This window comes from Balaenoptera ricei, chromosome 16, assembly GCF_028023285.1.
Source record: "Balaenoptera ricei isolate mBalRic1 chromosome 16, mBalRic1.hap2, whole genome shotgun sequence".
In the NCBI taxonomy this organism is placed as follows: domain Eukaryota; kingdom Metazoa; phylum Chordata; class Mammalia; order Artiodactyla; family Balaenopteridae; genus Balaenoptera; species Balaenoptera ricei.
The window spans coordinates 78118813-78262991 of record NC_082654.1 but is presented as its reverse complement, the minus strand read 5'-3'; positions in this window follow the sequence as shown (position 1 = coordinate 78262991).

Genomic DNA, 144179 nt, shown 5'->3' with positions numbered 1-144179 from the left:
GAAAGGGATGAGGATTGGTTACATTACCATATTGGGGTTAACAAAGATATACATACCATGTGAAATATATAACCACCAAAGACGTACGGAAGACCAGGAGAGAGACTACTCAACATTGTGCCATAACCTACATGGGAAAAGGATGCGAGGAAGAATAGATACACGTATATGTGTGAAAGAACCACATCTTGCACACCTAGAGCAAACAAACCATTGTAATCAAATTTGCTGGGATAAAAAATAAAAAGTCAATTACAAATATGAACAAGAAGTAATGAGACATAAACTAAAGGGCTTTTTCCTGGCATATTCCATTCTAATATACAACCTAGAACACCACTTCCATTAAGGCTCTGTTTCCCTAGTAAACAAATTTGGTAAAGGAGAAATGCTGCAGCCTTGTGGCCGTTTCCTGCAAGAACAGCTTTAAACTCACAGCTAATGGTCACTTAACATTCACAAGGACTCAGGGCTGTAAAGGACACTTGGTCTAAACATTGGTGCTGAAGTAGGGAATGGACAAAAAAATTCAAAACTGGCAAATGTTTCAAGAAGAGATTATGAAGAGTTAAGTTTTACTCACACACTTTTTAAAAGAAAAAGTAAAATGAATAAAAGCTCAACCTCAGGGAGTGTTAGACGCATGCAATCTAATCTACAAAAAGTTTCAACTTACACCAGTCGACTGACCATCAGCAAAAAGTCTACAAACAATAAATGCTGAAGGGGTTTCAGAGAACTGTGTACCCTCTATCTGCTGGTGAGACGTAAAGGGGTAACAGCCAATAATGAGAAAAGAAAGAAGCTGTGTTTAAAAGTAAAAATGGAGGTACCATTCAATCCAGCAGGCGCATCATTGGACTTCTCACCTGAGAAGACAAGAATCGAGAAGACACAGGCCGCAAAAGCTGCAGTGCAGCCTTATTCACAATAGCCAAGACAGTGAAGCAATCAAAATGTCCAACAACAGGTGAATGGATAAAGAAGTGGTCCATGTACACAATGGAATATTAGCCATGGAAGACAATGAAGCATTGCTCTCTGAGGCACCACAAATGAGTCTGGAAATAATCAAGAAACATGAGGTAAGTCGGAAAGCAAAAGACCTATATTCTATGATATCACTTATAGGCGTTATCTAATAACTGACACAAATGAACATATTTCCACAGAGAAAGACACTCACAGACTTAGAAAACAAACTATGCTCATCTAAAAGGAAAGGTGGGGGGAATGGATAAATTAAGATTAGTGTTACTATATGTATACAAACACATATTTTATACATATCTCAAAAAGACCGACCATATAGCAAGGGAGGTCTGCGGAACTCTCTGTAACATTTTACATGGGAAGAGGATCTGTACTTGAATAGACATATATAAGGTACAAATGAACCAGATTGTGTACACCTAGGACAGACAATATTCTAAGCTTTACCCCAATTAAAAAAAAAATTAAAACCAAGAAGAAATAATGAGACATAAACTAATGGGGGTTTCTGCATGCATATTCCAGTGTAATTTACAACCTAGGAACACGACTTCCAGAAAGACTCTGCTGCCCTAGTACCCAGATTTGTGTATGGAGAAATGCTGCCTGCTTGAGGCCACCTCCCACAACATCAGCTTTAAACCCATTGCTAAAGGTCACTAAATATTCACCAAACTTGCAGTTCGGGAAATGACACCTGCTCTCTAAAAAAGTCTGAGGTGGAAAATCGACCAAAAAATTCAAAAGAGGGCAACCTACCAAGAAGACAATACCAAGAGTTATATTGTACTCCCAATTGTTTCCTTTTTTTAACAGAAAACGGCGGAGAAAAATGATGAGTTCTACGAATTTTCAAAGACATGCAAACCCAAATTACAAAACCCTATCAGCTCACAGCAGCCAGTAGGGCCATTAGCATAAATGCTGCAAACAATAAATGCTGAAGCGATTGTGGAGAAATGCGTACCCTCGATTCTAAGGGGGACGTGGTAAGAGCCACTAATGAAAACACAAAGTAGGTGCTTTGAAAAGGGAAACACGGTGCTACCAGTCAATGAATCACACCCACTGCTGGGCCTATCACCTGAGAAAATGAGAATCAAAAAGTCACAGGCTGGCAATCATGCACTCCAACAATATTTACCATAGCCAACAATTGGAAGCAATGAAAATGTCCATCAACCGAGGAATGCACAAAGTAGAAGTGGTCCACATACACAGTGGAAAATTACTCCAATAAAAAATAAAAATTAAATTTAAAAATCCAACAAAAGTAAAGAGACATCAGCTTGTGTGGGTTTGTCCAGGCACACTCCACTCTAATTTATAACCGAGAAACACCACAGGCCGCAAGGGCTTTCCCCTAGTTAGAAGGGTGGGGAACATAGAAAGGCTGCCCCCCTATGGCAGTTACCTGCAAAAGCAGCTTTAAAGCCTGTGCTAATGGTCATTTCATAGGAAGAAGTAATGCAGGACTGTAAATGAAACCTGCCCTCAAAATGTCTTGAGGGAGGTAATGGCCAAAACATTTCAAAATGTGACACATACTTTAAGAGAACACTTTGAAGAACTAAGGGTTAATCACAGCTTGCAAAATAAATAGGACTTGCCTTCAAGCTCAATTTCAAAGGATTATGAGGCACGTGCGAATTCAACCACAAAGAGGTATCAGATCACAATTGTCAGAATAACCATCAGCAAGAAAACAACAAACAATAAATGCTGAAGGTGTTGTAGAGAAATGCATACCCTCAACCTCAAGGGGGACGTAACTTGGAAAGGGCCACGAAATAGAACAGAATGGAGGTGCATTAAAAAGGTCAACATTGAGCTACCATATGATCCAGCAGGCCCACTCCTCGACCTATAATCTAAGAAGAGAGAATTGGAAAGACACAGGCAGGCAAATCTGCATGGCACAGTATTACAATAGCCAAGATATGGAAGTAACGAAAAAGTCCACCAACAGATGGGTGGACACAGAAGAACTCCTCCATGTACAGATGGAATATTCGCTAGTGAAAAAAATGAAACAATGCCATTTGCAGCACCATAGATGAGTCTAGACGTAATCACGCCATCTGTAGTCATTGAGAAAGCAAAAGACACATATCCTATCATATTACTTTTTGCAGTTACTTAAAAATTGATACCAATGAAGATATTTCCACAGGGAAAGGCAATCACAGATTCATTAAAAAAACTTATGGTTCACCAAATAGAAAGGGATGAGGATTGGTTACATTACCATATTGGGGTTAACAAAGATATACATACCATGTGAAATATATAACCACCAAAGACGTATGGAAGACCAGGAGAGAGACTACTCAACATTGTGCCATAACCTACATGGGAAAAGGATGCGAGGAAGAATAGATACACGTATCTGTGTGAAAGAACCACATCTTGCACACCTAGAGCAAACAAACCATTGTAATCAAATTTGCTGGGATAAAAAATAAAAAGTCAATTACAAATATGAACAAGAAGTAATGAGACATAAACTAAAGGGCTTTTTCCTGGCATATTCCATTCTAATATACAACCTAGAACACCACTTCCATTAAGGCTCTGTTTCCCTAGTAAACAAATTTGGTAAAGGAGAAATGCTGCAGCCTTGTGGCCGTTTCCTGCAAGAGCAGCTTTAAACTCACAGCTAATGGTCACTTAACATTCACAAGGACTCAGGGCTGTAAAGGACACTTGGTCTAAACATTGGTGCTGAAGTAGGGAATGGACAAAAAAATTCAAAACTGGCAAATGTTTCAAGAAGAGATTATGAAGAGTTAAGTTTTACTCACACACTTTTTAAAAAAAAAAGTAAAATGAAGAAAAGCTCAACCTCAGGGAGTGTTAGACGCATGCAATCTAATCTACAAAAAGTTTCAACTTACACCAGTCGACTGACCATCAGCAAAAAGTCTACAAACAATAAATGCTGAAGGGGTTTCAGAGAACTGTGTACCCTCTATCTGCTGGTGAGACGTAAAGGGGTAACAGCCAATAATGAGAAAAGAAAGAAGCTGTGTTTAAAAGTAAAAATGGAGGTACCATTCAATCCAGCAGGCGCATCATTGGACTTCTCACCTGAGAAGACAAGAATCGAGAAGACACAGGCCGCAAAAGCTGCAGTGCAGCCTTATTCACAATAGCCAAGACAGTGAAGCAATCAAAATGTCCAACAACAGGTGAATGGATAAAGAAGTGGTCCATGTACACAATGGAATATTAGCCATGGAAGACAATGAAGCATTGCTCTCTGAGGCACCACAAATGAGTCTGGAAATAATCACGAAACATGAGGTAAGTCGGAAAGCAAAAGAACTATAGTCTATGATATCACTTATAGGCGTTATCTAATAACTGACACAAATGAACATATTTCCACAGAGAAAGACACTCACAGACTTAGAAAACAAACTATGCTCATCTAAAAGGAAAGGTGGGGGGAATGGATAAATTAAGATTAGTGTTACTATATGTATACAAACACATATTTTATACATATCTCAAAAAGACCGACCATATAGCAAGGGAGGTCTGCGGAACCCTCTGTAACATTTTACATGGGAAGAGGATCTGTACTTGAATAGACATATATAATGTACAAATGAAGCAGATTGTGTACACCTAGGAGAACCAATATTCTAAGCTTTACCCCAATTAAAAAAATTTTTAACACCAAGAAGAAATAATGAGACATAAACTTATGGGGGTTTTTCCATGCACATTCCAATGTAATTTACAACCTAGGAACACAACTTCCAGAAAGAGTCTGCTGCCCTAGTACCCAGATTTGGGAATGGAGAAATGCTGCCTGCTTGAGGCCACTTCCCACAACATCACCTTTAAACCCATTGCTAAAGGTCACTAAATATTCACCAAACTTGCAGTTCGGGAAATGACACCTGCTCTCTAAAAATTTCTGGGGTGGAAAATTGACCAAAAAATTAAACAGAGGGCAACCTTCCAAGAAGACAATTTCAAGAGTTATATTGTATTCCCAATTGTTTCCTTTTTTTAACAGAAAAGAAAACGGCGGAGAAAAATGATGAGTTTTACGAATTTTCAGAGACATGCAAACCCAAATTACAGAAACCTATCAGCTCACAGCAGCCAGAAGGGCCATTAGCATAAATGCTGCAAACAATAAATGCTGAAGCGATTGTGGAGAAATGCGTACCCTCGATTCTAAGGGGGACGTGGTAAGAGCCACTAATGAAAACACAAAGTAGGTGCTTTGAAAAGGGAAACACGGTGCTACCAGTCAATGAATCACACCCACTGCTGGGCCTATCACCTGAGAAAATGAGAATCAAAAAGTCACAGGCTGGCAATCATGCACTCCAACAATATTTACCATAGCCAACAATTGGAAGCAATGAAAATGTCCATCAACCGAGGAATGCACAAAGTAGAAGTGGTCCACGTACACAGTGGAAAATTACTCGAATAAAAAATAAAAATTAAATTTAAAAATCCAACAAAAGTAAAGAGACATCAGCTTGTGTGGGTTTGTCCAGGCACACTCCACTCTAATTTATAACCGAGAAACACCACAGGCCGCAAGGGCTTTCCCCTAGTTACAAGGGTGGGGAACATAGAACGGCTGCCACCCTATGGCAGTTACCTGCAAAACCAGCTTTAAAGCCTGTGCTAATGGTCATTTCATAGGAAGGAGTAATGCAGGACTGTAAATGAAACCTGCCCTCAAAATGTCTTGAGGGAGGTAATGGCCAAAACATTTCAAAATGTGACACATACTTTAAGAGAACACTTTCAAGAACTAAGAGGTAATCACAGCTTGAAAAATAAAAAGGACTTGCCTTCAAGCTCAATTTCAATGGATTATGAGGCACGTGCGAATTCAACCACAAAGAGGTATCAGATCACACTTGTCAGAATAACCATCAGCAAGAAAACTACAAACAATAAATGCTGAAGGTGTTGTAGAGAAATGCATACCCTCAACTTCAAGGGGGACGTAACTTGGAAAGGGCCACGAAATAGAACAGAATGGAGGTGCATTAAAAAGGTCAACATTGAGCTACCATATGATCCAGCAGGCCCACTCCTCGACCTATAATCTAAGAAGAGAGAATTGGAAAGACACAGGCAGGCAAATCTGCATGGCACAGTATTACAATAGCCAAGATATGGAAGTAACCAAAAAGTCCACCAACAGATGGGTGGACACAGAAGAACTCCTCCATGTACAGATGGAATATTCGCTAGTGAAAAAAATGAAACAATGCCATTTGCAGCACCATAGATGAGTCTAGACGTAATCACGCCACCTGTAGTCAGTGAGAAAGCAAAAGACACATATCCTATCATATCACTTTTTGGAGTTACTTAAAAATTGATACCAATGAAGATATTTCCACAGAGAAAGGCAATCACAGATTCATTAAAAAACTTATGGTTCACCAAATAGAAAGGGATGAGGATTGGTTACATTACCATATTGGGGTTAACAAAGATATACATACCATGTGAAATATATAACCACCAAAGACGTACGGAAGACCAGGAGAGAGACTACTCAACATTGTGCCATAACCTACATGGGAAAAGGATGCGAGGAAGAATAGATACACGTATATGTGTGAAAGAACCACATCTTGCACACCTAGAGCAAACAAACCATTGTAATCAAATTTGCTGGGATAAAAAATAAAAAGTCAATTACAAATATGAACAAGAAGTAATGAGACATAAACTAAAGGGCTTTTTCCTGGCATATTCCATTCTAATATACAACCTAGAACACCACTTCCATTAAGGCTCTGTTTCCCTAGTAAACAAATTTGGTAAAGGAGAAATGCTGCAGCCTTGTGGCCGTTTCCTGCAAGAACAGCTTTAAACTCACAGCTAATGGTCACTTAACATTCACAAGGACTCAGGGCTGTAAAGGACACTTGGTCTAAACATTGGTGCTGAAGTAGGGAATGGACAAAAAAATTCAAAACTGGCAAATGTTTCAAGAAGAGATTATGAAGAGTTAAGTTTTACTCACACACTTTTTAAAAGAAAAAGTAAAATGAATAAAAGCTCAACCTCAGGGAGTGTTAGACGCATGCAATCTAATCTACAAAAAGTTTCAACTTACACCAGTCGACTGACCATCAGCAAAAAGTCTACAAACAATAAATGCTGAAGGGGTTTCAGAGAACTGTGTACCCTCTATCTGCTGGTGAGACGTAAAGGGGTAACAGCCAATAATGAGAAAAGAAAGAAGCTGTGTTTAAAAGTAAAAATGGAGGTACCATTCAATCCAGCAGGCGCATCATTGGACTTCTCACCTGAGAAGACAAGAATCGAGAAGACACAGGCCGCAAAAGCTGCAGTGCAGCCTTATTCACAATAGCCAAGACAGTGAAGCAATCAAAATGTCCAACAACAGGTGAATGGATAAAGAAGTGGTCCATGTACACAATGGAATATTAGCCATGGAAGACAATGAAGCATTGCTCTCTGAGGCACCACAAATGAGTCTGGAAATAATCAAGAAACATGAGGTAAGTCGGAAAGCAAAAGACCTATATTCTATGATATCACTTATAGGCGTTATCTAATAACTGACACAAATGAACATATTTCCACAGAGAAAGACACTCACAGACTTAGAAAACAAACTATGCTCATCTAAAAGGAAAGGTGGGGGGAATGGATAAATTAAGATTAGTGTTACTATATGTATACAAACACATATTTTATACATATCTCAAAAAGACCGACCATATAGCAAGGGAGGTCTGCGGAACTCTCTGTAACATTTTACATGGGAAGAGGATCTGTACTTGAATAGACATATATAAGGTACAAATGAACCAGATTGTGTACACCTAGGACAGACAATATTCTAAGCTTTACCCCAATTAAAAAAAAAATTAAAACCAAGAAGAAATAATGAGACATAAACTAATGGGGGTTTCTGCATGCATATTCCAGTGTAATTTACAACCTAGGAACACGACTTCCAGAAAGACTCTGCTGCCCTAGTACCCAGATTTGTGTATGGAGAAATGCTGCCTGCTTGAGGCCACCTCCCACAACATCAGCTTTAAACCCATTGCTAAAGGTCACTAAATATTCACCAAACTTGCAGTTCGGGAAATGACACCTGCTCTCTAAAAAAGTCTGAGGTGGAAAATCGACCAAAAAATTCAAAAGAGGGCAACCTACCAAGAAGACAATACCAAGAGTTATATTGTACTCCCAATTGTTTCCTTTTTTTAACAGAAAACGGCGGAGAAAAATGATGAGTTCTACGAATTTTCAAAGACATGCAAACCCAAATTACAAAACCCTATCAGCTCACAGCAGCCAGTAGGGCCATTAGCATAAATGCTGCAAACAATAAATGCTGAAGCGATTGTGGAGAAATGCGTACCCTCGATTCTAAGGGGGACGTGGTAAGAGCCACTAATGAAAACACAAAGTAGGTGCTTTGAAAAGGGAAACACGGTGCTACCAGTCAATGAATCACACCCACTGCTGGGCCTATCACCTGAGAAAATGAGAATCAAAAAGTCACAGGCTGGCAATCATGCACTCCAACAATATTTACCATAGCCAACAATTGGAAGCAATGAAAATGTCCATCAACCGAGGAATGCACAAAGTAGAAGTGGTCCACATACACAGTGGAAAATTACTCCAATAAAAAATAAAAATTAAATTTAAAAATCCAACAAAAGTAAAGAGACATCAGCTTGTGTGGGTTTGTCCAGGCACACTCCACTCTAATTTATAACCGAGAAACACCACAGGCCGCAAGGGCTTTCCCCTAGTTAGAAGGGTGGGGAACATAGAAAGGCTGCCCCCCTATGGCAGTTACCTGCAAAAGCAGCTTTAAAGCCTGTGCTAATGGTCATTTCATAGGAAGAAGTAATGCAGGACTGTAAATGAAACCTGCCCTCAAAATGTCTTGAGGGAGGTAATGGCCAAAACATTTCAAAATGTGACACATACTTTAAGAGAACACTTTCAAGAACTAAGGGTTAATCACAGCTTGCAAAATAAATAGGACTTGCCTTCAAGCTCAATTTCAAAGGATTATGAGGCACGTGCGAATTCAACCACAAAGAGGTATCAGATCACAATTGTCAGAATAACCATCAGCAAGAAAACAACAAACAATAAATGCTGAAGGTGTTGTAGAGAAATGCATACCCTCAACTTCAAGGGGGACGTAACTTGGAAAGGGCCACGAAATAGAACAGAATGGAGGTGCATTAAAAAGGTCAACATTGAGCTACCATATGATCCAGCAGGCCCACTCCTCGACCTATAATCTAAGAAGAGAGAATTGGAAAGACACAGGCAGGCAAATCTGCATGGCACAGTATTACAATAGCCAAGATATGGAAGTAACGAAAAAGTCCACCAACAGATGGGTGGACACAGAAGAACTCCTCCATGTACAGATGGAATATTCGCTAGTGAAAAAAATGAAACAATGCCATTTGCAGCACCATAGATGAGTCTAGACGTAATCACGCCATCTGTAGTCATTGAGAAAGCAAAAGACACATATCCTATCATATTACTTTTTGCAGTTACTTAAAAATTGATACCAATGAAGATATTTCCACAGGGAAAGGCAATCACAGATTCATTAAAAAAACTTATGGTTCACCAAATAGAAAGGGATGAGGATTGGTTACATTACCATATTGGGGTTAACAAAGATATACATACCATGTGAAATATATAACCACCAAAGACGTATGGAAGACCAGGAGAGAGACTACTCAACATTGTGCCATAACCTACATGGGAAAAGGATGCGAGGAAGAATAGATACACGTATCTGTGTGAAAGAACCACATCTTGCACACCTAGAGCAAACAAACCATTGTAATCAAATTTGCTGGGATAAAAAATAAAAAGTCAATTACAAATATGAACAAGAAGTAATGAGACATAAACTAAAGGGCTTTTTCCTGGCATATTCCATTCTAATATACAACCTAGAACACCACTTCCATTAAGGCTCTGTTTCCCTAGTAAACAAATTTGGTAAAGGAGAAATGCTGCAGCCTTGTGGCCGTTTCCTGCAAGAGCAGCTTTAAACTCACAGCTAATGGTCACTTAACATTCACAAGGACTCAGGGCTGTAAAGGACACTTGGTCTAAACATTGGTGCTGAAGTAGGGAATGGACAAAAAAATTCAAAACTGGCAAATGTTTCAAGAAGAGATTATGAAGAGTTAAGTTTTACTCACACACTTTTTAAAAAAAAAAGTAAAATGAAGAAAAGCTCAACCTCAGGGAGTGTTAGACGCATGCAATCTAATCTACAAAAAGTTTCAACTTACACCAGTCGACTGACCATCAGCAAAAAGTCTACAAACAATAAATGCTGAAGGGGTTTCAGAGAACTGTGTACCCTCTATCTGCTGGTGAGACGTAAAGGGGTAACAGCCAATAATGAGAAAAGAAAGAAGCTGTGTTTAAAAGTAAAAATGGAGGTACCATTCAATCCAGCAGGCGCATCATTGGACTTCTCACCTGAGAAGACAAGAATCGAGAAGACACAGGCCGCAAAAGCTGCAGTGCAGCCTTATTCACAATAGCCAAGACAGTGAAGCAATCAAAATGTCCAACAACAGGTGAATGGATAAAGAAGTGGTCCATGTACACAATGGAATATTAGCCATGGAAGACAATGAAGCATTGCTCTCTGAGGCACCACAAATGAGTCTGGAAATAATCACGAAACATGAGGTAAGTCGGAAAGCAAAAGAACTATAGTCTATGATATCACTTATAGGCGTTATCTAATAACTGACACAAATGAACATATTTCCACAGAGAAAGACACTCACAGACTTAGAAAACAAACTATGCTCATCTAAAAGGAAAGGTGGGGGGAATGGATAAATTAAGATTAGTGTTACTATATGTATACAAACACATATTTTATACATATCTCAAAAAGACCGACCATATAGCAAGGGAGGTCTGCGGAACCCTCTGTAACATTTTACATGGGAAGAGGATCTGTACTTGAATAGACATATATAATGTACAAATGAAGCAGATTGTGTACACCTAGGAGAACCAATATTCTAAGCTTTACCCCAATTAAAAAAATTTTTAACACCAAGAAGAAATAATGAGACATAAACTTATGGGGGTTTTTCCATGCACATTCCAATGTAATTTACAACCTAGGAACACAACTTCCAGAAAGAGTCTGCTGCCCTAGTACCCAGATTTGGGAATGGAGAAATGCTGCCTGCTTGAGGCCACTTCCCACAACATCACCTTTAAACCCATTGCTAAAGGTCACTAAATATTCACCAAACTTGCAGTTCGGGAAATGACACCTGCTCTCTAAAAATTTCTGGGGTGGAAAATTGACCAAAAAATTAAACAGAGGGCAACCTTCCAAGAAGACAATTTCAAGAGTTATATTGTATTCCCAATTGTTTCCTTTTTTTAACAGAAAAGAACACGGCGGAGAAAAATGATGAGTTTTACGAATTTTCAGAGACATGCAAACCCAAATTACAGAAACCTATCAGCTCACAGCAGCCAGAAGGGCCATTAGCATAAATGCTGCAAACAATAAATGCTGAAGCGATTGTGGAGAAATGCGTACCCTCGATTCTAAGGGGGACGTGGTAAGAGCCACTAATGAAAACACAAAGTAGGTGCTTTGAAAAGGGAAACACGGTGCTACCAGTCAATGAATCACACCCACTGCTGGGCCTATCACCTGAGAAAATGAGAATCAAAAAGTCACAGGCTGGCAATCATGCACTCCAACAATATTTACCATAGCCAACAATTGGAAGCAATGAAAATGTCCATCAACCGAGGAATGCACAAAGTAGAAGTGGTCCACGTACACAGTGGAAAATTACTCCAATAAAAAATAAAAATTAAATTTAAAAATCCAACAAAAGTAAAGAGACATCAGCTTGTGTGGGTTTGTCCAGGCACACTCCACTCTAATTTATAACCGAGAAACACCACAGGCCGCAAGGGCTTTCCCCTAGTTACAAGGGTGGGGAACATAGAACGGCTGCCACCCTATGGCAGTTACCTGCAAAACCAGCTTTAAAGCCTGTGCTAATGGTCATTTCATAGGAAGGAGTAATGCAGGACTGTAAATGAAACCCGCCCTCAAAATGTCTTGAGGGAGGTAATGGCCAAAACATTTCAAAATGTGACACATACTTTAAGAGAACACTTTCAAGAACTAAGAGGTAATCACAGCTTGAAAAATAAAAAGGACTTGCCTTCAAGCTCAATTTCAATGGATTATGAGGCACGTGCGAATTCAACCACAAAGAGGTATCAGATCACACTTGTCAGAATAACCATCAGCAAGAAAACTACAAACAATAAATGCTGAAGGTGTTGTAGAGAAATGCATACCCTCAACTTCAAGGGGGACGTAACTTGGAAAGGGCCACGAAATAGAACAGAATGGAGGTGCATTAAAAAGGTCAACATTGAGCTACCATATGATCCAGCAGGCCCACTCCTCGACCTATAATCTAAGAAGAGAGAATTGGAAAGACACAGGCAGGCAAATCTGCATGGCACAGTATTACAATAGCCAAGATATGGAAGTAACCAAAAAGTCCACCAACAGATGGGTGGACACAGAAGAACTCCTCCATGTACAGATGGAATATTCGCTAGTGAAAAAAATGAAACAATGCCATTTGCAGCACCATAGATGAGTCTAGACGTAATCACGCCACCTGTAGTCAGTGAGAAAGCAAAAGACACATATCCTATCATATCACTTTTTGGAGTTACTTAAAAATTGATACCAATGAAGATATTTCCACAGAGAAAGGCAATCACAGATTCATTAAAAAACTTATGGTTCACCAAATAGAAAGGGATGAGGATTGGTTACATTACCATATTGGGGTTAACAAAGATATACATACCATGTGAAATATATAACCACCAAAGACGTATGGAAGACCAGGAGAGAGACTACTCAACATTGTGCCATAACCTACATGGGAAAAGGATGCGAGGAAGAATAGATACACGTATCTGTGTGAAAGAACCACATCTTGCACACCTAGAGCAAACAAACCATTGTAATCAAATTTGCTGGGATAAAAAATAAAAAGTCAATTACAAATATGAACAAGAAGTAATGAGACATAAACTAAAGGGCTTTTTCCTGGCATATTCCATTCTAATATACAACCTAGAACACCACTTCCATTAAGGCTCTGTTTCCCTAGTAAACAAATTTGGTAAAGGAGAAATGCTGCAGCCTTGTGGCCGTTTCCTGCAAGAGCAGCTTTAAACTCACAGCTAATGGTCACTTAACATTCACAAGGACTCAGGGCTGTAAAGGACACTTGGTCTAAACATTGGTGCTGAAGTAGGGAATGGACAAAAAAATTCAAAACTGGCAAATGTTTCAAGAAGAGATTATGAAGAGTTAAGTTTTACTCACACACTTTTTAAAAAAAAAAGTAAAATGAAGAAAAGCTCAACCTCAGGGAGTGTTAGACGCATGCAATCTAATCTACAAAAAGTTTCAACTTACACCAGTCGACTGACCATCAGCAAAAAGTCTACAAACAATAAATGCTGAAGGGGTTTCAGAGAACTGTGTACCCTCTATCTGCTGGTGAGACGTAAAGGGGTAACAGCCAATAATGAGAAAAGAAAGAAGCTGTGTTTAAAAGTAAAAATGGAGGTACCATTCAATCCAGCAGGCGCATCATTGGACTTCTCACCTGAGAAGACAAGAATCGAGAAGACACAGGCCGCAAAAGCTGCAGTGCAGCCTTATTCACAATAGCCAAGACAGTGAAGCAATCAAAATGTCCAACAACAGGTGAATGGATAAAGAAGTGGTCCATGTACACAATGGAATATTAGCCATGGAAGACAATGAAGCATTGCTCTCTGAGGCACCACAAATGAGTCTGGAAATAATCACGAAACATGAGGTAAGTCGGAAAGCAAAAGAACTATAGTCTATGATATCACTTATAGGCGTTATCTAATAACTGACACAAATGAACATATTTCCACAGAGAAAGACACTCACAGACTTAGAAAACAAACTATGCTCATCTAAAAGGAAAGGTGGGGGGAATGGATAAATTAAGATTAGTGTTACTATATGTATACAAACACATATTTTATACATATCTCAAAAAGACCGACCATATAGCAAGGGAGGTCTGCGGAACCCTCTGTAACATTTTACATGGGAAGAGGATCTGTACTTGAATAGACATATATAATGTACAAATGAAGCAGATTGTGTACACCTAGGAGAACCAATATTCTAAGCTTTACCCCAATTAAAAAAATTTTTAACACCAAGAAGAAATAATGAGACATAAACTTATGGGGGTTTTTCCATGCACATTCCAATGTAATTTACAACCTAGGAACACAACTTCCAGAAAGAGTCTGCTGCCCTAGTACCCAGATTTGGGAATGGAGAAATGCTGCCTGCTTGAGGCCACTTCCCACAACATCACCTTTAAACCCATTGCTAAAGGTCACTAAATATTCACCAAACTTGCAGTTCGGGAAATGACACCTGCTCTCTAAAAATTTCTGGGGTGGAAAATTGACCAAAAAATTAAACAGAGGGCAACCTTCCAAGAAGACAATTTCAAGAGTTATATTGTATTCCCAATTGTTTCCTTTTTTTAACAGAAAAGAACACGGCGGAGAAAAATGATGAGTTTTACGAATTTTCAGAGACATGCAAACCCAAATTACAGAAACCTATCAGCTCACAGCAGCCAGAAGGGCCATTAGCATAAATGCTGCAAACAATAAATGCTGAAGCGATTGTGGAGAAATGCGTACCCTCGATTCTAAGGGGGACGTGGTAAGAGCCACTAATGAAAACACAAAGTAGGTGCTTTGAAAAGGGAAACACGGTGCTACCAGTCAATGAATCACACCCACTGCTGGGCCTATCACCTGAGAAAATGAGAATCAAAAAGTCACAGGCTGGCAATCATGCACTCCAACAATATTTACCATAGCCAACAATTGGAAGCAATGAAAATGTCCATCAACCGAGGAATGCACAAAGTAGAAGTGGTCCACGTACACAGTGGAAAATTACTCCAATAAAAAATAAAAATTAAATTTAAAAATCCAACAAAAGTAAAGAGACATCAGCTTGTGTGGGTTTGTCCAGGCACACTCCACTCTAATTTATAACCGAGAAACACCACAGGCCGCAAGGGCTTTCCCCTAGTTACAAGGGTGGGGAACATAGAACGGCTGCCACCCTATGGCAGTTACCTGCAAAACCAGCTTTAAAGCCTGTGCTAATGGTCATTTCATAGGAAGGAGTAATGCAGGACTGTAAATGAAACCCGCCCTCAAAATGTCTTGAGGGAGGTAATGGCCAAAACATTTCAAAATGTGACACATACTTTAAGAGAACACTTTCAAGAACTAAGAGGTAATCACAGCTTGAAAAATAAAAAGGACTTGCCTTCAAGCTCAATTTCAATGGATTATGAGGCACGTGCGAATTCAACCACAAAGAGGTATCAGATCACACTTGTCAGAATAACCATCAGCAAGAAAACTACAAACAATAAATGCTGAAGGTGTTGTAGAGAAATGCATACCCTCAACTTCAAGGGGGACGTAACTTGGAAAGGGCCACGAAATAGAACAGAATGGAGGTGCATTAAAAAGGTCAACATTGAGCTACCATATGATCCAGCAGGCCCACTCCTCGACCTATAATCTAAGAAGAGAGAATTGGAAAGACACAGGCAGGCAAATCTGCATGGCACAGTATTACAATAGCCAAGATATGGAAGTAACCAAAAAGTCCACCAACAGATGGGTGGACACAGAAGAACTCCTCCATGTACAGATGGAATATTCGCTAGTGAAAAAAATGAAACAATGCCATTTGCAGCACCATAGATGAGTCTAGACGTAATCACGCCACCTGTAGTCAGTGAGAAAGCAAAAGACACATATCCTATCATATCACTTTTTGGAGTTACTTAAAAATTGATACCAATGAAGATATTTCCACAGAGAAAGGCAATCACAGATTCATTAAAAAACTTATGGTTCACCAAATAGAAAGGGATGAGGATTGGTTACATTACCATATTGGGGTTAACAAAGATATACATACCATGTGAAATATATAACCACCAAAGACGTACGGAAGACCAGGAGAGAGACTACTCAACATTGTGCCATAACCTACATGGGAAAAGGATGCGAGGAAGAATAGATACACGTATCTGTGTGAAAGAACCACATCTTGCACACCTAGAGCAAACAAACCATTGTAATCAAATTTGCTGGGATAAAAAATAAAAAGTCAATTACAAATATGAACAAGAAGTAATGAGACATAAACTAAAGGGCTTTTTCCTGGCATATTCCATTCTAATATACAACCTAGAACACCACTTCCATTAAGGCTCTGTTTCCCTAGTAACCAGATTTGGTAAAGGAGAAATGCTGCAGCCTTGTGGCCGTTTCCTGCAAGAGCAGCTTTAAACTCACAGCTAATGGTCACTTAACATTCACAAGGACTCAGGGCTGTAAAGGACACTTGCTCTAAACATTGGTGCTGAAGTAGGGAATGGACAAAAAAATTCAAAACAGGCAAATGTTTCAAGAAGAGATTATGAAGAGTTAAGTTTTCCTCACACTCTTTTTAAAAACAAGGAAAATGGATAAAAGCTCAACCTCAGGGAGTGTTAGACGCATGCAATCTAATCTACAAAAAGTTTCAACTTACACCAGTCGACTGACCATCAGCAAAAAGTCTACAAACAATAAATGCTGACGGGGTTTCAGAGAACTGTGTACCCTCTACCTGCTGGTGAGACGTAAAGGGGTAACAGCCAATAATGAGAAAAGAAAGGAGCTGTGTTTAAAAGTAAAAATGGAGGCACCATTCAATCCAGCAGGCGCATCATTGGACGTCTCACCTGAGAAGACAAGAATCGAGAAGACACAGGCCGCAAAAGCTGCAGTGCAGCCTTATTCACAATAGCCAAGACAGTGAAGCAATCAAAATGTCCAACAACAGGTGAATGGATAAAGAAGAAGTGGTCCATGTACACAATGGAATATTAGCCATGGAAAACAATGAACCATTGCTCTTTGAGGCACCACAAATGAGTCTGGAGGTAATCACGAAACATGAGGTAAGTCGGAAAGCAAAAGACCTATATTCTATGATATCACTTATAGGCGTTATCTAATAACTGACACAAATGAACATATTTCCACAGAGAAAGACACTCACAGACTTAGAAAACAAACTATGCTCATCTAAAAGGAAAGGTGGGGGGAATGGATAAATTAAGATTAGTGTTACTATATGTATACAAACACATATTATATATATATCACAAAAAGACCGACCATATAGCAAGGGAGGTGTGCGGAACCCTCTGTAACATTTTACATGGGAAGAGGATCTGTACTTGAATAGACATATATAATGTACAAATGAAGCAGATTGTGTACACCTAGGAGAACCAATATTCGAAGCTTTACCCCAATTAAAAAAATTTTTAACACCAAGAAGAAATAATGAGACATAAACTTATGGGGGTTTTTCCATGCACATTCCAATGTAATTTACAACCTAGGAACACAACTTCCAGAAAGGCTCTGCTGCCCTAGTACCCAGATTTGGGAATGGAGAAATGCTGCCTGCTTGAGGCCACTTCCCACAACATCACCTTTAAACCCATTGCTAAAGGTCACTAAATATTCACCAAACTTGCAGTTCGGGAAATGACACCTGCTCTCTAAAAATTTCTGGGGTGGAAAATTGACCAAAAAATTAAACAGAGGGCAACCTTCCAAGAAGACAATTTCAAGAGTTATATTGTATTCCCAATTGTTTCCTTTTTTTTTACAGAAAAGAAAACGGCGGAGAAAAATGATGAGTTCTACGAATTTTCAGAGACATGCAAACCCAAATTACAGAAACCTATCAGCTCACAGCAGCCAGAAGGGCCATTAGCATAAATGCTGCAAACAATAAATGCTGAAGCGATTGTGGAGAAATGCGTACCCTCGATTCTAAGGGGGACGTGGTAAGAGCCACTAATGAAAACACAAAGTAGGTGCTTTGAAAAGGGAAACACGGTGCTACCAGTCAATGAATCACACCCACTGCTGGGCCTATCACCTGAGAAAATGAGAATCAAAAAGTCACAGGCTGGCAATCATGCACTCCAACAATATTTACCATAGCCAACAATTGGAAGCAATGAAAATGTCCATCAACCGAGGAATGCACAAAGTAGAAGTGGTCCACGTACACAGTGGAAAATTACTCCAATAAAAAATAAAAATTAAATTTAAAAATCCAACAAAAGTAAAGAGACATCAGCTTGTGTGGGTTTGTCCAGGCACACTCCACTCTAATTTATAACCGAGAAACACCACAGGCCGCAAGGGCTTTCCCCTAGTTACAAGGGTGGGGAACATAGAACGGCTGCCACCCTATGGCAGTTACCTGCAAAACCAGCTTTAAAGCCTGTGCTAATGGTCATTTCATAGGAAGGAGTAATGCAGGACTGTAAATGAAACCCGCCCTCAAAATGTCTTGAGGGAGGTAATGGCCAAAACATTTCAAAATGTGACACATACTTTAAGAGAACACTTTCAAGAACTAAGAGGTAATCACAGCTTGAAAAATAAAAAGGACTTGCCTTCAAGCTCAATTTCAATGGATTATGAGGCACGTGCGAATTCAACCACAAAGAGGTATCAGATCACACTTGTCAGAATAACCATCAGCAAGAAAACTACAAACAATAAATGCTGAAGGTGTTGTAGAGAAATGCATACCCTCAACTTCAAGGGGGACGTAACTTGGAAAGGGCCACGAAATAGAACAGAATGGAGGTGCATTAAAAAGGTCAACATTGAGCTACCATATGATCCAGCAGGCCCACTCCTCGACCTATAATCTAAGAAGAGAGAATTGGAAAGACACAGGCAGGCAAATCTGCATGGCACAGTATTACAATAGCCAAGATATGGAAGTAACCAAAAAGTCCACCAACAGATGGGTGGACACAGAAGAACTCCTCCATGTACAGATGGAATATTCGCTAGTGAAAAAAAATGAAACAATGCCATTTGCAGCACCATAGATGAGTCTAGACGTAATCACGCCACCTGTAGTCAGTGAGAAAGCAAAAGACACATATCCTATCATATCACTTTTTGGAGTTACTTAAAAATTGATACCAATGAAGATATTTCCACAGAGAAAGGCAATCACAGATTCATTAAAAAACTTATGGTTCACCAAATAGAAAGGGATGAGGATTGGTTACATTACCATATTGGGGTTAACAAAGATATACATACCATGTGAAATATATAACCACCAAAGACGTACGGAAGACCAGGAGAGAGACTACTCAACATTGTGCCATAACCTACATGGGAAAAGGATGCGAGGAAGAATAGATACACGTATCTGTGTGAAAGAACCACATCTTGCACACCTAGAGCAAACAAACCATTGTAATCAAATTTGCTGGGATAAAAAATAAAAAGTCAATTACAAATATGAACAAGAAGTAATGAGACATAAACTAAAGGGCTTTTTCCTGGCATATTCCATTCTAATATACAACCTAGAACACCACTTCCATTAAGGCTCTGTTTCCCTAGTAACCAGATTTGGTAAAGGAGAAATGCTGCAGCCTTGTGGCCGTTTCCTGCAAGAGCAGCTTTAAACTCACAGCTAATGGTCACTTAACATTCACAAGGACTCAGGGCTGTAAAAGACACTTGCTCTAAACATTGGTGCTGAAGTAGGGAATGGACAAAAAAATTCAAAACAGGCAAATGTTTCAAGAAGAGATTATGAAGAGTTAAGTTTTCCTCACACTCTTTTTAAAAACAAGGAAAATGGATAAAAGCTCAACCTCAGGGAGTGTTAGACGCATGCAATCTAATCTACAAAAAGTTTCAACTTACACCAGTCGACTGACCATCAGCAAAAAGTCTACAAACAATAAATGCTGACGGGGTTTCAGAGAACTGTGTACCCTCTACCTGCTGGTGAGACGTAAAGGGGTAACAGCCAATAATGAGAAAAGAAAGGAGCTGTGTTTAAAAGTAAAAATGGAGGCACCATTCAATCCAGCAGGCGCATCATTGGACGTCTCACCTGAGAAGACAAGAATCGAGAAGACACAGGCCGCAAAAGCTGCAGTGCAGCCTTATTCACAATAGCCAAGACAGTGAAGCAATCAAAATGTCCAACAACAGGTGAATGGATAAAGAAGAAGTGGTCCATGTACACAATGGAATATTAGCCATGGAAAACAATGAACCATTGCTCTTTGAGGCACCACAAATGAGTCTGGAGGTAATCACGAAACATGAGGTAAGTCGGAAAGCAAAAGACCTATATTCTATGATATCACTTATAGGCGTTATCTAATAACTGACACAAATGAACATATTTCCACAGAGAAAGACACTCACAGACTTAGAAAACAAACTATGCTCATCTAAAAGGAAAGGTGGGGGGAATGGATAAATTAAGATTAGTGTTACTATATGTATACAAACACATATTATATATATATCACAAAAAGACCGACCATATAGCAAGGGAGGTGTGCGGAACCCTCTGTAACATTTTACATGGGAAGAGGATCTGTACTTGAATAGACATATATAATGTACAAATGAAGCAGATTGTGTACACCTAGGAGAACCAATATTCGAAGCTTTACCCCAATTAAAAAAATTTTTAACACCAAGAAGAAATAATGAGACATAAACTTATGGGGGTTTTTCCATGCACATTCCAATGTAATTTACAACCTAGGAACACAACTTCCAGAAAGGCTCTGCTGCCCTAGTACCCAGATTTGGGAATGGAGAAATGCTGCCTGCTTGAGGCCACTTCCCACAACATCACCTTTAAACCCATTGCTAAAGGTCACTAAATATTCACCAAACTTGCAGTTCGGGAAATGACACCTGCTCTCTAAAAATTTCTGGGGTGGAAAATTGACCAAAAAATTAAACAGAGGGCAACCTTCCAAGAAGACAATTTCAAGAGTTATATTGTATTCCCAATTGTTTCCTTTTTTTAACAGAAAAGAAAACGGCGGAGAAAAATGATGAGTTTTACGAATTTTCAGAGACATGCAAACCCAAATTACAGAAACCTATCAGCTCACAGCAGCCAGAAGGGCCATTAGCATAAATGCTGCAAACAATAAATGCTGAAGCGATTGTGGAGAAATGCGTACCCTCGATTCTAAGGGGGACGTGGTAAGAGCCACTAATGAAAACACAAAGTAGGTGCTTTGAAAAGGGAAACACGGTGCTACCAGTCAATGAATCACACCCACTGCTGGGCCTATCACCTGAGAAAATGAGAATCAAAAAGTCACAGGCTGGCAATCATGCACTCCAACAATATTTACCATAGCCAACAATTGGAAGCAATGAAAATGTCCATCAACCGAGGAATGCACAAAGTAGAAGTGGTCCACGTACACAGTGGAAAATTACTCCAATAAAAAATAAAAATTAAATTTAAAAATCCAACAAAAGTAAAGAGACATCAGCTTGTGTGGGTTTGTCCAGGCACACTCCACTCTAATTTATAACCGAGAAACACCACAGGCCGCAAGGGCTTTCCCCTAGTTACAAGGGTGGGGAACATAGAACGGCTGCCACCCTATGGCAGTTACCTGCAAAACCAGCTTTAAAGCCTGTGCTAATGGTCATTTCATAGGAAGGAGTAATGCAGGACTGTAAATGAAACCCGCCCTCAAAATGTCTTGAGGGAGGTAATGGCCAAAACATTTCAAAATGTGACACATACTTTAAGAGAACACTTTCAAGAACTAAGAGGTAATCACAGCTTGAAAAATAAAAAGGACTTGCCTTCAAGCTCAATTTCAATGGATTATGAGGCACGTGCGAATTCAACCACAAAGAGGTATCAGATCACACTTGTCAGAATAACCATCAGCAAGAAAACTACAAACAATAAATGCTGAAGGTGTTGTAGAGAAATGCATACCCTCAACTTCAAGGGGGACGTAACTTGGAAAGGGCCACGAAATAGAACAGAATGGAGGTGCATTAAAAAGGTCAACATTGAGCTACCATATGATCCAGCAGGCCCACTCCTCGACCTATAATCTAAGAAGAGAGAATTGGAAAGACACAGGCAGGCAAATCTGCATGGCACAGTATTACAATAGCCAAGATATGGAAGTAACCAAAAAGTCCACCAACAGATGGGTGGACACAGAAGAACTCCTCCATGTACAGATGGAATATTCGCTAGTGAAAAAAAATGAAACAATGCCATTTGCAGCACCATAGATGAGTCTAGACGTAATCACGCCACCTGTAGTCAGTGAGAAAGCAAAAGACACATATCCTATCATATCACTTTTTGGAGTTACTTAAAAATTGATACCAATGAAGATATTTCCACAGAGAAAGGCAATCACAGATTCATTAAAAAACTTATGGTTCACCAAATAGAAAGGGATGAGGATTGGTTACATTACCATATTGGGGTTAACAAAGATATACATACCATGTGAAATATATAACCACCAAAGACGTACGGAAGACCAGGAGAGAGACTACTCAACATTGTGCCATAACCTACATGGGAAAAGGATGCGAGGAAGAATAGATACACGTATCTGTGTGAAAGAACCACATCTTGCACACCTAGAGCAAACAAACCATTGTAATCAAATTTGCTGGGATAAAAAATAAAAAGTCAATTACAAATATGAACAAGAAGTAATGAGACATAAACTAAAGGGCTTTTTCCTGGCATATTCCATTCTAATATACAACCTAGAACACCACTTCCATTAAGGCTCTGTTTCCCTAGTAACCAGATTTGGTAAAGGAGAAATGCTGCAGCCTTGTGGCCGTTTCCTGCAAGAGCAGCTTTAAACTCACAGCTAATGGTCACTTAACATTCACAAGGACTCAGGGCTGTAAAAGACACTTGCTCTAAACATTGGTGCTGAAGTAGGGAATGGACAAAAAAATTCAAAACAGGCAAATGTTTCAAGAAGAGATTATGAAGAGTTAAGTTTTCCTCACACTCTTTTTAAAAACAAGGAAAATGGATAAAAGCTCAACCTCAGGGAGTGTTAGACGCATGCAATCTAATCTACAAAAAGTTTCAACTTACACCAGTCGACTGACCATCAGCAAAAAGTCTACAAACAATAAATGCTGACGGGGTTTCAGAGAACTGTGTACCCTCTACCTGCTGGTGAGACGTAAAGGGGTAACAGCCAATAATGAGAAAAGAAAGGAGCTGTGTTTAAAAGTAAAAATGGAGGCACCATTCAATCCAGCAGGCGCATCATTGGACGTCTCACCTGAGAAGACAAGAATCGAGAAGACACAGGCCGCAAAAGCTGCAGTGCAGCCTTATTCACAATAGCCAAGACAGTGAAGCAATCAAAATGTCCAACAACAGGTGAATGGATAAAGAAGAAGTGGTCCATGTACACAATGGAATATTAGCCATGGAAAACAATGAACCATTGCTCTTTGAGGCACCACAAATGAGTCTGGAGGTAATCACGAAACATGAGGTAAGTCGGAAAGCAAAAGACCTATATTCTATGATATCACTTATAGGCGTTATCTAATAACTGACACAAATGAACATATTTCCACAGAGAAAGACACTCACAGACTTAGAAAACAAACTATGCTCATCTAAAAGGAAAGGTGGGGGGAATGGATAAATTAAGATTAGTGTTACTATATGTATACAAACACATATTATATATATATCACAAAAAGACCGACCATATAGCAAGGGAGGTGTGCGGAACCCTCTGTAACATTTTACATGGGAAGAGGATCTGTACTTGAATAGACATATATAATGTACAAATGAAGCAGATTGTGTACACCTAGGAGAACCAATATTCGAAGCTTTACCCCAATTAAAAAAATTTTTAACACCAAGAAGAAATAATGAGACATAAACTTATGGGGGTTTTTCCATGCACATTCCAATGTAATTTACAACCTAGGAACACAACTTCCAGAAAGGCTCTGCTGCCCTAGTACCCAGATTTGGGAATGGAGAAATGCTGCCTGCTTGAGGCCACTTCCCACAACATCACCTTTAAACCCATTGCTAAAGGTCACTAAATATTCACCAAACTTGCAGTTCGGGAAATGACACCTGCTCTCTAAAAATTTCTGGGGTGGAAAATTGACCAAAAAATTAAACAGAGGGCAACCTTCCAAGAAGACAATTTCAAGAGTTATATTGTATTCCCAATTGTTTCCTTTTTTTTTACAGAAAAGAAAACGGCGGAGAAAAATGATGAGTTCTACGAATTTTCAGAGACATGCAAACCCAAATTACAGAAACCTATCAGCTCACAGCAGCCAGAAGGGCCATTAGCATAAATGCTGCAAACAATAAATGCTGAAGCGATTGTGGAGAAATGCGTACCCTCGATTCTAAGGGGGACGTGGTAAGAGCCACTAATGAAAACACAAAGTAGGTGCTTTGAAAAGGGAAACACGGTGCTACCAGTCAATGAATCACACCCACTGCTGGGCCTATCACCTGAGAAAATGAGAATCAAAAAGTCACAGGCTGGCAATCATGCACTCCAACAATATTTACCATAGCCAACAATTGGAAGCAATGAAAATGTCCATCAACCGAGGAATGCACAAAGTAGAAGTGGTCCACGTACACAGTGGAAAATTACTCCAATAAAAAATAAAAATTAAATTTAAAAATCCAACAAAAGTAAAGAGACATCAGCTTGTGTGGGTTTGTCCAGGCACACTCCACTCTAATTTATAACCGAGAAACACCACAGGCCGCAAGGGCTTTCCCCTAGTTACAAGGGTGGGGAACATAGAACGGCTGCCACCCTATGGCAGTTACCTGCAAAACCAGCTTTAAAGCCTGTGCTAATGGTCATTTCATAGGAAGGGGTAATGCAGGACTGTAAATGAAACCTGCCCTCAAAATGTCTTGAGGGAGGTAATGGCCAAAACATTTCAAAATGTGACACATACTTTAAGAGAACACTTTCAAGAACTAAGAGGTAATCACAGCTTGAAAAATAAAAAGGACTTGCCTTCAAGCTCAATTTCAATGGATTATGAGGCACGTGCGAATTCAACCACAAAGAGGTATCAGATCACACTTGTCAGAATAACCATCAGCAAGAAAACTACAAACAATAAATGCTGAAGGTGTTGTAGAGAAATGCATACCCTCAACTTCAAGGGGGACGTAACTTGGAAAGGGCCACGAAATAGAACAGAATGGAGGTGCATTAAAAAGGTCAACATTGAGCTACCATATGATCCAGCAGGCCCACTCCTCGACCTATAATCTAAGAAGAGAGAATTGGAAAGACACAGGCAGGCAAATCTGCATGGCACAGTATTACAATAGCCAAGATATGGAAGTAACCAAAAAGTCCACCAACAGATGGGTGGACACAGAAGAACTCCTCCATGTACAGATGGAATATTCGCTAGTGAAAAAAATGAAACAATGCCATTTGCAGCACCATAGATGAGTCTAGACGTAATCACGCCACCTGTAGTCAGTGAGAAAGCAAAAGACACATATCCTATCATATCACTTTTTGGAGTTACTTAAAAATTGATACCAATGAAGATATTTCCACAGAGAAAGGCAATCACAGATTCATTAAAAAACTTATGGTTCACCAAATAGAAAGGGATGAGGGTTGGTTACATTACCATATTGGGGTTAACAAAGATATACATACCATGTGAAATATATAACCACCAAAGACGTACGGAAGACCAGGAGAGAGACTACTCAACATTGTGCCATAACCTACATGGGAAAAGGATGCGAGGAAGAATAGATACACGTATATGTGTGAAAGAACCACATCTTGCACACCTAGAGCAAACAAACCATTGTAATCAAATTTGCTGGGATAAAAAATAAAAAGTCAATTACAAATATGAACAAGAAGTAATGAGACATAAACTAAAGGGCTTTTTCCTGGCATATTCCATTCTAATATACAACCTAGAACACCACTTCCATTAAGGCTCTGTTTCCCTAGTAACCAGATTTGGTAAAGGAGAAATGCTGCAGCCTTGTGGCCGTTTCCTGCAAGAGCAGCTTTAAACTCACAGCTAATGGTCACTTAACATTCACAAGGACTCAGGGCTGTAAAAGACACTTGCTCTAAACATTGGTGCTGAAGTAGGGAATGGACAAAAAAATTCAAAACAGGCAAATGTTTCAAGAAGAGATTATGAAGAGTTAAGTTTTCCTCACACTCTTTTTAAAAACAAGGAAAATGGATAAAAGCTCAACCTCAGGGAGTGTTAGACGCATGCAATCTAATCTACAAAAAGTTTCAACTTACACCAGTCGACTGACCATCAGCAAAAAGTCTACAAACAATAAATGCTGACGGGGTTTCAGAGAACTGTGTACCCTCTACCTGCTGGTGAGACGTAAAGGGGTAACAGCCAATAATGAGAAAAGAAAGGAGCTGTGTTTAAAAGTAAAAATGGAGGCACCATTCAATCCAGCAGGCGCATCATTGGACGTCTCACCTGAGAAGACAAGAATCGAGAAGACACAGGCCGCAAAAGCTGCAGTGCAGCCTTATTCACAATAGCCAAGACAGTGAAGCAATCAAAATGTCCAACAACAGGTGAATGGATAAAGAAGAAGTGGTCCATGTACACAATGGAATATTAGCCATGGAAAACAATGAACCATTGCTCTTTGAGGCACCACAAATGAGTCTGGAGGTAATCACGAAACATGAGGTAAGTCGGAAAGCAAAAGACCTATATTCTATGATATCACTTATAGGCGTTATCTAATAACTGACACAAATGAACATATTTCCACAGAGAAAGACACTCACAGACTTAGAAAACAAACTATGCTCATCTAAAAGGAAAGGTGGGGGGAATGGATAAATTAAGATTAGTGTTACTATATGTATACAAACACATATTATATATATATCACAAAAAGACCGACCATATAGCAAGGGAGGTGTGCGGAACCCTCTGTAACATTTTACATGGGAAGAGGATCTGTACTTGAATAGACATATATAATGTACAAATGAAGCAGATTGTGTACACCTAGGAGAACCAATATTCGAAGCTTTACCCCAATTAAAAAAAATTTTAACACCAAGAAGAAATAATGAGACATAAACTTATGGGGGTTTTTCCATGCACATTCCAATGTAATTTACAACCTAGGAACACAACTTCCAGAAAGGCTCTGCTGCCCTAGTACCCAGATTTGGGAATGGAGAAATGCTGCCTGCTTGAGGCCACTTCCCACAACATCACCTTTAAACCCATTGCTAAAGGTCACTAAATATTCACCAAACTTGCAGTTCGGGAAATGACACCTGCTCTCTAAAAATTTCTGGGGTGGAAAATTGACCAAAAAATTAAACAGAGGGCAACCTTCCAAGAAGACAATTTCAAGAGTTATATTGTATTCCCAATTGTTTCCTTTTTTTTTACAGAAAAGAAAACGGCGGAGAAAAATGATGAGTTCTACGAATTTTCAGAGACATGCAAACCCAAATTACAGAAACCTATCAGCTCACAGCAGCCAGAAGGGCCATTAGCATAAATGCTGCAAACAATAAATGCTGAAGCGATTGTGGAGAAATGCGTACCCTCGATTCTAAGGGGGACGTGGTAAGAGCCACTAATGAAAACACAAAGTAGGTGCTTTGAAAAGGGAAACACGGTGCTACCAGTCAATGAATCACACCCACTGCTGGGCCTATCACCTGAGAAAATGAGAATCAAAAAGTCACAGGCTGGCAATCATGCACTCCAACAATATTTACCATAGCCAACAATTGGAAGCAATGAAAATGTCCATCAACCGAGGAATGCACAAAGTAGAAGTGGTCCACGTACACAGTGGAAAATTACTCCAATAAAAAATAAAAATTAAATTTAAAAATCCAACAAAAGTAAAGAGACATCAGCTTGTGTGGGTTTGTCCAGGCACACTCCACTCTAATTTATAACCGAGAAACACCACAGGCCGCAAGGGCTTTCCCCTAGTTACAAGGGTGGGGAACATAGAACGGCTGCCACCCTATGGCAGTTACCTGCAAAACCAGCTTTAAAGCCTGTGCTAATGGTCATTTCATAGGAAGGAGTAATGCAGGACTGTAAATGAAACCCGCCCTCAAAATGTCTTGAGGGAGGTAATGGCCAAAACATTTCAAAATGTGACACATACTTTAAGAGAACACTTTCAAGAACTAAGAGGTAATCACAGCTTGAAAAATAAAAAGGACTTGCCTTCAAGCTCAATTTCAATGGATTATGAGGCACGTGCGAATTCAACCACAAAGAGGTATCAGATCACACTTGTCAGAATAACCATCAGCAAGAAAACTACAAACAATAAATGCTGAAGGTGTTGTAGAGAAATGCATACCCTCAACTTCAAGGGGGACGTAACTTGGAAAGGGCCACGAAATAGAACAGAATGGAGGTGCATTAAAAAGGTCAACATTGAGCTACCATATGATCCAGCAGGCCCACTCCTCGACCTATAATCTAAGAAGAGAGAATTGGAAAGACACAGGCAGGCAAATCTGCATGGCACAGTATTACAATAGCCAAGATATGGAAGTAACCAAAAAGTCCACCAACAGATGGGTGGACACAGAAGAACTCCTCCATGTACAGATGGAATATTCGCTAGTGAAAAAAATGAAACAATGCCATTTGCAGCACCATAGATGAGTCTAGACGTAATCACGCCACCTGTAGTCAGTGAGAAAGCAAAAGACACATATCCTATCATATCACTTTTTGGAGTTACTTAAAAATTGATACCAATGAAGATATTTCCACAGAGAAAGGCAATCACAGATTCATTAAAAAACTTATGGTTCACCAAATAGAAAGGGATGAGGATTGGTTACATTACCATATTGGGGTTAACAAAGATATACATACCATGTGAAATATATAACCACCAAAGACGTACGGAAGACCAGGAGAGAGACTACTCAACATTGTGCCATAACCTACATGGGAAAAGGATGCGAGGAAGAATAGATACACGTATCTGTGTGAAAGAACCACATCTTGCACACCTAGAGCAAACAAACCATTGTAATCAAATTTGCTGGGATAAAAAATAAAAAGTCAATTACAAATATGAACAAGAAGTAATGAGACATAAACTAAAGGGCTTTTTCCTGGCATATTCCATTCTAATATACAACCTAGAACACCACTTCCATTAAGGCTCTGTTTCCCTAGTAACCAGATTTGGTAAAGGAGAAATGCTGCAGCCTTGTGGCCGTTTCCTGCAAGAGCAGCTTTAAACTCACAGCTAATGGTCACTTAACATTCACAAGGACTCAGGGCTGTAAAAGACACTTGCTCTAAACATTGGTGCTGAAGTAGGGAATGGACAAAAAAATTCAAAACAGGCAAATGTTTCAAGAAGAGATTATGAAGAGTTAAGTTTTCCTCACACTCTTTTTAAAAACAAGGAAAATGGATAAAAGCTCAACCTCAGGGAGTGTTAGACGCATGCAATCTAATCTACAAAAAGTTTCAACTTACACCAGTCGACTGACCATCAGCAAAAAGTCTACAAACAATAAATGCTGACGGGGTTTCAGAGAACTGTGTACCCTCTACCTGCTGGTGAGACGTAAAGGGGTAACAGCCAATAATGAGAAAAGAAAGGAGCTGTGTTTAAAAGTAAAAATGGAGGCACCATTCAATCCAGCAGGCGCATCATTGGACGTCTCACCTGAGAAGACAAGAATCGAGAAGACACAGGCCGCAAAAGCTGCAGTGCAGCCTTATTCACAATAGCCAAGACAGTGAAGCAATCAAAATGTCCAACAACAGGTGAATGGATAAAGAAGAAGTGGTCCATGTACACAATGGAATATTAGCCATGGAAAACAATGAACCATTGCTCTTTGAGGCACCACAAATGAGTCTGGAGGTAATCACGAAACATGAGGTAAGTCGGAAAGCAAAAGACCTATATTCTATGATATCACTTATAGGCGTTATCTAATAACTGACACAAATGAACATATTTCCACAGAGAAAGACACTCACAGACTTAGAAAACAAACTATGCTCATCTAAAACGAAAGGTGGGGGGAATGGATAAATTAAGATTAGTGTTACTATATGTATACAAACACATATTATATATATATCACAAAAAGACCGACCATATAGCAAGGGAGGTGTGCGGAACCCTCTGTAACATTTTACATGGGAAGAGGATCTGTACTTGAATAGACATATATAATGTACAAATGAAGCAGATTGTGTACACCTAGGAGAACCAATATTCGAAGCTTTACCCCAATTAAAAAAATTTTTAACACCAAGAAGAAATAATGAGACATAAACTTATGGGGGTTTTTCCATGCACATTCCAATGTAATTTACAACCTAGGAACACAACTTCCAGAAAGGCTCTGCTGCCCTAGTACCCAGATTTGGGAATGGAGAAATGCTGCCTGCTTGAGGCCACTTCCCACAACATCACCTTTAAACCCATTGCTAAAGGTCACTAAATATTCACCAAACTTGCAGTTCGGGAAATGACACCTGCTCTCTAAAAATTTCTGGGGTGGAAAATTGACCAAAAAATTAAACAGAGGGCAACCTTCCAAGAAGACAATTTCAAGAGTTATATTGTATTCCCAATTGTTTCCTTTTTTTAACAGAAAAGAAAACGGCGGAGAAAAATGATGAGTTTTACGAATTTTCAGAGACATGCAAACCCAAATTACAGAAACCTATCAGCTCACAGCAGCCAGAAGGGCCATTAGCATAAATGCTGCAAACAATAAATGCTGAAGCGATTGTGGAGAAATGCGTACCCTCGATTCTAAGGGGGACGTGGTAAGAGCCACTAATGAAAACACAAAGTAGGTGCTTTGAAAAGGGAAACACGGTGCTACCAGTCAATGAATCACACCCACTGCTGGGCCTATCACCTGAGAAAATGAGAATCAAAAAGTCACAGGCTGGCAATCATGCACTCCAACAATATTTACCATAGCCAACAATTGGAAGCAATGAAAATGTCCATCAACCGAGGAATGCACAAAGTAGAAGTGGTCCACGTACACAGTGGAAAATTACTCCAATAAAAAATAAAAATTAAATTTAAAAATCCAACAAAAGTAAAGAGACATCAGCTTGTGTGGGTTTGTCCAGGCACACTCCACTCTAATTTATAACCGAGAAACACCACAGGCCGCAAGGGCTTTCCCCTAGTTACAAGGGTGGGGAACATAGAACGGCTGCCACCCTATGGCAGTTACCTGCAAAACCAGCTTTAAAGCCTGTGCTAATGGTCATTTCATAGGAAGGAGTAATGCAGGACTGTAAATGAAACCCGCCCTCAAAATGTCTTGAGGGAGGTAATGGCCAAAACATTTCAAAATGTGACACATACTTTAAGAGAACACTTTCAAGAACTAAGAGGTAATCACAGCTTGAAAAATAAAAAGGACTTGCCTTCAAGCTCAATTTCAATGGATTATGAGGCACGTGCGAATTCAACCACAAAGAGGTATCAGATCACACTTGTCAGAATAACCATCAGCAAGAAAACTACAAACAATAAATGCTGAAGGTGTTGTAGAGAAATGCATACCCTCAACTTCAAGGGGGACGTAACTTGGAAAGGGCCACGAAATAGAACAGAATGGAGGTGCATTAAAAAGGTCAACATTGAGCTACCATATGATCCAGCAGGCCCACTCCTCGACCTATAATCTAAGAAGAGAGAATTGGAAAGACACAGGCAGGCAAATCTGCATGGCACAGTATTACAATAGCCAAGATATGGAAGTAACCAAAAAGTCCACCAACAGATGGGTGGACACAGAAGAACTCCTCCATGTACAGATGGAATATTCGCTAGTGAAAAAAATGAAACAATGCCATTTGCAGCACCATAGATGAGTCTAGACGTAATCACGCCACCTGTATTCAGTGAGAAAGCAAAAGACACATATCCTATCATATCACTTTTTGGAGTTACTTAAAAATTGATACCAATGAAGATATTTCCACAGAGAAAGGCAATCACAGATTCATTAAAAAACTTATGGTTCACCAAATAGAAAGGGATGAGGGTTGGTTACATTACCATATTGGGGTTAACAAAGATATACATACCATGTGAAATATATAACCACCAAAGACGTACGGAAGACCAGGAGAGAGACTACTCAACATTGTGCCATAACCTACATGGGAAAAGGATGCGAGGAAGAATAGATACACGTATATGTGTGAAAGAACCACATCTTGCACACCTAGAGCAAACAAACCATTGTAATCAAATTTGCTGGGATAAAAAATAAAAAGTCAATTACAAATATGAACAAGAAGTAATGAGACATAAACTAAAGGGCTTTTTCCTGGCATATTCCATTCTAATATACAACCTAGAACACCACTTCCATTAAGGCTCTGTTTCCCTAGTAACCAGATTTGGTAAAGGAGAAATGCTGCAGCCTTGTGGCCGTTTCCTGCAAGAGCAGCTTTAAACTCACAGCTAATGGTCACTTAACATTCACAAGGACTCAGGGCTGTAAAAGACACTTGCTCTAAACATTGGTGCTGAAGTAGGGAATGGACAAAAAAATTCAAAACAGGCAAATGTTTCAAGAAGAGATTATGAAGAGTTAAGTTTTCCTCACACTCTTTTTAAAAACAAGGAAAATGGATAAAAGCTCAACCTCAGGGAGTGTTAGACGCATGCAATCTAATCTACAAAAAGTTTCAACTTACACCAGTCGACTGACCATCAGCAAAAAGTCTACAAACAATAAATGCTGACGGGGTTTCAGAGAACTGTGTACCCTCTACCTGCTGGTGAGACGTAAAGGGGTAACAGCCAATAATGAGAAAAGAAAGGAGCTGTGTTTAAAAGTAAAAATGGAGGCACCATTCAATCCAGCAGGCGCATCATTGGACGTCTCACCTGAGAAGACAAGAATCGAGAAGACACAGGCCGCAAAAGCTGCAGTGCAGCCTTATTCACAATAGCCAAGACAGTGAAGCAATCAAAATGTCCAACAACAGGTGAATGGATAAAGAAGAAGTGGTCCATGTACACAATGGAATATTAGCCATGGAAAACAATGAACCATTGCTCTTTGAGGCACCACAAATGAGTCTGGAGGTAATCACGAAACATGAGGTAAGTCGGAAAGCAAAAGACCTATATTCTATGATATCACTTATAGGCGTTATCTAATAACTGACACAAATGAACATATTTCCACAGAGAAAGACACTCACAGACTTAGAAAACAAACTATGCTCATCTAAAAGGAAAGGTGGGGGGAATGGATAAATTAAGATTAGTGTTACTATATGTATACAAACACATATTATATATATATCACAAAAAGACCGACCATATAGCAAGGGAGGTGTGCGGAACCCTCTGTAACATTTTACATGGGAAGAGGATCTGTACTTGAATAGACATATATAATGTACAAATGAAGCAGATTGTGTACACCTAGGAGAACCAATATTCGAAGCTTTACCCCAATTAAAAAAATTTTTAACACCAAGAAGAAATAATGAGACATAAACTTATGGGGGTTTTTCCATGCACATTCCAATGTAATTTACAACCTAGGAACACAACTTCCAGAAAGGCTCTGCTGCCCTAGTACCCAGATTTGGGAATGGAGAAATGCTGCCTGCTTGAGGCCACTTCCCACAACATCACCTTTAAACCCATTGCTAAAGGTCACTAAATATTCACCAAACTTGCAGTTCGGGAAATGACACCTGCTCTCTAAAAATTTCTGGGGTGGAAAATTGACCAAAAAATTAAACAGAGGGCAACCTTCCAAGAAGACAATTTCAAGAGTTATATTGTATTCCCAATTGTTTCCTTTTTTTTTACAGAAAAGAAAACGGCGGAGAAAAATGATGAGTTCTACGAATTTTCAGAGACATGCAAACCCAAATTACAGAAACCTATCAGCTCACAGCAGCCAGAAGGGCCATTAGCATAAATGCTGCAAACAATAAATGCTGAAGCGATTGTGGAGAAATGCGTACCCTCGATTCTAAGGGGGACGTGGTAAGAGCCACTAATGAAAACACAAAGTAGGTGCTTTGAAAAGGGAAACACGGTGCTACCAGTCAATGAATCACACCCACTGCTGGGCCTATCACCTGAGAAAATGAGAATCAAAAAGTCACAGGCTGGCAATCATGCACTCCAACAATATTTACCATAGCCAACAATTGGAAGCAATGAAAATGTCCATCAACCGAGGAATGCACAAAGTAGAAGTGGTCCACGTACACAGTGGAAAATTACTCCAATAAAAAATAAAAATTAAATTTAAAAATCCAACAAAAGTAAAGAGACATCAGCTTGTGTGGGTTTGTCCAGGCACACTCCACTCTAATTTATAACCGAGAAACACCACAGGCCGCAAGGGCTTTCCCCTAGTTACAAGGGTGGGGAACATAGAACGGCTGCCACCCTATGGCAGTTACCTGCAAAACCAGCTTTAAAGCCTGTGCTAATGGTCATTTCATAGGAAGGAGTAATGCAGGACTGTAAATGAAACCCGCCCTCAAAATGTCTTGAGGGAGGTAATGGCCAAAACATTTCAAAATGTGACACATACTTTAAGAGAACACTTTCAAGAACTAAGAGGTAATCACAGCTTGAAAAATAAAAAGGACTTGCCTTCAAGCTCAATTTCAATGGATTATGAGGCACGTGCGAATTCAACCACAAAGAGGTATCAGATCACACTTGTCAGAATAACCATCAGCAAGAAAACTACAAACAATAAATGCTGAAGGTGTTGTAGAGAAATGCATACCCTCAACTTCAAGGGGGACGTAACTTGGAAAGGGCCACGAAATAGAACAGAATGGAGGTGCATTAAAAAGGTCAACATTGAGCTACCATATGATCCAGCAGGCCCACTCCTCGACCTATAATCTAAGAAGAGAGAATTGGAAAGACACAGGCAGGCAAATCTGCATGGCACAGTATTACAATAGCCAAGATATGGAAGTAACCAAAAAGTCCACCAACAGATGGGTGGACACAGAAGAACTCCTCCATGTACAGATGGAATATTCGCTAGTGAAAAAAATGAAACAATGCCATTTGCAGCACCATAGATGAGTCTAGACGTAATCACGCCACCTGTAGTCAGTGAGAAAGCAAAAGACACATATCCTATCATATCACTTTTTGGAGTTACTTAAAAATTGATACCAATGAAGATATTTCCACAGAGAAAGGCAATCACAGATTCATTAAAAAACTTATGGTTCACCAAATAGAAAGGGATGAGGATTGGTTACATTACCATATTGGGGTTAACAAAGATATACATACCATGTGAAATATATAACCACCAAAGACGTACGGAAGACCAGGAGAGAGACTACTCAACATTGTGCCATAACCTACATGGGAAAAGGATGCGAGGAAGAATAGATACACGTATCTGTGTGAAAGAACCACATCTTGCACACCTAGAGCAAACAAACCATTGTAATCAAATTTGCTGGGATAAAAAATAAAAAGTCAATTACAAATATGAACAAGAAGTAATGAGACATAAACTAAAGGGCTTTTTCCTGGCATATTCCATTCTAATATACAACCTAGAACACCACTTCCATTAAGGCTCTGTTTCCCTAGTAACCAGATTTGGTAAAGGAGAAATGCTGCAGCCTTGTGGCCGTTTCCTGCAAGAGCAGCTTTAAACTCACAGCTAATGGTCACTTAACATTCACAAGGACTCAGGGCTGTAAAAGACACTTGCTCTAAACATTGGTGCTGAAGTAGGGAATGGACAAAAAAATTCAAAACAGGCAAATGTTTCAAGAAGAGATTATGAAGAGTTAAGTTTTCCTCACACTCTTTTTAAAAACAAGGAAAATGGATAAAAGCTCAACCTCAGGGAGTGTTAGACGCATGCAATCTAATCTACAAAAAGTTTCAACTTACACCAGTCGACTGACCATCAGCAAAAAGTCTACAAACAATAAATGCTGACGGGGTTTCAGAGAACTGTGTACCCTCTACCTGCTGGTGAGACGTAAAGGGGTAACAGCCAATAATGAGAAAAGAAAGGAGCTGTGTTTAAAAGTAAAAATGGAGGCACCATTCAATCCAGCAGGCGCATCATTGGACGTCTCACCTGAGAAGACAAGAATCGAGAAGACACAGGCCGCAAAAGCTGCAGTGCAGCCTTATTCACAATAGCCAAGACAGTGAAGCAATCAAAATGTCCAACAACAGGTGAATGGATAAAGAAGAAGTGGTCCATGTACACAATGGAATATTAGCCATGGAAAACAATGAACCATTGCTCTTTGAGGCACCACAAATGAGTCTGGAGGTAATCACGAAACATGAGGTAAGTCGGAAAGCAAAAGACCTATATTCTATGATATCACTTATAGGCGTTATCTAATAACTGACACAAATGAACATATTTCCACAGAGAAAGACACTCACAGACTTAGAAAACAAACTATGCTCATCTAAAAGGAAAGGTGGGGGGAATGGATAAATTAAGATTAGTGTTACTATATGTATACAAACACATATTATATATATATCACAAAAAGACCGACCATATAGCAAGGGAGGTGTGCGGAACCCTCTGTAACATTTTACATGGGAAGAGGATCTGTACTTGAATAGACATATATAATGTACAAATGAAGCAGATTGTGTACACCTAGGAGAACCAATATTCGAAGCTTTACCCCAATTAAAAAAATTTTTAACACCAAGAAGAAATAATGAGACATAAACTTATGGGGGTTTTTCCATGCACATTCCAATGTAATTTACAACCTAGGAACACAACTTCCAGAAAGGCTCTGCTGCCCTAGTACCCAGATTTGGGAATGGAGAAATGCTGCCTGCTTGAGGCCACTTCCCACAACATCACCTTTAAACCCATTGCTAAAGGTCACTAAATATTCACCAAACTTGCAGTTCGGGAAATGACACCTGCTCTCTAAAAATTTCTGGGGTGGAAAATTGACCAAAAAATTAAACAGAGGGCAACCTTCCAAGAAGACAATTTCAAGAGTTATATTGTATTCCCAATTGTTTCCTTTTTTTTTACAGAAAAGAAAACGGCGGAGAAAAATGATGAGTTCTACGAATTTTCAGAGACATGCAAACCCAAATTACAGAAACCTATCAGCTCACAGCAGCCAGAAGGGCCATTAGCATAAATGCTGCAAACAATAAATGCTGAAGCGATTGTGGAGAAATGCGTACCCTCGATTCTAAGGGGGACGTGGTAAGAGCCACTAATGAAAACACAAAGTAGGTGCTTTGAAAAGGGAAACACGGTGCTACCAGTCAATGAATCACACCCACTGCTGGGCCTATCACCTGAGAAAATGAGAATCAAAAAGTCACAGGCTGGCAATCATGCACTCCAACAATATTTACCATAGCCAACAATTGGAAGCAATGAAAATGTCCATCAACCGAGGAATGCACAAAGTAGAAGTGGTCCACGTACACAGTGGAAAATTACTCCAATAAAAAATAAAAATTAAATTTAAAAATCCAACAAAAGTAAAGAGACATCAGCTTGTGTGGGTTTGTCCAGGCACACTCCACTCTAATTTATAACCGAGAAACACCACAGGCCGCAAGGGCTTTCCCCTAGTTACAAGGGTGGGGAACATAGAACGGCTGCCACCCTATGGCAGTTACCTGCAAAACCAGCTTTAAAGCCTGTGCTAATGGTCATTTCATAGGAAGGAGTAATGCAGGACTGTAAATGAAACCCGCCCTCAAAATGTCTTGAGGGAGGTAATGGCCAAAACATTTCAAAATGTGACACATACTTTAAGAGAACACTTTCAAGAACTAAGAGGTAATCACAGCTTGAAAAATAAAAAGGACTTGCCTTCAAGCTCAATTTCAATGGATTATGAGGCACGTGCGAATTCAACCACAAAGAGGTATCAGATCACACTTGTCAGAATAACCATCAGCAAGAAAACTACAAACAATAAATGCTGAAGGTGTTGTAGAGAAATGCATACCCTCAACTTCAAGGGGGACGTAACTTGGAAAGGGCCACGAAATAGAACAGAATGGAGGTGCATTAAAAAGGTCAACATTGAGCTACCATATGATCCAGCAGGCCCACTCCTCGACCTATAATCTAAGAAGAGAGAATTGGAAAGACACAGGCAGGCAAATCTGCATGGCACAGTATTACAATAGCCAAGATATGGAAGTAACCAAAAAGTCCACCAACAGATGGGTGGACACAGAAGAACTCCTCCATGTACAGATGGAATATTCGCTAGTGAAAAAAATGAAACAATGCCATTTGCAGCACCATAGATGAGTCTAGACGTAATCACGCCACCTGTATTCAGTGAGAAAGCAAAAGACACATATCCTATCATATCACTTTTTGGAGTTACTTAAAAATTGATACCAATGAAGATATTTCCACAGAGAAAGGCAATCACAGATTCATTAAAAAACTTATGGTTCACCAAATAGAAAGGGATGAGGGTTGGTTACATTACCATATTGGGGTTAACAAAGATATACATACCATGTGAAATATATAACCACCAAAGACGTACGGAAGACCAGGAGAGAGACTACTCAACATTGTGCCATAACCTACATGGGAAAAGGATGCGAGGAAGAATAGATACACGTATATGTGTGAAAGAACCACATCTTGCACACCTAGAGCAAACAAACCATTGTAATCAAATTTGCTGGGATAAAAAATAAAAAGTCAATTACAAATATGAACAAGAAGTAATGAGACATAAACTAAAGGGCTTTTTCCTGGCATATTCCATTCTAATATACAACCTAGAACACCACTTCCATTAAGGCTCTGTTTCCCTAGTAACCAGATTTGGTAAAGGAGAAATGCTGCAGCCTTGTGGCCGTTTCCTGCAAGAGCAGCTTTAAACTCACAGCTAATGGTCACTTAACATTCACAAGGACTCAGGGCTGTAAAAGACACTTGCTCTAAACATTGGTGCTGAAGTAGGGAATGGACAAAAAAATTCAAAACAGGCAAATGTTTCAAGAAGAGATTATGAAGAGTTAAGTTTTCCTCACACTCTTTTTAAAAACAAGGAAAATGGATAAAAGCTCAACCTCAGGGAGTGTTAGACGCATGCAATCTAATCTACAAAAAGTTTCAACTTACACCAGTCGACTGACCATCAGCAAAAAGTCTACAAACAATAAATGCTGACGGGGTTTCAGAGAACTGTGTACCCTCTACCTGCTGGTGAGACGTAAAGGGGTAACAGCCAATAATGAGAAAAGAAAGGAGCTGTGTTTAAAAGTAAAAATGGAGGCACCATTCAATCCAGCAGGCGCATCATTGGACGTCTCACCTGAGAAGACAAGAATCGAGAAGACACAGGCCGCAAAAGCTGCAGTGCAGCCTTATTCACAATAGCCAAGACAGTGAAGCAATCAAAATGTCCAACAACAGGTGAATGGATAAAGAAGAAGTGGTCCATGTACACAATGGAATATTAGCCATGGAAAACAATGAACCATTGCTCTTTGAGGCACCACAAATGAGTCTGGAGGTAATCACGAAACATGAGGTAAGTCGGAAAGCAAAAGACCTATATTCTATGATATCACTTATAGGCGTTATCTAATAACTGACACAAATGAACATATTTCCACAGAGAAAGACACTCACAGACTTAGAAAACAAACTATGCTCATCTAAAAGGAAAGGTGGGGGGAATGGATAAATTAAGATTAGTGTTACTATATGTATACAAACACATATTATATATATATCACAAAAAGACCGACCATATAGCAAGGGAGGTGTGCGGAACCCTCTGTAACATTTTACATGGGAAGAGGATCTGTACTTGAATAGACATATATAATGTACAAATGAAGCAGATTGTGTACACCTAGGAGAACCAATATTCGAAGCTTTACCCCAATTAAAAAAATTTTTAACACCAAGAAGAAATAATGAGACATAAACTTATGGGGGTTTTTCCATGCACATTCCAATGTAATTTACAACCTAGGAACACAACTTCCAGAAAGGCTCTGCTGCCCTAGTACCCAGATTTGGGAATGGAGAAATGCTGCCTGCTTGAGGCCACTTCCCACAACATCACCTTTAAACCCATTGCTAAAGGTCACTAAATATTCACCAAACTTGCAGTTCGGGAAATGACACCTGCTCTCTAAAAATTTCTGGGGTGGAAAATTGACCAAAAAATTAAACAGAGGGCAACCTTCCAAGAAGACAATTTCAAGAGTTATATTGTATTCCCAATTGTTTCCTTTTTTTTTACAGAAAAGAAAACGGCGGAGAAAAATGATGAGTTCTACGAATTTTCAGAGACATGCAAACCCAAATTACAGAAACCTATCAGCTCACAGCAGCCAGAAGGGCCATTAGCATAAATGCTGCAAACAATAAATGCTGAAGCGATTGTGGAGAAATGCGTACCCTCGATTCTAAGGGGGACGTGGTAAGAGCCACTAATGAAAACACAAAGTAGGTGCTTTGAAAAGGGAAACACGGTGCTACCAGTCAATGAATCACACCCACTGCTGGGCCTATCACCTGAGAAAATGAGAATCAAAAAGTCACAGGCTGGCAATCATGCACTCCAACAATATTTACCATAGCCAACAATTGGAAGCAATGAAAATGTCCATCAACCGAGGAATGCACAAAGTAGAAGTGGTCCACGTACACAGTGGAAAATTACTCCAATAAAAAATAAAAATTAAATTTAAAAATCCAACAAAAGTAAAGAGACATCAGCTTGTGTGGGTTTGTCCAGGCACACTCCACTCTAATTTATAACCGAGAAACACCACAGGCCGCAAGGGCTTTCCCCTAGTTACAAGGGTGGGGAACATAGAACGGCTGCCACCCTATGGCAGTTACCTGCAAAACCAGCTTTAAAGCCTGTGCTAATGGTCATTTCATAGGAAGGAGTAATGCAGGACTGTAAATGAAACCCGCCCTCAAAATGTCTTGAGGGAGGTAATGGCCAAAACATTTCAAAATGTGACACATACTTTAAGAGAACACTTTCAAGAACTAAGAGGTAATCACAGCTTGAAAAATAAAAAGGACTTGCCTTCAAGCTCAATTTCAATGGATTATGAGGCACGTGCGAATTCAACCACAAAGAGGTATCAGATCACACTTGTCAGAATAACCATCAGCAAGAAAACTACAAACAATAAATGCTGAAGGTGTTGTAGAGAAATGCATACCCTCAACTTCAAGGGGGACGTAACTTGGAAAGGGCCACGAAATAGAACAGAATGGAGGTGCATTAAAAAGGTCAACATTGAGCTACCATATGATCCAGCAGGCCCACTCCTCGACCTATAATCTAAGAAGAGAGAATTGGAAAGACACAGGCAGGCAAATCTGCATGGCACAGTATTACAATAGCCAAGATATGGAAGTAACCAAAAAGTCCACCAACAGATGGGTGGACACAGAAGAACTCCTCCATGTACAGATGGAATATTCGCTAGTGAAAAAAATGAAACAATGCCATTTGCAGCACCATAGATGAGTCTAGACGTAATCACGCCACCTGTAGTCAGTGAGAAAGCAAAAGACACATATCCTATCATATCACTTTTTGGAGTTACTTAAAAATTGATACCAATGAAGATATTTCCACAGAGAAAGGCAATCACAGATTCATTAAAAAACTTATGGTTCACCAAATAGAAAGGGATGAGGATTGGTTACATTACCATATTGGGGTTAACAAAGATATACATACCATGTGAAATATATAACCACCAAAGACGTACGGAAGACCAGGAGAGAGACTACTCAACATTGTGCCATAACCTACATGGGAAAAGGATGCGAGGAAGAATAGATACACGTATCTGTGTGAAAGAACCACATCTTGCACACCTAGAGCAAACAAACCATTGTAATCAAATTTGCTGGGATAAAAAATAAAAAGTCAATTACAAATATGAACAAGAAGTAATGAGACATAAACTAAAGGGCTTTTTCCTGGCATATTCCATTCTAATATACAACCTAGAACACCACTTCCATTAAGGCTCTGTTTCCCTAGTAACCAGATTTGGTAAAGGAGAAATGCTGCAGCCTTGTGGCCGTTTCCTGCAAGAGCAGCTTTAAACTCACAGCTAATGGTCACTTAACATTCACAAGGACTCAGGGCTGTAAAAGACACTTGCTCTAAACATTGGTGCTGAAGTAGGGAATGGACAAAAAAATTCAAAACAGGCAAATGTTTCAAGAAGAGATTATGAAGAGTTAAGTTTTCCTCACACTCTTTTTAAAAACAAGGAAAATGGATAAAAGCTCAACCTCAGGGAGTGTTAGACGCATGCAATCTAATCTACAAAAAGTTTCAACTTACACCAGTCGACTGACCATCAGCAAAAAGTCTACAAACAATAAATGCTGACGGGGTTTCAGAGAACTGTGTACCCTCTACCTGCTGGTGAGACGTAAAGGGGTAACAGCCAATAATGAGAAAAGAAAGGAGCTGTGTTTAAAAGTAAAAATGGAGGCACCATTCAATCCAGCAGGCGCATCATTGGACGTCTCACCTGAGAAGACAAGAATCGAGAAGACACAGGCCGCAAAAGCTGCAGTGCAGCCTTATTCACAATAGCCAAGACAGTGAAGCAATCAAAATGTCCAACAACAGGTGAATGGATAAAGAAGAAGTGGTCCATGTACACAATGGAATATTAGCCATGGAAAACAATGAACCATTGCTCTTTGAGGCACCACAAATGAGTCTGGAGGTAATCACGAAACATGAGGTAAGTCGGAAAGCAAAAGACCTATATTCTATGATATCACTTATAGGCGTTATCTAATAACTGACACAAATGAACATATTTCCACAGAGAAAGACACTCACAGACTTAGAAAACAAACTATGCTCATCTAAAAGGAAAGGTGGGGGGAATGGATAAATTAAGATTAGTGTTACTATATGTATACAAACACATATTATATATATATCACAAAAAGACCGACCATATAGCAAGGGAGGTGTGCGGAACCCTCTGTAACATTTTACATGGGAAGAGGATCTGTACTTGAATAGACATATATAATGTACAAATGAAGCAGATTGTGTACACCTAGGAGAACCAATATTCGAAGCTTTACCCCAATTAAAAAAATTTTTAACACCAAGAAGAAATAATGAGACATAAACTTATGGGGGTTTTTCCATGCACATTCCAATGTAATTTACAACCTAGGAACACAACTTCCAGAAAGGCTCTGCTGCCCTAGTACCCAGATTTGGGAATGGAGAAATGCTGCCTGCTTGAGGCCACTTCCCACAACATCACCTTTAAACCCATTGCTAAAGGTCACTAAATATTCACCAAACTTGCAGTTCGGGAAATGACACCTGCTCTCTAAAAATTTCTGGGGTGGAAAATTGACCAAAAAATTAAACAGAGGGCAACCTTCCAAGAAGACAATTTCAAGAGTTATATTGTATTCCCAATTGTTTCCTTTTTTTTTACAGAAAAGAAAACGGCGGAGAAAAATGATGAGTTCTACGAATTTTCAGAGACATGCAAACCCAAATTACAGAAACCTATCAGCTCACAGCAGCCAGAAGGGCCATTAGCATAAATGCTGCAAACAATAAATGCTGAAGCGATTGTGGAGAAATGCGTACCCTCGATTCTAAGGGGGACGTGGTAAGAGCCACTAATGAAAACACAAAGTAGGTGCTTTGAAAAGGGAAACACGGTGCTACCAGTCAATGAATCACACCCACTGCTGGGCCTATCACCTGAGAAAATGAGAATCAAAAAGTCACAGGCTGGCAATCATGCACTCCAACAATATTTACCATAGCCAACAATTGGAAGCAATGAAAATGTCCATCAACCGAGGAATGCACAAAGTAGAAGTGGTCCACGTACACAGTGGAAAATTACTCCAATAAAAAATAAAAATTAAATTTAAAAATCCAACAAAAGTAAAGAGACATCAGCTTGTGTGGGTTTGTCCAGGCACACTCCACTCTAATTTATAACCGAGAAACACCACAGGCCGCAAGGGCTTTCCCCTAGTTACAAGGGTGGGGAACATAGAACGGCTGCCACCCTATGGCAGTTACCTGCAAAACCAGCTTTAAAGCCTGTGCTAATGGTCATTTCATAGGAAGGAGTAATGCAGGACTGTAAATGAAACCCGCCCTCAAAATGTCTTGAGGGAGGTAATGGCCAAAACATTTCAAAATGTGACACATACTTTAAGAGAACACTTTCAAGAACTAAGAGGTAATCACAGCTTGAAAAATAAAAAGGACTTGCCTTCAAGCTCAATTTCAATGGATTATGAGGCACGTGCGAATTCAACCACAAAGAGGTATCAGATCACACTTGTCAGAATAACCATCAGCAAGAAAACTACAAACAATAAATGCTGAAGGTGTTGTAGAGAAATGCATACCCTCAACTTCAAGGGGGACGTAACTTGGAAAGGGCCACGAAATAGAACAGAATGGAGGTGCATTAAAAAGGTCAACATTGAGCTACCATATGATCCAGCAGGCCCACTCCTCGACCTATAATCTAAGAAGAGAGAATTGGAAAGACACAGGCAGGCAAATCTGCATGGCACAGTATTACAATAGCCAAGATATGGAAGTAACCAAAAAGTCCACCAACAGATGGGTGGACACAGAAGAACTCCTCCATGTACAGATGGAATATTCGCTAGTGAAAAAAATGAAACAATGCCATTTGCAGCACCATAGATGAGTCTAGACGTAATCACGCCACCTGTAGTCAGTGAGAAAGCAAAAGACACATATCCTATCATATCACTTTTTGGAGTTACTTAAAAATTGATACCAATGAAGATATTTCCACAGAGAAAGGCAATCACAGATTCATTAAAAAACTTATGGTTCACCAAATAGAAAGGGATGAGGGTTGGTTACATTACCATATTGGGGTTAACAAAGATATACATACCATGTGAAATATATAACCACCAAAGACGTACGGAAGACCAGGAGAGAGACTACTCAACATTGTGCCATAACCTACATGGGAAAAGGATGCGAGGAAGAATAGATACACGTATCTGTGTGAAAGAACCACATCTTGCACACCTAGAGCAAACAAACCATTGTAATCAAATTTGCTGGGATAAAAAATAAAAAGTCAATTACAAATATGAACAAGAAGTAATGAGACATAAACTAAAGGGCTTTTTCCTGGCATATTCCATTCTAATATACAACCTAGAACACCACTTCCATTAAGGCTCTGTTTCCCTAGTAACCAGATTTGGTAAAGGAGAAATGCTGCAGCCTTGTGGCCGTTTCCTGCAAGAGCAGCTTTAAACTCACAGCTAATGGTCACTTAACATTCACAAGGACTCAGGGCTGTAAAAGACACTTGCTCTAAACATTGGTGCTGAAGTAGGGAATGGACAAAAAAATTCAAAACAGGCAAATGTTTCAAGAAGAGATTATGAAGAGTTAAGTTTTCCTCACACTCTTTTTAAAAACAAGGAAAATGGATAAAAGCTCAACCTCAGGGAGTGTTAGACGCATGCAATCTAATCTACAAAAAGTTTCAACTTACACCAGTCGACTGACCATCAGCAAAAAGTCTACAAACAATAAATGCTGACGGGGTTTCAGAGAACTGTGTACCCTCTACCTGCTGGTGAGACGTAAAGGGGTAACAGCCAATAATGAGAAAAGAAAGGAGCTGTGTTTAAAAGTAAAAATGGAGGCACCATTCAATCCAGCAGGCGCATCATTGGACGTCTCACCTGAGAAGACAAGAATCGAGAAGACACAGGCCGCAAAAGCTGCAGTGCAGCCTTATTCACAATAGCCAAGACAGTGAAGCAATCAAAATGTCCAACAACAGGTGAATGGATAAAGAAGAAGTGGTCCATGTACACAATGGAATATTAGCCATGGAAAACAATGAACCATTGCTCTTTGAGGCACCACAAATGAGTCTGGAGGTAATCACGAAACATGAGGTAAGTCGGAAAGCAAAAGACCTATATTCTATGATATCACTTATAGGCGTTATCTAATAACTGACACAAATGAACATATTTCCACAGAGAAAGACACTCACAGACTTAGAAAACAAACTATGCTCATCTAAAAGGAAAGGTGGGGGGAATGGATAAATTAAGATTAGTGTTACTATATGTATACAAACACATATTATATATATATCACAAAAAGACCGACCATATAGCAAGGGAGGTGTGCGGAACCCTCTGTAACATTTTACATGGGAAGAGGATCTGTACTTGAATAGACATATATAATGTACAAATGAAGCAGATTGTGTACACCTAGGAGAACCAATATTCGAAGCTTTACCCCAATTAAAAAAATTTTTAACACCAAGAAGAAATAATGAGACATAAACTTATGGGGGTTTTTCCATGCACATTCCAATGTAATTTACAACCTAGGAACACAACTTCCAGAAAGGCTCTGCTGCCCTAGTACCCAGATTTGGGAATGGAGAAATGCTGCCTGCTTGAGGCCACTTCCCACAACATCACCTTTAAACCCATTGCTAAAGGTCACTAAATATTCACCAAACTTGCAGTTCGGGAAATGACACCTGCTCTCTAAAAATTTCTGGGGTGGAAAATTGACCAAAAAATTAAACAGAGGGCAACCTTCCAAGAAGACAATTTCAAGAGTTATATTGTATTCCCAATTGTTTCCTTTTTTTTTACAGAAAAGAAAACGGCGGAGAAAAATGATGAGTTCTACGAATTTTCAGAGACATGCAAACCCAAATTACAGAAACCTATCAGCTCACAGCAGCCAGAAGGGCCATTAGCATAAATGCTGCAAACAATAAATGCTGAAGCGATTGTGGAGAAATGCGTACCCTCGATTCTAAGGGGGACGTGGTAAGAGCCACTAATGAAAACACAAAGTAGGTGCTTTGAAAAGGGAAACACGGTGCTACCAGTCAATGAATCACACCCACTGCTGGGCCTATCACCTGAGAAAATGAGAATCAAAAAGTCACAGGCTGGCAATCATGCACTCCAACAATATTTACCATAGCCAACAACTGGAAGCAATGAAAATGTCCATCAACCGAGGAATGCACAAAGTAGAAGTGGTCCACGTACACAGTGGAAAATTACTCCAATAAAAAATAAAAATTAAATTTAAAAATCCAACAAAAGTAAAGAGACATCAGCTTGTGTGGGTTTGTCCAGGCACACTCCACTCTAATTTATAACCGAGAAACACCACAGGCCGCAAGGGCTTTCCCCTAGTTACAAGGGTGGGGAACATAGAACGGCTGCCACCCTAGGGCAGTTACCTGCAAAACCAGCTTTAAAGCCTGTGCTAATGGTCATTTCATAGGAAGGAGTAATGCAGGACTGTAAATGAAACCCGCCCTCAAAATGTCTTGAGGGAGGTAATGGCCAAAACATTTCAAAATGTGACACATACTTTAAGAGAACACTTTCAAGAACTAAGAGGTAATCACAGCTTGAAAAATAAAAAGGACTTGCCTTCAAGCTCAATTTCAATGGATTATGAGGCACGTGCGAATTCAACCACAAAGAGGTATCAGATCACACTTGTCAGAATAACCATCAGCAAGAAAACTACAAACAATAAATGCTGAAGGTGTTGTAGAGAAATGCATACCCTCAACTTCAAGGGGGACGTAACTTGGAAAGGGCCACGAAATAGAACAGAATGGAGGTGCATTAAAAAGGTCAACATTGAGCTACCATATGATCCAGCAGGCCCACTCCTCGACCTATAATCTAAGAAGAGAGAATTGGAAAGACACAGGCAGGCAAATCTGCATGGCACAGTATTACAATAGCCAAGATATGGAAGTAACCAAAAAGTCCACCAACAGATGGGTGGACACAGAAGAACTCCTCCATGTACAGATGGAATATTCGCTAGTGAAAAAAATGAAACAATGCCATTTGCAGCACCATAGATGAGTCTAGACGTAATCACGCCACCTGTAGTCAGTGAGAAAGCAAAAGACACATATCCTATCATATCACTTTTTGGAGTTACTTAAAAATTGATACCAATGAAGATATTTCCACAGAGAAAGGCAATCACAGATTCATTAAAAAACTTATGGTTCACCAAATAGAAAGGGATGAGGATTGGTTACATTACCATATTGGGGTTAACAAAGATATACATACCATGTGAAATATATAACCACCAAAGACGTACGGAAGACCAGGAGAGAGACTACTCAACATTGTGCCATAACCTACATGGGAAAAGGATGCGAGGAAGAATAGATACACGTATCTGTGTGAAAGAACCACATCTTGCACACCTAGAGCAAACAAACCATTGTAATCAAATTTGCTGGGATAAAAAATAAAAAGTCAATTACAAATATGAACAAGAAGTAATGAGACATAAACTAAAGGGCTTTTTCCTGGCATATTCCATTCTAATATACAACCTAGAACACCACTTCCATTAAGGCTCTGTTTCCCTAGTAACCAGATTTGGTAAAGGAGAAATGCTGCAGCCTTGTGGCCGTTTCCTGCAAGAGCAGCTTTAAACTCACAGCTAATGGTCACTTAACATTCACAAGGACTCAGGGCTGTAAAAGACACTTGCTCTAAACATTGGTGCTGAAGTAGGGAATGGACAAAAAAATTCAAAACAGGCAAATGTTTCAAGAAGAGATTATGAAGAGTTAAGTTTTCCTCACACTCTTTTTAAAAACAAGGAAAATGGATAAAAGCTCAACCTCAGGGAGTGTTAGACGCATGCAATCTAATCTACAAAAAGTTTCAACTTACACCAGTCGACTGACCATCAGCAAAAAGTCTACAAACAATAAATGCTGACGGGGTTTCAGAGAACTGTGTACCCTCTACCTGCTGGTGAGACGTAAAGGGGTAACAGCCAATAATGAGAAAAGAAAGGAGCTGTGTTTAAAAGTAAAAATGGAGGCACCATTCAATCCAGCAGGCGCATCATTGGACGTCTCACCTGAGAAGACAAGAATCGAGAAGACACAGGCCGCAAAAGCTGCAGTGCAGCCTTATTCACAATAGCCAAGACAGTGAAGCAATCAAAATGTCCAACAACAGGTGAATGGATAAAGAAGAAGTGGTCCATGTACACAATGGAATATTAGCCATGGAAAACAATGAACCATTGCTCTTTGAGGCACCACAAATGAGTCTGGAGGTAATCACGAAACATGAGGTAAGTCGGAAAGCAAAAGACCTATATTCTATGATATCACTTATAGGCGTTATCTAATAACTGACACAAATGAACATATTTCCACAGAGAAAGACACTCACAGACTTAGAAAACAAACTATGCTCATCTAAAACGAAAGGTGGGGGGAATGGATAAATTAAGATTAGTGTTACTATATGTATACAAACACATATTATATATATATATCACAAAAAGACCGACCATATAGCAAGGGAGGTGTGCGGAACCCTCTGTAACATTTTACATGGGAAGAGGATCTGTACTTGAATAGACATATATAATGTACAAATGAAGCAGATTGTGTACACCTAGGAGAACCAATATTCGAAGCTTTACCCCAATTAAAAAAATTTTTAACACCAAGAAGAAATAATGAGACATAAACTTATGGGGGTTTTTCCATGCACATTCCAATGTAATTTACAACCTAGGAACACAACTTCCAGAAAGGCTCTGCTGCCCTAGTACCCAGATTTGGGAATGGAGAAATGCTGCCTGCTTGAGGCCACTTCCCACAACATCACCTTTAAACCCATTGCTAAAGGTCACTAAATATTCACCAAACTTGCAGTTCGGGAAATGACACCTGCTCTCTAAAAATTTCTGGGGTGGAAAATTGACCAAAAAATTAAACAGAGGGCAACCTTCCAAGAAGACAATTTCAAGAGTTATATTGTATTCCCAATTGTTTCCTTTTTTTAACAGAAAAGAAAACGGCGGAGAAAAATGATGAGTTTTACGAATTTTCAGAGACATGCAAACCCAAATTACAGAAACCTATCAGCTCACAGCAGCCAGAAGGGCCATTAGCATAAATGCTGCAAACAATAAATGCTGAAGCGATTGTGGAGAAATGCGTACCCTCGATTCTAAGGGGGACGTGGTAAGAGCCACTAATGAAAACACAAAGTAGGTGCTTTGAAAAGGGAAACACGGTGCTACCAGTCAATGAATCACACCCACTGCTGGGCCTATCACCTGAGAAAATGAGAATCAAAAAGTCACAGGCTGGCAATCATGCACTCCAACAATATTTACCATAGCCAACAATTGGAAGCAATGAAAATGTCCATCAACCGAGGAATGCACAAAGTAGAAGTGGTCCACGTACACAGTGGAAAATTACTCCAATAAAAAATAAAAATTAAATTTAAAAATCCAACAAAAGTAAAGAGACATCAGCTTGTGTGGGTTTGTCCAGGCACACTCCACTCTAATTTATAACCGAGAAACACCACAGGCCGCAAGGGCTTTCCCCTAGTTACAAGGGTGGGGAACATAGAACGGCTGCCACCCTATGGCAGTTACCTGCAAAACCAGCTTTAAAGCCTGTGCTAATGGTCATTTCATAGGAAGGAGTAATGCAGGACTGTAAATGAAACCTGCCCTCAAAATGTCTTGAGGGAGGTAATGGCCAAAACATTTCAAAATGTGACACATACTTTAAGAGAACACTTTCAAGAACTAAGAGGTAATCACAGCTTGAAAAATAAAAAGGACTTGCCTTCAAGCTCAATTTCAATGGATTATGAGGCACGTGCGAATTCAACCACAAAGAGGTATCAGATCACACTTGTCAGAATAACCATCAGCAAGAAAACTACAAACAATAAATGCTGAAGGTGTTGTAGAGAAATGCATACCCTCAACTTCAAGGGGGACGTAACTTGGAAAGGGCCACGAAATAGAACAGAATGGAGGTGCATTAAAAAGGTCAACATTGAGCTACCATATGATCCAGCAGGCCCACTCCTCGACCTATAATCTAAGAAGAGAGAATTGGAAAGACACAGGCAGGCAAATCTGCATGGCACAGTATTACAATAGCCAAGATATGGAAGTAACCAAAAAGTCCACCAACAGATGGGTGGACACAGAAGAACTCCTCCATGTACAGATGGAATATTCGCTAGTGAAAAAAATGAAACAATGCCATTTGCAGCACCATAGATGAGTCTAGACGTAATCACGCCACCTGTAGTCAGTGAGAAAGCAAAAGACACATATCCTATCATATCACTTTTTGGAGTTACTTAAAAATTGATACCAATGAAGATATTTCCACAGAGAAAGGCAATCACAGATTCATTAAAAAACTTATGGTTCACCAAATAGAAAGGGATGAGGGTTGGTTACATTACCATATTGGGGTTAACAAAGATATACATACCATGTGAAATATATAACCACCAAAGACGTACGGAAGACCAGGAGAGAGACTACTCAACATTGTGCCATAACCTACATGGGAAAAGGATGCGAGGAAGAATAGATACACGTATATGTGTGAAAGAACCACATCTTGCACACCTAGAGCAAACAAACCATTGTAATCAAATTTGCTGGGATAAAAAATAAAAAGTCAATTACAAATATGAACAAGAAGTAATGAGACATAAACTAAAGGGCTTTTTCCTGGCATATTCCATTCTAATATACAACCTAGAACACCACTTCCATTAAGGCTCTGTTTCCCTAGTAACCAGATTTGGTAAAGGAGAAATGCTGCAGCCTTGTGGCCGTTTCCTGCAAGAGCAGCTTTAAACTCACAGCTAATGGTCACTTAACATTCACAAGGACTCAGGGCTGTAAAAGACACTTGCTCTAAACATTGGTGCTGAAGTAGGGAATGGACAAAAAAATTCAAAACAGGCAAATGTTTCAAGAAGAGATTATGAAGAGTTAAGTTTTCCTCACACTCTTTTTAAAAACAAGGAAAATGGATAAAAGCTCAACCTCAGGGAGTGTTAGACGCATGCAATCTAATCTACAAAAAGTTTCAACTTACACCAGTCGACTGACCATCAGCAAAAAGTCTACAAACAATAAATGCTGACGGGGTTTCAGAGAACTGTGTACCCTCTACCTGCTGGTGAGACGTAAAGGGATAACAGCCAATAATGAGAAAAGAAAGGAGCTGTGTTTAAAAGTAAAAATGGAGGCACCATTCAATCCAGCAGGCGCATCATTGGACGTCTCACCTGAGAAGACAAGAATCGAGAAGACACAGGCCGCAAAAGCTGCAGTGCAGCCTTATTCACAATAGCCAAGACAGTGAAGCAATCAAAATGTCCAACAACAGGTGAATGGATAAAGAAGAAGTGGTCCATGTACACAATGGAATATTAGCCATGGAAAACAATGAACCATTGCTCTTTGAGGCACCACAAATGAGTCTGGAAATAATCACGAAACATGAGGTAAGTCGGAAAGCAAAAGACCTATATTCTATGATATCACTTATAGGCGTTATCTAATAACTGACACAAATGAACATATTTCCACAGAGAAAGACACTCACAGACTTAGAAAACAAACTATGCTCATCTAAAACGAAAGGTGGGGGGAATGGATAAATTAAGATTAGTGTTACTATATGTATACAAACACATATTATATATATATCACAAAAAGACCGACCATATAGCAAGGGAGGTGTGCGGAACCCTCTGTAACATTTTACATGGGAAGAGGATCTGTACTTGAATAGACATATATAATGTACAAATGAAGCAGATTGTGTACACCTAGGAGAACCAATATTCGAAGCTTTACCCCAATTAAAAAAATTTTTAACACCAAGAAGAAATAATGAGACATAAACTTATGGGGGTTTTTCCATGCACATTCCAATGTAATTTACAACCTAGGAACACAACTTCCAGAAAGGCTCTGCTGCCCTAGTACCCAGATTTGGGAATGGAGAAATGCTGCCTGCTTGAGGCCACTTCCCACAACATCACCTTTAAACCCATTGCTAAAGGTCACTAAATATTCACCAAACTTGCAGTTCGGGAAATGACACCTGCTCTCTAAAAATTTCTGGGGTGGAAAATTGACCAAAAAATTAAACAGAGGGCAACCTTCCAAGAAGACAATTTCAAGAGTTATATTGTATTCCCAATTGTTTCCTTTTTTTAACAGAAAAGAAAACGGCGGAGAAAAATGATGAGTTTTACGAATTTTCAGAGACATGCAAACCCAAATTACAGAAACCTATCAGCTCACAGCAGCCAGAAGGGCCATTAGCATAAATGCTGCAAACAATAAATGCTGAAGCGATTGTGGAGAAATGCGTACCCTCGATTCTAAGGGGGACGTGGTAAGAGCCACTAATGAAAACACAAAGTAGGTGCTTTGAAAAGGGAAACACGGTGCTACCAGTCAATGAATCACACCCACTGCTGGGCCTATCACCTGAGAAAATGAGAATCAAAAAGTCACAGGCTGGCAATCATGCACTCCAACAATATTTACCATAGCCAACAATTGGAAGCAATGAAAATGTCCATCAACCGAGGAATGCACAAAGTAGAAGTGGTCCACGTACACAGTGGAAAATTACTCCAATAAAAAATAAAAATTAAATTTAAAAATCCAACAAAAGTAAAGAGACATCAGCTTGTGTGGGTTTGTCCAGGCACACTCCACTCTAATTTATAACCGAGAAACACCACAGGCCGCAAGGGCTTTCCCCTAGTTACAAGGGTGGGGAACATAGAACGGCTGCCACCCTATGGCAGTTACCTGCAAAACCAGCTTTAAAGCCTGTGCTAATGGTCATTTCATAGGAAGGAGTAATGCAGGACTGTAAATGAAACCTGCCCTCAAAATGTCTTGAGGGAGGTAATGGCCAAAACATTTCAAAATGTGACACATACTTTAAGAGAACACTTTCAAGAACTAAGAGGTAATCACAGCTTGAAAAATAAAAAGGACTTGCCTTCAAGCTCAATTTCAATGGATTATGAGGCACGTGCGAATTCAACCACAAAGAGGTATCAGATCACACTTGTCAGAATAACCATCAGCAAGAAAACTACAAACAATAAATGCTGAAGGTGTTGTAGAGAAATGCATACCCTCAACCTCAAGGGGGACGTAACTTGGAAAGGGCCACGAAATAGAACAGAATGGAGGTGCATTAAAAAGGTCAACATTGAGCTACCATATGATCCAGCAGGCCCACTCCTCGACCTATAATCTAAGAAGAGAGAATTGGAAAGACACAGGCAGGCAAATCTGCATGGCACAGTATTACAATAGCCAAGATATGGAAGTAACCAAAAAGTCCACCAACAGATGGGTGGACACAGAAGAACTCCTCCATGTACAGATGGAATATTCGCTAGTGAAAAAAATGAAACAATGCCATTTGCAGCACCATAGATGAGTCTAGACGTAATCACGCCACCTGTAGTCAGTGAGAAAGCAAAAGACACATATCCTATCATATCACTTTTTGGAGTTACTTAAAAATTGATACCAATGAAGATATTTCCACAGAGAAAGGCAATCACAGATTCATTAAAAAACTTATGGTTCACCAAATAGAAAGGGATGAGGATTGGTTACATTACCATATTGGGGTTAACAAAGATATACATACCATGTGAAATATATAACCACCAAAGACGTACGGAAGACCAGGAGAGAGACTACTCAACATTGTGCCATAACCTACATGGGAAAAGGATGCGAGGAAGAATAGATACACGTATATGTGTGAAAGAACCACATCTTGCACACCTAGAGCAAACAAACCATTGTAATCAAATTTGCTGGGATAAAAAATAAAAAGTCAATTACAAATATGAACAAGAAGTAATGAGACATAAACTAAAGGGCTTTTTCCTGGCATATTCCATTCTAATATACAACCTAGAACACCACTTCCATTAAGGCTCTGTTTCCCTAGTAACCAGATTTGGTAAAGGAGAAATGCTGCAGCCTTGTGGCCGTTTCCTGCAAGAGCAGCTTTAAACTCACAGCTAATGGTCACTTAACATTCACAAGGACTCAGGGCTGTAAAAGACACTTGCTCTAAACATTGGTGCTGAAGTAGGGAATGGACAAAAAAATTCAAAACAGGCAAATGTTTCAAGAAGAGATTATGAAGAGTTAAGTTTTCCTCACACTCTTTTTAAAAACAAGGAAAATGGATAAAAGCTCAACCTCAGGGAGTGTTAGACGCATGCAATCTAATCTACAAAAAGTTTCAACTTACACCAGTCGACTGACCATCAGCAAAAAGTCTACAAACAATAAATGCTGACGGGGTTTCAGAGAACTGTGTACCCTCTACCTGCTGGTGAGACGTAAAGGGGTAACAGCCAATAATGAGAAAAGAAAGGAGCTGTGTTTAAAAGTAAAAATGGAGGCACCATTCAATCCAGCAGGCGCATCATTGGACGTCTCACCTGAGAAGACAAGAATCGAGAAGACACAGGCCGCAAAAGCTGCAGTGCAGCCTTATTCACAATAGCCAAGACAGTGAAGCAATCAAAATGTCCAACAACAGGTGAATGGATAAAGAAGAAGTGGTCCATGTACACAATGGAATATTAGCCATGGAAAACAATGAACCATTGCTCTTTGAGGCACCACAAATGAGTCTGGAGGTAATCACGAAACATGAGGTAAGTCGGAAAGCAAAAGACCTATATTCTATGATATCACTTATAGGCGTTATCTAATAACTGACACAAATGAACATATTTCCACAGAGAAAGACACTCACAGACTTAGAAAACAAACTATGCTCATCTAAAAGGAAAGGTGGGGGGAATGGATAAATTAAGATTAGTGTTACTATATGTATACAAACACATATTATATATATATCACAAAAAGACCGACCATATAGCAAGGGAGGTGTGCGGAACCCTCTGTAACATTTTACATGGGAAGAGGATCTGTACTTGAATAGACATATATAATGTACAAATGAAGCAGATTGTGTACACCTAGGAGAACCAATATTCGAAGCTTTACCCCAATTAAAAAAATTTTTAACACCAAGAAGAAATAATGAGACATAAACTTATGGGGGTTTTTCCATGCACATTCCAATGTAATTTACAACCTAGGAACACAACTTCCAGAAAGGCTCTGCTGCCCTAGTACCCAGATTTGGGAATGGAGAAATGCTGCCTGCTTGAGGCCACTTCCCACAACATCACCTTTAAACCCATTGCTAAAGGTCACTAAATATTCACCAAACTTGCAGTTCGGGAAATGACACCTGCTCTCTAAAAATTTCTGGGGTGGAAAATTGACCAAAAAATTAAACAGAGGGCAACCTTCCAAGAAGACAATTTCAAGAGTTATATTGTATTCCCAATTGTTTCCTTTTTTTAACAGAAAAGAAAACGGCGGAGAAAAATGATGAGTTTTACGAATTTTCAGAGACATGCAAACCCAAATTACAGAAACCTATCAGCTCACAGCAGCCAGAAGGGCCATTAGCATAAATGCTGCAAACAATAAATGCTGAAGCGATTGTGGAGAAATGCGTACCCTCGATTCTAAGGGGGACGTGGTAAGAGCCACTAATGAAAACACAAAGTAGGTGCTTTGAAAAGGGAAACACGGTGCTACCAGTCAATGAATCACACCCACTGCTGGGCCTATCACCTGAGAAAATGAGAATCAAAAAGTCACAGGCTGGCAATCATGCACTCCAACAATATTTACCATAGCCAACAATTGGAAGCAATGAAAATGTCCATCAACCGAGGAATGCACAAAGTAGAAGTGGTCCACGTACACAGTGGAAAATTACTCCAATAAAAAATAAAAATTAAATTTAAAAATCCAACAAAAGTAAAGAGACATCAGCTTGTGTGGGTTTGTCCAGGCACACTCCACTCTAATTTATAACCGAGAAACACCACAGGCCGCAAGGGCTTTCCCCTAGTTACAAGGGTGGGGAACATAGAACGGCTGCCACCCTATGGCAGTTACCTGCAAAACCAGCTTTAAAGCCTGTGCTAATGGTCATTTCATAGGAAGGAGTAATGCAGGACTGTAAATGAAACCCGCCCTCAAAATGTCTTGAGGGAGGTAATGGCCAAAACATTTCAAAATGTGACACATACTTTAAGAGAACACTTTCAAGAACTAAGAGGTAATCACAGCTTGAAAAATAAAAAGGACTTGCCTTCAAGCTCAATTTCAATGGATTATGAGGCACGTGCGAATTCAACCACAAAGAGGTATCAGATCACACTTGTCAGAATAACCATCAGCAAGAAAACTACAAACAATAAATGCTGAAGGTGTTGTAGAGAAATGCATACCCTCAACTTCAAGGGGGACGTAACTTGGAAAGGGCCACGAAATAGAACAGAATGGAGGTGCATTAAAAAGGTCAACATTGAGCTACCATATGATCCAGCAGGCCCACTCCTCGACCTATAATCTAAGAAGAGAGAATTGGAAAGACACAGGCAGGCAAATCTGCATGGCACAGTATTACAATAGCCAAGATATGGAAGTAACCAAAAAGTCCACCAACAGATGGGTGGACACAGAAGAACTCCTCCATGTACAGATGGAATATTCGCTAGTGAAAAAAATGAAACAATGCCATTTGCAGCACCATAGATGAGTCTAGACGTAATCACGCCACCTGTATTCAGTGAGAAAGCAAAAGACACATATCCTATCATATCACTTTTTGGAGTTACTTAAAAATTGATACCAATGAAGATATTTCCACAGAGAAAGGCAATCACAGATTCATTAAAAAACTTATGGTTCACCAAATAGAAAGGGATGAGGGTTGGTTACATTACCATATTGGGGTTAACAAAGATATACATACCATGTGAAATATATAACCACCAAAGACGTACGGAAGACCAGGAGAGAGACTACTCAACATTGTGCCATAACCTACATGGGAAAAGGATGCGAGGAAGAATAGATACACGTATATGTGTGAAAGAACCACATCTTGCACACCTAGAGCAAACAAACCATTGTAATCAAATTTGCTGGGATAAAAAATAAAAAGTCAATTACAAATATGAACAAGAAGTAATGAGACATAAACTAAAGGGCTTTTTCCTGGCATATTCCATTCTAATATACAACCTAGAACACCACTTCCATTAAGGCTCTGTTTCCCTAGTAACCAGATTTGGTAAAGGAGAAATGCTGCAGCCTTGTGGCCGTTTCCTGCAAGAGCAGCTTTAAACTCACAGCTAATGGTCACTTAACATTCACAAGGACTCAGGGCTGTAAAAGACACTTGCTCTAAACATTGGTGCTGAAGTAGGGAATGGACAAAAAAATTCAAAACAGGCAAATGTTTCAAGAAGAGATTATGAAGAGTTAAGTTTTCCTCACACTCTTTTTAAAAACAAGGAAAATGGATAAAAGCTCAACCTCAGGGAGTGTTAGACGCATGCAATCTAATCTACAAAAAGTTTCAACTTACACCAGTCGACTGACCATCAGCAAAAAGTCTACAAACAATAAATGCTGACGGGGTTTCAGAGAACTGTGTACCCTCTACCTGCTGGTGAGACGTAAAGGGGTAACAGCCAATAATGAGAAAAGAAAGGAGCTGTGTTTAAAAGTAAAAATGGAGGCACCATTCAATCCAGCAGGCGCATCATTGGACGTCTCACCTGAGAAGACAAGAATCGAGAAGACACAGGCCGCAAAAGCTGCAGTGCAGCCTTATTCACAATAGCCAAGACAGTGAAGCAATCAAAATGTCCAACAACAGGTGAATGGATAAAGAAGAAGTGGTCCATGTACACAATGGAATATTAGCCATGGAAAACAATGAACCATTGCTCTTTGAGGCACCACAAATGAGTCTGGAGGTAATCACGAAACATGAGGTAAGTCGGAAAGCAAAAGACCTATATTCTATGATATCACTTATAGGCGTTATCTAATAACTGACACAAATGAACATATTTCCACAGAGAAAGACACTCACAGACTTAGAAAACAAACTATGCTCATCTAAAACGAAAGGTGGGGGGAATGGATAAATTAAGATTAGTGTTACTATATGTATACAAACACATATTATATATATATCACAAAAAGACCGACCATATAGCAAGGGAGGTGTGCGGAACCCTCTGTAACATTTTACATGGGAAGAGGATCTGTACTTGAATAGACATATATAATGTACAAATGAAGCAGATTGTGTACACCTAGGAGAACCAATATTCGAAGCTTTACCCCAATTAAAAAAATTTTTAACACCAAGAAGAAATAATGAGACATAAACTTATGGGGGTTTTTCCATGCACATTCCAATGTAATTTACAACCTAGGAACACAACTTCCAGAAAGGCTCTGCTGCCCTAGTACCCAGATTTGGGAATGGAGAAATGCTGCCTGCTTGAGGCCACTTCCCACAACATCACCTTTAAACCCATTGCTAAAGGTCACTAAATATTCACCAAACTTGCAGTTCGGGAAATGACACCTGCTCTCTAAAAATTTCTGGGGTGGAAAATTGACCAAAAAATTAAACAGAGGGCAACCTTCCAAGAAGACAATTTCAAGAGTTATATTGTATTCCCAATTGTTTCCTTTTTTTAACAGAAAAGAAAACGGCGGAGAAAAATGATGAGTTTTACGAATTTTCAGAGACATGCAAACCCAAATTACAGAAACCTATCAGCTCACAGCAGCCAGAAGGGCCATTAGCATAAATGCTGCAAACAATAAATGCTGAAGCGATTGTGGAGAAATGCGTACCCTCGATTCTAAGGGGGACGTGGTAAGAGCCACTAATGAAAACACAAAGTAGGTGCTTTGAAAAGGGAAACACGGTGCTACCAGTCAATGAATCACACCCACTGCTGGGCCTATCACCTGAGAAAATGAGAATCAAAAAGTCACAGGCTGGCAATCATGCACTCCAACAATATTTACCATAGCCAACAATTGGAAGCAATGAAAATGTCCATCAACCGAGGAATGCACAAAGTAGAAGTGGTCCACGTACACAGTGGAAAATTACTCCAATAAAAAATAAAAATTAAATTTAAAAATCCAACAAAAGTAAAGAGACATCAGCTTGTGTGGGTTTGTCCAGGCACACTCCACTCTAATTTATAACCGAGAAACACCACAGGCCGCAAGGGCTTTCCCCTAGTTACAAGGGTGGGGAACATAGAACGGCTGCCACCCTATGGCAGTTACCTGCAAAACCAGCTTTAAAGCCTGTGCTAATGGTCATTTCATAGGAAGGAGTAATGCAGGACTGTAAATGAAACCCGCCCTCAAAATGTCTTGAGGGAGGTAATGGCCAAAACATTTCAAAATGTGACACATACTTTAAGAGAACACTTTCAAGAACTAAGAGGTAATCACAGCTTGAAAAATAAAAAGGACTTGCCTTCAAGCTCAATTTCAATGGATTATGAGGCACGTGCGAATTCAACCACAAAGAGGTATCAGATCACACTTGTCAGAATAACCATCAGCAAGAAAACTACAAACAATAAATGCTGAAGGTGTTGTAGAGAAATGCATACCCTCAACTTCAAGGGGGACGTAACTTGGAAAGGGCCACGAAATAGAACAGAATGGAGGTGCATTAAAAAGGTCAACATTGAGCTACCATATGATCCAGCAGGCCCACTCCTCGACCTATAATCTAAGAAGAGAGAATTGGAAAGACACAGGCAGGCAAATCTGCATGGCACAGTATTACAATAGCCAAGATATGGAAGTAACCAAAAAGTCCACCAACAGATGGGTGGACACAGAAGAACTCCTCCATGTACAGATGGAATATTCGCTAGTGAAAAAAATGAAACAATGCCATTTGCAGCACCATAGATGAGTCTAGACGTAATCACGCCACCTGTATTCAGTGAGAAAGCAAAAGACACATATCCTATCATATCACTTTTTGGAGTTACTTAAAAATTGATACCAATGAAGATATTTCCACAGAGAAAGGCAATCACAGATTCATTAAAAAACTTATGGTTCACCAAATAGAAAGGGATGAGGGTTGGTTACATTACCATATTGGGGTTAACAAAGATATACATACCATGTGAAATATATAACCACCAAAGACGTACGGAAGACCAGGAGAGAGACTACTCAACATTGTGCCATAACCTACATGGGAAAAGGATGCGAGGAAGAATAGATACACGTATATGTGTGAAAGAACCACATCTTGCACACCTAGAGCAAACAAACCATTGTAATCAAATTTGCTGGGATAAAAAATAAAAAGTCAATTACAAATATGAACAAGAAGTAATGAGACATAAACTAAAGGGCTTTTTCCTGGCATATTCCATTCTAATATACAACCTAGAACACCACTTCCATTAAGGCTCTGTTTCCCTAGTAACCAGATTTGGTAAAGGAGAAATGCTGCAGCCTTGTGGCCGTTTCCTGCAAGAGCAGCTTTAAACTCACAGCTAATGGTCACTTAACATTCACAAGGACTCAGGGCTGTAAAAGACACTTGCTCTAAACATTGGTGCTGAAGTAGGGAATGGACAAAAAAATTCAAAACAGGCAAATGTTTCAAGAAGAGATTATGAAGAGTTAAGTTTTCCTCACACTCTTTTTAAAAACAAGGAAAATGGATAAAAGCTCAACCTCAGGGAGTGTTAGACGCATGCAATCTAATCTACAAAAAGTTTCAACTTACACCAGTCGACTGACCATCAGCAAAAAGTCTACAAACAATAAATGCTGACGGGGTTTCAGAGAACTGTGTACCCTCTACCTGCTGGTGAGACGTAAAGGGGTAACAGCCAATAATGAGAAAAGAAAGGAGCTGTGTTTAAAAGTAAAAATGGAGGCACCATTCAATCCAGCAGGCGCATCATTGGACGTCTCACCTGAGAAGACAAGAATCGAGAAGACACAGGCCGCAAAAGCTGCAGTGCAGCCTTATTCACAATAGCCAAGACAGTGAAGCAATCAAAATGTCCAACAACAGGTGAATGGATAAAGAAGAAGTGGTCCATGTACACAATGGAATATTAGCCATGGAAAACAATGAACCATTGCTCTTTGAGGCACCACAAATGAGTCTGGAGGTAATCACGAAACATGAGGTAAGTCGGAAAGCAAAAGACCTATATTCTATGATATCACTTATAGGCGTTATCTAATAACTGACACAAATGAACATATTTCCACAGAGAAAGACACTCACAGACTTAGAAAACAAACTATGCTCATCTAAAAGGAAAGGTGGGGGGAATGGATAAATTAAGATTAGTGTTACTATATGTATACAAACACATATTATATATATATATCACAAAAAGACCGACCATATAGCAAGGGAGGTGTGCGGAACCCTCTGTAACATTTTACATGGGAAGAGGATCTGTACTTGAATAGACATATATAATGTACAAATGAAGCAGATTGTGTACACCTAGGAGAACCAATATTCGAAGCTTTACCCCAATTAAAAAAATTTTTAACACCAAGAAGAAATAATGAGACATAAACTTATGGGGGTTTTTCCATGCACATTCCAATGTAATTTACAACCTAGGAACACAACTTCCAGAAAGGCTCTGCTGCCCTAGTACCCAGATTTGGGAATGGAGAAATGCTGCCTGCTTGAGGCCACTTCCCACAACATCACCTTTAAACCCATTGCTAAAGGTCACTAAATATTCACCAAACTTGCAGTTCGGGAAATGACACCTGCTCTCTAAAAATTTCTGGGGTGGAAAATTGACCAAAAAATTAAACAGAGGGCAACCTTCCAAGAAGACAATTTCAAGAGTTATATTGTATTCCCAATTGTTTCCTTTTTTTAACAGAAAAGAAAACGGCGGAGAAAAATGATGAGTTTTACGAATTTTCAGAGACATGCAAACCCAAATTACAGAAACCTATCAGCTCACAGCAGCCAGAAGGGCCATTAGCATAAATGCTGCAAACAATAAATGCTGAAGCGATTGTGGAGAAATGCGTACCCTCGATTCTAAGGGGGACGTGGTAAGAGCCACTAATGAAAACACAAAGTAGGTGCTTTGAAAAGGGAAACACGGTGCTACCAGTCAATGAATCACACCCACTGCTGGGCCTATCACCTGAGAAAATGAGAATCAAAAAGTCACAGGCTGGCAATCATGCACTCCAACAATATTTACCATAGCCAACAATTGGAAGCAATGAAAATGTCCATCAACCGAGGAATGCACAAAGTAGAAGTGGTCCACGTACACAGTGGAAAATTACTCCAATAAAAAATAAAAATTAAATTTAAAAATCCAACAAAAGTAAAGAGACATCAGCTTGTGTGGGTTTGTCCAGGCACACTCCACTCTAATTTATAACCGAGAAACACCACAGGCCGCAAGGGCTTTCCCCTAGTTACAAGGGTGGGGAACATAGAACGGCTGCCACCCTATGGCAGTTACCTGCAAAACCAGCTTTAAAGCCTGTGCTAATGGTCATTTCATAGGAAGGAGTAATGCAGGACTGTAAATGAAACCCGCCCTCAAAATGTCTTGAGGGAGGTAATGGCCAAAACATTTCAAAATGTGACACATACTTTAAGAGAACACTTTCAAGAACTAAGAGGTAATCACAGCTTGAAAAATAAAAAGGACTTGCCTTCAAGCTCAATTTCAATGGATTATGAGGCACGTGCGAATTCAACCACAAAGAGGTATCAGATCACACTTGTCAGAATAACCATCAGCAAGAAAACTACAAACAATAAATGCTGAAGGTGTTGTAGAGAAATGCATACCCTCAACTTCAAGGGGGACGTAACTTGGAAAGGGCCACGAAATAGAACAGAATGGAGGTGCATTAAAAAGGTCAACATTGAGCTACCATATGATCCAGCAGGCCCACTCCTCGACCTATAATCTAAGAAGAGAGAATTGGAAAGACACAGGCAGGCAAATCTGCATGGCACAGTATTACAATAGCCAAGATATGGAAGTAACCAAAAAGTCCACCAACAGATGGGTGGACACAGAAGAACTCCTCCATGTACAGATGGAATATTCGCTAGTGAAAAAGTGAAACAATGCCATTTGCAGCACCATAGATGAGTCTAGACGTAATCACGCCACCTGTAGTCAGTGAGAAAGCAAAAGACACATATCCTATCATATCACTTTTTGGAGTTACTTAAAAATTGATACCAATGAAGATATTTCCACAGAGAAAGGCAATCACAGATTCATTAAAAAACTTATGGTTCACCAAATAGAAAGGGATGAGGGTTGGTTACATTACCATATTGGGGTTAACAAAGATATACATACCATGTGAAATATATAACCACCAAAGACGTACGGAAGACCAGGAGAGAGACTACTCAACATTGTGCCATAACCTACATGGGAAAAGGATGCGAGGAAGAATAGATACACGTATATGTGTGAAAGAACCACATCTTGCACACCTAGAGCAAACAAACCATTGTAATCAAATTTGCTGGGATAAAAAATAAAAAGTCAATTACAAATATGAACAAGAAGTAATGAGACATAAACTAAAGGGCTTTTTCCTGGCATATTCCATTCTAATATACAACCTAGAACACCACTTCCATTAAGGCTCTGTTTCCCTAGTAACCAGATTTGGTAAAGGAGAAATGCTGCAGCCTTGTGGCCGTTTCCTGCAAGAGCAGCTTTAAACTCACAGCTAATGGTCACTTAACATTCACAAGGACTCAGGGCTGTAAAAGACACTTGCTCTAAACATTGGTGCTGAAGTAGGGAATGGACAAAAAAATTCAAAACAGGCAAATGTTTCAAGAAGAGATTATGAAGAGTTAAGTTTTCCTCACACTCTTTTTAAAAACAAGGAAAATGGATAAAAGCTCAACCTCAGGGAGTGTTAGACGCATGCAATCTAATCTACAAAAAGTTTCAACTTACACCAGTCGACTGACCATCAGCAAAAAGTCTACAAACAATAAATGCTGACGGGGTTTCAGAGAACTGTGTACCCTCTACCTGCTGGTGAGACGTAAAGGGGTAACAGCCAATAATGAGAAAAGAAAGGAGCTGTGTTTAAAAGTAAAAATGGAGGCACCATTCAATCCAGCAGGCGCATCATTGGACGTCTCACCTGAGAAGACAAGAATCGAGAAGACACAGGCCGCAAAAGCTGCAGTGCAGCCTTATTCACAATAGCCAAGACAGTGAAGCAATCAAAATGTCCAACAACAGGTGAATGGATAAAGAAGAAGTGGTCCATGTACACAATGGAATATTAGCCATGGAAAACAATGAACCATTGCTCTTTGAGGCACCACAAATGAGTCTGGAGGTAATCACGAAACATGAGGTAAGTCGGAAAGCAAAAGACCTATATTCTATGATATCACTTATAGGCGTTATCTAATAACTGACACAAATGAACATATTTCCACAGAGAAAGACACTCACAGACTTAGAAAACAAACTATGCTCATCTAAAAGGAAAGGTGGGGGGAATGGATAAATTAAGATTAGTGTTACTATATGTATACAAACACATATTATATATATATATCACAAAAAGACCGACCATATAGCAAGGGAGGTGTGCGGAACCCTCTGTAACATTTTACATGGGAAGAGGATCTGTACTTGAATAGACATATATAATGTACAAATGAAGCAGATTGTGTACACCTAGGAGAACCAATATTCGAAGCTTTACCCCAATTAAAAAAATTTTTAACACCAAGAAGAAATAATGAGACATAAACTTATGGGGGTTTTTCCATGCACATTCCAATGTAATTTACAACCTAGGAACACAACTTCCAGAAAGGCTCTGCTGCCCTAGTACCCAGATTTGGGAATGGAGAAATGCTGCCTGCTTGAGGCCACTTCCCACAACATCACCTTTAAACCCATTGCTAAAGGTCACTAAATATTCACCAAACTTGCAGTTCGGGAAATGACACCTGCTCTCTAAAAATTTCTGGGGTGGAAAATTGACCAAAAAATTAAACAGAGGGCAACCTTCCAAGAAGACAATTTCAAGAGTTATATTGTATTCCCAATTGTTTCCTTTTTTTAACAGAAAAGAAAACGGCGGAGAAAAATGATGAGTTTTACGAATTTTCAGAGACATGCAAACCCAAATTACAGAAACCTATCAGCTCACAGCAGCCAGAAGGGCCATTAGCATAAATGCTGCAAACAATAAATGCTGAAGCGATTGTGGAGAAATGCGTACCCTCGATTCTAAGGGGGACGTGGTAAGAGCCACTAATGAAAACACAAAGTAGGTGCTTTGAAAAGGGAAACACGGTGCTACCAGTCAATGAATCACACCCACTGCTGGGCCTATCACCTGAGAAAATGAGAATCAAAAAGTCACAGGCTGGCAATCATGCACTCCAACAATATTTACCATAGCCAACAATTGGAAGCAATGAAAATGTCCATCAACCGAGGAATGCACAAAGTAGAAGTGGTCCACGTACACAGTGGAAAATTACTCCAATAAAAAATAAAAATTAAATTTAAAAATCCAACAAAAGTAAAGAGACATCAGCTTGTGTGGGTTTGTCCAGGCACACTCCACTCTAATTTATAACCGAGAAACACCACAGGCCGCAAGGGCTTTCCCCTAGTTACAAGGGTGGGGAACATAGAACGGCTGCCACCCTATGGCAGTTACCTGCAAAACCAGCTTTAAAGCCTGTGCTAATGGTCATTTCATAGGAAGGAGTAATGCAGGACTGTAAATGAAACCCGCCCTCAAAATGTCTTGAGGGAGGTAATGGCCAAAACATTTCAAAATGTGACACATACTTTAAGAGAACACTTTCAAGAACTAAGAGGTAATCACAGCTTGAAAAATAAAAAGGACTTGCCTTCAAGCTCAATTTCAATGGATTATGAGGCACGTGCGAATTCAACCACAAAGAGGTATCAGATCACACTTGTCAGAATAACCATCAGCAAGAAAACTACAAACAATAAATGCTGAAGGTGTTGTAGAGAAATGCATACCCTCAACCTCAAGGGGGACGTAACTTGGAAAGGGCCACGAAATAGAACAGAATGGAGGTGCATTAAAAAGGTCAACATTGAGCTACCATATGATCCAGCAGGCCCACTCCTCGACCTATAATCTAAGAAGAGAGAATTGGAAAGACACAGGCAGGCAAATCTGCATGGCACAGTATTACAATAGCCAAGATATGGAAGTAACCAAAAAGTCCACCAACAGATGGGTGGACACAGAAGAACTCCTCCATGTACAGATGGAATATTCGCTAGTGAAAAAAATGAAACAATGCCATTTGCAGCACCATAGATGAGTCTAGACGTAATCACGCCACCTGTAGTCAGTGAGAAAGCAAAAGACACATATCCTATCATATCACTTTTTGGAGTTACTTAAAAATTGATACCAATGAAGATATTTCCACAGAGAAAGGCAATCACAGATTCATTAAAAAACTTATGGTTCACCAAATAGAAAGGGATGAGGGTTGGTTACATTACCATATTGGGGTTAACAAAGATATACATACCATGTGAAATATATAACCACCAAAGACGTACGGAAGACCAGGAGAGAGACTACTCAACATTGTGCCATAACCTACATGGGAAAAGGATGCGAGGAAGAATAGATACACGTATATGTGTGAAAGAACCACATCTTGCACACCTAGAGCAAACAAACCATTGTAATCAAATTTGCTGGGATAAAAAATAAAAAGTCAATTACAAATATGAACAAGAAGTAATGAGACATAAACTAAAGGGCTTTTTCCTGGCATATTCCATTCTAATATACAACCTAGAACACCACTTCCATTAAGGCTCTGTTTCCCTAGTAACCAGATTTGGTAAAGGAGAAATGCTGCAGCCTTGTGGCCGTTTCCTGCAAGAGCAGCTTTAAACTCACAGCTAATGGTCACTTAACATTCACAAGGACTCAGGGCTGTAAAAGACACTTGCTCTAAACATTGGTGCTGAAGTAGGGAATGGACAAAAAAATTCAAAACAGGCAAATGTTTCAAGAAGAGATTATGAAGAGTTAAGTTTTCCTCACACTCTTTTTAAAAACAAGGAAAATGGATAAAAGCTCAACCTCAGGGAGTGTTAGACGCATGCAATCTAATCTACAAAAAGTTTCAACTTACACCAGTCGACTGACCATCAGCAAAAAGTCTACAAACAATAAATGCTGACGGGGTTTCAGAGAACTGTGTACCCTCTACCTGCTGGTGAGACGTAAAGGGGTAACAGCCAATAATGAGAAAAGAAAGGAGCTGTGTTTAAAAGTAAAAATGGAGGCACCATTCAATCCAGCAGGCGCATCATTGGACGTCTCACCTGAGAAGACAAGAATCGAGAAGACACAGGCCGCAAAAGCTGCAGTGCAGCCTTATTCACAATAGCCAAGACAGTGAAGCAATCAAAATGTCCAACAACAGGTGAATGGATAAAGAAGAAGTGGTCCATGTACACAATGGAATATTAGCCATGGAAAACAATGAACCATTGCTCTTTGAGGCACCACAAATGAGTCTGGAAATAATCACGAAACATGAGGTAAGTCGGAAAGCAAAAGACCTATATTCTATGATATCACTTATAGGCGTTATCTAATAACTGACACAAATGAACATATTTCCACAGAGAAAGACACTCACAGACTTAGAAAACAAACTATGCTCATCTAAAACGAAAGGTGGGGGGAATGGATAAATTAAGATTAGTGTTACTATATGTATACAAACACATATTATATATATATCACAAAAAGACCGACCATATAGCAAGGGAGGTGTGCGGAACCCTCTGTAACATTTTACATGGGAAGAGGATCTGTACTTGAATAGACATATATAATGTACAAATGAAGCAGATTGTGTACACCTAGGAGAACCAATATTCGAAGCTTTACCCCAATTAAAAAAAATTTTAACACCAAGAAGAAATAATGAGACATAAACTTATGGGGGTTTTTCCATGCACATTCCAATGTAATTTACAACCTAGGAACACAACTTCCAGAAAGGCTCTGCTGCCCTAGTACCCAGATTTGGGAATGGAGAAATGCTGCCTGCTTGAGGCCACTTCCCACAACATCACCTTTAAACCCATTGCTAAAGGTCACTAAATATTCACCAAACTTGCAGTTCGGGAAATGACACCTGCTCTCTAAAAATTTCTGGGGTGGAAAATTGACCAAAAAATTAAACAGAGGGCAACCTTCCAAGAAGACAATTTCAAGAGTTATATTGTATTCCCAATTGTTTCCTTTTTTTAACAGAAAAGAAAACGGCGGAGAAAAATGATGAGTTCTACGAATTTTCAGAGACATGCAAACCCAAATTACAGAAACCTATCAGCTCACAGCAGCCAGAAGGGCCATTAGCATAAATGCTGCAAACAATAAATGCTGAAGCGATTGTGGAGAAATGCGTACCCTCGATTCTAAGGGGGACGTGGTAAGAGCCACTAATGAAAACACAAAGTAGGTGCTTTGAAAAGGGAAACACGGTGCTACCAGTCAATGAATCACACCCACTGCTGGGCCTATCACCTGAGAAAATGAGAATCAAAAAGTCACAGGCTGGCAATCATGCACTCCAACAATATTTACCATAGCCAACAATTGGAAGCAATGAAAATGTCCATCAACCGAGGAATGCACAAAGTAGAAGTGGTCCACGTACACAGTGGAAAATTACTCCAATAAAAAATAAAAATTAAATTTAAAAATCCAACAAAAGTAAAGAGACATCAGCTTGTGTGGGTTTGTCCAGGCACACTCCACTCTAATTTATAACCGAGAAACACCACAGGCCGCAAGGGCTTTCCCCTAGTTACAAGGGTGGGGAACATAGAACGGCTGCCACCCTATGGCAGTTACCTGCAAAACCAGCTTTAAAGCCTGTGCTAATGGTCATTTCATAGGAAGGAGTAATGCAGGACTGTAAATGAAACCTGCCCTCAAAATGTCTTGAGGGAGGTAATGGCCAAAACATTTCAAAATGTGACACATACTTTAAGAGAACACTTTCAAGAACTAAGAGGTAATCACAGCTTGAAAAATAAAAAGGACTTGCCTTCAAGCTCAATTTCAATGGATTATGAGGCACGTGCGAATTCAACCACAAAGAGGTATCAGATCACACTTGTCAGAATAACCATCAGCAAGAAAACTACAAACAATAAATGCTGAAGGTGTTGTAGAGAAATGCATACCCTCAACCTCAAGGGGGACGTAACTTGGAAAGGGCCACGAAATAGAACAGAATGGAGGTGCATTAAAAAGGTCAACATTGAGCTACCATATGATCCAGCAGGCCCACTCCTCGACCTATAATCTAAGAAGAGAGAATTGGAAAGACACAGGCAGGCAAATCTGCATGGCACAGTATTACAATAGCCAAGATATGGAAGTAACCAAAAAGTCCACCAACAGATGGGTGGACACAGAAGAACTCCTCCATGTACAGATGGAATATTCGCTAGTGAAAAAAATGAAACAATGCCATTTGCAGCACCATAGATGAGTCTAGACGTAATCACGCCACCTGTAGTCAGTGAGAAAGCAAAAGACACATATCCTATCATATCACTTTTTGGAGTTACTTAAAAATTGATACCAATGAAGATATTTCCACAGAGAAAGGCAATCACAGATTCATTAAAAAACTTATGGTTCACCAAATAGAAAGGGATGAGGATTGGTTACATTACCATATTGGGGTTAACAAAGATATACATACCATGTGAAATATATAACCACCAAAGACGTACGGAAGACCAGGAGAGAGACTACTCAACATTGTGCCATAACCTACATGGGAAAAGGATGCGAGGAAGAATAGATACACGTATATGTGTGAAAGAACCACATCTTGCACACCTAGAGCAAACAAACCATTGTAATCAAATTTGCTGGGATAAAAAATAAAAAGTCAATTACAAATATGAACAAGAAGTAATGAGACATAAACTAAAGGGCTTTTTCCTGGCATATTCCATTCTAATATACAACCTAGAACACCACTTCCATTAAGGCTCTGTTTCCCTAGTAACCAGATTTGGTAAAGGAGAAATGCTGCAGCCTTGTGGCCGTTTCCTGCAAGAGCAGCTTTAAACTCACAGCTAATGGTCACTTAACATTCACAAGGACTCAGGGCTATAAAAGACACTTGCTCTAAACATTGGTGCTGAAGTAGGGAATGGACAAAAAAATTCAAAACAGGCAAATGTTTCAAGAAGAGATTATGAAGAGTTAAGTTTTCCTCACACTCTTTTTAAAAACAAGGAAAATGGATAAAAGCTCAACCTCAGGGAGTGTTAGACGCATGCAATCTAATCTACAAAAAGTTTCAACTTACAGCAGTCGACTGACCATCAGCAAAAAGTCTACAAACAATAAATGCTGACGGGGTTTCAGAGAACTGTGTACCCTCTACCTGCTGGTGAGACGTAAAGGGGTAACAGCCAATAATGAGAAAAGAAAGGAGCTGTGTTTAAAAGTAAAAATGGAGGCACCATTCAATCCAGCAGGTGCATCATTGGACGTCTCACCTGAGAAGACAAGAATCGAGAAGACACAGGCCGCAAAAGCTGCAGTGCAGCCTTATTCACAATAGCCAAGACAGTGAAGCAATCAAAATGTCCAACAACAGGTGAATGGATAAAGAAGAAGTGGTCCATGTACACAATGGAATATTAGCCATGGAAAACAATGAACCATTGCTCTTTGAGGCACCACAAATGAGTCTGGAGGTAATCACGAAACATGAGGTAAGTCGGAAAGCAAAAGACCTATATTCTATGATATCACTTATAGGCGTTATCTAATAACTGACACAAATGAACATATTTCCACAGAGAAAGACACTCACAGACTTAGAAAACAAACTATGCTCATCTAAAAGGAAAGGTGGGGGGAATGGATAAATTAAGATTAGTGTTACTATATGTATACAAACACATATTATATATATATCACAAAAAGACCGACCATATAGCAAGGGAGGTGTGCGGAACCCTCTGTAACATTTTACATGGGAAGAGGATCTGTACTTGAATAGACATATATAATGTACAAATGAAGCAGATTGTGTACACCTAGGAGAACCAATATTCGAAGCTTTACCCCAATTAAAAAAATTTTTAACACCAAGAAGAAATAATGAGACATAAACTTATGGGGGTTTTTCCATGCACATTCCAATGTAATTTACAACCTAGGAACACAACTTCCAGAAAGGCTCTGCTGCCCTAGTACCCAGATTTGGGAATGGAGAAATGCTGCCTGCTTGAGGCCACTTCCCACAACATCACCTTTAAACCCATTGCTAAAGGTCACTAAATATTCACCAAACTTGCAGTTCGGGAAATGACACCTGCTCTCTAAAAATTTCTGGGGTGGAAAATTGACCAAAAAATTAAACAGAGGGCAACCTTCCAAGAAGACAATTTCAAGAGTTATATTGTATTCCCAATTGTTTCCTTTTTTTAACAGAAAAGAAAACGGCGGAGAAAAATGATGAGTTTTACGAATTTTCAGAGACATGCAAACCCAAATTACAGAAACCTATCAGCTCACAGCAGCCAGAAGGGCCATTAGCATAAATGCTGCAAACAATAAATGCTGAAGCGATTGTGGAGAAATGCGTACCCTCGATTCTAAGGGGGACGTGGTAAGAGCCACTAATGAAAACACAAAGTAGGTGCTTTGAAAAGGGAAACACGGTGCTACCAGTCAATGAATCACACCCACTGCTGGGCCTATCACCTGAGAAAATGAGAATCAAAAAGTCACAGGCTGGCAATCATGCACTCCAACAATATTTACCATAGCCAACAATTGGAAGCAATGAAAATGTCCATCAACCGAGGAATGCACAAAGTAGAAGTGGTCCACGTACACAGTGGAAAATTACTCCAATAAAAAATAAAAATTAAATTTAAAAATCCAACAAAAGTAAAGAGACATCAGCTTGTGTGGGTTTGTCCAGGCACACTCCACTCTAATTTATAACCGAGAAACACCACAGGCCGCAAGGGCTTTCCCCTAGTTACAAGGGTGGGGAACATAGAACGGCTGCCACCCTATGGCAGTTACCTGCAAAACCAGCTTTAAAGCCTGTGCTAATGGTCATTTCATAGGAAGGAGTAATGCAGGACTGTAAATGAAACCCGCCCTCAAAATGTCTTGAGGGAGGTAATGGCCAAAACATTTCAAAATGTGACACATACTTTAAGAGAACACTTTCAAGAACTAAGAGGTAATCACAGCTTGAAAAATAAAAAGGACTTGCCTTCAAGCTCAATTTCAATGGATTATGAGGCACGTGCGAATTCAACCACAAAGAGGTATCAGATCACACTTGTCAGAATAACCATCAGCAAGAAAACTACAAACAATAAATGCTGAAGGTGTTGTAGAGAAATGCATACCCTCAACCTCAAGGGGGACGTAACTTGGAAAGGGCCACGAAATAGAACAGAATGGAGGTGCATTAAAAAGGTCAACATTGAGCTACCATATGATCCAGCAGGCCCACTCCTCGACCTATAATCTAAGAAGAGAGAATTGGAAAGACACAGGCAGGCAAATCTGCATGGCACAGTATTACAATAGCCAAGATATGGAAGTAACCAAAAAGTCCACCAACAGATGGGTGGACACAGAAGAACTCCTCCATGTACAGATGGAATATTCGCTAGTGAAAAAAATGAAACAATGCCATTTGCAGCACCATAGATGAGTCTAGACGTAATCACGCCACCTGTAGTCAGTGAGAAAGCAAAAGACACATATCCTATCATATCACTTTTTGGAGTTACTTAAAAATTGATACCAATGAAGATATTTCCACAGAGAAAGGCAATCACAGATTCATTAAAAAACTTATGGTTCACCAAATAGAAAGGGATGAGGGTTGGTTACATTACCATATTGGGGTTAACAAAGATATACATACCATGTGAAATATATAACCACCAAAGACGTACGGAAGACCAGGAGAGAGACTACTCAACATTGTGCCATAACCTACATGGGAAAAGGATGCGAGGAAGAATAGATACACGTATATGTGTGAAAGAACCACATCTTGCACACCTAGAGCAAACAAACCATTGTAATCAAATTTGCTGGGATAAAAAATAAAAAGTCAATTACAAATATGAACAAGAAGTAATGAGACATAAACTAAAGGGCTTTTTCCTGGCATATTCCATTCTAATATACAACCTAGAACACCACTTCCATTAAGGCTCTGTTTCCCTAGTAACCAGATTTGGTAAAGGAGAAATGCTGCAGCCTTGTGGCCGTTTCCTGCAAGAGCAGCTTTAAACTCACAGCTAATGGTCACTTAACATTCACAAGGACTCAGGGCTGTAAAAGACACTTGCTCTAAACATTGGTGCTGAAGTAGGGAATGGACAAAAAAATTCAAAACAGGCAAATGTTTCAAGAAGAGATTATGAAGAGTTAAGTTTTCCTCACACTCTTTTTAAAAACAAGGAAAATGGATAAAAGCTCAACCTCAGGGAGTGTTAGACGCATGCAATCTAATCTACAAAAAGTTTCAACTTACACCAGTCGACTGACCATCAGCAAAAAGTCTACAAACAATAAATGCTGACGGGGTTTCAGAGAACTGTGTACCCTCTACCTGCTGGTGAGACGTAAAGGGATAACAGCCAATAATGAGAAAAGAAAGGAGCTGTGTTTAAAAGTAAAAATGGAGGCACCATTCAATCCAGCAGGCGCATCATTGGACGTCTCACCTGAGAAGACAAGAATCGAGAAGACACAGGCCGCAAAAGCTGCAGTGCAGCCTTATTCACAATAGCCAAGACAGTGAAGCAATCAAAATGTCCAACAACAGGTGAATGGATAAAGAAGAAGTGGTCCATGTACACAATGGAATATTAGCCATGGAAAACAATGAACCATTGCTCTTTGAGGCACCACAAATGAGTCTGGAAATAATCACGAAACATGAGGTAAGTCGGAAAGCAAAAGACCTATATTCTATGATATCACTTATAGGCGTTATCTAATAACTGACACAAATGAACATATTTCCACAGAGAAAGACACTCACAGACTTAGAAAACAAACTATGCTCATCTAAAAGGAAAGGTGGGGGGAATGGATAAATTAAGATTAGTGTTACTATATGTATACAAACACATATTATATATATATCACAAAAAGACCGACCATATAGCAAGGGAGGTGTGCGGAACCCTCTGTAACATTTTACATGGGAAGAGGATCTGTACTTGAATAGACATATATAATGTACAAATGAAGCAGATTGTGTACACCTAGGAGAACCAATATTCGAAGCTTTACCCCAATTAAAAAAAATTTTAACACCAAGAAGAAATAATGAGACATAAACTTATGGGGGTTTTTCCATGCACATTCCAATGTAATTTACAACCTAGGAACACAACTTCCAGAAAGGCTCTGCTGCCCTAGTACCCAGATTTGGGAATGGAGAAATGCTGCCTGCTTGAGGCCACTTCCCACAACATCACCTTTAAACCCATTGCTAAAGGTCACTAAATATTCACCAAACTTGCAGTTCGGGAAATGACACCTGCTCTCTAAAAATTTCTGGGGTGGAAAATTGACCAAAAAATTAAACAGAGGGCAACCTTCCAAGAAGACAATTTCAAGAGTTATATTGTATTCCCAATTGTTTCCTTTTTTTAACAGAAAAGAAAACGGCGGAGAAAAATGATGAGTTTTACGAATTTTCAGAGACATGCAAACCCAAATTACAGAAACCTATCAGCTCACAGCAGCCAGAAGGGCCATTAGCATAAATGCTGCAAACAATAAATGCTGAAGCGATTGTGGAGAAATGCGTACCCTCGATTCTAAGGGGGACGTGGTAAGAGCCACTAATGAAAACACAAAGTAGGTGCTTTGAAAAGGGAAACACGGTGCTACCAGTCAATGAATCACACCCACTGCTGGGCCTATCACCTGAGAAAATGAGAATCAAAAAGTCACAGGCTGGCAATCATGCACTCCAACAATATTTACCATAGCCAACAATTGGAAGCAATGAAAATGTCCATCAACCGAGGAATGCACAAAGTAGAAGTGGTCCACGTACACAGTGGAAAATTACTCCAATAAAAAATAAAAATTAAATTTAAAAATCCAACAAAAGTAAAGAGACATCAGCTTGTGTGGGTTTGTCCAGGCACACTCCACTCTAATTTATAACCGAGAAACACCACAGGCCGCAAGGGCTTTCCCCTAGTTACAAGGGTGGGGAACATAGAACGGCTGCCACCCTATGGCAGTTACCTGCAAAACCAGCTTTAAAGCCTGTGCTAATGGTCATTTCATAGGAAGGAGTAATGCAGGACTGTAAATGAAACCCGCCCTCAAAATGTCTTGAGGGAGGTAATGGCCAAAACATTTCAAAATGTGACACATACTTTAAGAGAACACTTTCAAGAACTAAGAGGTAATCACAGCTTGAAAAATAAAAAGGACTTGCCTTCAAGCTCAATTTCAATGGATTATGAGGCACGTGCGAATTCAACCACAAAGAGGTATCAGATCACACTTGTCAGAATAACCATCAGCAAGAAAACTACAAACAATAAATGCTGAAGGTGTTGTAGAGAAATGCATACCCTCAACTTCAAGGGGGACGTAACTTGGAAAGGGCCACGAAATAGAACAGAATGGAGGTGCATTAAAAAGGTCAACATTGAGCTACCATATGATCCAGCAGGCCCACTCCTCGACCTATAATCTAAGAAGAGAGAATTGGAAAGACACAGGCAGGCAAATCTGCATGGCACAGTATTACAATAGCCAAGATATGGAAGTAACCAAAAAGTCCACCAACAGATGGGTGGACACAGAAGAACTCCTCCATGTACAGATGGAATATTCGCTAGTGAAAAAAATGAAACAATGCCATTTGCAGCACCATAGATGAGTCTAGACGTAATCACGCCACCTGTAGTCAGTGAGAAAGCAAAAGACACATATCCTATCATATCACTTTTTGGAGTTACTTAAAAATTGATACCAATGAAGATATTTCCACAGAGAAAGGCAATCACAGATTCATTAAAAAACTTATGGTTCACCAAATAGAAAGGGATGAGGATTGGTTACATTACCATATTGGGGTTAACAAAGATATACATACCATGTGAAATATATAACCACCAAAGACGTACGGAAGACCAGGAGAGAGACTACTCAACATTGTGCCATAACCTACATGGGAAAAGGATGCGAGGAAGAATAGATACACGTATATGTGTGAAAGAACCACATCTTGCACACCTAGAGCAAACAAACCATTGTAATCAAATTTGCTGGGATAAAAAATAAAAAGTCAATTACAAATATGAACAAGAAGTAATGAGACATAAACTAAAGGGCTTTTTCCTGGCATATTCCATTCTAATATACAACCTAGAACACCACTTCCATTAAGGCTCTGTTTCCCTAGTAACCAGATTTGGTAAAGGAGAAATGCTGCAGCCTTGTGGCCGTTTCCTGCAAGAGCAGCTTTAAACTCACAGCTAATGGTCACTTAACATTCACAAGGACTCAGGGCTGTAAAGGACACTTGGTCTAAAAATTGGTGCTGAAGTAGGGAATGGACAAAAAAATTCAAAACAGGCAAATGTTTCAAGAAGAGATTATGAAGAGTTAAGTTTTCCTCACACTCTTTTTAAAAACAAGGAAAATGGATAAAAGCTCAACCTCAGGGAGTGTTAGACGCATGCAATCTAATCTACAAAAAGTTTCAACTTACACCAGTCGACTGACCATCAGCAAAAAGTCTACAAACAATAAATGCTGACGGGGTTTCAGAGAACTGTGTACCCTCTACCTGCTGGTGAGACGTAAAGGGGTAACAGCCAATAATGAGAAAAGAAAGGAGCTGTGTTTAAAAGTAAAAATGGAGGCACCATTCAATCCAGCAGGCGCATCATTGGACGTCTCACCTGAGAAGACAAGAATCGAGAAGACACAGGCCGCAAAAGCTGCAGTGCAGCCTTATTCACAATAGCCAAGACAGTGAAGCAATCAAAATGTCCAACAACAGGTGAATGGATAAAGAAGAAGTGGTCCATGTACACAATGGAATATTAGCCATGGAAAACAATGAACCATTGCTCTTTGAGGCACCACAAATGAGTCTGGAGGTAATCACGAAACATGAGGTAAGTCGGAAAGCAAAAGACCTATATTCTATGATATCACTTATAGGCGTTATCTAATAACTGACACAAATGAACATATTTCCACAGAGAAAGACACTCACAGACTTAGAAAACAAACTATGCTCATCTAAAAGGAAAGGTGGGGGGAATGGATAAATTAAGATTAGTGTTACTATATGTATACAAACACATATTATATACATATCACAAAAAGACCGACCATATAGCAAGGGAGGTCTGCGGAACCCTCTGTAACATTTTACATGGGAAGAGGATCTGTACTTGAATAGACATATATAATGTACAAATGAAGCAGATTGTGTACACCTAGGAGAACCAATATTCGAAGCTTTACCCCAATTAAAAAAATTTTTAACACCAAGAAGAAATAATGAGACATAAACTTATGGGGGTTTTTCCATGCACATTCCAATGTAATTTACAACCTAGGAACACAACTTCCAGAAAGGCTCTGCTGCCCTAGTACCCAGATTTGGGAATGGAGAAATGCTGCCTGCTTGAGGCCACTTCCCACAACATCACCTTTAAACCCATTGCTAAAGGTCACTAAATATTCACCAAACTTGCAGTTCGGGAAATGACACCTGCTCTCTAAAAATTTCTGGGGTGGAAAATTGACCAAAAAATTAAACAGAGGGCAACCTTCCAAGAAGACAATTTCAAGAGTTATATTGTATTCCCAATTGTTTCCTTTTTTTAACAGAAAAGAAAACGGCGGAGAAAAATGATGAGTTCTACGAATTTTCAGAAACATGCAAACCCAAATTACAGAAACCTATCAGCTCACAGCAGCCAGAAGGGCCATTAGCATAAATGCTGCAAACAATAAATGCTGAAGCGATTGTGGAGAAATGCGTACCCTCGATTCTAAGGGGGACGTGGTAAGAGCCACTAATGAAAACACAAAGTAGGTGCTTTGAAAAGGGAAACACGGTGCTACCAGTCAATGAATCACACCCACTGCTGGGCCTATCACCTGAGAAAATGAGAATCAAAAAGTCACAGGCTGGCAATCATGCACTCCAACAATATTTACCATAGCCAACAATTGGAAGCAATGAAAATGTCCATCAACCGAGGAATGCACAAAGTAGAAGTGGTCCACGTACACAGTGGAAAATTACTCCAATAAAAAATAAAAATTAAATTTAAAAATCCAACAAAAGTAAAGAGACATCAGCTTGTGTGGGTTTGTCCAGGCACACTCCACTCTAATTTATAACCGAGAAACACCACAGGCCGCAAGGGCTTTCCCCTAGTTACAAGGGTGGGGAACATAGAACGGCTGCCACCCTATGGCAGTTACCTGCAAAACCAGCTTTAAAGCCTGTGCTAATGGTCATTTCATAGGAAGGAGTAATGCAGGACTGTAAATGAAACCCGCCCTCAAAATGTCTTGAGGGAGGTAATGGCCAAAACATTTCAAAATGTGACACATACTTTAAGAGAACACTTTCAAGAACTAAGAGGTAATCACAGCTTGAAAAATAAAAAGGACTTGCCTTCAAGCTCAATTTCAATGGATTATGAGGCACGTGCGAATTCAACCACAAAGAGGTATCAGATCACACTTGTCAGAATAACCATCAGCAAGAAAACTACAAACAATAAATGCTGAAGGTGTTGTAGAGAAATGCATACCCTCAACTTCAAGGGGGACGTAACTTGGAAAGGGCCACGAAATAGAACAGAATGGAGGTGCATTAAAAAGGTCAACATTGAGCTACCATATGATCCAGCAGGCCCACTCCTCGACCTATAATCTAAGAAGAGAGAATTGGAAAGACACAGGCAGGCAAATCTGCATGGCACAGTATTACAATAGCCAAGATATGGAAGTAACCAAAAAGTCCACCAACAGATGGGTGGACACAGAAGAACTCCTCCATGTACAGATGGAATATTCGCTAGTGAAAAAAATGAAACAATGCCATTTGCAGCACCATAGATGAGTCTAGACGTAATCACGCCACCTGTAGTCAGTGAGAAAGCAAAAGACACATATCCTATCATATCACTTTTTGGAGTTACTTAAAAATTGATACCAATGAAGATATTTCCACAGAGAAAGGCAATCACAGATTCATTAAAAAACTTATGGTTCACCAAATAGAAAGGGATGAGGATTGGTTACATTACCATATTGGGGTTAACAAAGATATACATACCATGTGAAATATATAACCACCAAAGACGTACGGAAGACCAGGAGAGAGACTACTCAACATTGTGCCATAACCTACATGGGAAAAGGATGCGAGGAAGAATAGATACACGTATATGTGTGAAAGAACCACATCTTGCACACCTAGAGCAAACAAACCATTGTAATCAAATTTGCTGGGATAAAAAATAAAAAGTCAATTACAAATATGAACAAGAAGTAATGAGACATAAACTAAAGGGCTTTTTCCTGGCATATTCCATTCTAATATACAACCTAGAACACCACTTCCATTAAGGCTCTGTTTCCCTAGTAACCAGATTTGGTAAAGGAGAAATGCTGCAGCCTTGTGGCCGTTTCCTGCAAGAGCAGCTTTAAACTCACAGCTAATGGTCACTTAACATTCACAAGGACTCAGGGCTGTAAAGGACACTTGGTCTAAAAATTGGTGCTGAAGTAGGGAATGGACAAAAAAATTCAAAACAGGCAAATGTTTCAAGAAGAGATTATGAAGAGTTAAGTTTTCCTCACACTCTTTTTAAAAACAAGGAAAATGGATAAAAGCTCAACCTCAGGGAGTGTTAGACGCATGCAATCTAATCTACAAAAAGTTTCAACTTACACCAGTCGACTGACCATCAGCAAAAAGTCTACAAACAATAAATGCTGACGGGGTTTCAGAGAACTGTGTACCCTCTACCTGCTGGTGAGACGTAAAGGGGTAACAGCCAATAATGAGAAAAGAAAGGAGCTGTGTTTAAAAGTAAAAATGGAGGCACCATTCAATCCAGCAGGCGCATCATTGGACGTCTCACCTGAGAAGACAAGAATCGAGAAGACACAGGCCGCAAAAGCTGCAGTGCAGCCTTATTCACAATAGCCAAGACAGTGAAGCAATCAAAATGTCCAACAACAGGTGAATGGATAAAGAAGAAGTGGTCCATGTACACAATGGAATATTAGCCATGGAAAACAATGAACCATTGCTCTTTGAGGCACCACAAATGAGTCTGGAGGTAATCACGAAACATGAGGTAAGTCGGAAAGCAAAAGACCTATATTCTATGATATCACTTATAGGCGTTATCTAATAACTGACACAAATGAACATATTTCCACAGAGAAAGACACTCACAGACTTAGAAAACAAACTATGCTCATCTAAAAGGAAAGGTGGGGGGAATGGATAAATTAAGATTAGTGTTACTATATGTATACAAACACATATTATATACATATCACAAAAAGACCGACCATATAGCAAGGGAGGTCTGCGGAACCCTCTGTAACATTTTACATGGGAAGAGGATCTGTACTTGAATAGACATATATAATGTACAAATGAAGCAGATTGTGTACACCTAGGAGAACCAATATTCGAAGCTTTACTCCAATTAAAAAAAATTTTAACACCAAGAAGAAATAATGAGACATAAACTTATGGGGGTTTTTCCATGCACATTCCAATGTAATTTACAACCTAGGAACACAACTTCCAGAAAGGCTCTGCTGCCCTAGTACCCAGATTTGGGAATGGAGAAATGCTGCCTGCTTGAGGCCACTTCCCACAACATCACCTTTAAACCCATTGCTAAAGGTCACTAAATATTCACCAAACTTGCAGTTCGGGAAATGACACCTGCTCTCTAAAAATTTCTGGGGTGGAAAATTGACCAAAAAATTAAACAGAGGGCAACCTTCCAAGAAGACAATTTCAAGAGTTATATTGTATTCCCAATTGTTTCCTTTTTTTAACAGAAAAGAAAACGGCGGAGAAAAATGATGAGTTCTACGAATTTTCAGAGACATGCAAACCCAAATTACAGAAACCTATCAGCTCACAGCAGCCAGAAGGGCCATTAGCATAAATGCTGCAAACAATAAATGCTGAAGCGATTGTGGAGAAATGCGTACCCTCGATTCTAAGGGGGACGTGGTAAGAGCCACTAATGAAAACACAAAGTAGGTGCTTTGAAAAGGGAAACACGGTGCTACCAGTCAATGAATCACACCCACTGCTGGGCCTATCACCTGAGAAAATGAGAATCAAAAAGTCACAGGCTGGCAATCATGCACTCCAACAATATTTACCATAGCCAACAATTGGAAGCAATGAAAATGTCCATCAACCGAGGAATGCACAAAGTAGAAGTGGTCCACGTACACAGTGGAAAATTACTCCAATAAAAAATAAAAATTAAATTTAAAAATCCAACAAAAGTAAAGAGACATCAGCTTGTGTGGGTTTGTCCAGGCACACTCCACTCTAATTTATAACCGAGAAACACCACAGGCCGCAAGGGCTTTCCCCTAGTTACAAGGGTGGGGAACATAGAACGGCTGCCACCCTATGGCAGTTACCTGCAAAACCAGCTTTAAAGCCTGTGCTAATGGTCATTTCATAGGAAGGAGTAATGCAGGACTGTAAATGAAACCCGCCCTCAAAATGTCTTGAGGGAGGTAATGGCCAAAACATTTCAAAATGTGACACATACTTTAAGAGAACACTTTCAAGAACTAAGAGGTAATCACAGCTTGAAAAATAAAAAGGACTTGCCTTCAAGCTCAATTTCAATGGATTATGAGGCACGTGCGAATTCAACCACAAAGAGGTATCAGATCACACTTGTCAGAATAACCATCAGCAAGAAAACTACAAACAATAAATGCTGAAGGTGTTGTAGAGAAATGCATACCCTCAACTTCAAGGGGGACGTAACTTGGAAAGGGCCACGAAATAGAACAGAATGGAGGTGCATTAAAAAGGTCAACATTGAGCTACCATATGATCCAGCAGGCCCACTCCTCGACCTATAATCTAAGAAGAGAGAATTGGAAAGACACAGGCAGGCAAATCTGCATGGCACAGTATTACAATAGCCAAGATATGGAAGTAACCAAAAAGTCCACCAACAGATGGGTGGACACAGAAGAACTCCTCCATGTACAGATGGAATATTCGCTAGTGAAAAAAAATGAAACAATGCCATTTGCAGCACCATAGATGAGTCTAGACGTAATCACGCCACCTGTAGTCAGTGAGAAAGCAAAAGACACATATCCTATCATATCACTTTTTGGAGTTACTTAAAAATTGATACCAATGAAGATATTTCCACAGAGAAAGGCAATCACAGATTCATTAAAAAACTTATGGTTCACCAAATAGAAAGGGATGAGGATTGGTTACATTACCATATTGGGGTTAACAAAGATATACATACCATGTGAAATATATAACCACCAAAGACGTACGGAAGACCAGGAGAGAGACTACTCAACATTGTGCCATAACCTACATGGGAAAAGGATGCGAGGAAGAATAGATACACGTATCTGTGTGAAAGAACCACATCTTGCACACCTAGAGCAAACAAACCATTGTAATCAAATTTGCTGGGATAAAAAATAAAAAGTCAGTTACAAATATGAACAAGAAGTAATGAGACATAAACTAAAGGGCTTTTTCCTGGCATATTCCATTCTAATATACAACCTAGAACACCACTTCCATTAAGGCTCTGTTTCCCTAGTAACCAGATTTGGTAAAGGAGAAATGCTGCAGCCTTGTGGCCGTTTCCTGCAAGAGCAGCTTTAAACTCACAGCTAATGGTCACTTAACATTCACAAGGACTCAGGGCTGTAAAAGACACTTGCTCTAAACATTGGTGCTGAAGTAGGGAATGGACAAAAAAATTCAAAACAGGCAAATGTTTCAAGAAGAGATTATGAAGAGTTAAGTTTTCCTCACACTCTTTTTAAAAACAAGGAAAATGGATAAAAGCTCAACCTCAGGGAGTGTTAGACGCATGCAATCTAATCTACAAAAAGTTTCAACTTACACCAGTCGACTGACCATCAGCAAAAAGTCTACAAACAATAAATGCTGACGGGGTTTCAGAGAACTGTGTACCCTCTACCTGCTGGTGAGACGTAAAGGGGTAACAGCCAATAATGAGAAAAGAAAGGAGCTGTGTTTAAAAGTAAAAATGGAGGCACCATTCAATCCAGCAGGCGCATCATTGGACGTCTCACCTGAGAAGACAAGAATCGAGAAGACACAGGCCGCAAAAGCTGCAGTGCAGCCTTATTCACAATAGCCAAGACAGTGAAGCAATCAAAATGTCCAACAACAGGTGAATGGATAAAGAAGAAGTGGTCCATGTACACAATGGAATATTAGCCATGGAAAACAATGAACCATTGCTCTTTGAGGCACCACAAATGAGTCTGGAGGTAATCACGAAACATGAGGTAAGTCGGAAAGCAAAAGACCTATATTCTATGATATCACTTATAGGCGTTATCTAATAACTGACACAAATGAACATATTTCCACAGAGAAAGACACTCACAGACTTAGAAAACAAACTATGCTCATCTAAAAGGAAAGGTGGGGGGAATGGATAAATTAAGATTAGTGTTACTATATGTATACAAACACATATTATATACATATCACAAAAAGACCGACCATATAGCAAGGGAGGTCTGCGGAACCCTCTGTAACATTTTACATGGGAAGAGGATCTGTACTTGAATAGACATATATAATGTACAAATGAAGCAGATTGTGTACACCTAGGAGAACCAATATTCGAAGCTTTACCCCAATTAAAAAAATTTTTAACACCAAGAAGAAATAATGAGACATAAACTTATGGGGGTTTTTCCATGCACATTCCAATGTAATTTACAACCTAGGAACACAACTTCCAGAAAGGCTCTGCTGCCCTAGTACCCAGATTTGGGAATGGAGAAATGCTGCCTGCTTGAGGCCACTTCCCACAACATCACCTTTAAACCCATTGCTAAAGGTCACTAAATATTCACCAAACTTGCAGTTCGGGAAATGACACCTGCTCTCTAAAAATTTCTGGGGTGGAAAATTGACCAAAAAATTAAACAGAGGGCAACCTTCCAAGAAGACAATTTCAAGAGTTATATTGTATTCCCAATTGTTTCCTTTTTTTAACAGAAAAGAAAACGGCGGAGAAAAATGATGAGTTCTACGAATTTTCAGAGACATGCAAACCCAAATTACAGAAACCTATCAGCTCACAGCAGCCAGAAGGGCCATTAGCATAAATGCTGCAAACAATAAATGCTGAAGCGATTGTGGAGAAATGCGTACCCTCGATTCTAAGGGGGACGTGGTAAGAGCCACTAATGAAAACACAAAGTAGGTGCTTTGAAAAGGGAAACACGGTGCTACCAGTCAATGAATCACACCCACTGCTGGGCCTATCACCTGAGAAAATGAGAATCAAAAAGTCACAGGCTGGCAATCATGCACTCCAACAATATTTACCATAGCCAACAATTGGAAGCAATGAAAATGTCCATCAACCGAGGAATGCACAAAGTAGAAGTGGTCCACGTACACAGTGGAAAATTACTCCAATAAAAAATAAAAATTAAATTTAAAAATCCAACAAAAGTAAAGAGACATCAGCTTGTGTGGGTTTGTCCAGGCACACTCCACTCTAATTTATAACCGAGAAACACCACAGGCCGCAAGGGCTTTCCCCTAGTTACAAGGGTGGGGAACATAGAACGGCTGCCACCCTATGGCAGTTACCTGCAAAACCAGCTTTAAAGCCTGTGCTAATGGTCATTTCATAGGAAGGAGTAATGCAGGACTGTAAATGAAACCCGCCCTCAAAATGTCTTGAGGGAGGTAATGGCCAAAACATTTCAAAATGTGACACATACTTTAAGAGAACACTTTCAAGAACTAAGAGGTAATCACAGCTTGAAAAATAAAAAGGACTTGCCTTCAAGCTCAATTTCAATGGATTATGAGGCACGTGCGAATTCAACCACAAAGAGGTATCAGATCACACTTGTCAGAATAACCATCAGCAAGAAAACTACAAACAATAAATGCTGAAGGTGTTGTAGAGAAATGCATACCCTCAACTTCAAGGGGGACGTAACTTGGAAAGGGCCACGAAATAGAACAGAATGGAGGTGCATTAAAAAGGTCAACATTGAGCTACCATATGATCCAGCAGGCCCACTCCTCGACCTATAATCTAAGAAGAGAGAATTGGAAAGACACAGGCAGGCAAATCTGCATGGCACAGTATTACAATAGCCAAGATATGGAAGTAACCAAAAAGTCCACCAACAGATGGGTGGACACAGAAGAACTCCTCCATGTACAGATGGAATATTCGCTAGTGAAAAAAAATGAAACAATGCCATTTGCAGCACCATAGATGAGTCTAGACGTAATCACGCCACCTGTAGTCAGTGAGAAAGCAAAAGACACATATCCTATCATATCACTTTTTGGAGTTACTTAAAAATTGATACCAATGAAGATATTTCCACAGAGAAAGGCAATCACAGATTCATTAAAAAACTTATGGTTCACCAAATAGAAAGGGATGAGGATTGGTTACATTACCATATTGGGGTTAACAAAGATATACATACCATGTGAAATATATAACCACCAAAGACGTACGGAAGACCAGGAGAGAGACTACTCAACATTGTGCCATAACCTACATGGGAAAAGGATGCGAGGAAGAATAGATACACGTATCTGTGTGAAAGAACCACATCTTGCACACCTAGAGCAAACAAACCATTGTAATCAAATTTGCTGGGATAAAAAATAAAAAGTCAGTTACAAATATGAACAAGAAGTAATGAGACATAAACTAAAGGGCTTTTTCCTGGCATATTCCATTCTAATATACAACCTAGAACACCACTTCCATTAAGGCTCTGTTTCCCTAGTAACCAGATTTGGTAAAGGAGAAATGCTGCAGCCTTGTGGCCGTTTCCTGCAAGAGCAGCTTTAAACTCACAGCTAATGGTCACTTAACATTCACAAGGACTCAGGGCTGTAAAAGACACTTGCTCTAAACATTGGTGCTGAAGTAGGGAATGGACAAAAAAATTCAAAACAGGCAAATGTTTCAAGAAGAGATTATGAAGAGTTAAGTTTTCCTCACACTCTTTTTAAAAACAAGGAAAATGGATAAAAGCTCAACCTCAGGGAGTGTTAGACGCATGCAATCTAATCTACAAAAAGTTTCAACTTACACCAGTCGACTGACCATCAGCAAAAAGTCTACAAACAATAAATGCTGACGGGGTTTCAGAGAACTGTGTACCCTCTACCTGCTGGTGAGACGTAAAGGGGTAACAGCCAATAATGAGAAAAGAAAGGAGCTGTGTTTAAAAGTAAAAATGGAGGCACCATTCAATCCAGCAGGCGCATCATTGGACGTCTCACCTGAGAAGACAAGAATCGAGAAGACACAGGCCGCAAAAGCTGCAGTGCAGCCTTATTCACAATAGCCAAGACAGTGAAGCAATCAAAATGTCCAACAACAGGTGAATGGATAAAGAAGAAGTGGTCCATGTACACAATGGAATATTAGCCATGGAAAACAATGAACCATTGCTCTTTGAGGCACCACAAATGAGTCTGGAGGTAATCACGAAACATGAGGTAAGTCGGAAAGCAAAAGACCTATATTCTATGATATCACTTATAGGCGTTATCTAATAACTGACACAAATGAACATATTTCCACAGAGAAAGACACTCACAGACTTAGAAAACAAACTATGCTCATCTAAAAGGAAAGGTGGGGGGAATGGATAAATTAAGATTAGTGTTACTATATGTATACAAACACATATTATATACATATCACAAAAAGACCGACCATATAGCAAGGGAGGTCTGCGGAACCCTCTGTAACATTTTACATGGGAAGAGGATCTGTACTTGAATAGACATATATAATGTACAAATGAAGCAGATTGTGTACACCTAGGAGAACCAATATTCGAAGCTTTACCCCAATTAAAAAAATTTTTAACACCAAGAAGAAATAATGAGACATAAACTTATGGGGGTTTTTCCATGCACATTCCAATGTAATTTACAACCTAGGAACACAACTTCCAGAAAGGCTCTGCTGCCCTAGTACCCAGATTTGGGAATGGAGAAATGCTGCCTGCTTGAGGCCACTTCCCACAACATCACCTTTAAACCCATTGCTAAAGGTCACTAAATATTCACCAAACTTGCAGTTCGGGAAATGACACCTGCTCTCTAAAAATTTCTGGGGTGGAAAATTGACCAAAAAATTAAACAGAGGGCAACCTTCCAAGAAGACAATTTCAAGAGTTATATTGTATTCCCAATTGTTTCCTTTTTTTAACAGAAAAGAAAACGGCGGAGAAAAATGATGAGTTCTACGAATTTTCAGAGACATGCAAACCCAAATTACAGAAACCTATCAGCTCACAGCAGCCAGAAGGGCCATTAGCATAAATGCTGCAAACAATAAATGCTGAAGCGATTGTGGAGAAATGCGTACCCTCGATTCTAAGGGGGACGTGGTAAGAGCCACTAATGAAAACACAAAGTAGGTGCTTTGAAAAGGGAAACACGGTGCTACCAGTCAATGAATCACACCCACTGCTGGGCCTATCACCTGAGAAAATGAGAATCAAAAAGTCACAGGCTGGCAATCATGCACTCCAACAATATTTACCATAGCCAACAATTGGAAGCAATGAAAATGTCCATCAACCGAGGAATGCACAAAGTAGAAGTGGTCCACGTACACAGTGGAAAATTACTCCAATAAAAAATAAAAATTAAATTTAAAAATCCAACAAAAGTAAAGAGACATCAGCTTGTGTGGGTTTGTCCAGGCACACTCCACTCTAATTTATAACCGAGAAACACCACAGGCCGCAAGGGCTTTCCCCTAGTTACAAGGGTGGGGAACATAGAACGGCTGCCACCCTATGGCAGTTACCTGCAAAACCAGCTTTAAAGCCTGTGCTAATGGTCATTTCATAGGAAGGAGTAATGCAGGACTGTAAATGAAACCCGCCCTCAAAATGTCTTGAGGGAGGTAATGGCCAAAACATTTCAAAATGTGACACATACTTTAAGAGAACACTTTCAAGAACTAAGAGGTAATCACAGCTTGAAAAATAAAAAGGACTTGCCTTCAAGCTCAATTTCAATGGATTATGAGGCACGTGCGAATTCAACCACAAAGAGGTATCAGATCACACTTGTCAGAATAACCATCAGCAAGAAAACTACAAACAATAAATGCTGAAGGTGTTGTAGAGAAATGCATACCCTCAACTTCAAGGGGGACGTAACTTGGAAAGGGCCACGAAATAGAACAGAATGGAGGTGCATTAAAAAGGTCAACATTGAGCTACCATATGATCCAGCAGGCCCACTCCTCGACCTATAATCTAAGAAGAGAGAATTGGAAAGACACAGGCAGGCAAATCTGCATGGCACAGTATTACAATAGCCAAGATATGGAAGTAACCAAAAAGTCCACCAACAGATGGGTGGACACAGAAGAACTCCTCCATGTACAGATGGAATATTCGCTAGTGAAAAAAAATGAAACAATGCCATTTGCAGCACCATAGATGAGTCTAGACGTAATCACGCCACCTGTAGTCAGTGAGAAAGCAAAAGACACATATCCTATCATATCACTTTTTGGAGTTACTTAAAAATTGATACCAATGAAGATATTTCCACAGAGAAAGGCAATCACAGATTCATTAAAAAACTTATGGTTCACCAAATAGAAAGGGATGAGGATTGGTTACATTACCATATTGGGGTTAACAAAGATATACATACCATGTGAAATATATAACCACCAAAGACGTACGGAAGACCAGGAGAGAGACTACTCAACATTGTGCCATAACCTACATGGGAAAAGGATGCGAGGAAGAATAGATACACGTATCTGTGTGAAAGAACCACATCTTGCACACCTAGAGCAAACAAACCATTGTAATCAAATTTGCTGGGATAAAAAATAAAAAGTCAATTACAAATATGAACAAGAAGTAATGAGACATAAACTAAAGGGCTTTTTCCTGGCATATTCCATTCTAATATACAACCTAGAACACCACTTCCATTAAGGCTCTGTTTCCCTAGTAACCAGATTTGGTAAAGGAGAAATGCTGCAGCCTTGTGGCCGTTTCCTGCAAGAGCAGCTTTAAACTCACAGCTAATGGTCACTTAACATTCACAAGGACTCAGGGCTGTAAAAGACACTTGCTCTAAACATTGGTGCTGAAGTAGGGAATGGACAAAAAAATTCAAAACAGGCAAATGTTTCAAGAAGAGATTATGAAGAGTTAAGTTTTCCTCACACTCTTTTTAAAAACAAGGAAAATGGATAAAAGCTCAACCTCAGGGAGTGTTAGACGCATGCAATCTAATCTACAAAAAGTTTCAACTTACACCAGTCGACTGACCATCAGCAAAAAGTCTACAAACAATAAATGCTGACGGGGTTTCAGAGAACTGTGTACCCTCTACCTGCTGGTGAGACGTAAAGGGGTAACAGCCAATAATGAGAAAAGAAAGGAGCTGTGTTTAAAAGTAAAAATGGAGGCACCATTCAATCCAGCAGGCGCATCATTGGACGTCTCACCTGAGAAGACAAGAATCGAGAAGACACAGGCCGCAAAAGCTGCAGTGCAGCCTTATTCACAATAGCCAAGACAGTGAAGCAATCAAAATGTCCAACAACAGGTGAATGGATAAAGAAGAAGTGGTCCATGTACACAATGGAATATTAGCCATGGAAAACAATGAACCATTGCTCTTTGAGGCACCACAAATGAGTCTGGAGGTAATCACGAAACATGAGGTAAGTCGGAAAGCAAAAGACCTATATTCTATGATATCACTTATAGGCGTTATCTAATAACTGACACAAATGAACATATTTCCACAGAGAAAGACACTCACAGACTTAGAAAACAAACTATGCTCATCTAAAAGGAAAGGTGGGGGGAATGGATAAATTAAGATTAGTGTTACTATATGTATACAAACACATATTATATACATATCACAAAAAGACCGACCATATAGCAAGGGAGGTCTGCGGAACCCTCTGTAACATTTTACATGGGAAGAGGATCTGTACTTGAATAGACATATATAATGTACAAATGAAGCAGATTGTGTACACCTAGGAGAACCAATATTCGAAGCTTTACCCCAATTAAAAAAATTTTTAACACCAAGAAGAAATAATGAGACATAAACTTATGGGGGTTTTTCCATGCACATTCCAATGTAATTTACAACCTAGGAACACAACTTCCAGAAAGGCTCTGCTGCCCTAGTACCCAGATTTGGGAATGGAGAAATGCTGCCTGCTTGAGGCCACTTCCCACAACATCACCTTTAAACCCATTGCTAAAGGTCACTAAATATTCACCAAACTTGCAGTTCGGGAAATGACACCTGCTCTCTAAAAATTTCTGGGGTGGAAAATTGACCAAAAAATTAAACAGAGGGCAACCTTCCAAGAAGACAATTTCAAGAGTTATATTGTATTCCCAATTGTTTCCTTTTTTTAACAGAAAAGAAAACGGCGGAGAAAAATGATGAGTTCTACGAATTTTCAGAGACATGCAAACCCAAATTACAGAAACCTATCAGCTCACAGCAGCCAGAAGGGCCATTAGCATAAATGCTGCAAACAATAAATGCTGAAGCGATTGTGGAGAAATGCGTACCCTCGATTCTAAGGGGGACGTGGTAAGAGCCACTAATGAAAACACAAAGTAGGTGCTTTGAAAAGGGAAACACGGTGCTACCAGTCAATGAATCACACCCACTGCTGGGCCTATCACCTGAGAAAATGAGAATCAAAAAGTCACAGGCTGGCAATCATGCACTCCAACAATATTTACCATAGCCAACAATTGGAAGCAATGAAAATGTCCATCAACCGAGGAATGCACAAAGTAGAAGTGGTCCACGTACACAGTGGAAAATTACTCCAATAAAAAATAAAAATTAAATTTAAAAATCCAACAAAAGTAAAGAGACATCAGCTTGTGTGGGTTTGTCCAGGCACACTCCACTCTAATTTATAACCGAGAAACACCACAGGCCGCAAGGGCTTTCCCCTAGTTACAAGGGTGGGGAACATAGAACGGCTGCCACCCTATGGCAGTTACCTGCAAAACCAGCTTTAAAGCCTGTGCTAATGGTCATTTCATAGGAAGGAGTAATGCAGGACTGTAAATGAAACCCGCCCTCAAAATGTCTTGAGGGAGGTAATGGCCAAAACATTTCAAAATGTGACACATACTTTAAGAGAACACTTTCAAGAACTAAGAGGTAATCACAGCTTGAAAAATAAAAAGGACTTGCCTTCAAGCTCAATTTCAATGGATTATGAGGCACGTGCGAATTCAACCACAAAGAGGTATCAGATCACACTTGTCAGAATAACCATCAGCAAGAAAACTACAAACAATAAATGCTGAAGGTGTTGTAGAGAAATGCATACCCTCAACCTCAAGGGGGACGTAACTTGGAAAGGGCCACGAAATAGAACAGAATGGAGGTGCATTAAAAAGGTCAACATTGAGCTACCATATGATCCAGCAGGCCCACTCCTCGACCTATAATCTAAGAAGAGAGAATTGGAAAGACACAGGCAGGCAAATCTGCATGGCACAGTATTACAATAGCCAAGATATGGAAGTAACCAAAAAGTCCACCAACAGATGGGTGGACACAGAAGAACTCCTCCATGTACAGATGGAATATTCGCTAGTGAAAAAAATGAAACAATGCCATTTGCAGCACCATAGATGAGTCTAGACGTAATCACGCCACCTGTAGTCAGTGAGAAAGCAAAAGACACATATCCTATCATATCACTTTTTGGAGTTACTTAAAAATTGATACCAATGAAGATATTTCCACAGAGAAAGGCAATCACAGATTCATTAAAAAACTTATGGTTCACCAAATAGAAAGGGATGAGGATTGGTTACATTACCATATTGGGGTTAACAAAGATATACATACCATGTGAAATATATAACCACCAAAGACGTACGGAAGACCAGGAGAGAGACTACTCAACATTGTGCCATAACCTACATGGGAAAAGGATGCGAGGAAGAATAGATACACGTATCTGTGTGAAAGAACCACATCTTGCACACCTAGAGCAAACAAACCATTGTAATCAAATTTGCTGGGATAAAAAATAAAAAGTCAATTACAAATATGAACAAGAAGTAATGAGACATAAACTAAAGGGCTTTTTCCTGGCATATTCCATTCTAATATACAACCTAGAACACCACTTCCATTAAGGCTCTGTTTCCCTAGTAACCAGATTTGGTAAAGGAGAAATGCTGCAGCCTTGTGGCCGTTTCCTGCAAGAGCAGCTTTAAACTCACAGCTAATGGTCACTTAACATTCACAAGGACTCAGGGCTGTAAAAGACACTTGCTCTAAACATTGGTGCTGAAGTAGGGAATGGACAAAAAAATTCAAAACAGGCAAATGTTTCAAGAAGAGATTATGAAGAGTTAAGTTTTCCTCACACTCTTTTTAAAAACAAGGAAAATGGATAAAAGCTCAACCTCAGGGAGTGTTAGACGCATGCAATCTAATCTACAAAAAGTTTCAACTTACACCAGTCGACTGACCATCAGCAAAAAGTCTACAAACAATAAATGCTGACGGGGTTTCAGAGAACTGTGTACCCTCTACCTGCTGGTGAGACGTAAAGGGATAACAGCCAATAATGAGAAAAGAAAGGAGCTGTGTTTAAAAGTAAAAATGGAGGCACCATTCAATCCAGCAGGCGCATCATTGGACGTCTCACCTGAGAAGACAAGAATCGAGAAGACACAGGCCGCAAAAGCTGCAGTGCAGCCTTATTCACAATAGCCAAGACAGTGAAGCAATCAAAATGTCCAACAACAGGTGAATGGATAAAGAAGAAGTGGTCCATGTACACAATGGAATATTAGCCATGGAAAACAATGAACCATTGCTCTTTGAGGCACCACAAATGAGTCTGGAAATAATCACGAAACATGAGGTAAGTCGGAAAGCAAAAGACCTATATTCTATGATATCACTTATAGGCGTTATCTAATAACTGACACAAATGAACATATTTCCACAGAGAAAGACACTCACAGACTTAGAAAACAAACTATGCTCATCTAAAAGGAAAGGTGGGGGGAATGGATAAATTAAGATTAGTGTTACTATATGTATACAAACACATATTATATATATATCACAAAAAGACCGACCATATAGCAAGGGAGGTGTGCGGAACCCTCTGTAACATTTTACATGGGAAGAGGATCTGTACTTGAATAGACATATATAATGTACAAATGAAGCAGATTGTGTACACCTAGGAGAACCAATATTCGAAGCTTTACCCCAATTAAAAAAAATTTTAACACCAAGAAGAAATAATGAGACATAAACTTATGGGGGTTTTTCCATGCACATTCCAATGTAATTTACAACCTAGGAACACAACTTCCAGAAAGGCTCTGCTGCCCTAGTACCCAGATTTGGGAATGGAGAAATGCTGCCTGCTTGAGGCCACTTCCCACAACATCACCTTTAAACCCATTGCTAAAGGTCACTAAATATTCACCAAACTTGCAGTTCGGGAAATGACACCTGCTCTCTAAAAATTTCTGGGGTGGAAAATTGACCAAAAAATTAAACAGAGGGCAACCTTCCAAGAAGACAATTTCAAGAGTTATATTGTATTCCCAATTGTTTCCTTTTTTTAACAGAAAAGAAAACGGCGGAGAAAAATGATGAGTTTTACGAATTTTCAGAGACATGCAAACCCAAATTACAGAAACCTATCAGCTCACAGCAGCCAGAAGGGCCATTAGCATAAATGCTGCAAACAATAAATGCTGAAGCGATTGTGGAGAAATGCGTACCCTCGATTCTAAGGGGGACGTGGTAAGAGCCACTAATGAAAACACAAAGTAGGTGCTTTGAAAAGGGAAACACGGTGCTACCAGTCAATGAATCACACCCACTGCTGGGCCTATCACCTGAGAAAATGAGAATCAAAAAGTCACAGGCTGGCAATCATGCACTCCAACAATATTTACCATAGCCAACAATTGGAAGCAATGAAAATGTCCATCAACCGAGGAATGCACAAAGTAGAAGTGGTCCACGTACACAGTGGAAAATTACTCCAATAAAAAATAAAAATTAAATTTAAAAATCCAACAAAAGTAAAGAGACATCAGCTTGTGTGGGTTTGTCCAGGCACACTCCACTCTAATTTATAACCGAGAAACACCACAGGCCGCAAGGGCTTTCCCCTAGTTACAAGGGTGGGGAACATAGAACGGCTGCCACCCTATGGCAGTTACCTGCAAAACCAGCTTTAAAGCCTGTGCTAATGGTCATTTCATAGGAAGGAGTAATGCAGGACTGTAAATGAAACCTGCCCTCAAAATGTCTTGAGGGAGGTAATGGCCAAAACATTTCAAAATGTGACACATACTTTAAGAGAACACTTTCAAGAACTAAGAGGTAATCACAGCTTGAAAAATAAAAAGGACTTGCCTTCAAGCTCAATTTCAATGGATTATGAGGCACGTGCGAATTCAACCACAAAGAGGTATCAGATCACACTTGTCAGAATAACCATCAGCAAGAAAACTACAAACAATAAATGCTGAAGGTGTTGTAGAGAAATGCATACCCTCAACCTCAAGGGGGACGTAACTTGGAAAGGGCCACGAAATAGAACAGAATGGAGGTGCATTAAAAAGGTCAACATTGAGCTACCATATGATCCAGCAGGCCCACTCCTCGACCTATAATCTAAGAAGAGAGAATTGGAAAGACACAGGCAGGCAAATCTGCATGGCACAGTATTACAATAGCCAAGATATGGAAGTAACCAAAAAGTCCACCAACAGATGGGTGGACACAGAAGAACTCCTCCATGTACAGATGGAATATTCGCTAGTGAAAAAAATGAAACAATGCCATTTGCAGCACCATAGATGAGTCTAGACGTAATCACGCCACCTGTAGTCAGTGAGAAAGCAAAAGACACATATCCTATCATATCACTTTTTGGAGTTACTTAAAAATTGATACCAATGAAGATATTTCCACAGAGAAAGGCAATCACAGATTCATTAAAAAACTTATGGTTCACCAAATAGAAAGGGATGAGGATTGGTTACATTACCATATTGGGGTTAACAAAGATATACATACCATGTGAAATATATAACCACCAAAGACGTACGGAAGACCAGGAGAGAGACTACTCAACATTGTGCCATAACCTACATGGGAAAAGGATGCGAGGAAGAATAGATACACGTATATGTGTGAAAGAACCACATCTTGCACACCTAGAGCAAACAAACCATTGTAATCAAATTTGCTGGGATAAAAAATAAAAAGTCAATTACAAATATGAACAAGAAGTAATGAGACATAAACTAAAGGGCTTTTTCCTGGCATATTCCATTCTAATATACAACCTAGAACACCACTTCCATTAAGGCTCTGTTTCCCTAGTAACCAGATTTGGTAAAGGAGAAATGCTGCAGCCTTGTGGCCGTTTCCTGCAAGAGCAGCTTTAAACTCACAGCTAATGGTCACTTAACATTCACAAGGACTCAGGGCTGTAAAAGACACTTGCTCTAAACATTGGTGCTGAAGTAGGGAATGGACAAAAAAATTCAAAACAGGCAAATGTTTCAAGAAGAGATTATGAAGAGTTAAGTTTTCCTCACACTCTTTTTAAAAACAAGGAAAATGGATAAAAGCTCAACCTCAGGGAGTGTTAGACGCATGCAATCTAATCTACAAAAAGTTTCAACTTACACCAGTCGACTGACCATCAGCAAAAAGTCTACAAACAATAAATGCTGACGGGGTTTCAGAGAACTGTGTACCCTCTACCTGCTGGTGAGACGTAAAGGGGTAACAGCCAATAATGAGAAAAGAAAGGAGCTGTGTTTAAAAGTAAAAATGGAGGCACCATTCAATCCAGCAGGCGCATCATTGGACGTCTCACCTGAGAAGACAAGAATCGAGAAGACACAGGCCGCAAAAGCTGCAGTGCAGCCTTATTCACAATAGCCAAGACAGTGAAGCAATCAAAATGTCCAACAACAGGTGAATGGATAAAGAAGAAGTGGTCCATGTACACAATGGAATATTAGCCATGGAAAACAATGAACCATTGCTCTTTGAGGCACCACAAATGAGTCTGGAGGTAATCACGAAACATGAGGTAAGTCGGAAAGCAAAAGACCTATATTCTATGATATCACTTATAGGCGTTATCTAATAACTGACACAAATGAACATATTTCCACAGAGAAAGACACTCACAGACTTAGAAAACAAACTATGCTCATCTAAAAGGAAAGGTGGGGGGAATGGATAAATTAAGATTAGTGTTACTATATGTATACAAACACATATTATATATATATATCACAAAAAGACCGACCATATAGCAAGGGAGGTGTGCGGAACCCTCTGTAACATTTTACATGGGAAGAGGATCTGTACTTGAATAGACATATATAATGTACAAATGAAGCAGATTGTGTACACCTAGGAGAACCAATATTCGAAGCTTTACCCCAATTAAAAAAATTTTTAACACCAAGAAGAAATAATGAGACATAAACTTATGGGGGTTTTTCCATGCACATTCCAATGTAATTTACAACCTAGGAACACAACTTCCAGAAAGGCTCTGCTGCCCTAGTACCCAGATTTGGGAATGGAGAAATGCTGCCTGCTTGAGGCCACTTCCCACAACATCACCTTTAAACCCATTGCTAAAGGTCACTAAATATTCACCAAACTTGCAGTTCGGGAAATGACACCTGCTCTCTAAAAATTTCTGGGGTGGAAAATTGACCAAAAAATTAAACAGAGGGCAACCTTCCAAGAAGACAATTTCAAGAGTTATATTGTATTCCCAATTGTTTCCTTTTTTTAACAGAAAAGAAAACGGCGGAGAAAAATGATGAGTTTTACGAATTTTCAGAGACATGCAAACCCAAATTACAGAAACCTATCAGCTCACAGCAGCCAGAAGGGCCATTAGCATAAATGCTGCAAACAATAAATGCTGAAGCGATTGTGGAGAAATGCGTACCCTCGATTCTAAGGGGGACGTGGTAAGAGCCACTAATGAAAACACAAAGTAGGTGCTTTGAAAAGGGAAACACGGTGCTACCAGTCAATGAATCACACCCACTGCTGGGCCTATCACCTGAGAAAATGAGAATCAAAAAGTCACAGGCTGGCAATCATGCACTCCAACAATATTTACCATAGCCAACAATTGGAAGCAATGAAAATGTCCATCAACCGAGGAATGCACAAAGTAGAAGTGGTCCACGTACACAGTGGAAAATTACTCCAATAAAAAATAAAAATTAAATTTAAAAATCCAACAAAAGTAAAGAGACATCAGCTTGTGTGGGTTTGTCCAGGCACACTCCACTCTAATTTATAACCGAGAAACACCACAGGCCGCAAGGGCTTTCCCCTAGTTACAAGGGTGGGGAACATAGAACGGCTGCCACCCTATGGCAGTTACCTGCAAAACCAGCTTTAAAGCCTGTGCTAATGGTCATTTCATAGGAAGGAGTAATGCAGGACTGTAAATGAAACCCGCCCTCAAAATGTCTTGAGGGAGGTAATGGCCAAAACATTTCAAAATGTGACACATACTTTAAGAGAACACTTTCAAGAACTAAGAGGTAATCACAGCTTGAAAAATAAAAAGGACTTGCCTTCAAGCTCAATTTCAATGGATTATGAGGCACGTGCGAATTCAACCACAAAGAGGTATCAGATCACACTTGTCAGAATAACCATCAGCAAGAAAACTACAAACAATAAATGCTGAAGGTGTTGTAGAGAAATGCATACCCTCAACCTCAAGGGGGACGTAACTTGGAAAGGGCCACGAAATAGAACAGAATGGAGGTGCATTAAAAAGGTCAACATTGAGCTACCATATGATCCAGCAGGCCCACTCCTCGACCTATAATCTAAGAAGAGAGAATTGGAAAGACACAGGCAGGCAAATCTGCATGGCACAGTATTACAATAGCCAAGATATGGAAGTAACCAAAAAGTCCACCAACAGATGGGTGGACACAGAAGAACTCCTCCATGTACAGATGGAATATTCGCTAGTGAAAAAAATGAAACAATGCCATTTGCAGCACCATAGATGAGTCTAGACGTAATCACGCCACCTGTAGTCAGTGAGAAAGCAAAAGACACATATCCTATCATATCACTTTTTGGAGTTACTTAAAAATTGATACCAATGAAGATATTTCCACAGAGAAAGGCAATCACAGATTCATTAAAAAACTTATGGTTCACCAAATAGAAAGGGATGAGGGTTGGTTACATTACCATATTGGGGTTAACAAAGATATACATACCATGTGAAATATATAACCACCAAAGACGTACGGAAGACCAGGAGAGAGACTACTCAACATTGTGCCATAACCTACATGGGAAAAGGATGCGAGGAAGAATAGATACACGTATATGTGTGAAAGAACCACATCTTGCACACCTAGAGCAAACAAACCATTGTAATCAAATTTGCTGGGATAAAAAATAAAAAGTCAATTACAAATATGAACAAGAAGTAATGAGACATAAACTAAAGGGCTTTTTCCTGGCATATTCCATTCTAATATACAACCTAGAACACCACTTCCATTAAGGCTCTGTTTCCCTAGTAACCAGATTTGGTAAAGGAGAAATGCTGCAGCCTTGTGGCCGTTTCCTGCAAGAGCAGCTTTAAACTCACAGCTAATGGTCACTTAACATTCACAAGGACTCAGGGCTGTAAAAGACACTTGCTCTAAACATTGGTGCTGAAGTAGGGAATGGACAAAAAAATTCAAAACAGGCAAATGTTTCAAGAAGAGATTATGAAGAGTTAAGTTTTCCTCACACTCTTTTTAAAAACAAGGAAAATGGATAAAAGCTCAACCTCAGGGAGTGTTAGACGCATGCAATCTAATCTACAAAAAGTTTCAACTTACACCAGTCGACTGACCATCAGCAAAAAGTCTACAAACAATAAATGCTGACGGGGTTTCAGAGAACTGTGTACCCTCTACCTGCTGGTGAGACGTAAAGGGATAACAGCCAATAATGAGAAAAGAAAGGAGCTGTGTTTAAAAGTAAAAATGGAGGCACCATTCAATCCAGCAGGCGCATCATTGGACGTCTCACCTGAGAAGACAAGAATCGAGAAGACACAGGCCGCAAAAGCTGCAGTGCAGCCTTATTCACAATAGCCAAGACAGTGAAGCAATCAAAATGTCCAACAACAGGTGAATGGATAAAGAAGAAGTGGTCCATGTACACAATGGAATATTAGCCATGGAAAACAATGAACCATTGCTCTTTGAGGCACCACAAATGAGTCTGGAAATAATCACGAAACATGAGGTAAGTCGGAAAGCAAAAGACCTATATTCTATGATATCACTTATAGGCGTTATCTAATAACTGACACAAATGAACATATTTCCACAGAGAAAGACACTCACAGACTTAGAAAACAAACTATGCTCATCTAAAAGGAAAGGTGGGGGGAATGGATAAATTAAGATTAGTGTTACTATATGTATACAAACACATATTATATATATATCACAAAAAGACCGACCATATAGCAAGGGAGGTGTGCGGAACCCTCTGTAACATTTTACATGGGAAGAGGATCTGTACTTGAATAGACATATATAATGTACAAATGAAGCAGATTGTGTACACCTAGGAGAACCAATATTCGAAGCTTTACCCCAATTAAAAAAAATTTTAACACCAAGAAGAAATAATGAGACATAAACTTATGGGGGTTTTTCCATGCACATTCCAATGTAATTTACAACCTAGGAACACAACTTCCAGAAAGGCTCTGCTGCCCTAGTACCCAGATTTGGGAATGGAGAAATGCTGCCTGCTTGAGGCCACTTCCCACAACATCACCTTTAAACCCATTGCTAAAGGTCACTAAATATTCACCAAACTTGCAGTTCGGGAAATGACACCTGCTCTCTAAAAATTTCTGGGGTGGAAAATTGACCAAAAAATTAAACAGAGGGCAACCTTCCAAGAAGACAATTTCAAGAGTTATATTGTATTCCCAATTGTTTCCTTTTTTTAACAGAAAAGAAAACGGCGGAGAAAAATGATGAGTTTTACGAATTTTCAGAGACATGCAAACCCAAATTACAGAAACCTATCAGCTCACAGCAGCCAGAAGGGCCATTAGCATAAATGCTGCAAACAATAAATGCTGAAGCGATTGTGGAGAAATGCGTACCCTCGATTCTAAGGGGGACGTGGTAAGAGCCACTAATGAAAACACAAAGTAGGTGCTTTGAAAAGGGAAACACGGTGCTACCAGTCAATGAATCACACCCACTGCTGGGCCTATCACCTGAGAAAATGAGAATCAAAAAGTCACAGGCTGGCAATCATGCACTCCAACAATATTTACCATAGCCAACAATTGGAAGCAATGAAAATGTCCATCAACCGAGGAATGCACAAAGTAGAAGTGGTCCACGTACACAGTGGAAAATTACTCCAATAAAAAATAAAAATTAAATTTAAAAATCCAACAAAAGTAAAGAGACATCAGCTTGTGTGGGTTTGTCCAGGCACACTCCACTCTAATTTATAACCGAGAAACACCACAGGCCGCAAGGGCTTTCCCCTAGTTACAAGGGTGGGGAACATAGAACGGCTGCCACCCTATGGCAGTTACCTGCAAAACCAGCTTTAAAGCCTGTGCTAATGGTCATTTCATAGGAAGGAGTAATGCAGGACTGTAAATGAAACCCGCCCTCAAAATGTCTTGAGGGAGGTAATGGCCAAAACATTTCAAAATGTGACACATACTTTAAGAGAACACTTTCAAGAACTAAGAGGTAATCACAGCTTGAAAAATAAAAAGGACTTGCCTTCAAGCTCAATTTCAATGGATTATGAGGCACGTGCGAATTCAACCACAAAGAGGTATCAGATCACACTTGTCAGAATAACCATCAGCAAGAAAACTACAAACAATAAATGCTGAAGGTGTTGTAGAGAAATGCATACCCTCAACCTCAAGGGGGACGTAACTTGGAAAGGGCCACGAAATAGAACAGAATGGAGGTGCATTAAAAAGGTCAACATTGAGCTACCATATGATCCAGCAGGCCCACTCCTCGACCTATAATCTAAGAAGAGAGAATTGGAAAGACACAGGCAGGCAAATCTGCATGGCACAGTATTACAATAGCCAAGATATGGAAGTAACCAAAAAGTCCACCAACAGATGGGTGGACACAGAAGAACTCCTCCATGTACAGATGGAATATTCGCTAGTGAAAAAAATGAAACAATGCCATTTGCAGCACCATAGATGAGTCTAGACGTAATCACGCCACCTGTAGTCAGTGAGAAAGCAAAAGACACATATCCTATCATATCACTTTTTGGAGTTACTTAAAAATTGATACCAATGAAGATATTTCCACAGAGAAAGGCAATCACAGATTCATTAAAAAACTTATGGTTCACCAAATAGAAAGGGATGAGGGTTGGTTACATTACCATATTGGGGTTAACAAAGATATACATACCATGTGAAATATATAACCACCAAAGACGTACGGAAGACCAGGAGAGAGACTACTCAACATTGTGCCATAACCTACATGGGAAAAGGATGCGAGGAAGAATAGATACACGTATATGTGTGAAAGAACCACATCTTGCACACCTAGAGCAAACAAACCATTGTAATCAAATTTGCTGGGATAAAAAATAAAAAGTCAATTACAAATATGAACAAGAAGTAATGAGACATAAACTAAAGGGCTTTTTCCTGGCATATTCCATTCTAATATACAACCTAGAACACCACTTCCATTAAGGCTCTGTTTCCCTAGTAACCAGATTTGGTAAAGGAGAAATGCTGCAGCCTTGTGGCCGTTTCCTGCAAGAGCAGCTTTAAACTCACAGCTAATGGTCACTTAACATTCACAAGGACTCAGGGCTGTAAAAGACACTTGCTCTAAACATTGGTGCTGAAGTAGGGAATGGACAAAAAAATTCAAAACAGGCAAATGTTTCAAGAAGAGATTATGAAGAGTTAAGTTTTCCTCACACTCTTTTTAAAAACAAGGAAAATGGATAAAAGCTCAACCTCAGGGAGTGTTAGACGCATGCAATCTAATCTACAAAAAGTTTCAACTTACACCAGTCGACTGACCATCAGCAAAAAGTCTACAAACAATAAATGCTGACGGGGTTTCAGAGAACTGTGTACCCTCTACCTGCTGGTGAGACGTAAAGGGATAACAGCCAATAATGAGAAAAGAAAGGAGCTGTGTTTAAAAGTAAAAATGGAGGCACCATTCAATCCAGCAGGCGCATCATTGGACGTCTCACCTGAGAAGACAAGAATCGAGAAGACACAGGCCGCAAAAGCTGCAGTGCAGCCTTATTCACAATAGCCAAGACAGTGAAGCAATCAAAATGTCCAACAACAGGTGAATGGATAAAGAAGAAGTGGTCCATGTACACAATGGAATATTAGCCATGGAAAACAATGAACCATTGCTCTTTGAGGCACCACAAATGAGTCTGGAAATAATCACGAAACATGAGGTAAGTCGGAAAGCAAAAGACCTATATTCTATGATATCACTTATAGGCGTTATCTAATAACTGACACAAATGAACATATTTCCACAGAGAAAGACACTCACAGACTTAGAAAACAAACTATGCTCATCTAAAAGGAAAGGTGGGGGGAATGGATAAATTAAGATTAGTGTTACTATATGTATACAAACACATATTATATATATATCACAAAAAGACCGACCATATAGCAAGGGAGGTGTGCGGAACCCTCTGTAACATTTTACATGGGAAGAGGATCTGTACTTGAATAGACATATATAATGTACAAATGAAGCAGATTGTGTACACCTAGGAGAACCAATATTCGAAGCTTTACCCCAATTAAAAAAAATTTTAACACCAAGAAGAAATAATGAGACATAAACTTATGGGGGTTTTTCCATGCACATTCCAATGTAATTTACAACCTAGGAACACAACTTCCAGAAAGGCTCTGCTGCCCTAGTACCCAGATTTGGGAATGGAGAAATGCTGCCTGCTTGAGGCCACTTCCCACAACATCACCTTTAAACCCATTGCTAAAGGTCACTAAATATTCACCAAACTTGCAGTTCGGGAAATGACACCTGCTCTCTAAAAATTTCTGGGGTGGAAAATTGACCAAAAAATTAAACAGAGGGCAACCTTCCAAGAAGACAATTTCAAGAGTTATATTGTATTCCCAATTGTTTCCTTTTTTTAACAGAAAAGAAAACGGCGGAGAAAAATGATGAGTTTTACGAATTTTCAGAGACATGCAAACCCAAATTACAGAAACCTATCAGCTCACAGCAGCCAGAAGGGCCATTAGCATAAATGCTGCAAACAATAAATGCTGAAGCGATTGTGGAGAAATGCGTACCCTCGATTCTAAGGGGGACGTGGTAAGAGCCACTAATGAAAACACAAAGTAGGTGCTTTGAAAAGGGAAACACGGTGCTACCAGTCAATGAATCACACCCACTGCTGGGCCTATCACCTGAGAAAATGAGAATCAAAAAGTCACAGGCTGGCAATCATGCACTCCAACAATATTTACCATAGCCAACAATTGGAAGCAATGAAAATGTCCATCAACCGAGGAATGCACAAAGTAGAAGTGGTCCACGTACACAGTGGAAAATTACTCCAATAAAAAATAAAAATTAAATTTAAAAATCCAACAAAAGTAAAGAGACATCAGCTTGTGTGGGTTTGTCCAGGCACACTCCACTCTAATTTATAACCGAGAAACACCACAGGCCGCAAGGGCTTTCCCCTAGTTACAAGGGTGGGGAACATAGAACGGCTGCCACCCTATGGCAGTTACCTGCAAAACCAGCTTTAAAGCCTGTGCTAATGGTCATTTCATAGGAAGGAGTAATGCAGGACTGTAAATGAAACCCGCCCTCAAAATGTCTTGAGGGAGGTAATGGCCAAAACATTTCAAAATGTGACACATACTTTAAGAGAACACTTTCAAGAACTAAGAGGTAATCACAGCTTGAAAAATAAAAAGGACTTGCCTTCAAGCTCAATTTCAATGGATTATGAGGCACGTGCGAATTCAACCACAAAGAGGTATCAGATCACACTTGTCAGAATAACCATCAGCAAGAAAACTACAAACAATAAATGCTGAAGGTGTTGTAGAGAAATGCATACCCTCAACTTCAAGGGGGACGTAACTTGGAAAGGGCCACGAAATAGAACAGAATGGAGGTGCATTAAAAAGGTCAACATTGAGCTACCATATGATCCAGCAGGCCCACTCCTCGACCTATAATCTAAGAAGAGAGAATTGGAAAGACACAGGCAGGCAAATCTGCATGGCACAGTATTACAATAGCCAAGATATGGAAGTAACCAAAAAGTCCACCAACAGATGGGTGGACACAGAAGAACTCCTCCATGTACAGATGGAATATTCGCTAGTGAAAAAAATGAAACAATGCCATTTGCAGCACCATAGATGAGTCTAGACGTAATCACGCCACCTGTAGTCAGTGAGAAAGCAAAAGACACATATCCTATCATATCACTTTTTGGAGTTACTTAAAAATTGATACCAATGAAGATATTTCCACAGAGAAAGGCAATCACAGATTCATTAAAAAACTTATGGTTCACCAAATAGAAAGGGATGAGGGTTGGTTACATTACCATATTGGGGTTAACAAAGATATACATACCATGTGAAATATATAACCACCAAAGACGTACGGAAGACCAGGAGAGAGACTACTCAACATTGTGCCATAACCTACATGGGAAAAGGATGCGAGGAAGAATAGATACACGTATATGTGTGAAAGAACCACATCTTGCACACCTAGAGCAAACAAACCATTGTAATCAAATTTGCTGGGATAAAAAATAAAAAGTCAATTACAAATATGAACAAGAAGTAATGAGACATAAACTAAAGGGCTTTTTCCTGGCATATTCCATTCTAATATACAACCTAGAACACCACTTCCATTAAGGCTCTGTTTCCCTAGTAACCAGATTTGGTAAAGGAGAAATGCTGCAGCCTTGTGGCCGTTTCCTGCAAGAGCAGCTTTAAACTCACAGCTAATGGTCACTTAACATTCACAAGGACTCAGGGCTGTAAAAGACACTTGCTCTAAACATTGGTGCTGAAGTAGGGAATGGACAAAAAAATTCAAAACAGGCAAATGTTTCAAGAAGAGATTATGAAGAGTTAAGTTTTCCTCACACTCTTTTTAAAAACAAGGAAAATGGATAAAAGCTCAACCTCAGGGAGTGTTAGACGCATGCAATCTAATCTACAAAAAGTTTCAACTTACACCAGTCGACTGACCATCAGCAAAAAGTCTACAAACAATAAATGCTGACGGGGTTTCAGAGAACTGTGTACCCTCTACCTGCTGGTGAGACGTAAAGGGATAACAGCCAATAATGAGAAAAGAAAGGAGCTGTGTTTAAAAGTAAAAATGGAGGCACCATTCAATCCAGCAGGCGCATCATTGGACGTCTCACCTGAGAAGACAAGAATCGAGAAGACACAGGCCGCAAAAGCTGCAGTGCAGCCTTATTCACAATAGCCAAGACAGTGAAGCAATCAAAATGTCCAACAACAGGTGAATGGATAAAGAAGAAGTGGTCCATGTACACAATGGAATATTAGCCATGGAAAACAATGAACCATTGCTCTTTGAGGCACCACAAATGAGTCTGGAAATAATCACGAAACATGAGGTAAGTCGGAAAGCAAAAGACCTATATTCTATGATATCACTTATAGGCGTTATCTAATAACTGACACAAATGAACATATTTCCACAGAGAAAGACACTCACAGACTTAGAAAACAAACTATGCTCATCTAAAAGGAAAGGTGGGGGGAATGGATAAATTAAGATTAGTGTTACTATATGTATACAAACACATATTATATATATATCACAAAAAGACCGACCATATAGCAAGGGAGGTGTGCGGAACCCTCTGTAACATTTTACATGGGAAGAGGATCTGTACTTGAATAGACATATATAATGTACAAATGAAGCAGATTGTGTACACCTAGGAGAACCAATATTCGAAGCTTTACCCCAATTAAAAAAAATTTTAACACCAAGAAGAAATAATGAGACATAAACTTATGGGGGTTTTTCCATGCACATTCCAATGTAATTTACAACCTAGGAACACAACTTCCAGAAAGGCTCTGCTGCCCTAGTACCCAGATTTGGGAATGGAGAAATGCTGCCTGCTTGAGGCCACTTCCCACAACATCACCTTTAAACCCATTGCTAAAGGTCACTAAATATTCACCAAACTTGCAGTTCGGGAAATGACACCTGCTCTCTAAAAATTTCTGGGGTGGAAAATTGACCAAAAAATTAAACAGAGGGCAACCTTCCAAGAAGACAATTTCAAGAGTTATATTGTATTCCCAATTGTTTCCTTTTTTTAACAGAAAAGAAAACGGCGGAGAAAAATGATGAGTTTTACGAATTTTCAGAGACATGCAAACCCAAATTACAGAAACCTATCAGCTCACAGCAGCCAGAAGGGCCATTAGCATAAATGCTGCAAACAATAAATGCTGAAGCGATTGTGGAGAAATGCGTACCCTCGATTCTAAGGGGGACGTGGTAAGAGCCACTAATGAAAACACAAAGTAGGTGCTTTGAAAAGGGAAACACGGTGCTACCAGTCAATGAATCACACCCACTGCTGGGCCTATCACCTGAGAAAATGAGAATCAAAAAGTCACAGGCTGGCAATCATGCACTCCAACAATATTTACCATAGCCAACAATTGGAAGCAATGAAAATGTCCATCAACCGAGGAATGCACAAAGTAGAAGTGGTCCACGTACACAGTGGAAAATTACTCCAATAAAAAATAAAAATTAAATTTAAAAATCCAACAAAAGTAAAGAGACATCAGCTTGTGTGGGTTTGTCCAGGCACACTCCACTCTAATTTATAACCGAGAAACACCACAGGCCGCAAGGGCTTTCCCCTAGTTACAAGGGTGGGGAACATAGAACGGCTGCCACCCTATGGCAGTTACCTGCAAAACCAGCTTTAAAGCCTGTGCTAATGGTCATTTCATAGGAAGGAGTAATGCAGGACTGTAAATGAAACCCGCCCTCAAAATGTCTTGAGGGAGGTAATGGCCAAAACATTTCAAAATGTGACACATACTTTAAGAGAACACTTTCAAGAACTAAGAGGTAATCACAGCTTGAAAAATAAAAAGGACTTGCCTTCAAGCTCAATTTCAATGGATTATGAGGCACGTGCGAATTCAACCACAAAGAGGTATCAGATCACACTTGTCAGAATAACCATCAGCAAGAAAACTACAAACAATAAATGCTGAAGGTGTTGTAGAGAAATGCATACCCTCAACCTCAAGGGGGACGTAACTTGGAAAGGGCCACGAAATAGAACAGAATGGAGGTGCATTAAAAAGGTCAACATTGAGCTACCATATGATCCAGCAGGCCCACTCCTCGACCTATAATCTAAGAAGAGAGAATTGGAAAGACACAGGCAGGCAAATCTGCATGGCACAGTATTACAATAGCCAAGATATGGAAGTAACCAAAAAGTCCACCAACAGATGGGTGGACACAGAAGAACTCCTCCATGTACAGATGGAATATTCGCTAGTGAAAAAAATGAAACAATGCCATTTGCAGCACCATAGATGAGTCTAGACGTAATCACGCCACCTGTAGTCAGTGAGAAAGCAAAAGACACATATCCTATCATATCACTTTTTGGAGTTACTTAAAAATTGATACCAATGAAGATATTTCCACAGAGAAAGGCAATCACAGATTCATTAAAAAACTTATGGTTCACCAAATAGAAAGGGATGAGGGTTGGTTACATTACCATATTGGGGTTAACAAAGATATACATACCATGTGAAATATATAACCACCAAAGACGTACGGAAGACCAGGAGAGAGACTACTCAACATTGTGCCATAACCTACATGGGAAAAGGATGCGAGGAAGAATAGATACACGTATCTGTGTGAAAGAACCACATCTTGCACACCTAGAGCAAACAAACCATTGTAATCAAATTTGCTGGGATAAAAAATAAAAAGTCAATTACAAATATGAACAAGAAGTAATGAGACATAAACTAAAGGGCTTTTTCCTGGCATATTCCATTCTAATATACAACCTAGAACACCACTTCCATTAAGGCTCTGTTTCCCTAGTAACCAGATTTGGTAAAGGAGAAATGCTGCAGCCTTGTGGCCGTTTCCTGCAAGAGCAGCTTTAAACTCACAGCTAATGGTCACTTAACATTCACAAGGACTCAGGGCTGTAAAAGACACTTGCTCTAAACATTGGTGCTGAAGTAGGGAATGGACAAAAAAATTCAAAACAGGCAAATGTTTCAAGAAGAGATTATGAAGAGTTAAGTTTTCCTCACACTCTTTTTAAAAACAAGGAAAATGGATAAAAGCTCAACCTCAGGGAGTGTTAGACGCATGCAATCTAATCTACAAAAAGTTTCAACTTACACCAGTCGACTGACCATCAGCAAAAAGTCTACAAACAATAAATGCTGACGGGGTTTCAGAGAACTGTGTACCCTCTACCTGCTGGTGAGACGTAAAGGGATAACAGCCAATAATGAGAAAAGAAAGGAGCTGTGTTTAAAAGTAAAAATGGAGGCACCATTCAATCCAGCAGGCGCATCATTGGACGTCTCACCTGAGAAGACAAGAATCGAGAAGACACAGGCCGCAAAAGCTGCAGTGCAGCCTTATTCACAATAGCCAAGACAGTGAAGCAATCAAAATGTCCAACAACAGGTGAATGGATAAAGAAGAAGTGGTCCATGTACACAATGGAATATTAGCCATGGAAAACAATGAACCATTGCTCTTTGAGGCACCACAAATGAGTCTGGAAATAATCACGAAACATGAGGTAAGTCGGAAAGCAAAAGACCTATATTCTATGATATCACTTATAGGCGTTATCTAATAACTGACACAAATGAACATATTTCCACAGAGAAAGACACTCACAGACTTAGAAAACAAACTATGCTCATCTAAAAGGAAAGGTGGGGGGAATGGATAAATTAAGATTAGTGTTACTATATGTATACAAACACATATTATATATATATCACAAAAAGACCGACCATATAGCAAGGGAGGTGTGCGGAACCCTCTGTAACATTTTACATGGGAAGAGGATCTGTACTTGAATAGACATATATAATGTACAAATGAAGCAGATTGTGTACACCTAGGAGAACCAATATTCGAAGCTTTACCCCAATTAAAAAAAATTTTAACACCAAGAAGAAATAATGAGACATAAACTTATGGGGGTTTTTCCATGCACATTCCAATGTAATTTACAACCTAGGAACACAACTTCCAGAAAGGCTCTGCTGCCCTAGTACCCAGATTTGGGAATGGAGAAATGCTGCCTGCTTGAGGCCACTTCCCACAACATCACCTTTAAACCCATTGCTAAAGGTCACTAAATATTCACCAAACTTGCAGTTCGGGAAATGACACCTGCTCTCTAAAAATTTCTGGGGTGGAAAATTGACCAAAAAATTAAACAGAGGGCAACCTTCCAAGAAGACAATTTCAAGAGTTATATTGTATTCCCAATTGTTTCCTTTTTTTAACAGAAAAGAAAACGGCGGAGAAAAATGATGAGTTTTACGAATTTTCAGAGACATGCAAACCCAAATTACAGAAACCTATCAGCTCACAGCAGCCAGAAGGGCCATTAGCATAAATGCTGCAAACAATAAATGCTGAAGCGATTGTGGAGAAATGCGTACCCTCGATTCTAAGGGGGACGTGGTAAGAGCCACTAATGAAAACACAAAGTAGGTGCTTTGAAAAGGGAAACACGGTGCTACCAGTCAATGAATCACACCCACTGCTGGGCCTATCACCTGAGAAAATGAGAATCAAAAAGTCACAGGCTGGCAATCATGCACTCCAACAATATTTACCATAGCCAACAATTGGAAGCAATGAAAATGTCCATCAACCGAGGAATGCACAAAGTAGAAGTGGTCCACGTACACAGTGGAAAATTACTCCAATAAAAAATAAAAATTAAATTTAAAAATCCAACAAAAGTAAAGAGACATCAGCTTGTGTGGGTTTGTCCAGGCACACTCCACTCTAATTTATAACCGAGAAACACCACAGGCCGCAAGGGCTTTCCCCTAGTTACAAGGGTGGGGAACATAGAACGGCTGCCACCCTATGGCAGTTACCTGCAAAACCAGCTTTAAAGCCTGTGCTAATGGTCATTTCATAGGAAGGAGTAATGCAGGACTGTAAATGAAACCCGCCCTCAAAATGTCTTGAGGGAGGTAATGGCCAAAACATTTCAAAATGTGACACATACTTTAAGAGAACACTTTCAAGAACTAAGAGGTAATCACAGCTTGAAAAATAAAAAGGACTTGCCTTCAAGCTCAATTTCAATGGATTATGAGGCACGTGCGAATTCAACCACAAAGAGGTATCAGATCACACTTGTCAGAATAACCATCAGCAAGAAAACTACAAACAATAAATGCTGAAGGTGTTGTAGAGAAATGCATACCCTCAACCTCAAGGGGGACGTAACTTGGAAAGGGCCACGAAATAGAACAGAATGGAGGTGCATTAAAAAGGTCAACATTGAGCTACCATATGATCCAGCAGGCCCACTCCTCGACCTATAATCTAAGAAGAGAGAATTGGAAAGACACAGGCAGGCAAATCTGCATGGCACAGTATTACAATAGCCAAGATATGGAAGTAACCAAAAAGTCCACCAACAGATGGGTGGACACAGAAGAACTCCTCCATGTACAGATGGAATATTCGCTAGTGAAAAAAATGAAACAATGCCATTTGCAGCACCATAGATGAGTCTAGACGTAATCACGCCACCTGTAGTCAGTGAGAAAGCAAAAGACACATATCCTATCATATCACTTTTTGGAGTTACTTAAAAATTGATACCAATGAAGATATTTCCACAGAGAAAGGCAATCACAGATTCATTAAAAAACTTATGGTTCACCAAATAGAAAGGGATGAGGGTTGGTTACATTACCATATTGGGGTTAACAAAGATATACATACCATGTGAAATATATAACCACCAAAGACGTACGGAAGACCAGGAGAGAGACTACTCAACATTGTGCCATAACCTACATGGGAAAAGGATGCGAGGAAGAATAGATACACGTATATGTGTGAAAGAACCACATCTTGCACACCTAGAGCAAACAAACCATTGTAATCAAATTTGCTGGGATAAAAAATAAAAAGTCAATTACAAATATGAACAAGAAGTAATGAGACATAAACTAAAGGGCTTTTTCCTGGCATATTCCATTCTAATATACAACCTAGAACACCACTTCCATTAAGGCTCTGTTTCCCTAGTAACCAGATTTGGTAAAGGAGAAATGCTGCAGCCTTGTGGCCGTTTCCTGCAAGAGCAGCTTTAAACTCACAGCTAATGGTCACTTAACATTCACAAGGACTCAGGGCTGTAAAAGACACTTGCTCTAAACATTGGTGCTGAAGTAGGGAATGGACAAAAAAATTCAAAACAGGCAAATGTTTCAAGAAGAGATTATGAAGAGTTAAGTTTTCCTCATACTCTTTTTAAAAACAAGGAAAATGGATAAAAGCTCAACCTCAGGGAGTGTTAGACGCATGCAATCTAATCTACAAAAAGTTTCAACTTACACCAGTCGACTGACCATCAGCAAAAAGTCTACAAACAATAAATGCTGACGGGGTTTCAGAGAACTGTGTACCCTCTACCTGCTGGTGAGACGTAAAGGGGTAACAGCCAATAATGAGAAAAGAAAGGAGCTGTGTTTAAAAGTAAAAATGGAGGCACCATTCAATCCAGCAGGCGCATCATTGGACGTCTCACCTGAGAAGACAAGAATCGAGAAGACACAGGCCGCAAAAGCTGCAGTGCAGCCTTATTCACAATAGCCAAGACAGTGAAGCAATCAAAATGTCCAACAACAGGTGAATGGATAAAGAAGAAGTGGTCCATGTACACAATGGAATATTAGCCATGGAAAACAATGAACCATTGCTCTTTGAGGCACCACAAATGAGTCTGGAGGTAATCACGAAACATGAGGTAAGTCGGAAAGCAAAAGACCTATATTCTATGATATCACTTATAGGCGTTATCTAATAACTGACACAAATGAACATATTTCCACAGAGAAAGACACTCACAGACTTAGAAAACAAACTATGCTCATCTAAAAGGAAAGGTGGGGGGAATGGATAAATTAAGATTAGTGTTACTATATGTATACAAACACATATTATATACATATCACAAAAAGACCGACCATATAGCAAGGGAGGTGTGCGGAACCCTCTGTAACATTTTACATGGGAAGAGGATCTGTACTTGAATAGACATATATAATGTACAAATGAAGCAGATTGTGTACACCTAGGAGAACCAATATTCGAAGCTTTACCCCAATTAAAAAAATTTTTAACACCAAGAAGAAATAATGAGACATAAACTTATGGGGGTTTTTCCATGCACATTCCAATGTAATTTACAACCTAGGAACACAACTTCCAGAAAGGCTCTGCTGCCCTAGTACCCAGATTTGGGAATGGAGAAATGCTGCCTGCTTGAGGCCACTTCCCACAACATCACCTTTAAACCCATTGCTAAAGGTCACTAAATATTCACCAAACTTGCAGTTCGGGAAATGACACCTGCTCTCTAAAAATTTCTGGGGTGGAAAATTGACCAAAAAATTAAACAGAGGGCAACCTTCCAAGAAGACAATTTCAAGAGTTATATTGTATTCCCAATTGTTTCCTTTTTTTAACAGAAAAGAAAACGGCGGAGAAAAATGATGAGTTCTACGAATTTTCAGAGACATGCAAACCCAAATTACAGAAACCTATCAGCTCACAGCAGCCAGAAGGGCCATTAGCATAAATGCTGCAAACAATAAATGCTGAAGCGATTGTGGAGAAATGCGTACCCTCGATTCTAAGGGGGACGTGGTAAGAGCCACTAATGAAAACACAAAGTAGGTGCTTTGAAAAGGGAAACACGGTGCTACCAGTCAATGAATCACACCCACTGCTGGGCCTATCACCTGAGAAAATGAGAATCAAAAAGTCACAGGCTGGCAATCATGCACTCCAACAATATTTACCATAGCCAACAATTGGAAGCAATGAAAATGTCCATCAACCGAGGAATGCACAAAGTAGAAGTGGTCCACGTACACAGTGGAAAATTACTCCAATAAAAAATAAAAATTAAATTTAAAAATCCAACAAAAGTAAAGAGACATCAGCTTGTGTGGGTTTGTCCAGGCACACTCCACTCTAATTTATAACCGAGAAACACCACAGGCCGCAAGGGCTTTCCCCTAGTTACAAGGGTGGGGAACATAGAACGGCTGCCACCCTATGGCAGTTACCTGCAAAACCAGCTTTAAAGCCTGTGCTAATGGTCATTTCATAGGAAGGAGTAATGCAGGACTGTAAATGAAACCCGCCCTCAAAATGTCTTGAGGGAGGTAATGGCCAAAACATTTCAAAATGTGACACATACTTTAAGAGAACACTTTCAAGAACTAAGAGGTAATCACAGCTTGAAAAATAAAAAGGACTTGCCTTCAAGCTCAATTTCAATGGATTATGAGGCACGTGCGAATTCAACCACAAAGAGGTATCAGATCACACTTGTCAGAATAACCATCAGCAAGAAAACTACAAACAATAAATGCTGAAGGTGTTGTAGAGAAATGCATACCCTCAACCTCAAGGGGGACGTAACTTGGAAAGGGCCACGAAATAGAACAGAATGGAGGTGCATTAAAAAGGTCAACATTGAGCTACCATATGATCCAGCAGGCCCACTCCTCGACCTATAATCTAAGAAGAGAGAATTGGAAAGACACAGGCAGGCAAATCTGCATGGCACAGTATTACAATAGCCAAGATATGGAAGTAACCAAAAAGTCCACCAACAGATGGGTGGACACAGAAGAACTCCTCCATGTACAGATGGAATATTCGCTAGTGAAAAAAATGAAACAATGCCATTTGCAGCACCATAGATGAGTCTAGACGTAATCACGCCACCTGTAGTCAGTGAGAAAGCAAAAGACACATATCCTATCATATCACTTTTTGGAGTTACTTAAAAATTGATACCAATGAAGATATTTCCACAGAGAAAGGCAATCACAGATTCATTAAAAAACTTATGGTTCACCAAATAGAAAGGGATGAGGGTTGGTTACATTACCATATTGGGGTTAACAAAGATATACATACCATGTGAAATATATAACCACCAAAGACGTACGGAAGACCAGGAGAGAGACTACTCAACATTGTGCCATAACCTACATGGGAAAAGGATGCGAGGAAGAATAGATACACGTATATGTGTGAAAGAACCACATCTTGCACACCTAGAGCAAACAAACCATTGTAATCAAATTTGCTGGGATAAAAAATAAAAAGTCAATTACAAATATGAACAAGAAGTAATGAGACATAAACTAAAGGGCTTTTTCCTGGCATATTCCATTCTAATATACAACCTAGAACACCACTTCCATTAAGGCTCTGTTTCCCTAGTAACCAGATTTGGTAAAGGAGAAATGCTGCAGCCTTGTGGCCGTTTCCTGCAAGAGCAGCTTTAAACTCACAGCTAATGGTCACTTAACATTCACAAGGACTCAGGGCTGTAAAAGACACTTGCTCTAAACATTGGTGCTGAAGTAGGGAATGGACAAAAAAATTCAAAACAGGCAAATGTTTCAAGAAGAGATTATGAAGAGTTAAGTTTTCCTCACACTCTTTTTAAAAACAAGGAAAATGGATAAAAGCTCAACCTCAGGGAGTGTTAGACGCATGCAATCTAATCTACAAAAAGTTTCAACTTACACCAGTCGACTGACCATCAGCAAAAAGTCTACAAACAATAAATGCTGACGGGGTTTCAGAGAACTGTGTACCCTCTACCTGCTGGTGAGACGTAAAGGGGTAACAGCCAATAATGAGAAAAGAAAGGAGCTGTGTTTAAAAGTAAAAATGGAGGCACCATTCAATCCAGCAGGCGCATCATTGGACGTCTCACCTGAGAAGACAAGAATCGAGAAGACACAGGCCGCAAAAGCTGCAGTGCAGCCTTATTCACAATAGCCAAGACAGTGAAGCAATCAAAATGTCCAACAACAGGTGAATGGATAAAGAAGAAGTGGTCCATGTACACAATGGAATATTAGCCATGGAAAACAATGAACCATTGCTCTTTGAGGCACCACAAATGAGTCTGGAGGTAATCACGAAACATGAGGTAAGTCGGAAAGCAAAAGACCTATATTCTATGATATCACTTATAGGCGTTATCTAATAACTGACACAAATGAACATATTTCCACAGAGAAAGACACTCACAGACTTAGAAAACAAACTATGCTCATCTAAAAGGAAAGGTGGGGGGAATGGATAAATTAAGATTAGTGTTACTATATGTATACAAACACATATTATATATATATCACAAAAAGACCGACCATATAGCAAGGGAGGTGTGTGGAACCCTCTGTAACATTTTACATGGGAAGAGGATCTGTACTTGAATAGACATATATAATGTACAAATGAAGCAGATTGTGTACACCTAGGAGAACCAATATTCTAAGCTTTACCCCAATTAAAAAAAATTTTAACACCAAGAAGAAATAATGAGACATAAACTTATGGGGGTTTTTCCATGCACATTCCAATGTAATTTACAACCTAGGAACACAACTTCCAGAAAGGCTCTGCTGCCCTAGTACCCAGATTTGGGAATGGAGAAATGCTGCCTGCTTGAGGCCACTTCCCACAACATCACCTTTAAACCCATTGCTAAAGGTCACTAAATATTCACCAAACTTGCAGTTCGGGAAATGACACCTGCTCTCTAAAAATTTCTGGGGTGGAAAATTGACCAAAAAATTAAACAGAGGGCAACCTTCCAAGAAGACAATTTCAAGAGTTATATTGTATTCCCAATTGTTTCCTTTTTTTAACAGAAAAGAAAACGGCGGAGAAAAATGATGAGTTTTACGAATTTTCAGAGACATGCAAACCCAAATTACAGAAACCTATCAGCTCACAGCAGCCAGAAGGGCCATTAGCATAAATGCTGCAAACAATAAATGCTGAAGCGATTGTGGAGAAATGCGTACCCTCGATTCTAAGGGGGACGTGGTAAGAGCCACTAATGAAAACACAAAGTAGGTGCTTTGAAAAGGGAAACACGGTGCTACCAGTCAATGAATCACACCCACTGCTGGGCCTATCACCTGAGAAAATGAGAATCAAAAAGTCACAGGCTGGCAATCATGCTCTCCAACAATATTTACCATAGCCAACAATTGGAAGCAATGAAAATGTCCATCAACCGAGGAATGCACAAAGTAGAAGTGGTCCACGTACACAGTGGAAAATTACTCCAATAAAAAATAAAAATTAAATTTAAAAATCCAACAAAAGTAAAGAGACATCAGCTTGTGTGGGTTTGTCCAGGCACACTCCACTCTAATTTATAACCGAGAAACACCACAGGCCGCAAGGGCTTTCCCCTAGTTACAAGGGTGGGGAACATAGAACGGCTGCCACCCTATGGCAGTTACCTGCAAAACCAGCTTTAAAGCCTGTGCTAATGGTCATTTCATAGGAAGGAGTAATGCAGGACTGTAAATGAAACCCGCCCTCAAAATGTCTTGAGGGAGGTAATGGCCAAAACATTTCAAAATGTGACACATACTTTAAGAGAACACTTTCAAGAACTAAGAGGTAATCACAGCTTGAAAAATAAAAAGGACTTGCCTTCAAGCTCAATTTCAATGGATTATGAGGCACGTGCGAATTCAACCACAAAGAGGTATCAGATCACACTTGTCAGAATAACCATCAGCAAGAAAACTACAAACAATAAATGCTGAAGGTGTTGTAGAGAAATGCATACCCTCAACCTCAAGGGGGACGTAACTTGGAAAGGGCCACGAAATAGAACAGAATGGAGGTGCATTAAAAAGGTCAACATTGAGCTACCATATGATCCAGCAGGCCCACTCCTCGACCTATAATCTAAGAAGAGAGAATTGGAAAGACACAGGCAGGCAAATCTGCATGGCACAGTATTACAATAGCCAAGATATGGAAGTAACCAAAAAGTCCACCAACAGATGGGTGGACACAGAAGAACTCCTCCATGTACAGATGGAATATTCGCTAGTGAAAAAAATGAAACAATGCCATTTGCAGCACCATAGATGAGTCTAGACGTAATCACGCCACCTGTAGTCAGTGAGAAAGCAAAAGACACATATCCTATCATATCACTTTTTGGAGTTACTTAAAAATTGATACCAATGAAGATATTTCCACAGAGAAAGGCAATCACAGATTCATTAAAAAACTTATGGTTCACCAAATAGAAAGGGATGAGGATTGGTTACATTACCATATTGGGGTTAACAAAGATATACATACCATGTGAAATATATAACCACCAAAGACGTACGGAAGACCAGGAGAGAGACTACTCAACATTGTGCCATAACCTACATGGGAAAAGGATGCGAGGAAGAATAGATACACGTATCTGTGTGAAAGAACCACATCTTGCACACCTAGAGCAAACAAACCATTGTAATCAAATTTGCTGGGATAAAAAATAAAAAGTCAATTACAAATATGAACAAGAAGTAATGAGACATAAACTAAAGGGCTTTTTCCTGGCATATTCCATTCTAATATACAACCTAGAACACCACTTCCATTAAGGCTCTGTTTCCCTAGTAACCAGATTTGGTAAAGGAGAAATGCTGCAGCCTTGTGGCCGTTTCCTGCAAGAGCAGCTTTAAACTCACAGCTAATGGTCACTTAACATTCACAAGGACTCAGGGCTGTAAAAGACACTTGCTCTAAACATTGGTGCTGAAGTAGGGAATGGACAAAAAAATTCAAAACAGGCAAATGTTTCAAGAAGAGATTATGAAGAGTTAAGTTTTCCTCACACTCTTTTTAAAAACAAGGAAAATGGATAAAAGCTCAACCTCAGGGAGTGTTAGACGCATGCAATCTAATCTACAAAAAGTTTCAACTTACACCAGTCGACTGACCATCAGCAAAAAGTCTACAAACAATAAATGCTGACGGGGTTTCAGAGAACTGTGTACCCTCTACCTGCTGGTGAGACGTAAAGGGGTAACAGCCAATAATGAGAAAAGAAAGGAGCTGTGTTTAAAAGTAAAAATGGAGGCACCATTCAATCCAGCAGGCGCATCATTGGACGTCTCACCTGAGAAGACAAGAATCGAGAAGACACAGGCCGCAAAAGCTGCAGTGCAGCCTTATTCACAATAGCCAAGACAGTGAAGCAATCAAAATGTCCAACAACAGGTGAATGGATAAAGAAGAAGTGGTCCATGTACACAATGGAATATTAGCCATGGAAAACAATGAACCATTGCTCTTTGAGGCACCACAAATGAGTCTGGAGGTAATCACGAAACATGAGGTAAGTCGGAAAGCAAAAGACCTATATTCTATGATATCACTTATAGGCGTTATCTAATAACTGACACAAATGAACATATTTCCACAGAGAAAGACACTCACAGACTTAGAAAACAAACTATGCTCATCTAAAAGGAAAGGTGGGGGGAATGGATAAATTAAGATTAGTGTTACTATATGTATACAAACACATATTATATATATATCACAAAAAGACCGACCATATAGCAAGGGAGGTGTGCGGAACCCTCTGTAACATTTTACATGGGAAGAGGATCTGTACTTGAATAGACATATATAATGTACAAATGAAGCAGATTGTGTACACCTAGGAGAACCAATATTCGAAGCTTTACCCCAATTAAAAAAATTTTTAACACCAAGAAGAAATAATGAGACATAAACTTATGGGGGTTTTTCCATGCACATTCCAATGTAATTTACAACCTAGGAACACAACTTCCAGAAAGGCTCTGCTGCCCTAGTACCCAGATTTGGGAATGGAGAAATGCTGCCTGCTTGAGGCCACTTCCCACAACATCACCTTTAAACCCATTGCTAAAGGTCACTAAATATTCACCAAACTTGCAGTTCGGGAAATGACACCTGCTCTCTAAAAATTTCTGGGGTGGAAAATTGACCAAAAAATTAAACAGAGGGCAACCTTCCAAGAAGACAATTTCAAGAGTTATATTGTATTCCCAATTGTTTCCTTTTTTTAACAGAAAAGAAAACGGCGGAGAAAAATGATGAGTTCTACGAATTTTCAGAGACATGCAAACCCAAATTACAGAAACCTATCAGCTCACAGCAGCCAGAAGGGCCATTAGCATAAATGCTGCAAACAATAAATGCTGAAGCGATTGTGGAGAAATGCGTACCCTCGATTCTAAGGGGGACGTGGTAAGAGCCACTAATGAAAACACAAAGTAGGTGCTTTGAAAAGGGAAACACGGTGCTACCAGTCAATGAATCACACCCACTGCTGGGCCTATCACCTGAGAAAATGAGAATCAAAAAGTCACAGGCTGGCAATCATGCTCTCCAACAATATTTACCATAGCCAACAATTGGAAGCAATGAAAATGTCCATCAACCGAGGAATGCACAAAGTAGAAGTGGTCCACGTACACAGTGGAAAATTACTCCAATAAAAAATAAAAATTAAATTTAAAAATCCAACAAAAGTAAAGAGACATCAGCTTGTGTGGGTTTGTCCAGGCACACTCCACTCTAATTTATAACCGAGAAACACCACAGGCCGCAAGGGCTTTCCCCTAGTTACAAGGGTGGGGAACATAGAACGGCTGCCACCCTATGGCAGTTACCTGCAAAACCAGCTTTAAAGCCTGTGCTAATGGTCATTTCATAGGAAGGAGTAATGCAGGACTGTAAATGAAACCCGCCCTCAAAATGTCTTGAGGGAGGTAATGGCCAAAACATTTCAAAATGTGACACATACTTTAAGAGAACACTTTCAAGAACTAAGAGGTAATCACAGCTTGAAAAATAAAAAGGACTTGCCTTCAAGCTCAATTTCAATGGATTATGAGGCACGTGCGAATTCAACCACAAAGAGGTATCAGATCACACTTGTCAGAATAACCATCAGCAAGAAAACTACAAACAATAAATGCTGAAGGTGTTGTAGAGAAATGCATACCCTCAACTTCAAGGGGGACGTAACTTGGAAAGGGCCACGAAATAGAACAGAATGGAGGTGCATTAAAAAGGTCAACATTGAGCTACCATATGATCCAGCAGGCCCACTCCTCGACCTATAATCTAAGAAGAGAGAATTGGAAAGACACAGGCAGGCAAATCTGCATGGCACAGTATTACAATAGCCAAGATATGGAAGTAACCAAAAAGTCCACCAACAGATGGGTGGACACAGAAGAACTCCTCCATGTACAGATGGAATATTCGCTAGTGAAAAAAAATGAAACAATGCCATTTGCAGCACCATAGATGAGTCTAGACGTAATCACGCCACCTGTAGTCAGTGAGAAAGCAAAAGACACATATCCTATCATATCACTTTTTGGAGTTACTTAAAAATTGATACCAATGAAGATATTTCCACAGAGAAAGGCAATCACAGATTCATTAAAAAACTTATGGTTCACCAAATAGAAAGGGATGAGGATTGGTTACATTACCATATTGGGGTTAACAAAGATATACATACCATGTGAAATATATAACCACCAAAGACGTACGGAAGACCAGGAGAGAGACTACTCAACATTGTGCCATAACCTACATGGGAAAAGGATGCGAGGAAGAATAGATACACGTATCTGTGTGAAAGAACCACATCTTGCACACCTAGAGCAAACAAACCATTGTAATCAAATTTGCTGGGATAAAAAATAAAAAGTCAATTACAAATATGAACAAGAAGTAATGAGACATAAACTAAAGGGCTTTTTCCTGGCATATTCCATTCTAATATACAACCTAGAACACCACTTCCATTAAGGCTCTGTTTCCCTAGTAACCAGATTTGGTAAAGGAGAAATGCTGCAGCCTTGTGGCCGTTTCCTGCAAGAGCAGCTTTAAACTCACAGCTAATGGTCACTTAACATTCACAAGGACTCAGGGCTGTAAAAGACACTTGCTCTAAACATTGGTGCTGAAGTAGGGAATGGACAAAAAAATTCAAAACAGGCAAATGTTTCAAGAAGAGATTATGAAGAGTTAAGTTTTCCTCACACTCTTTTTAAAAACAAGGAAAATGGATAAAAGCTCAACCTCAGGGAGTGTTAGACGCATGCAATCTAATCTACAAAAAGTTTCAACTTACACCAGTCGACTGACCATCAGCAAAAAGTCTACAAACAATAAATGCTGACGGGGTTTCAGAGAACTGTGTACCCTCTACCTGCTGGTGAGACGTAAAGGGGTAACAGCCAATAATGAGAAAAGAAAGGAGCTGTGTTTAAAAGTAAAAATGGAGGCACCATTCAATCCAGCAGGCGCATCATTGGACGTCTCACCTGAGAAGACAAGAATCGAGAAGACACAGGCCGCAAAAGCTGCAGTGCAGCCTTATTCACAATAGCCAAGACAGTGAAGCAATCAAAATGTCCAACAACAGGTGAATGGATAAAGAAGAAGTGGTCCATGTACACAATGGAATATTAGCCATGGAAAACAATGAACCATTGCTCTTTGAGGCACCACAAATGAGTCTGGAGGTAATCACGAAACATGAGGTAAGTCGGAAAGCAAAAGACCTATATTCTATGATATCACTTATAGGCGTTATCTAATAACTGACACAAATGAACATATTTCCACAGAGAAAGACACTCACAGACTTAGAAAACAAACTATGCTCATCTAAAAGGAAAGGTGGGGGGAATGGATAAATTAAGATTAGTGTTACTATATGTATACAAACACATATTATATATATATCACAAAAAGACCGACCATATAGCAAGGGAGGTGTGCGGAACCCTCTGTAACATTTTACATGGGAAGAGGATCTGTACTTGAATAGACATATATAATGTACAAATGAAGCAGATTGTGTACACCTAGGAGAACCAATATTCGAAGCTTTACCCCAATTAAAAAAATTTTTAACACCAAGAAGAAATAATGAGACATAAACTTATGGGGGTTTTTCCATGCACATTCCAATGTAATTTACAACCTAGGAACACAACTTCCAGAAAGGCTCTGCTGCCCTAGTACCCAGATTTGGGAATGGAGAAATGCTGCCTGCTTGAGGCCACTTCCCACAACATCACCTTTAAACCCATTGCTAAAGGTCACTAAATATTCACCAAACTTGCAGTTCGGGAAATGACACCTGCTCTCTAAAAATTTCTGGGGTGGAAAATTGACCAAAAAATTAAACAGAGGGCAACCTTCCAAGAAGACAATTTCAAGAGTTATATTGTATTCCCAATTGTTTCCTTTTTTTAACAGAAAAGAAAACGGCGGAGAAAAATGATGAGTTCTACGAATTTTCAGAGACATGCAAACCCAAATTACAGAAACCTATCAGCTCACAGCAGCCAGAAGGGCCATTAGCATAAATGCTGCAAACAATAAATGCTGAAGCGATTGTGGAGAAATGCGTACCCTCGATTCTAAGGGGGACGTGGTAAGAGCCACTAATGAAAACACAAAGTAGGTGCTTTGAAAAGGGAAACACGGTGCTACCAGTCAATGAATCACACCCACTGCTGGGCCTATCACCTGAGAAAATGAGAATCAAAAAGTCACAGGCTGGCAATCATGCACTCCAACAATATTTACCATAGCCAACAATTGGAAGCAATGAAAATGTCCATCAACCGAGGAATGCACAAAGTAGAAGTGGTCCACGTACACAGTGGAAAATTACTCCAATAAAAAATAAAAATTAAATTTAAAACTCCAACAAAAGTAAAGAGACATCAGCTTGTGTGGGTTTGTCCAGGCACACTCCACTCTAATTTATAACCGAGAAACACCACAGGCCGCAAGGGCTTTCCCCTAGTTACAAGGGTGGGGAACATAGAACGGCTGCCACCCTATGGCAGTTACCTGCAAAACCAGCTTTAAAGCCTGTGCTAATGGTCATTTCATAGGAAGGAGTAATGCAGGACTGTAAATGAAACCCGCCCTCAAAATGTCTTGAGGGAGGTAATGGCCAAAACATTTCAAAATGTGACACATACTTTAAGAGAACACTTTCAAGAACTAAGAGGTAATCACAGCTTGAAAAATAAAAAGGACTTGCCTTCAAGCTCAATTTCAATGGATTATGAGGCACGTGCGAATTCAACCACAAAGAGGTATCAGATCACACTTGTCAGAATAACCATCAGCAAGAAAACTACAAACAATAAATGCTGAAGGTGTTGTAGAGAAATGCATACCCTCAACTTCAAGGGGGACGTAACTTGGAAAGGGCCACGAAATAGAACAGAATGGAGGTGCATTAAAAAGGTCAACATTGAGCTACCATATGATCCAGCAGGCCCACTCCTCGACCTATAATCTAAGAAGAGAGAATTGGAAAGACACAGGCAGGCAAATCTGCATGGCACAGTATTACAATAGCCAAGATATGGAAGTAACCAAAAAGTCCACCAACAGATGGGTGGACACAGAAGAACTCCTCCATGTACAGATGGAATATTCGCTAGTGAAAAAAAATGAAACAATGCCATTTGCAGCACCATAGATGAGTCTAGACGTAATCACGCCACCTGTAGTCAGTGAGAAAGCAAAAGACACATATCCTATCATATCACTTTTTGGAGTTACTTAAAAATTGATACCAATGAAGATATTTCCACAGAGAAAGGCAATCACAGATTCATTAAAAAACTTATGGTTCACCAAATAGAAAGGGATGAGGATTGGTTACATTACCATATTGGGGTTAACAAAGATATACATACCATGTGAAATATATAACCACCAAAGACGTACGGAAGACCAGGAGAGAGACTACTCAACATTGTGCCATAACCTACATGGGAAAAGGATGCGAGGAAGAATAGATACACGTATCTGTGTGAAAGAACCACATCTTGCACACCTAGAGCAAACAAACCATTGTAATCAAATTTGCTGGGATAAAAAATAAAAAGTCAATTACAAATATGAACAAGAAGTAATGAGACATAAACTAAAGGGCTTTTTCCTGGCATATTCCATTCTAATATACAACCTAGAACACCACTTCCATTAAGGCTCTGTTTCCCTAGTAACCAGATTTGGTAAAGGAGAAATGCTGCAGCCTTGTGGCCGTTTCCTGCAAGAGCAGCTTTAAACTCACAGCTAATGGTCACTTAACATTCACAAGGACTCAGGGCTGTAAAAGACACTTGCTCTAAACATTGGTGCTGAAGTAGGGAATGGACAAAAAAATTCAAAACAGGCAAATGTTTCAAGAAGAGATTATGAAGAGTTAAGTTTTCCTCACACTCTTTTTAAAAACAAGGAAAATGGATAAAAGCTCAACCTCAGGGAGTGTTAGACGCATGCAATCTAATCTACAAAAAGTTTCAACTTACACCAGTCGACTGACCATCAGCAAAAAGTCTACAAACAATAAATGCTGACGGGGTTTCAGAGAACTGTGTACCCTCTACCTGCTGGTGAGACGTAAAGGGGTAACAGCCAATAATGAGAAAAGAAAGGAGCTGTGTTTAAAAGTAAAAATGGAGGCACCATTCAATCCAGCAGGCGCATCATTGGACGTCTCACCTGAGAAGACAAGAATCGAGAAGACACAGGCCGCAAAAGCTGCAGTGCAGCCTTATTCACAATAGCCAAGACAGTGAAGCAATCAAAATGTCCAACAACAGGTGAATGGATAAAGAAGAAGTGGTCCATGTACACAATGGAATATTAGCCATGGAAAACAATGAACCATTGCTCTTTGAGGCACCACAAATGAGTCTGGAGGTAATCACGAAACATGAGGTAAGTCGGAAAGCAAAAGACCTATATTCTATGATATCACTTATAGGCGTTATCTAATAACTGACACAAATGAACATATTTCCACAGAGAAAGACACTCACAGACTTAGAAAACAAACTATGCTCATCTAAAAGGAAAGGTGGGGGGAATGGATAAATTAAGATTAGTGTTACTATATGTATACAAACACATATTATATATATATCACAAAAAGACCGACCATATAGCAAGGGAGGTGTGCGGAACCCTCTGTAACATTTTACATGGGAAGAGGATCTGTACTTGAATAGACATATATAATGTACAAATGAAGCAGATTGTGTACACCTAGGAGAACCAATATTCGAAGCTTTACCCCAATTAAAAAAATTTTTAACACCAAGAAGAAATAATGAGACATAAACTTATGGGGGTTTTTCCATGCACATTCCAATGTAATTTACAACCTAGGAACACAACTTCCAGAAAGGCTCTGCTGCCCTAGTACCCAGATTTGGGAATGGAGAAATGCTGCCTGCTTGAGGCCACTTCCCACAACATCACCTTTAAACCCATTGCTAAAGGTCACTAAATATTCACCAAACTTGCAGTTCGGGAAATGACACCTGCTCTCTAAAAATTTCTGGGGTGGAAAATTGACCAAAAAATTAAACAGAGGGCAACCTTCCAAGAAGACAATTTCAAGAGTTATATTGTATTCCCAATTGTTTCCTTTTTTTAACAGAAAAGAAAACGGCGGAGAAAAATGATGAGTTCTACGAATTTTCAGAGACATGCAAACCCAAATTACAGAAACCTATCAGCTCACAGCAGCCAGAAGGGCCATTAGCATAAATGCTGCAAACAATAAATGCTGAAGCGATTGTGGAGAAATGCGTACCCTCGATTCTAAGGGGGACGTGGTAAGAGCCACTAATGAAAACACAAAGTAGGTGCTTTGAAAAGGGAAACACGGTGCTACCAGTCAATGAATCACACCCACTGCTGGGCCTATCACCTGAGAAAATGAGAATCAAAAAGTCACAGGCTGGCAATCATGCACTCCAACAATATTTACCATAGCCAACAATTGGAAGCAATGAAAATGTCCATCAACCGAGGAATGCACAAAGTAGAAGTGGTCCACGTACACAGTGGAAAATTACTCCAATAAAAAATAAAAATTAAATTTAAAACTCCAACAAAAGTAAAGAGACATCAGCTTGTGTGGGTTTGTCCAGGCACACTCCACTCTAATTTATAACCGAGAAACACCACAGGCCGCAAGGGCTTTCCCCTAGTTACAAGGGTGGGGAACATAGAACGGCTGCCACCCTATGGCAGTTACCTGCAAAACCAGCTTTAAAGCCTGTGCTAATGGTCATTTCATAGGAAGGAGTAATGCAGGACTGTAAATGAAACCCGCCCTCAAAATGTCTTGAGGGAGGTAATGGCCAAAACATTTCAAAATGTGACACATACTTTAAGAGAACACTTTCAAGAACTAAGAGGTAATCACAGCTTGAAAAATAAAAAGGACTTGCCTTCAAGCTCAATTTCAATGGATTATGAGGCACGTGCGAATTCAACCACAAAGAGGTATCAGATCACACTTGTCAGAATAACCATCAGCAAGAAAACTACAAACAATAAATGCTGAAGGTGTTGTAGAGAAATGCATACCCTCAACTTCAAGGGGGACGTAACTTGGAAAGGGCCACGAAATAGAACAGAATGGAGGTGCATTAAAAAGGTCAACATTGAGCTACCATATGATCCAGCAGGCCCACTCCTCGACCTATAATCTAAGAAGAGAGAATTGGAAAGACACAGGCAGGCAAATCTGCATGGCACAGTATTACAATAGCCAAGATATGGAAGTAACCAAAAAGTCCACCAACAGATGGGTGGACACAGAAGAACTCCTCCATGTACAGATGGAATATTCGCTAGTGAAAAAAAATGAAACAATGCCATTTGCAGCACCATAGATGAGTCTAGACGTAATCACGCCACCTGTAGTCAGTGAGAAAGCAAAAGACACATATCCTATCATATCACTTTTTGGAGTTACTTAAAAATTGATACCAATGAAGATATTTCCACAGAGAAAGGCAATCACAGATTCATTAAAAAACTTATGGTTCACCAAATAGAAAGGGATGAGGATTGGTTACATTACCATATTGGGGTTAACAAAGATATACATACCATGTGAAATATATAACCACCAAAGACGTACGGAAGACCAGGAGAGAGACTACTCAACATTGTGCCATAACCTACATGGGAAAAGGATGCGAGGAAGAATAGATACACGTATCTGTGTGAAAGAACCACATCTTGCACACCTAGAGCAAACAAACCATTGTAATCAAATTTGCTGGGATAAAAAATAAAAAGTCAGTTACAAATATGAACAAGAAGTAATGAGACATAAACTAAAGGGCTTTTTCCTGGCATATTCCATTCTAATATACAACCTAGAACACCACTTCCATTAAGGCTCTGTTTCCCTAGTAACCAGATTTGGTAAAGGAGAAATGCTGCAGCCTTGTGGCCGTTTCCTGCAAGAGCAGCTTTAAACTCACAGCTAATGGTCACTTAACATTCACAAGGACTCAGGGCTGTAAAAGACACTTGCTCTAAACATTGGTGCTGAAGTAGGGAATGGACAAAAAAATTCAAAACAGGCAAATGTTTCAAGAAGAGATTATGAAGAGTTAAGTTTTCCTCACACTCTTTTTAAAAACAAGGAAAATGGATAAAAGCTCAACCTCAGGGAGTGTTAGACGCATGCAATCTAATCTACAAAAAGTTTCAACTTACACCAGTCGACTGACCATCAGCAAAAAGTCTACAAACAATAAATGCTGACGGGGTTTCAGAGAACTGTGTACCCTCTACCTGCTGGTGAGACGTAAAGGGGTAACAGCCAATAATGAGAAAAGAAAGGAGCTGTGTTTAAAAGTAAAAATGGAGGCACCATTCAATCCAGCAGGCGCATCATTGGACGTCTCACCTGAGAAGACAAGAATCGAGAAGACACAGGCCGCAAAAGCTGCAGTGCAGCCTTATTCACAATAGCCAAGACAGTGAAGCAATCAAAATGTCCAACAACAGGTGAATGGATAAAGAAGAAGTGGTCCATGTACACAATGGAATATTAGCCATGGAAAACAATGAACCATTGCTCTTTGAGGCACCACAAATGAGTCTGGAGGTAATCACGAAACATGAGGTAAGTCGGAAAGCAAAAGACCTATATTCTATGATATCACTTATAGGCGTTATCTAATAACTGACACAAATGAACATATTTCCACAGAGAAAGACACTCACAGACTTAGAAAACAAACTATGCTCATCTAAAAGGAAAGGTGGGGGGAATGGATAAATTAAGATTAGTGTTACTATATGTATACAAACACATATTTTATACATATCTCAAAAAGACCGACCATATAGCAAGGGAGGTCTGCGGAACCCTCTGTAACATTTTACATGGGAAGAGGATCTGTACTTGAATAGACATATATAATGTACAAATGAAGCAGATTGTGTACACCTAGGAGAACCAATATTCGAAGCTTTACCCCAATTAAAAAAATTTTTAACACCAAGAAGAAATAATGAGACATAAACTTATGGGGGTTTTTCCATGCACATTCCAATGTAATTTACAACCTAGGAACACAACTTCCAGAAAGGCTCTGCTGCCCTAGTACCCAGATTTGGGAATGGAGAAATGCTGCCTGCTTGAGGCCACTTCCCACAACATCACCTTTAAACCCATTGCTAAAGGTCACTAAATATTCACCAAACTTGCAGTTCGGGAAATGACACCTGCTCTCTAAAAATTTCTGGGGTGGAAAATTGACCAAAAAATTAAACAGAGGGCAACCTTCCAAGAAGACAATTTCAAGAGTTATATTGTATTCCCAATTGTTTCCTTTTTTTAACAGAAAATAAAACGGCGGAGAAAAATGATGAGTTTTACGAATTTTCAGAGACATGCAAACCCAAATTACAGAAACCTATCAGCTCACAGCAGCCAGAAGGGCCATTAGCATAAATGCTGCAAACAATAAATGCTGAAGCGATTGTGGAGAAATGCGTACCCTCGATTCTAAGGGGGACGTGGTAAGAGCCACTAATGAAAACACAAAGTAGGTGCTTTGAAAAGGGAAACACGGTGCTACCAGTCAATGAATCACACCCACTGCTGGGCCTATCACCTGAGAAAATGAGAATCAAAAAGTCACAGGCTGGCAATCATGCACTCCAACAATATTTACCATAGCCAACAATTGGAAGCAATGAAAATGTCCATCAACCGAGGAATGCACAAAGTAGAAGTGGTCCACGTACACAGTGGAAAATTACTCCAATAAAAAATAAAAATTAAATTTAAAAATCCAACAAAAGTAAAGAGACATCAGCTTGTGTGGGTTTGTCCAGGCACACTCCACTCTAATTTATAACCGAGAAACACCACAGGCCGCAAGGGCTTTCCCCTAGTTACAAGGGTGGGGAACATAGAACGGCTGCCACCCTATGGCAGTTACCTGCAAAACCAGCTTTAAAGCCTGTGCTAATGGTCATTTCATAGGAAGGAGTAATGCAGGACTGTAAATGAAACCCGCCCTCAAAATGTCTTGAGGGAGGTAATGGCCAAAACATTTCAAAATGTGACACATACTTTAAGAGAACACTTTCAAGAACTAAGAGGTAATCACAGCTTGAAAAATAAAAAGGACTTGCCTTCAAGCTCAATTTCAATGGATTATGAGGCACGTGCGAATTCAACCACAAAGAGGTATCAGATCACACTTGTCAGAATAACCATCAGCAAGAAAACTACAAACAATAAATGCTGAAGGTGTTGTAGAGAAATGCATACCCTCAACTTCAAGGGGGACGTAACTTGGAAAGGGCCACGAAATAGAACAGAATGGAGGTGCATTAAAAAGGTCAACATTGAGCTACCATATGATCCAGCAGGCCCACTCCTCGACCTATAATCTAAGAAGAGAGAATTGGAAAGACACAGGCAGGCAAATCTGCATGGCACAGTATTACAATAGCCAAGATATGGAAGTAACCAAAAAGTCCACCAACAGATGGGTGGACACAGAAGGACTCCTCCATGTACAGATGGAATATTCGCTAGTGAAAAAAAATGAAACAATGCCATTTGCAGCACCATAGATGAGTCTAGACGTAATCACGCCACCTGTAGTCAGTGAGAAAGCAAAAGACACATATCCTATCATATCACTTTTTGGAGTTACTTAAAAATTGATACCAATGAAGATATTTCCACAGAGAAAGGCAATCACAGATTCATTAAAAAACTTATGGTTCACCAAATAGAAAGGGATGAGGATTGGTTACATTACCATATTGGGGTTAACAAAGATATACATACCATGTGAAATATATAACCACCAAAGACGTACGGAAGACCAGGAGAGAGACTACTCAACATTGTGCCATAACCTACATGGGAAAAGGATGCGAGGAAGAATAGATACACGTATCTGTGTGAAAGAACCACATCTTGCACACCTAGAGCAAACAAACCATTGTAATCAAATTTGCTGGGATAAAAAATAAAAAGTCAATTACAAATATGAACAAGAAGTAATGAGACATAAACTAAAGGGCTTTTTCCTGGCATATTCCATTCTAATATACAACCTAGAACACCACTTCCATTAAGGCTCTGTTTCCCTAGTAACCAGATTTGGTAAAGGAGAAATGCTGCAGCCTTGTGGCCGTTTCCTGCAAGAGCAGCTTTAAACTCACAGCTAATGGTCACTTAACATTCACAAGGACTCAGGGCTGTAAAAGACACTTGCTCTAAACATTGGTGCTGAAGTAGGGAATGGACAAAAAAATTCAAAACAGGCAAATGTTTCAAGAAGAGATTATGAAGAGTTAAGTTTTCCTCACACTCTTTTTAAAAACAAGGAAAATGGATAAAAGCTCAACCTCAGGGAGTGTTAGACGCATGCAATCTAATCTACAAAAAGTTTCAACTTACACCAGTCGACTGACCATCAGCAAAAAGTCTACAAACAATAAATGCTGACGGGGTTTCAGAGAACTGTGTACCCTCTACCTGCTGGTGAGACGTAAAGGGGTAACAGCCAATAATGAGAAAAGAAAGGAGCTGTGTTTAAAAGTAAAAATGGAGGCACCATTCAATCCAGCAGGCGCATCATTGGACGTCTCACCTGAGAAGACAAGAATCGAGAAGACACAGGCCGCAAAAGCTGCAGTGCAGCCTTATTCACAATAGCCAAGACAGTGAAGCAATCAAAATGTCCAACAACAGGTGAATGGATAAAGAAGAAGTGGTCCATGTACACAATGGAATATTAGCCATGGAAAACAATGAACCATTGCTCTTTGAGGCACCACAAATGAGTCTGGAGGTAATCACGAAACATGAGGTAAGTCGGAAAGCAAAAGACCTATATTCTATGATATCACTTATAGGCGTTATCTAATAACTGACACAAATGAACATATTTCCACAGAGAAAGACACTCACAGACTTAGAAAACAAACTATGCTCATCTAAAAGGAAAGGTGGGGGGAATGGATAAATTAAGATTAGTGTTACTATATGTATACAAACACATATTATATACATATCACAAAAAGACCGACCATATAGCAAGGGAGGTGTGCGGAACCCTCTGTAACATTTTACATGGGAAGAGGATCTGTACTTGAATAGACATATATAATGTACAAATGAAGCAGATTGTGTACACCTAGGAGAACCAATATTCGAAGCTTTACCCCAATTAAAAAAATTTTTAACACCAAGAAGAAATAATGAGACATAAACTTATGGGGGTTTTTCCATGCACATTCCAATGTAATTTACAACCTAGGAACACAACTTCCAGAAAGGCTCTGCTGCCCTAGTACCCAGATTTGGGAATGGAGAAATGCTGCCTGCTTGAGGCCACTTCCCACAACATCACCTTTAAACCCATTGCTAAAGGTCACTAAATATTCACCAAACTTGCAGTTCGGGAAATGACACCTGCTCTCTAAAAATTTCTGGGGTGGAAAATTGACCAAAAAATTAAACAGAGGGCAACCTTCCAAGAAGACAATTTCAAGAGTTATATTGTATTCCCAATTGTTTCCTTTTTTTAACAGAAAAGAAAACGGCGGAGAAAAATGATGAGTTCTACGAATTTTCAGAGACATGCAAACCCAAATTACAGAAACCTATCAGCTCACAGCAGCCAGAAGGGCCATTAGCATAAATGCTGCAAACAATAAATGCTGAAGCGATTGTGGAGAAATGCGTACCCTCGATTCTAAGGGGGACGTGGTAAGAGCCACTAATGAAAACACAAAGTAGGTGCTTTGAAAAGGGAAACACGGTGCTACCAGTCAATGAATCACACCCACTGCTGGGCCTATCACCTGAGAAAATGAGAATCAAAAAGTCACAGGCTGGCAATCATGCACTCCAACAATATTTACCATAGCCAACAATTGGAAGCAATGAAAATGTCCATCAACCGAGGAATGCACAAAGTAGAAGTGGTCCACGTACACAGTGGAAAATTACTCCAATAAAAAATAAAAATTAAATTTAAAAATCCAACAAAAGTAAAGAGACATCAGCTTGTGTGGGTTTGTCCAGGCACACTCCACTCTAATTTATAACCGAGAAACACCACAGGCCGCAAGGGCTTTCCCCTAGTTACAAGGGTGGGGAACATAGAACGGCTGCCACCCTATGGCAGTTACCTGCAAAACCAGCTTTAAAGCCTGTGCTAATGGTCATTTCATAGGAAGGAGTAATGCAGGACTGTAAATGAAACCCGCCCTCAAAATGTCTTGAGGGAGGTAATGGCCAAAACATTTCAAAATGTGACACATACTTTAAGAGAACACTTTCAAGAACTAAGAGGTAATCACAGCTTGAAAAATAAAAAGGACTTGCCTTCAAGCTCAATTTCAATGGATTATGAGGCACGTGCGAATTCAACCACAAAGAGGTATCAGATCACACTTGTCAGAATAACCATCAGCAAGAAAACTACAAACAATAAATGCTGAAGGTGTTGTAGAGAAATGCATACCCTCAACTTCAAGGGGGACGTAACTTGGAAAGGGCCACGAAATAGAACAGAATGGAGGTGCATTAAAAAGGTCAACATTGAGCTACCATATGATCCAGCAGGCCCACTCCTCGACCTATAATCTAAGAAGAGAGAATTGGAAAGACACAGGCAGGCAAATCTGCATGGCACAGTATTACAATAGCCAAGATATGGAAGTAACCAAAAAGTCCACCAACAGATGGGTGGACACAGAAGAACTCCTCCATGTACAGATGGAATATTCGCTAGTGAAAAAAAATGAAACAATGCCATTTGCAGCACCATAGATGAGTCTAGACGTAATCACGCCACCTGTAGTCAGTGAGAAAGCAAAAGATACATATCCTATCATATCACTTTTTGGAGTTACTTAAAAATTGATACCAATGAAGATATTTCCACAGAGAAAGGCAATCACAGATTCATTAAAAAACTTATGGTTCACCAAATAGAAAGGGATGAGGATTGGTTACATTACCATATTGGGGTTAACAAAGATATACATACCATGTGAAATATATAACCACCAAAGACGTACGGAAGACCAGGAGAGAGACTACTCAACATTGTGCCATAACCTACATGGGAAAAGGATGCGAGGAAGAATAGATACACGTATCTGTGTGAAAGAACCACATCTTGCACACCTAGAGCAAACAAACCATTGTAATCAAATTTGCTGGGATAAAAAATAAAAAGTCAATTACAAATATGAACAAGAAGTAATGAGACATAAACTAAAGGGCTTTTTCCTGGCATATTCCATTCTAATATACAACCTAGAACACCACTTCCATTAAGGCTCTGTTTCCCTAGTAACCAGATTTGGTAAAGGAGAAATGCTGCAGCCTTGTGGCCGTTTCCTGCAAGAGCAGCTTTAAACTCACAGCTAATGGTCACTTAACATTCACAAGGACTCAGGGCTGTAAAAGACACTTGCTCTAAACATTGGTGCTGAAGTAGGGAATGGACAAAAAAATTCAAAACAGGCAAATGTTTCAAGAAGAGATTATGAAGAGTTAAGTTTTCCTCACACTCTTTTTAAAAACAAGGAAAATGGATAAAAGCTCAACCTCAGGGAGTGTTAGACGCATGCAATCTAATCTACAAAAAGTTTCAACTTACACCAGTCGACTGACCATCAGCAAAAAGTCTACAAACAATAAATGCTGACGGGGTTTCAGAGAACTGTGTACCCTCTACCTGCTGGTGAGACGTAAAGGGGTAACAGCCAATAATGAGAAAAGAAAGGAGCTGTGTTTAAAAGTAAAAATGGAGGCACCATTCAATCCAGCAGGCGCATCATTGGACGTCTCACCTGAGAAGACAAGAATCGAGAAGACACAGGCCGCAAAAGCTGCAGTGCAGCCTTATTCACAATAGCCAAGACAGTGAAGCAATCAAAATGTCCAACAACAGGTGAATGGATAAAGAAGAAGTGGTCCATGTACACAATGGAATATTAGCCATGGAAAACAATGAACCATTGCTCTTTGAGGCACCACAAATGAGTCTGGAGGTAATCACGAAACATGAGGTAAGTCGGAAAGCAAAAGACCTATATTCTATGATATCACTTATAGGCGTTATCTAATAACTGACACAAATGAACATATTTCCACAGAGAAAGACACTCACAGACTTAGAAAACAAACTATGCTCATCTAAAAGGAAAGGTGGGGGGAATGGATAAATTAAGATTAGTGTTACTATATGTATACAAACACATATTTTATACATATCTCAAAAAGACCGACCATATAGCAAGGGAGGTCTGCGGAACCCTCTGTAACATTTTACATGGGAAGAGGATCTGTACTTGAATAGACATATATAATGTACAAATGAAGCAGATTGTGTACACCTAGGAGAACCAATATTCGAAGCTTTACCCCAATTAAAAAAATTTTTAACACCAAGAAGAAATAATGAGACATAAACTTATGGGGGTTTTTCCATGCACATTCCAATGTAATTTACAACCTAGGAACACAACTTCCAGAAAGGCTCTGCTGCCCTAGTACCCAGATTTGGGAATGGAGAAATGCTGCCTGCTTGAGGCCACTTCCCACAACATCACCTTTAAACCCATTGCTAAAGGTCACTAAATATTCACCAAACTTGCAGTTCGGGAAATGACACCTGCTCTCTAAAAATTTCTGGGGTGGAAAATTGACCAAAAAATTAAACAGAGGGCAACCTTCCAAGAAGACAATTTCAAGAGTTATATTGTATTCCCAATTGTTTCCTTTTTTTAACAGAAAAGAAAACGGCGGAGAAAAATGATGAGTTCTACGAATTTTCAGAGACATGCAAACCCAAATTACAGAAACCTATCAGCTCACAGCAGCCAGAAGGGCCATTAGCATAAATGCTGCAAACAATAAATGCTGAAGCGATTGTGGAGAAATGCGTACCCTCGATTCTAAGGGGGACGTGGTAAGAGCCACTAATGAAAACACAAAGTAGGTGCTTTGAAAAGGGAAACACGGTGCTACCAGTCAATGAATCACACCCACTGCTGGGCCTATCACCTGAGAAAATGAGAATCAAAAAGTCACAGGCTGGCAATCATGCACTCCAACAATATTTACCATAGCCAACAATTGGAAGCAATGAAAATGTCCATCAACCGAGGAATGCACAAAGTAGAAGTGGTCCACGTACACAGTGGAAAATTACTCCAATAAAAAATAAAAATTAAATTTAAAAATCCAACAAAAGTAAAGAGACATCAGCTTGTGTGGGTTTGTCCAGGCACACTCCACTCTAATTTATAACCGAGAAACACCACAGGCCGCAAGGGCTTTCCCCTAGTTACAAGGGTGGGGAACATAGAACGGCTGCCACCCTATGGCAGTTACCTGCAAAACCAGCTTTAAAGCCTGTGCTAATGGTCATTTCATAGGAAGGAGTAATGCAGGACTGTAAATGAAACCCGCCCTCAAAATGTCTTGAGGGAGGTAATGGCCAAAACATTTCAAAATGTGACACATACTTTAAGAGAACACTTTCAAGAACTAAGAGGTAATCACAGCTTGAAAAATAAAAAGGACTTGCCTTCAAGCTCAATTTCAATGGATTATGAGGCACGTGCGAATTCAACCACAAAGAGGTATCAGATCACACTTGTCAGAATAACCATCAGCAAGAAAACTACAAACAATAAATGCTGAAGGTGTTGTAGAGAAATGCATACCCTCAACTTCAAGGGGGACGTAACTTGGAAAGGGCCACGAAATAGAACAGAATGGAGGTGCATTAAAAAGGTCAACATTGAGCTACCATATGATCCAGCAGGCCCACTCCTCGACCTATAATCTAAGAAGAGAGAATTGGAAAGACACAGGCAGGCAAATCTGCATGGCACAGTATTACAATAGCCAAGATATGGAAGTAACCAAAAAGTCCACCAACAGATGGGTGGACACAGAAGAACTCCTCCATGTACAGATGGAATATTCGCTAGTGAAAAAAAATGAAACAATGCCATTTGCAGCACCATAGATGAGTCTAGATGTAATCACGCCACCTGTAGTCAGTGAGAAAGCAAAAGACACATATCCTATCATATCACTTTTTGGAGTTACTTAAAAATTGATACCAATGAAGATATTTCCACAGAGAAAGGCAATCACAGATTCATTAAAAAACTTATGGTTCACCAAATAGAAAGGGATGAGGATTGGTTACATTACCATATTGGGGTTAACAAAGATATACATACCATGTGAAATATATAACCACCAAAGACGTACGGAAGACCAGGAGAGAGACTACTCAACATTGTGCCATAACCTACATGGGAAAAGGATGCGAGGAAGAATAGATACACGTATCTGTGTGAAAGAACCACATCTTGCACACCTAGAGCAAACAAACCATTGTAATCAAATTTGCTGGGATAAAAAATAAAAAGTCAATTACAAATATGAACAAGAAGTAATGAGACATAAACTAAAGGGCTTTTTCCTGGCATATTCCATTCTAATATACAACCTAGAACACCACTTCCATTAAGGCTCTGTTTCCCTAGTAACCAGATTTGGTAAAGGAGAAATGCTGCAGCCTTGTGGCCGTTTCCTGCAAGAGCAGCTTTAAACTCACAGCTAATGGTCACTTAACATTCACAAGGACTCAGGGCTGTAAAAGACACTTGCTCTAAACATTGGTGCTGAAGTAGGGAATGGACAAAAAAATTCAAAACAGGCAAATGTTTCAAGAAGAGATTATGAAGAGTTAAGTTTTCCTCACACTCTTTTTAAAAACAAGGAAAATGGATAAAAGCTCAACCTCAGGGAGTGTTAGACGCATGCAATCTAATCTACAAAAAGTTTCAACTTACACCAGTCGACTGACCATCAGCAAAAAGTCTACAAACAATAAATGCTGACGGGGTTTCAGAGAACTGTGTACCCTCTACCTGCTGGTGAGACGTAAAGGGGTAACAGCCAATAATGAGAAAAGAAAGGAGCTGTGTTTAAAAGTAAAAATGGAGGCACCATTCAATCCAGCAGGCGCATCATTGGACGTCTCACCTGAGAAGACAAGAATCGAGAAGACACAGGCCGCAAAAGCTGCAGTGCAGCCTTATTCACAATAGCCAAGACAGTGAAGCAATCAAAATGTCCAACAACAGGTGAATGGATAAAGAAGAAGTGGTCCATGTACACAATGGAATATTAGCCATGGAAAACAATGAACCATTGCTCTTTGAGGCACCACAAATGAGTCTGGAGGTAATCACGAAACATGAGGTAAGTCGGAAAGCAAAAGACCTATATTCTATGATATCACTTATAGGCGTTATCTAATAACTGACACAAATGAACATATTTCCACAGAGAAAGACACTCACAGACTTAGAAAACAAACTATGCTCATCTAAAAGGAAAGGTGGGGGGAATGGATAAATTAAGATTAGTGTTACTATATGTATACAAACACATATTTTATACATATCTCAAAAAGACCGACCATATAGCAAGGGAGGTCTGCGGAACCCTCTGTAACATTTTACATGGGAAGAGGATCTGTACTTGAATAGACATATATAATGTACAAATGAAGCAGATTGTGTACACCTAGGAGAACCAATATTCGAAGCTTTACCCCAATTAAAAAAATTTTTAACACCAAGAAGAAATAATGAGACATAAACTTATGGGGGTTTTTCCATGCACATTCCAATGTAATTTACAACCTAGGAACACAACTTTCAGAAAGGCTCTGCTGCCCTAGTACCCAGATTTGGGAATGGAGAAATGCTGCCTGCTTGAGGCCACTTCCCACAACATCACCTTTAAACCCATTGCTAAAGGTCACTAAATATTCACCAAACTTGCAGTTCGGGAAATGACACCTGCTCTCTAAAAATTTCTGGGGTGGAAAATTGACCAAAAAATTAAACAGAGGGCAACCTTCCAAGAAGACAATTTCAAGAGTTATATTGTATTCCCAATTGTTTCCTTTTTTTTAACAGAAAAGAAAACGGCGGAGAAAAATGATGAGTTCTACGAATTTTCAGAGACATGCAAACCCAAATTACAGAAACCTATCAGCTCACAGCAGCCAGAAGGGCCATTAGCATAAATGCTGCAAACAATAAATGCTGAAGCGATTGTGGAGAAATGCGTACCCTCGATTCTAAGGGGGACGTGGTAAGAGCCACTAATGAAAACACAAAGTAGGTGCTTTGAAAAGGGAAACACGGTGCTACCAGTCAATGAATCACACCCACTGCTGGGCCTATCACCTGAGAAAATGAGAATCAAAAAGTCACAGGCTGGCAATCATGCACTCCAACAATATTTACCATAGCCAACAATTGGAAGCAATGAAAATGTCCATCAACCGAGGAATGCACAAAGTAGAAGTGGTCCACGTACACAGTGGAAAATTACTCCAATAAAAAATAAAAATTAAATTTAAAAATCCAACAAAAGTAAAGAGACATCAGCTTGTGTGGGTTTGTCCAGGCACACTCCACTCTAATTTATAACCGAGAAACACCACAGGCCGCAAGGGCTTTCCCCTAGTTACAAGGGTGGGGAACATAGAACGGCTGCCACCCTATGGCAGTTACCTGCAAAACCAGCTTTAAAGCCTGTGCTAATGGTCATTTCATAGGAAGGAGTAATGCAGGACTGTAAATGAAACCCGCCCTCAAAATGTCTTGAGGGAGGTAATGGCCAAAACATTTCAAAATGTGACACATACTTTAAGAGAACACTTTCAAGAACTAAGAGGTAATCACAGCTTGAAAAATAAAAAGGACTTGCCTTCAAGCTCAATTTCAATGGATTATGAGGCACGTGCGAATTCAACCACAAAGAGGTATCAGATCACACTTGTCAGAATAACCATCAGCAAGAAAACTACAAACAATAAATGCTGAAGGTGTTGTAGAGAAATGCATACCCTCAACCTCAAGGGGGACGTAACTTGGAAAGGGCCACGAAATAGAACAGAATGGAGGTGCATTAAAAAGGTCAACATTGAGCTACCATATGATCCAGCAGGCCCACTCCTCGACCTATAATCTAAGAAGAGAGAATTGGAAAGACACAGGCAGGCAAATCTGCATGGCACAGTATTACAATAGCCAAGATATGGAAGTAACCAAAAAGTCCACCAACAGATGGGTGGACACAGAAGAACTCCTCCATGTACAGATGGAATATTCGCTAGTGAAAAAAAATGAAACAATGCCATTTGCAGCACCATAGATGAGTCTAGACGTAATCACGCCACCTGTAGTCAGTGAGAAAGCAAAAGACACATATCCTATCATATCACTTTTTGGAGTTACTTAAAAATTGATACCAATGAAGATATTTCCACAGAGAAAGGCAATCACAGATTCATTAAAAAACTTATGGTTCACCAAATAGAAAGGGATGAGGATTGGTTACATTACCATATTGGGGTTAACAAAGATATACATACCATGTGAAATATATAACCACCAAAGACGTACGGAAGACCAGGAGAGAGACTACTCAACATTGTGCCATAACCTACATGGGAAAAGGATGCGAGGAAGAATAGATACACGTATCTGTGTGAAAGAACCACATCTTGCACACCTAGAGCAAACAAACCATTGTAATCAAATTTGCTGGGATAAAAAATAAAAAGTCAATTACAAATATGAACAAGAAGTAATGAGACATAAACTAAAGGGCTTTTTCCTGGCATATTCCATTCTAATATACAACCTAGAACACCACTTCCATTAAGGCTCTGTTTCCCTAGTAACCAGATTTGGTAAAGGAGAAATGCTGCAGCCTTGTGGCCGTTTCCTGCAAGAGCAGCTTTAAACTCACAGCTAATGGTCACTTAACATTCACAAGGACTCAGGGCTGTAAAAGACACTTGCTCTAAACATTGGTGCTGAAGTAGGGAATGGACAAAAAAATTCAAAACAGGCAAATGTTTCAAGAAGAGATTATGAAGAGTTAAGTTTTCCTCACACTCTTTTTAAAAACAAGGAAAATGGATAAAAGCTCAACCTCAGGGAGTGTTAGACGCATGCAATCTAATCTACAAAAAGTTTCAACTTACACCAGTCGACTGACCATCAGCAAAAAGTCTACAAACAATAAATGCTGACGGGGTTTCAGAGAACTGTGTACCCTCTACCTGCTGGTGAGACGTAAAGGGGTAACAGCCAATAATGAGAAAAGAAAGGAGCTGTGTTTAAAAGTAAAAATGGAGGCACCATTCAATCCAGCAGGCGCATCATTGGACGTCTCACCTGAGAAGACAAGAATCGAGAAGACACAGGCCGCAAAAGCTGCAGTGCAGCCTTATTCACAATAGCCAAGACAGTGAAGCAATCAAAATGTCCAACAACAGGTGAATGGATAAAGAAGAAGTGGTCCATGTACACAATGGAATATTAGCCATGGAAAACAATGAACCATTGCTCTTTGAGGCACCACAAATGAGTCTGGAGGTAATCACGAAACATGAGGTAAGTCGGAAAGCAAAAGACCTATATTCTATGATATCACTTATAGGCGTTATCTAATAACTGACACAAATGAACATATTTCCACAGAGAAAGACACTCACAGACTTAGAAAACAAACTATGCTCATCTAAAAGGAAAGGTGGGGGGAATGGATAAATTAAGATTAGTGTTACTATATGTATACAAACACATATTTTATACATATCTCAAAAAGACCGACCATATAGCAAGGGAGGTGTGCGGAACCCTCTGTAACATTTTACATGGGAAGAGGATCTGTACTTGAATAGACATATATAATGTACAAATGAAGCAGATTGTGTACACCTAGGAGAACCAATATTCGAAGCTTTACCCCAATTAAAAAAATTTTTAACACCAAGAAGAAATAATGAGACATAAACTTATGGGGGTTTTTCCATGCACATTCCAATGTAATTTACAACCTAGGAACACAACTTCCAGAAAGGCTCTGCTGCCCTAGTACCCAGATTTGGGAATGGAGAAATGCTGCCTGCTTGAGGCCACTTCCCACAACATCACCTTTAAACCCATTGCTAAAGGTCACTAAATATTCACCAAACTTGCAGTTCGGGAAATGACACCTGCTCTCTAAAAATTTCTGGGGTGGAAAATTGACCAAAAAATTAAACAGAGGGCAACCTTCCAAGAAGACAATTTCAAGAGTTATATTGTATTCCCAATTGTTTCCTTTTTTTAACAGAAAAGAAAACGGCGGAGAAAAATGATGAGTTCTACGAATTTTCAGAGACATGCAAACCCAAATTACAGAAACCTATCAGCTCACAGCAGCCAGAAGGGCCATTAGCATAAATGCTGCAAACAATAAATGCTGAAGCGATTGTGGAGAAATGCGTACCCTCGATTCTAAGGGGGACGTGGTAAGAGCCACTAATGAAAACACAAAGTAGGTGCTTTGAAAAGGGAAACACGGTGCTACCAGTCAATGAATCACACCCACTGCTGGGCCTATCACCTGAGAAAATGAGAATCAAAAAGTCACAGGCTGGCAATCATGCACTCCAACAATATTTACCATAGCCAACAATTGGAAGCAATGAAAATGTCCATCAACCGAGGAATGCACAAAGTAGAAGTGGTCCACGTACACAGTGGAAAATTACTCCAATAAAAAATAAAAATTAAATTTAAAAATCCAACAAAAGTAAAGAGACATCAGCTTGTGTGGGTTTGTCCAGGCACACTCCACTCTAATTTATAACCGAGAAACACCACAGGCCGCAAGGGCTTTCCCCTAGTTACAAGGGTGGGGAACATAGAACGGCTGCCACCCTATGGCAGTTACCTGCAAAACCAGCTTTAAAGCCTGTGCTAATGGTCATTTCATAGGAAGGAGTAATGCAGGACTGTAAATGAAACCCGCCCTCAAAATGTCTTGAGGGAGGTAATGGCCAAAACAT